A 143,308-nucleotide genomic window follows, 5' to 3' on the forward strand; every position below is an offset into this window, starting at 1 on the left:
CTTCCCTGTCTATCACTAACTCCTGGAGCTTGCTCAAACTCATGTTTATCCAGTTGGTGATGCCATCCAACCATCCTATCCTCTATTATCCCCTTCTCCTCCTGCTTTCAATCTTTCCCAGCTTTAAGGTCTTTTCCAATAAGTCAGTTCTTTGCATCAACTGGCCAAAGTATTGGAGATTCACTTTCAGTATCAGTCCTTCCAATGAATATTCAGGACTAGTTTCCTTTAGGATTAGCTGGTTGGATCTCTTTGCAGTCCAAGGGACTCTCAAGAGTCTTCTCCAACCACAACAGTTTAAAAACATCAATTCTTTGGCACTCAGCTTTCTTTATAGTCCAACTCTCACATCCATACATAACTACTGGGAAAACCATAGCTTTGACTAAATAAACCTTTGTCAGTAAAGTAATGTCTCTGCTTTTTAATATGCTGTCTAGGTTGGCCATAGCTTTTCTTCCAAGAAGCAAGTGTCTTTGAATTTCATGTCTGCAGTCACCATCTACAGTGATTCTGGAGCCCAAGAAAAGAAAGTATCTCACTGTTTCCATTGTTTCCCCATCTCTTTGCCATGAAGTATTGGGACCGGTGCCATGATCTTCATTTTTTGAATGTTGAGTTTTAAGCCAAATTTTTCACTCTCCCTTTTCACTTTCATCAAGAGGCTCTTTAGTTCTTCTATTTCTCTCTTAAGGATGGTGTCACCTGCATATCTGAGGTTATTGATATTTCTCACAGTAATTTTGATTCCAGTTTGTGCTTCATCCAACCCAGCATTTTGCATGATATAATCTGCTATAAGTTAAATAAGCAGGGTGACAATACACAGCCTTGATGTACTCCTTTTCCAATTTGGAATCACTCTGTTGTTCCATGTCAGATTCTAACTGTTTCTTCTTGACCTGCATACAGATTTCTCAGGAGGCAGGTCAGGTGGTCTGGTAATCCAATATCTTTCAGAATTTTCCACAGTTTGTTGTGATCCACACAGTCAAAGGCATAGTGAACAAAGCAGAAGTAGTTGTTTTACTGGAATTCCCTTGCTTTTTCGATGATCCAACAGATGCTGGCAATTTAATATCTGGTTCCTCTTCCTTTTCTAAATCCAACTTGAACATCTGAAAGTTCATGGTTCATGTACTGTTAAAGCCTGGCTTGAAGAATTTTGAGAAGTAGTTTGCTTGTGTGTGAGATGAGTGCAATTGTGCAGTAGTTTGGACATCCTTTGGCATTGCCTTTCTTTGGGATTGGAACGAATACTGACCTTTTCCAGTCTTGTGGCCACTGCTGAGTTTTCCAAATTTGTTGGCATATTGAGTGCAGCACTTTAACAGCATCATCTTTTAGGATTTGAAATAGCTCAACTGGAATCCCATCACCTCCACTAACTTTGTTTGTAGTGATGCTTCCTGAGGCCCATTTGACTTCACATTTCAGAATGTCTGGCTCTAGGTGAGTGAACATACCATCGTCATTATCTGGGTCATTCAGATGTTTTTTGTATAGTTCTTCTGTGTATTCTTGCCTCCTCTTCTTAATATCTTCAGCTTCTGTTATGTACATACCATTTCTGTCCTTTATTGTGCCCATTTTTGCAAGAAATATTCCCTTGGTGTATCTAATTTTCTTAAAGAGATTTCTAGTCTTTCTGATTCTATTATTTTCCTCTATTTCTTTGTAATGATTGCTGAGGAAGGCTTTCTTATGTTTCCTTATTATTCTTTGGAACTCTTCATTCAGAAGGGTATATCTTTCCTTTTCTCCTTTGCCTTTAGCTTCTTTATTTTTATTAGTTGGAGGCTAATCACTTTACAATATTGTAGTGGTTTTTGTCATACATTGACATGAATCAGCCATGGATTTACCCATGATTGATTCTTAGCTGATTTTTGTATGCAGTATGAAGTTTAGATTCAAGTTCACATTTTGTCTTTGGATGTATAATCAATCCAGCAACATTTATTGCAAAGACTCTTTTACTTCACTGAATGGCTTTGTATCATTTTCAAAAATATGATGGGAAAATTTGTAAGGGTCTTCTTCTGATTTTCTGTTCTGTTACATTTACCTATGTATCTGTTCTTCTGTCAAGGCCACACTGTCTTAATTACTGGCATGCAGATATTTTGTAAACCTTAAAAAATGTAAACATTCTGACACGTTTCCATCAGGCAATATAATTTTTTACCTTAACTAAAGACAATTTGATAGAACTTCTTATCTGTCACTGGGGCAAAATTGGCCAGGAAAAAAAAGAAAAATGGAATCATTTAAAATTTATATAATAATAATCAGCAGAGTTCTTCCTTCACTTAGAAAAGGATTGAGAATCCTGATAACTCTAGGAATCATTTCCCCATTGCTTCCTGATTCTCTGTTGTCTCATTTTTCCACAATACTTTATCATCTCTATTTTTACAGATCATTTTACAGATCATTAGAGATCATTCTGTCGTTTATGAGATCACACCCAAGTTCTGCATTCTGGACTCTTTTGTTGACTATGAGGGCGACTCCATTTCTTTTAAGGGAATTTTGCCAACAGTAGGAGATATGTGGTCATCTGAATTAAATTCCCCCATTTCTGTTCATTTTATTTCACTGATTCTTAGAATGTCAATGTTCACTCTTGCCATCTCCTGTTTCACACTTCCAATTTACCTCAATTCATGGACTGCAAAGGCAAAACTAGAAAGCATATTGAAAAGCAGAGATATTATTTTGCCTATAAAGGTCCATATAGTCAAAGCTATAGTTTTTCTAATAGTCGTGTACAGATGTGAGAGCTGGACAATAAAGTAGGTTGAGCGTTGAAAAGTTGATGCTTTTGAACTGTGTGCTGGAGATTACTGAGAGTCCCTTGGACACCAAAGAGATCAAACCAGTCAATCCTAAAGGAAATCAACTCTGAATATTCATTGGAAGGACTGATGTGAGGCAGAAACTCCAATACTGTGGCCACCTGATTCGAGGAGCCAGCTTATTGGAAAAGACCCTGAGGCTGGAAAAGGTTGAAAGCTGGAGAAGGAGATGACCGAGGATGAGATGGTCAGATGGCATCACCAACTTAATGGACATGAGTTTGAGCAAACTCCAAGAGATGGTGAAGGACAAAGAAGCCTGGTGTGCTGTAGCCCATGGGGTCACAAAGTTGGACATGACTGAGTAATTAAACAGCAACATTTTTACAGATAAGGGTGGTGTCATCTACATGTCTAAAGTATTGACATTTCTCTGAGTAATCTTGACTCCAGCTTGTGCTTCCTCCAGTCCAGCGTTTCTCATGATGTACTCTGAATATAAGTTAAATAAGCAGGATGACAATATACAGCCTTGACATACTCCTTTTCTTATTTGGAACCAGTCTGTTGTTCCATGTCCAGTTCTAACTGTTGCTTCCTGACCTGCATACAGATTTCTCAGGAGGCAGGTCAGGTGGTCTGGTATTCCCATCTCTTGAAGAATTTTCCACAGTTTATTGTGATCCACACAGTCAAAGGCTATGGCATAGTCAATAAAGCAGAAATAGATGTTTTTCTGGAACTCTCTTGCTTTTTCGATGATCCAGTGGATGTTGGCAGTTTGATCTCTGGTTCCTCTGCATTTTCTAAATCCAACTTGAACATCTGGAAGTTCACAGTTCATGTACTGTTGAAGCCTGGCTTGGAGAATTTTGAGAATTATTTGCTGGCATGTGAAATAAGTGAAACTGTACTGTAGTTTGAGCATTCTTTGGCACTGACATTTTCCAGTCCTATGGCCACTGCTGAGTTTTCCAGCTTTGCTGGCATATTGAGTGCAGCACTTTCACAGCATCATCTTTTAGGATTTGAGACAGCTCAACTGGAATTCCATCACCCCCACTAGCTTTGTTCATAGTGATGTATCCTAAGGCCCACTTGACTTGGCATCCCAGGATGTCTGGCTTTAGGTGAGTGACCACACCATCGTGATTATCTGGGTCATGAAGATATTTTTTGTATAGTTCTTCTGTGTATTCTTGCCACCTCCTCTTAATATTTTCTCCTTCTCTTAGGTTCATACAATTTCTGTCCTTTATTCTGCCCATCTTTGCATAAAATCCTGTCTCTAATTTTCTTGAAGAGATCTCTAGTCTTTCCCACTCTGTTGTTTTTCTCTATTTCCTTGAATTGATCACTGAGAAAGGATTTGTTATCTCTCCTTGCTATTCCTTGGAACTCTACATTCAAACAGGTATATCTTTCCTTTTCTCCTTTGCCTTTCACTTCACTTCTTTTCACAGCTGTTTGTAAGGCCTCCTCAGACAGCCATTTTGCCTTTTTGCTTTACTTTTTTTTGGGGATAGTCTTGATCACTGCCTCCTGTACAATGTCATGAACCTCCATCATGGTTCTCAGGCACTCTATCAGATAATCCTTTGAATCTATTTCTCACTTCCACTGTATAATCATAAGAGATTTGATTTAGGTCATAACTGAATGGCCTAGTGGTTTTCCCTACTTTCTTCAATTTGTCTGAATTTGGCAATAAGGAGTTCATGATCTGAGCCACAGTCAGCCCCCTGTCTTGTTTTTGCTGACTGTATAGAACTTCTCCATCTTTGGCTGCCTATAATATAATCAATCTGATTTTGGTATTGTCCATCTGGTGATGTCCGTGGGTAGAGTCTTCTCCTGTGTCATTGTAAGAGGGTGTTTGCTATGACCAGTGCCTTCTCTTGGCAAAAAAGCCTTTGCCCTGCCTCATTCTGCACTCCAAGGCCAACTTGCCCGTTACTCCAGGTATCTCTTGACTTCCTATTTTTGCATTCCAGTCCCCTATAATGAAAAGGACATCATTTTTGGGTGTTAATTCTGAAAGGTCTTGTAGGTCTTCATAGAACCATTCAACTTCAGCTCCTTCAGCATTACTAGTTGGGGCATAGATTTGGATTACTGTGATATTGAATGGTTTGCCTTGGAAATGAACAGAGATCATTCTGTCGTTTCTGAGTTTGCATCCAAGTAATGCATTTCAGACTCTTCTGTTGACTATGATGGCTACTCCATTTCTTCTAAGGGATTCCTGCCCACAGTAGTAGATATAATGGTCATCTGAGTTAAATTCACCCATTCTAGTCCATTTTAGTTCACTGATTCCTAGAATGCTGATGTTCACTCTTGCCATCTCCTGTTTGACCACTGCCAATTTGCCTTGATTCATGGACCTAACGTTCCAGGTTCCTATACAATAGTGCTCTTTACAGCATTTGACGTTACTTCCATCACCTGTCACATCCACAACTGGGTCTTGTTTTTGCTTTGGCTCCATCTCTTCATTCTTTTGGAGTTATTTCTCCACTGGTCTCCAGTAGCATGTTGGGCCCCTACTGACCTGGGGAGTTCATCTTTCAGTGTCCTATCTTTTTCCATTTTCATATTGTTCGTGGGGTTCTCAAGGCGAGAATACTGACATGGTTTGCCATTACCTTCTGCAGTGGACCACGTTTTGTCAGAACTCTCCACTGTGACTGGTCCATCTTGGGTACCCCTACATGGCATGGCTCATAGCTTCATTGAGGTAGACAGGCTGTGGTCGATGTGATCAGATTGGCTAGTTTCCTGTGATTGTGGTTTTCAGTATGCCTGCCCTCTTATGTAGAAGGATAAGTGGTTTATGGAAGCTTCCTGATGGGAGAGACTGACTGAGGGGGAATCTAGGTCTTGTTCTGATGGGCAGGGCCATGTTCAGTAAAGCTTTAATCCAATTTTCTGTGGATGGGCAAAGATGTGTTTCTTCCCTGTTATTTGACCAGGCCAAACTAAGGTGGAGGTAATGAGGATAATGGCGACCTCCTTCAGAAGGTCCCAGGCACACACTGCTACAGTCAGTGCCCCCAACCCTGCAGCAGTCCACCACCGACCCACACCTGTGTTGGAGATTCCTGGACACTCAGGCAAGTCTGGGTCAGTCTGTTGTTGGCTCACTGCTCCTTTCTCTTGGGTCCTGGTATGCACCAGGTTCTGTTTGTGCCTTCCAAGAGTCTTCTCCCCCAGTCCTGTGTAAACTCTGGCAGCTCTGTGGTGGGGTTAAGGGCGACCTCCTCCATGAGAGCTTATGCCGTATCTATGTCTATGGCACCCAGAGCCCCTACCCCTGCAGCAGTCCGCTGCTGGCCCATACCTCCTCAGGAGGCACTCAAACACCATTCTGTCTCAGTCTCTTTGGGGTCTCTGAGATCTGGTGCACACAAGGCACATTTGAGCACCCTGAGAGTCACTGGCAGGTATGGGGTTTGCTTTTACACACACACACACACACACACACACACACACACACCACACACACGTGGCTTCCCTGATAGCTCAGTTGGTAAAGAATCTGCCTGCAGTGCAGGAGACTGCAGTTCAATTCCTGGGTTGGGAAAATTCACTGGAGAAGGGAATTGGTACCCAATCCAGTATTTTTGGACTTTCCTTGTGGCTCAGCTGGTAAAGAATCTGCCTGCAATGCGGGAGACCTGGATTCAATCTCTGGGCTGGGAAGAGCCCCTGGAGAAGGGAAAGGCTACTCAGTCCAGTATTCTGGCCTGGAGAATTCCATAGACTGTGTAGTCCATGGGGTCTCAAAGAGTTGGACATGACTGAGTGACTTTCACTTTCATATATATGTTTAGTAAATATATATTTGTGTGCCTGTGTGTGTATACACACACACACACACATAAGCATATATATTTCTCTAAATCCACTGTCTACAATTCCAAAATCCAAGAAGCTCTGAAAACCAAGGATATTTATGTTTATAAAAATTTGGTGACAATAGCACCCTTGAACTGCTATGAGCTATCTACAGACTTTTTCCTACTAGAAACTAAAATTAATGAATTTAACTGTGAGGTGGTGGCAAACCAGGAGTATTAGAGTGTTACAAGTATACAGTAAAAATCTCACACTTTCTTTCTAAAATAAGTTGTTCCCAAAGATTTTTACTAAGGAAATGTAAACCTGTATTATTAAATTCAGGTGGAACAGGTGCTGCAATGTAAAACAGAGTAATGAAGGATGAAGGTTGTTGTCGTTGTTGTTGTTCAGTCACTAAGTCATGTCTGACTTTTTGCAACCCCATTGACTGTAGCACACCAAGCTCCTCTATCCTCCACAATCTCCGGGAGTTTCCTCAAATTGATGTCCATTGAATCAGTGATGTTATCTAACCATCTCAACGTCTGCCATCCCCTTTTCCTTTTTCTTTTAATCTTTCCCAGCATCAGGGTTTTTTCCAATGAGTCGGCTCTTCCCATCAGGTGGCCAAAGTATTACAGTATCAGCTTCAGCATCAGCCCCTGTTACTGAGTCCAAGCTTGCTCTGCTTGCCTCACGTTAGGCCAGAAATTTTGAGACAAGGTTTTGGGACAAGGAAGCCAGGTGACCAAGAAAATGAAAGGCTAGTGTGTCTCAAAATAACCATCTATTTGGGGCTTGGATGCCAGGCTCTTTTATATCAGTGATGGGGGAGATGAGGAAACAAAGTAAAAAGACTATTCAGTCTTTGCAAATGTCGTCTAGAATGGCAAGCCTCAGGCAGGGGGATTTATTAGTTTCACTTCCTTACAGTACTTCACAGGTAGGCAGGCCCATTTTATCTCCCTGAGGCAGGCCATTATGTAAGTGTACAATGACAAAAGCAGCAAGATGAGGGTTAAAGTCACAGAAGCAGTTACACTATGAATTCAAAATTAACCCTTCCTGGATACACTTCTGATGAATATTTAGAATTGATTTCATTTAGGAATGACTGGTTTGATCTCCTGGGGATCCAAGGGACTCTCAAGAGTCTTCTCCAACACAACAATTCAAAAGCATCAATTCTTCAGGACTCAGCCATTTTTAAGAAGCAACTCTCACATCTTTAAATGAGTACTGGAAAAATCAGTTTTGACTATACAGACCTTAGTCAGCAGTGATGACTCTACTTTATAATACGTTGTCTAGCTTTCTTTCCACAGTGGAAGTGTCTCTTAATTTCACGGCTGCAGTCACTGTTTTCAGTGATTTCAGAGCCGAAGAAAATCTGTCACTGCTTCTACTTTTTCCCCTTCTATTTGCCATGAAGTGGTGGGGAAGTGAAGTGAAAGTGAAAGTCGCTCAGTTATGTCTGACTCTTTGCAACCTGATGGACTATACAGTCCACGGTATTCTCCAGGCCAGATTACTGGAGTGGGTAGCCTTTCCCTTCTCCAGGGGATCTTCCAAACCCAGGGATCAAACCCAGGTCTCCCACACTGAGGGTGGATTTTTTTCCAGCTGAGCCACTAGGGAAGCTTCTTCAGAAGATCTTCCCAGCCCAGGAATCAAACTGAGGTCGCCTGCATTGCAGGCAGATTCTTTACCAACTGAGCTATCAGAGAAGCCCATGAAGTGCTGAGACTGAATGCAATGATCTGCATTCCTCCTCATTAAGGAGGATGTCCCACACTCTTTCTCTTCAGGTTGGAAGAAGCATAAATGGTGTTCAGTTGTGAATGTGTCTGGTGGTGAAAGGAAAATCAGATGCTGTAAAGAACAATTTTGAATAGGAACTTGGAATATTAGGTCCATGAATCAAGGTAAACTGGACGTGTTCAAGCAGGAGATGGCAAGTGTGAACACCAACATCTTAGGAAAATGGATGGGAAAGGACGAATTTAATTCAGATGACCATTGTATCTACTCTTTTGGGCAAAAATTCCTTAGAAGAAATATAATAGTCCTCACAGTCCACAGAAGAGTCCAAAATGTAGTACTTGTGTGCAATCTTGAAAACAACAGAATGACCTCGGTTTGTTTCCAAGGCAAACCATTCAACATCACATTAACCTAAGTCTATGGTTAACTAATGATACAAAAAGAGCAGAATTTGACTGGTTCTGTGAAGACCCATAAGGCCTTCTAGAACATAAAAAAAAGATGTTCTTTTCATCATATGGGATTGGAATGCAAAAGTAGGAAGTCAAGAGATACCTGGATTAACAGGCAGGTTTGGCCTTGGAGTACAAAATGAAGCAGTGCAAAGGCTAACAGAGTTTAGCCAAGAGGACATACTGGTCATAACACTCTCTTCCAACAATGCAAGAGATGACCACATATGGACAACACCAAATGGTCAATACTGAAATCAGATTGATTATCGTCTTTGCAGTCAAAGATGGTGAAGCTCTATACACTCAGCAAAAATAAGACCTGGAGCTGACTGGCTCAGATCATGACCTGCTTGTTGAAAATTCAGGCTTAAGTTGAAAAAGGAGGGAAAACCACTAGGCCATTCAGGTATTACTCAAGTCAAATCTCTTATGACTATACAGTGAAGGTGACAAAAATATTCAAGGGTTTAGGTCTCATAGAATGCCTAAAGAACTGTGGACAGAGGTTCGACCGTTATACAGGAAGCAGTTACCAAAATCATCCCAATGCAAGAAGGCAAAATGGTTGCCTGAGGAGGCTTTACAAATAGCTTAGGAAAGAGGAGAAGAGAAAAGCAAGGGAAAAAAGGAAAGATACACCCAACAATGCAAAGTTCCAGAGAACAGCAAGGAAAGAAAAGAAGGCCTTCTTAAACAAATAATGCACAGAAGAAGAGGACAACAATGTAATGGGAAAGACTAGAGCTTTCTTCAAGAAAATTGGAGATATCAAGGGAATATTTCATACAAGGATGGGCAGAAACAATATGGACCTAACAGAAGCAGAAGCGGTGGCAAGAACACACATAAAAAGTATAAAAAATGGTCTTAATGACCTAGATAATCATGATAATGTGGTCAGTTACCTTAAGCCAGACATCCTAGTGAGTGATGTTTAGTGGTCCTTAGGAAGCGTTACTATAAACAAAGCTTGTGAAGGGAATTCCATTCCAGCTGTACTATTAAAAATCCTAAAAGGTGGTACTGTTAAATTGCTGCACTCAATATATATATTAACAAAGTTGGAAAACTCAGCAGTGGCCACAGGACTGGAAAATATTAATTTTCATTCCAGTCCCAAAGAAGGTAAATGCCAAAGATTGCTCAAACTACCGTACAATTGCGCTCATTCCCCATGATAGTAAGGATACTTAAAATCCTTCAAGCTACTGGAGAACAAGACAGCGGAGGATTAGGTGGGCGTGGAATACATCTCTCTCCACAGATACATCAGGAACACACCTTCAGACACAGAAGTGCATGCAGAACTCCAGCTGAGAGCAGACAGGAGGACCTGACTAGCAGAAAAGAACATATAGGCCCACGCAAAACTCGGTAGGATGAAGAAACTAGGGGGGAAAACAGGAGTGTTAGTAGGACTGGACCTACCTCTGGTGGGTGGGGGAACTGAAGCAGCGGTCAGACCCCACATCAGGTCTGAGTCAGAGGAGAAACATTTAAGGCTGAGAGTGAAACAACTGATCTGTGGCAGCCTAATTGGAATGAGAGTCAGACAGTTCTTGCCACAGCCACACATACCCCAGACAGGGATGCAGGTCCCCTAGAAGGTGCAGCAGCTGGGAGCTGGAGTTTAGGGACACAGTTTTAGGACTGTGGAGCAATCCCAGGGTGAGGGCTGCTGTTGACTGCAGAGACAGATCGAGGGGGTGTGAGGGAGGAGACTGTGGTGGGAAATGCCTGTGGAGGAAAGCCAGGCAGCCCTGAAAGCAAGGCGATACAGCTGAGCCATGCATAGGGGGTGGAGCCATCATCATCGCCTCTCTCTCCCCACGTGCCAGCATCTGCAGCTGAACAAGAGGGAGGCTGGCACATCAAATGCCTGATGCACTGAACTACAGAGCAGGACCCCACCTAGGGCGCCCCTTTAAGTGCCTGTTGGGCCCATCTACAGAGCAGGACCCCACCCAGGGCGCCCCTTTAAGTGTCTGACGTGCCAGTCTACAGAGTAGGACCCCAGTCCGTGGGGGGTGGGGGTGGGGGTGGGGGGGCTCTATGTGCCTGACGCACCAAACAACCTAGAAGGACCCCAGGCAAGGGAGCCCTCTAAGTGCCTGGATGGGCAGAGCTAAGGAGAAAGACTGGCCAAAGAGGCCTTCTGGTAGCCAACTACAAGAGGCTTGAGAAGAGACTGATAGGGCCATAACTCCTGAGGTGGAGGCAGTCCGGGTCCCTACACACTTGGCGCTGCCAGGGTCCCCACAAGCCAAGCAGCTGTGCCATATTCACGCTCAACCGTCTCTGGGACAGAGTTCCCACAGGAAAAAAAGGTCTTGCTTCTATGAACACAAGGTCATTTTGCTCATTTCCAACTCTTTGCAACACTGTCAACAGTGACCTGCCAAACTTCTCTGTCAGGGGGGTTCTCCAAGAAGGAATACTGGAGTGTGTTGGCTAATATTGGTTGTCACACCCTTCTAGAGCACTATATTTCCTGCTGAACTAGCTGCCAACTCCCCTGAATACCTCGTGCTCCCAGAACCCCTGCAACCCAAGAAGCAGCACCACCTCCACACCTGGCCCTCACTGGGGCAGACCCAAGTCCTCCAGGGCAGCCTCAGGAGCAAACCCCACTGGACGACCCATATGCAGAGGTGGGAATAAAACCACAACTGAAACCTAGGGGCAGTGAGGCTAAGGAAGAAGATCCACCATCTTCCTACCAGCTGTACAAACTGCAGATTAAATCCACATGACTAGGCAGATTCTGTGTCTATGGAATACATAAAAGGACACTGAGAGTTCCCACAGAAGAAAACACACTAGTTCTGACAGTGCATTTCCCTCAACTCAGCTATAAAGGTCTTCCCTCATAGCTCAGTTGGTAAAGACTCTGCCTGCAATGCAGGAGACCCTGGTTCAATTCCTGGGTTGGAAAGATCCCCTGGAGGAGGGATAGGCTACCCAATCCAGTATTCTTGGGCTTCCCTTGTGGCTCAGCTGGTAAAGAATCCACCTGCAATATGGGAGACCTGAGTTCAATCCCTGGGTTTGGAAGATCCCCTGGAGAAGTAAAAGGCTACACATTCCAGTATTCTGGCCTGGAGAATTTCATGGACTGTATACTCCATGGGATCACAAAGAGTTGGACACGACTGAGCAAACTTCACCTTCACTTCCTGTTAGCTGTGTTCATTGGAAGCAATAACACACAGGAGTAGGACCAGATTAGAATCTGAGTTGCTCCACAGCAGGTCCAGAGACCAACACAGTGTTGGAGGACTTCTTAGGGGTGAAGTGGATTATGACTCCCAGCAAGGGAAAAGACTGACATCAGTGACTCATGAAAATATTTATTATTGTTATGTTTTGACTTGTTTTGTAGATTATTTTGGATGTTTTTATATTTTTTTCCTTTTTATCCCCTTCTGTTGAAGTTGTTGATTTTACTGGCACTATGAAATCTAATTAAGTTTTTGAGCTTTTTTTTTTATTCTCAGTCACATTTTTTATTGCTCTTATAAATCTTAGCCTCTACGTTGGGCTTTTGCAGTTCCTTAGAATTTTCCTTTTTTTTTTTCTTTCCTCTTCCTTTTTTTTACCCTTTATTTTCACTTTTTTTAAATTTTAATTTTTTAAACCTATTATTAATTTTCCTACTGTTCATTTCATACTGTCCTACCTTTTCCTACTGTTGTTTTCCACTTGCAGTTAACCTTTAATGTATACAAAACTTCTTTATCTACCTCTATTTAACTTTGCCTATCCTTTCTTTCTTTTATTTCTTTCTTTCCTCTAAGCATATTTCTCAGTTTTGTTTTTATTGCTTGATTCCCCACTTGGCACCTTGTTTTAGCTTTGTTTTCCAGTTGGTGCTTTAGTTAGTTTTGTTCTTAACTGATAGATATAAATTTTGGTTTCTTTGTTTGCCAGGTCAATCTATTGTACTTAATTTTTGATGGAGCATTTTGATTTTGCTTATGGGTGTATAGGTATATGTCTATATTCAGTCATACTTTTTATTGTTGTTATAAATCTCTGCCTCTACATTGGGTTTTGCAGTTCTGTGGAGTACTCCTTTTTTATTTTTTTCTTCTACTTTTTTTCTTTTCTCTCTTTTTAAATTTTTAAACCAATTGTGTGTTTCTACATTTATTCCTTTGTTTCCCTTTGCTACTGTTCTTTTCCCCTTGCAGTTAATCTTTAATGTATATAAATCTTCTTTATCTACCTCTATTTAACTTTGTATATCTATTCTTTCTTTCTTTTCTTTCATTCTTTCCTCTTAACATATTTGTTAGTTTGGGTTTCACGTCTTTATTCTCCACTTGGTACCTTGCTTTAGTTTTGTTTTCCAGTTTCTGCTTTAGTTTTGATCTTAACTAGTAGATATAATTTTTTTATTTCCTTTGTTTGTACATTATTTTGTTGGACTATTTTGATTTTGATTATGGGTGTATATACATATGTGTAGATTACATTATTTTAGTTATTATTTGCCTGATTTTGTAACTACCATTTGCCTGGTGCTCATATTTGGTTTCTCATTTTGGGGTATTTGTTTTAATTTCACTTAATGCCATAACAAACCACTTGTGGAATCTTTGTTCCTGACCAGAGATCAGGGCCTGAGCCTTTGGAGTGGGAACAATGACTCCAAGACCCTAGGCTACCAAAGAACTAACCCTAGGGAGTATCAAATAGTGAGAATTCACATAAAGAAAACCACTTGAATACAAGACCTGGCATCACCCAACCACCAGTGCAGGACAACTCATCTAAACAACAAAGAAAACAAAAATACAAACCAAATCATCAGCAGACAGGATTAACACCTGTCCATCAGATGGAAAAACAAACAAACAAAAAAAACCTCACCACAAATCTCACCCTATAGGAAGGTTACACAACCACTGGACCAACCTTAGGAGGGCAGAAAGGGAAAAGAAGAAATAATTCAGACTTTAAGTCTGGGAAAAGAAGATCTCAAACACAATAAGTTAAAAAAAAATTATGAAAAGACAGAGAAATACTACACAAAAGAAGGAACAAACTATAATCACAGAATTCCAAATAAATGAAGAGGAAATAGGCAAACTACCTGAAAAAGAATTCAGAATAATGAGCAGTAAAGATGATCAAAAACCTTGAAAATAGAATGCAGAAGATGTAAGAATCAATTAACAAAGACCTAGAAGAATTAAAGAATAAACATACAGAGACAAAGAACACAATTAATGAAATTAAAAATACTCTAGGAGGAATCAATAGCAGAATATCTGGAGCAGAAGAACGAATCAGTGATCTGGAAGATAAAATGGTGGAAATGACTTATGAAGAGCAGAATAAAGTAAAAATAATGAAAAAAGCTGAGGACAGTCTCAGAGACCTCTGGAACCATATCAAATGCACCAACATTCAAATTATAGGGCTCCCAGAAGAAGAAGAGAAAAAGAAAGGGTATGAGGAAATTTTGGAAGAGATTATAATTTAAAATTTCCCCAACATGGAAAAAGAAATAGTCAACCAAGTCCAAGAAGCATGAATAGTCTCATACAGGATAAACCCAAGGAGAAACATGCCAAGACATATACTAATCAAATTGACAAGGCTAAACACAAAGAAAGAATATTAAAAGCAGCAAGGGAGAAGCAGGAAGTAACATAAAAGTGTAACCCCATACGGTTAACAGCTGATCTTTCAGCAGAAACTTTGCAGGCCAGAAGGGAACAGTAGGATATATTTAAAGTACTGAAAGGGAAAAACCTACAACCAAGACTACTATAACCAGCGAGGATCTCATTCAGAACTGATGGAGAAATAAAAAGGTTTAAGACAAGCAAAAGTTAAGAGAATTCAGTACCACCAAACCAGCTTTACAACAAATGTTAAAGGGACTTATATAGTCAAGAAATATAAGAGAAGAAAAAATATCTACAAAATCAACCCCAAACAATTAAGAAAATGGCAATAGGAACATATATAAATAATTACTTTAAATGTACGTTGATTAAATGCTCCAACCAAAAGACACAGACTGGCTGAACAGATAAAAAAACAAGACCAATATATATATGCTGTCTACAAGAAACTCAATTCAGACCCAAAGATGCATAAACACTGAAAGTGAGAGGTTGGAAAATATATTCAAGGCAAATGGGAAGCAAAAGAAAGCTGGAGTAGCAATCCTCATATCAGACAAAATAGACCTTAAAATAAAGAATATTGCAAGAGATAAGGAAGGACACTACATAAGGATCAAGGGATCAATCCAAAAGGAAGACGTAACAATTTTAAATATCTATGCACCCAACATAGGAACACTTCAATACATAAGACAAACATGAACAGATGTAAAAGGAGAAATCGACATTAACATAATAATAGGAGGAGACTTTAACACCCCACTCACACCAATGGACAGATCGTCAAAACAGAAAAATAATAAGGAAACACAAGTCTTAAATGATACATTAGATGAAATGGATCTCACTGATATCTTTAGGACATTCCATCCAAATACAGAAGAATATACCTTCTGAAGTGCACATGGAACATTTTCCAGGATAGACCACATCTTGGGTCACAAATCAAACCTCACTAAATTTAAGGAAATTGAAATAGTATCAAGCATCTTCTCTGACCACAATGTTATGAGACTAGATATCAATTACAAGAAAAAAAAATGTAAGAAACACAAACACATGGAGATCAAACAATACATTTCTAAATAACCAACAGGTTACAGAAGAAATCAAAAGGGAAATCAGAAAATTTCTAGAAACAAATGACAATGAAAACACAACAACTCAAAACCTTTGGGATACCTCAAAAGCAGTTCTAAGGGGGAAGTTTATAGCAATACAATCCTATCTCAAGAAACAAGAAAAACATTGAATAGACAACCTAACTTTACAACTAAAACAACTAAAAATAGCAGAACAAAACCCCCCAAAATTAGTAGAAGGAAAGAAATCATAAAGATCCAAGGAGAAATAAATGAAAAAGAAATGAAAGAAATAATAGTAAAGATTAATAAAACTAAAAGCTGGTTCTTTGAGATGATAAACAAAATTGACAAAAATTTAGCCAGACTCATCAAGAAAAAAAAAAAAAAAGAAAAGGAGAAGAATCAAATCAACAAAATTAGAAATGAAAAAGGAAAGGTTACAACAGACAATGCAGACATACAAAAGATTATGAGACAATTGTGAACAACTATATGGCAATAAAATGGATAACCTAGAAGAAATGGACAGATTCTTAGAAAAGTTCAATCTTCCAAGACTGAACCAGGAAGAAATAGAAATTATGAAAAACCCAATTATAAGCACTGAAATTGAAGCTGTGATCAAAAATCTCCCAAAAACCAAAAGCCCAGGACCAGATGGCTTCACAGGAGAATTCTATCAAACATTTAGAGAAGACCAAATGCCTATCCTTCTAAAATTCTTTCAAAAAATTCACAGGAGGGGACACTACCAAACTCATTCTACGAGGCCACCATCACCCTGATAACAAAACCAGACAAAGACTACACAAAAAAAGAAAACTATAGGTCAATATCACTGATGAACATAAATGAAAAAATCCTCAACAAAATTTTAGCAAACAGAATTCAGCAACACATCAAAAAGCTCATACACCATGATCAAGTCGGGTTTATTCCAGGGATGCAAGTATTCTTCAATATACACAAATCAATCAATATGATACTTCATGTTAGTAAACTGAAAGATAAAAACCATATGATCATCTCAATAGATGCTGAAAAAGCCTTTGACAAAATTCAGCACCCATTTATGATGAAAACTCTTCAAAAAATGGGCATAGAAGGAAACTATCTCAACATAGTAAAGGCCATATATGACAAACCTACAGAAAACATTATGTTCAATGGTAAAAACCTGAAAGCGTTCCCCCTAAAATCAAGAACAAGGATGTCCACTTTCAGCACTATTATTCAACATAGTTCTGGAAGTCCTAGCTATAGCAATGAAAGAAGAAAAAGAAATAAAAGGAATCCAGATCAGAAAAGAAGAAGCAAAGCTCTCACATGTCACAGATGACATGATACTGTACATAGAAAACCATAAAGATAGTATCAAGCAGCGAGCATTGGCTGAGCAGAGCTGGAACAGCGAGCAGTGGCTGCATGGCACTGGAGTGGTGAGTGGCAGAGAGGAGATACCCTACGTCTAAGGTCAAGAGTGGCAGTGGAGGGGAGATACCCCACGTCCAAGGTCAGGAGCAGTGGTGGAGGGGAGATACCCCACGTCCAAGGTCAGGAGCGGCAGTGTGGGGGAGATACCCCACGTCCAAGGTCAGGAGTGGCGGTGGAGAGGAGATACCCCACGTCCAAGGCCAGGAGTGGCGGTGGAGAAGAGATACCCCACGTCCAAGGTCAGGAGCGGCAATGGAGAGGAGATAGCCCATGTCCAAGGCCAGGAGCAGAGGCTGTGAGAAGATACCCCACATCTAAGGTAAGAGAAAACCCAGTTAAGAGAGTCGGCACTGAGAGAGGGCATCAGAGGGCAGACAGACTGAAACCACAATCACAGAAAATTAACCAATCGACCACAGCCTGTCTAACTCAATGAAACTATGAGCCATGCCGTGTAGTGCCACCCAAGATGGCCAGGACATGGTGGAGAGTTCTGACAAAACGTGGTCCACTGCAGAAGGGAATGGCAAACCATGTCAGTATTCTTGCCTTGAGAACCACATGAACGGTATGAAAAGGGGAAAAGATAGGACTCTGAAAGAGGAACTTCCCAGGTCGGTAGGGGCCCAATATGTGACTGGAGATCAGTGGAGGAAAAAACTCCAGAAAGAATGAAGAGACAGAGCCAAAGCAAAAGCAAGATCCAGTTGTGGATGTGACTGGTGATGGAAGTAAAGTCAAATGCTGTAAAGAGCAATATTGTATAAGAACCTGGAATGTTAGGTCCATGAATCAAGGCAAATTGGAAGTGGTAAAACAGGAGATGGCAAGAGGGAATGTCAGCATTCTAGGAATCAGCAAACTAAAATGGACTGGAATGGGTGAATTTAACTCAGACGGCCATTATATCTATTACTGTGGGCAGGAATCCTTTAGAAGAAATGGAGTAGCCATCAAGAGTCCGAAATGCATTACTTGGATGCAATCTCAAAAATGACACAATGATCTCTGTTCATTTCCAAGGCAAACCATTCAATATCACAGTAATCTAAGTCTATCCCCCGACCAGTAATGCTGAAGGAGCTGAAGTTGAACGGTTCTATGAAGACCTACAAGACCTTTTAGAACTAACACCCAAAAAGATGTCCTTTTCATTAAAGGGGGCTGGAATGCAAAAGGAGGAAGTCAAGAAACACCTGGAATGACAGGCAAATTTGGCCTTGGAGTACGGAATGTAGCGGGGCAAAGGCTAGAAGAGTTTTGCCAATAAAACACACTGGTCATAGCAAACACCCTCTTCCAACAACACAAGAGAAGATTCTACCCATGGACATCACCAGATGGCCAACACCAAAATCAGATTGAATATATTATTTGCAGCCAAAGATGGAGAAGCTCTATACAGTCAGCAAAAACAAGACTGAGAGCTGACTGTGGCTCAGATCATGCCAAATTCAGACTTAAATTGAAGAAAGTAGGGAAAACCACTAGATTATTCAGGTATGACCTAAATCAAATCCCTTATGATTACATGGTAAAAGTGAGAAATAGATTTAAGGGACTAGATCTAATAGACAGAATGCCTGAGGAACTATGGACAGAGGTTCATGACATTGTACAGCAGACAGGGAGCATCATCCCCAAGAAAAAGAAATGCAAAAAAGCAAAATGGCTGTCTGAGGATGCCTTACAAACAGCTGTGAAAAGAAGAGATGCAAAAAGCAAAGGAGAAAAGGAAAGATATACCCATTTGAATGCAGAGTTCCAAAGAATAGCAAGGAGAGATGAGAAAGCCTTCCTCAGTGATCAATGCAAAGATATAGAGGAAAACAATAGAATGGGAATTTCTCCAAGAAAATTAGAGATACCAAGGGAACATTTCATGCAAAGATGGGCTCAATAAAGAACAGAAATGGTATGGACCTAACAGAAGCAGAAGATATTAAGAAGAGGTGGCAAGAATACACAGAAGAACTGTACCAAAAAGATCTTCACGACCTAGATAATCACGATGGTGTGATCACTCACCTACAGCCAGACATCCTGGAATGTGAAGTCAAGTGGGCCTTGGGAAGCATCACTATGAACAAAGCTAGTGGAGGTGATGGAATTCCAGTTGAGCTATTTCAAATCCTAAAAGATGATGCTGTGAAAGTACCACACTCAATATGCCAGCAAATCTGGAAAACTCAGCAGTGGCCACAGAACTAGAAAAGATCAGTTTTCATTCCAAAGAAAGGCAATGCCAAAGAATGCTGAAACTACCACACAATTGCACTCATCTCACAAGCTAGCAAAGTAATCTCAAAATTCTCCAAGCCAGGCTTCATCGTTATGTGAACTGTGAACTTCCAGATGCTGGTTTTAGAAAAGGCAGAGGCACCAGAGATCAAATTACCAACATCTGTTGGATCGTCAAAAAGGCAAGAGAGTTCCAGAAAAACATCTATTTCTGCTTTATTGACTATGCCATAGCCTTTGACTGTGTGAATCACAATAAACTGTGGACAATTCTGAAAGACATGGGAATACCAGACCACCTGACCTGCCTCCTGAGAAATCTGTATGCAGGTCAAGAAGCAACAGTTAGAATTGGATGTAGAGCAACAGACTGGTTCCAAATAGGAAAACGAATACATCAAGTCTGTATATTGTCACCCTGTTTATTTAACTTATATGCAGAGTACATCATGAGAAACGATGGGCTGGATGAAGCACAAGCTGCAATCAAGATTGCTGGGAGACATACCAATGACCTCAGATATACAGATGACACCATTCTTATGGCAGAAAGTCAACAAGAACTAGAGAGCCTCTTGATGAAAGTGAAAGAGGAGAGTGAAAAAGTTGGCTTAAAGCTCAACATTCAGAAAACTAAGATCATGGCATCTGGTCCCATCACTTCATGGCAAATGGATGGGGGAACAGTGGAATCAGTGGCTGACTTTATTTTGGGGGGCTCCAAAATCATTTCAGATGGTGACTGCAGCCATGAAACTAAAAGAAGCTTATTCCTTAGAAGGAAAGTTATGACCAACCTAGACAGCATATAAAAAAGCTGGACATTACTTTTCCAACAAAGGTCTGTCTAGTCAAGGCTATGGTTTTTCCAGTAGTCATATATGGATGTGAGAGTTGGACTGTAAAGAAAGCTGAGCACCAAAGAATTGATGGTTTTGAATTGTGGTGTTGGAGAAGAGTCTTGAGAGTCCCTTGGACTGCAAGGAGATCCAACCAGTCCATCCTAAAGGATGTTCATTGGAAGGACTGATGTTGAAGTTGAAACTCAATACTTTGGCCACCTGATGTAAATAACTGACTCATTTGAAAAGACCCTGATGCTGGGAAAGATTGAAGGCAGGAGGAGATGGGGATGACAAAGGATGAGATGGTTGGATGGCATCACCAATTCAATGAACATGAGTAAACTCTGGGAGTTGGTGATGGACAAGGAGGCCTGGCATGCTGCTGGAGTTGCAAAGAGTGTGACGCGACTGAGGGACTGAACTGAACTGAACTGAAAGATAGTATCAGAAAATTACTAGAGCTAATCAGTGAATTTAGCAAAGTTGCAGGATACAAAATCAATACACAGATTTCTATATACTAAAATTGATAAATCAGAAAGAGAAATTAAGGAATCAATTCCATTCACTGCTGCAACAAAGAGAATTAAATATTTAGGAATAAACTTACCTAAGGAGACAAAAAAACTGTACACAGAAAATTATAAGAAAATGATGAAAGAAATTAAAGATGACATTGACAGATAGAGAGATATTCCATGTCCCTGAGTAGAAAGAATCAATATTGTGAAAATGACTCTACTACCAAAAGCAGTACAGATTCAATGTGATCCCTATCAAATTACCAATGGCATTTTCCACAGAACTAGAACAAAAGATTTCACAATTCATATGGAAACACAAAAGACCCCGAATAGCCAAAGCAGTCTTACGAAAGTAGAATGGAGTTGGAGGAATAAACCTTCCTGACTTCAGATTATACTACAAAGCTGCAGTCATCAAGACAGTATGGTACTTGCACAAAAGCAGAAATATAGACCAATGGAACAAGATAGAAAGTCCAGAAATAAACCCATGCACCTATACATACCTTATTTTTGACAAATGAGGCAAGAATATACAATGGAGCAAAGACAGACTGTTCAATAAATGGTGATGGGAAAACTGGACAGCTACATGTAAAAAATGAAACTAGAACTCTTCCTAACACCATATACAAAGATAGACTCAAAAATGGATTAAAGACCTAAGTGTAACCCAGAAACTATAAAACTCTTAGAGGAAAACAGGCAGAACACTTGAAATATAAATCAAAACAAGATCCTCTATGACCCACCTCCTAGAGTAACAGAAATAAGAACAAAAGTAAACAAGTGGGACCTGATTAAAGTTAAAATATTTTGCACAGCACATGAAACTATAAGCACGATGAAAAGAAAACCTTCAGAATGGGAGAAAATAATAGCAACTGAAACAGCTGACAAAGGATTAATTTCCAAAATATACAAGTAGTTCATACAACTCAACACCAGAAAAGCAAACAACTCAATCAAAAATTGGGAAGAAGATCTAAACATACATTTCTCCAAAGAAGGCATACAGATAGCTTCTAACACATGATGGCTAACTAACACATGAAAAGATGCTCAACTTCACTCATTATTAGAGAAATGCAAAACAAAACTACAATGAGGTATCACCTCATACCAGTAAGAATGGCCATCATCAAAAAGAATACAAACAATAAATGCTGGGGAGGGTATGGAGAAAAGGGAACCCTCTTGCACTGTTTTGGTGAGAATGTAAATTGATACAGTCACTATGGAAGATGGTATGGAGATTCCTTAGAAAACCAGTAATAAAACTGCCATACGACCCAGTAATCCCACTCCTGGGCATATACCCCGAGGAAACCAAAATGAAGAAAAACACATGTATCCCACTGTTCATTGAAAAACTATTTACAATAGCTAGAAAATGGAAGCAACCTAGATGTCCATTGACAGATGAATAAATAAAGAAGTCGTGGTATATATACATGATGCAGTATTACCCAGCCATAAAAACGAATGCATTTGAGTCAGTTCTGATGAGGTAGATGGACCTAGAACCTATTATGCAGATTGAAGTGAGTCAGAAAGAGAAGGATAAATATTGTATTCTAACGCAATCTATATGGAATCTAGAAAAATGGTACTGAAGAACTTATTTACAGGGCAGCAGTGGAGAAAGAGACATAGGGAATAGATTTATGGACATGGGAGAGGGGAGAAGAGGGTGAGATGTATGGAAAGAGTAACATGGAAACTTACATTAACATATGTTAAATAGATAGTCAATGAGAATTTGCTGTATGGCTCAGGAAACTCAAACAGGGGATCTGTATCAACCCAGTGGGGTGAAATGGGGAGGGAGACGGAAGGGAGGTTCAAGGGGGAGGGGATATATGTATGTATACCTATGGCTGATTCATGTTGAGGTTTGACAGAAAACAGTAAAATTCTATAAAGCAATTATCCTTCAATTAAAAAAAGATTATAAAAAACATAAAAAAATGCTAGTGGAGGTTATGGAATTCCAGCTGAGTTATTTAATATCTTAAAAGATGATGCTGTTAAAAGGCTGCACTCAGTATATAAGCAAATTTCAAAAATTCAACAGTGGCCACAGGACTGGAAAGTGTCCCTTATCTTTCCAATCCTAAAGAATGGCAGTGCCCAAGAAAGTTCAAACTATCATATGATGGTACTCATTTCACAAGTTAGCAAGGTTATGCTCAAAAATCCTTCAAGCTAGTCTTCAGCACAATGTGAACTGAGAAATTTCAAATATACAAGCTGGGTTTCAAAGAGGCAGAGGAACAAGAGATCAAGTTGCCAACATTGGTGGATCATAGAGAGAGCAAGGGAATTCCAGAAAAACATCTACTTCTGTATCATTGACTACTCTAAAGCCTTTGACTGTGTGAATCACAACAAACTGGAAAATTCTTAAAGAGATGGTAATATCAGACCACCTTGTGTGTCTCCTGAGAAACATGCATGTAATCAAGAAGCAACAGTTAGAACCGGACATGCAACAATGGACTGGTTCAAAATTGGGACAAGAGTATGTCAAGGCTGTATATTGTCACCCTACTTATATAACTTATATGTCATGCTTAATGAATCACAAGCTGTAATCAGGATTGCTGGGAGAAATATCAACAACCTCAGATATGCAGATAGTAGAGGAATTAATAAGCCTCTTGGTAAGGGTCAGAGAGGAAAGTGGAAAAGCTTGCTTAAAACTCAACATTAAAAAGACTTAAAAAGACTAAGATCATGGCACCCAGTCCCATCACTTCATGGCAAATAGGAGTGGAAAAAGTGAACGCAGTGACAGATTTTATTTTCTTGGGCTCCAAAATCATTGTAGACGATGACTGTAGCCATGAAATTAGAAGATGCTTGCTCCATGGAAGAAAACCTATGACAAACCTATATAGCATATTAAATGGCAGAGATATCACTTTGCTGACAAAGGACTGTACAGTCAAAGCTATGGCTTTTCCAGTAGTCATATGCGGATGTGAGATTTGGACCATAAAGAGGACTGTGTGCTGAAAAATTGATGCTTTAGAATTGTGGTGCTGGAGAAGACTCTTGAGAATCCCTTGGACTACAAGGAGAAAAAAAAACAAAACAGGCAATCCTAAAGGAAATAAACTCTGAATATTCTTTGGAAGGACTGATGCTGAAGCTCTAATACTTTGCCACCTGAGTCAACTCATTGGAAAAGGACTGAAACTGGGGAAGATTGATGGCAAGAGGAAAAGGGAGTGACAGAGGATAAGATGGTTATAGAGCATCACTGACTCAATGTACATGAATTTATAGAAACTCCAGGAGATAGTGAAGGACAGGGGAGCCTGGCATGCTGCAGTCCATGGGGTTGCAAAGAGTCAGACATGACTTAGCAGCTGAACAACAACAACAAGGGAGAAAATTCAAACATTGCTGTTAGAATGGCATGTATAATTGTCATCTAAATTAGTTGATTTCTGCAATATGTCCTGCTTATGAAAGCACACAAAACATAATCTTTTTTTCCATTTCTATTAAGTAATTATCGGAAAGAAGCTATAAATTATCTTCCTTAAAAACAAATAAGCCAAGTCTTCACCCTACATTTCCTTATTTTATGGCACCCCTCCCATTTTTTTCTGTTCCTGGTAGTGATTTATAATCTAACTTCCTTTTTTCCCTCTTTTTCTTAGAAACAGTTCTTCATCCCCATCACTCAGTTGACATCTTATTTTTAGGTTGCAATGACTTCCACTTTACAGAATAGATTGATTATCAATCTCCTGATCACTTGATCTTTCAGAAAGATTTGAAGCTGTGCATCATTCCCCTTGTTGAAACCCTTTATTTCATTGGTTTCTGGGATTCCGTCTCTCATGGCTTCCATCTTGCCACACTGGCACGTCTTTCTCAGTCCCTTGGGGCATGCCCTTCCTTGTTTTTGACTCGAACTGTTGGGCTGCCCTAGAGTTTAGCCTAGGACCCTCTATTTCTCTTTATTATAATCCCTTTCTAGGTGACCTCTACCTAATTTCATGCTTTAATATCATATCACCTGTATCCTGGTGATGCCCATATCTACACTGCTGCAACTTCTCTCTTTTGATGTGAATATCTAAGTTACCTACAAATGATATTTCCTTTTAGAATTAACACCTACAGTAAAGAACTTCATTTCCCTCCCAAAGTTGATCCCCAGGGTTCCTATTTTAATAAATGGCACAACCATTCACTCAGTTGATCTGCCTGTCCTTGATTCTTTCTATTTTGAGAACACCCTCTTTGAACTCATCAGTAAATCAGTAGCTTAGATGCTACTAAAAGCTCATACAAACTATAAATGGCAGTATATCCATGAATACAGAACTGTGCCCTCTGGGAGACTTCAACTGGCTTCCAGACACATCCCACTTTCATGGATCCTACCTGTGCTGTCCACCACAGTTGTGCTTCTTGGGCACCCAAAATAGAAACTTCTCCAGCAGCTTATGGAATCCTGTCCATAATAAGCATCCAACTATGCAGCTGGCTACTGAAACAGATTCCTTAATGTTAAGGATCTTTAGAGTTGAGGCAGAGCAATGACTTCCACTCTTCTTCACTGTGTAGTGATCTGCAAGTACAGGGTGACATACCAGCAAGCCCAAGTAATCTTATGGTGCTCTCCTAGACGCTCACGTGAAGCAGTTTGCGGCTGGAGATGCTCGACTCCACTGGGGCTCTGCTCCAGACTTCCCTTACTTCCCTGACAGAGAGCAAACCTATGGCACTTGCACCACAGCAGTGTGCTTTGGCTTATGCATATGCCTTGACACATGTTTGGGATTTGGAAAGAAAATAATCAGGAAACTTCAAAGAGCTGTTTCATTTGGACTGCACACACAGTGTTAACTGTAAGTTAACACAAAACTGTTTTGTCTATTTGGTTAATGTACTTGCTGATACTGAAAAACACAAATTCATCAAATATATAGAAACACGAATTCTGTTGCAAAGAAACAGCTAGGCTCTGTATTCATCATTGATTAATACCCTCACCTCTCTTTTTGTCTCCTCAATACCAAGCTTCTGTGGAAGTTTTATTTATCAACATAATTGTGGTAGAGTTAGAAAGAAAGCCAAATGATTCTTTTAATCATATCTGTTAAATTGAGAAATCTGGAGATATAAATGGTTCCATGTTTTAAGAAAAATATCAATTATGTTTCTAGGTGAAAGTCAAAATATGCTCATGTGTTCTCTTAATAAATTCAGTTGTTCAGTTGCTCAGTCATGTCTGACTCTGCGACCCCATGGACTACGTGCAGCATGCCAGCCTTTCCCATCCTTCACTGTCTCCCAGAGTTTGCTCAAACTCATGTCCATTGAGTTGATGATGCCATTCAACCATCTCACCATCTGTCATCCCTTTCTCCTCCTGCCCTCAATCTTTCCCAGGATCAGGGTCTTTTCTAATGAGTTGACTCTTCACATGAGGTTTCGTGTATATTGAAAGACTAGAAATTAAATGTGAATTGGAGGTAAAGAGGAGAAAGTTGACAGTGTATTATCTATACATGAGTGTTTTTCCTTATTATACCCTGCTGTGGATAGCACTAGGGCAATATCTCTCATAATTAAAACATCTTTCAATTCAGCAATTCCAGTTGTCAATACTAATGCTACCATTATCCTTTCCACATGTACAAAATTCTTCCCTGCAGCATTTCTGTGAGTTATTCCAAAGGAAGAAATGGTACAGTCCTGGCCTGAATAAGACAAAGTGCTAACTAAATACACAGACAGGAATTTTCCTGGAACAGTCTTTCATATATACATTATCGACACCAATCTCAAGGTTTTTCAAAGACTCTATAAACAACTGAAATTGCTTTTTTAAATGATCTCTCTAGATGGTCCAAGGCAGAATACCCCAACTGGCCTCTGAACAGAACTGGTCAGCGAATCAGCAGCTTATCCAAGGAGAGAAAAATATACAGATTGTCAGTATATTTTTCTTCTTTGTTTTGCCTCTTTTTTTCCTCTTCTATAACCCCTGGTGGGCTTTTTTTTTTCTTTCATTTTTAGATGAAATCAATATATTGATTGGTTTCCCTTAATACAAGTAAAATAGCATGTTAATGTTACTATATGTCTGATCTAATTAGCTGACACTATCACATAGAAGGATTGGAAAGAAATTTTCTTTCAAAAAAGAACTGTTTAAGTAAATTATTAACTATCCATGTAATGTAATGGTGTGCATGCATGCTCAGTCACTCAGTTGTGTGCAACTCTTTGCGACCCCATGGACCATAGTCCTCCAGGCTTCTCTGTCCATGGGGATTCTGCTGGCAGGAATACGGGAGCTGGTTGCTATTTCCTACTCCAGGGGATCTTTCTGGCCCAGGGCTTGACCCCGAGTCTCCTCCTTTAGCAGGCAGTTTCTTTACCGCTCAGCCACCTGGGAAGACCCAATGTAATGGCATGTAGCTATAAATAAGTACAGGATAGTTCTATAAGCATTAATATGGGAAGTTTTTTGAGATATAAGCAATGTGCAGAATAGTACATGTAGTACACTATCTTGGAGAAGGCAATGGCAACCCACTTCAATACTCTTGCCTAGAAAATCCCCTGGACCGAGGAGCCTCGTAGGCTACAGTAGTCCATGGGGTCGCGAAGAGTTGGACATGACTGAGTGACTTCACTTTCATGCATTGGGGAAAGAAATGGCAACCCACTCCAGTAATCTTGCCTGGAGAATCCCAGGGAAGGGGAGGCCTGATGGGCTGCTGTCTATGGGGTCGCACAGAGTCTGACATGACTGATACGAATTAGCTGCAGCAGCAGCAGCAGTACACTATCATTTGAAGAGGTTAAAAGAACAAATAATTATATACTTTTAATACATACCACATCTTTGGAACAACAAACAAAAAGTTAGTAATGCCAGTTGCTTTCTGGAAAGGGATGCTGGGGTACTGAGAACAGTAAAGAGAGATTTAATTTTTTCTGTATACTCTTGGAAATGGCAACCTATTCAACTATTCTTGCCTGGAAAATTCCGCAGACAGAGGAGCCTGGCAGGCTACAATCCACGGGGTTGCAAGAGTTGGACATGACTGAGTGACTTTCACTTTCACTTTGTAACTTGTTCAGTGGGCTCTGCACCCGATTATAACATATGGAGGACTTTCCACACTATCAATAAACAATTCTGTGACACAAGTTGAAATGTCTACAATTCAACTCCATTCTGATACTACCTACCCAGAGATAGCATTGGATCCCACAGGTAAAGGTGCTCAGTCCCACAAGATTCTGTTGTGTTCATGTCCCAGTCCACCACCCCAGTTCAGATGCCAATCACAAGCCCAGGTTGTCACCTGTGCTTTTGACCAATGGGCTGCAGATTGGAGGTTCCCATGACCCCTTTCTTGGGTTGGTTAAATTTGCTAGCGCTGCTCACAGAACTCGAAGAAACAATTTACTTACTAGATTATTGGTTTATTGTAAAAATATATAATTATGGAACAAATAGATGGAAGAGATGCCTAGGAAAGACATGGGTAAGTGCACAAAACTTCCATGCCCTCTCCAGACCTGCTACTTTTTCCAAATTTCCTTAAGTTCACCAACTCTGAAGCTGGCTGAACTTGTCCTTTTGAGTTTTTATGGAGACTTTATTACATAAGCATGATTGATTACCATATTAGCCGTAGATATAGATAGCCATACCTATTAACTCCATCTCCTTTCCCCCAAAATCAGAGGTGAGACTGAAAGTTCCAACCCTCCAATCACATGGTTGGATCTCCTGGCAACCAGCCCATCCTTAAGTTACCTGAGGGCTTTCCAAAAGTGACCTCATTAACATAGCACAAGACATGAATATTGCCGTTACCACTTCATAGGAATTTCCCAGAGTTTTAGGAGCTCTGTGCCAGAAATTGGGATAAAGACCAAAAATACACACATAAACACATATGTGTGTATGTGTATGTGTGTGTATGCTCAGATGTGTTTGACTCTTTGCAACCCCATGGACTGTAGCCTACCAAGCTCCTCTGTCCACAGAGTTTTCCAGGTAAGAATATTTGAGAGGGTTGCCATTTCCTCCTCCAGGAGATCTTCCCAACCCAGGGATCAAACGCACATCTCTTCCATCTCTTGTGTCTCCTGCTTTGGCAGGTGGCCTCTTTATCACTGTGCCGCCTGGGAAGACCCCCCCACACATACACATATACATATGCATGCATATATTTTTTCTACTAAAAATCACAATAAAACACTTGTGAATTCAGTATTTTGTGAATCTGTCAGCTGTTAGCCATGGAATAGAATATTAAGTTTGTGTTTATGTTTTGCTTGACATTGATCTTTATATATATATATATATATATATATATATATATATATATAAAACACTCACTTTTAAAGTTGTGGCCTGCACTGGACCTTTGTTAAAGTCTAAAAGCAGCTTCCTCTGCAGCAGCATGTGGGCTCAGTAGTTGTAGTGCATGGGCTTACTTGCCACCAGGGAAGGCTGCTTCCCACAAATATTTATTTCTATGAAAAATTGGAAAGTTACTGGAAAAAGAATGAAAAAAAAAATGTCACATGGTCCAAGCAACTACCATTACCCCCAGTCATGATATACTGAAGTGAAAGTGTTAGTCCCTCCATAGCATCAGAACTCTTTGTGACCCCATGGACTATAGCCTGCCAGGCTCCTCTGTCCATGGAATTCTTCAGGCAAGAATACTGGTTGCTGTTCCTTATTCAGTCACTCAGTTGTGTCCGACTCTTTGTGATCCCATGGATTGCAACACGCAGGCTTCCCTGCCCTTCAGTATCTCCTGGAGTTTGCTCAACTCATGTCATTGTGTTGGTAATGCCATCCTCTATTGACCCCTTCTCCTCCTGCCCTCAATCTTTCCCAGCATCAGAGTCTTTTCCAATGAATTGGCTCTTTGCATCAGGTGGCCAGAGTATTGGAGCTATAGCTTCAACATGAGTCCTTCCAATGAATATTCAGGGTTGATTTCCTTTAGGATTGACTGGTATGATCTTGCTCTGCAGGGGACTCGCAAGAGTCTTCTCCAGCACCACAATTCCAAAGCACTCCGCCTTCTTTATCATCCAACTTTCACAGCTGTACATGGCTACTGGAAAAACCATAGCTTTAACTATACGGACTATGGTCAGCAAAGTGTTGTCTCTGCTTTTTCTTATGCTGTCTAGGTTTCTCATAGCTTTTCTTCCAAGGAGCAAGCAGATGTCTTTTAATTTCATGGCTGCAGTCACCATCCACAATGATTTTGGAGCCCATGACAACAAAGTCTGCCATTGTTTCCATTTTTTACCCCATCTATTTGCCTCGAGGTGATGGGACAGGATGCTGATCTCAGTTTTAACAATAATGGAGTGGGTAGCCATTCCATTCTCTAGGGCATCTTCCCCACCCAGGGGTCCAAGCGAGTTCTCTCCCATTGCAGGGAGACTCTTTACCATCTGACCCTGACCCTAAACCTAACCCAATTTCTTCTCTCAACTCTCAGGTATTCATGGTTCTCAGAGAGCCATGTGCTGATTTATGCTATTTGTCAGTCGCTTGCTTTTTCTTAAATGTAATCGCTACTCTCTGAGATGCAATGTTCAGATTTCTTTCGAAAAGAATGAAGTGAAGTGAAAGTCGCTCAGGTGTTCGACAAGTTGTGACCCCATGGACTATACACGGACTATACAGTCCATGGAATTCTCCAGGCCAGAATACTGGAGTGGGTAGTCCTTCCCTTCTCCAGGGGATCTTCCCAACCCAGGAATTGAACCCAGGTCTCCCGCATTGCAGGAGGATTCTTTATCAACTGAGCTATCAGGGAAGTCCATCGAAAAGAATAAACAACTGCAAACACTTTATTAAGCACGCGTGTGTAATTTCCTGAAATATTTCTTTGTGGGAAAGAGAGCCCCACACAGTCCAATTCAAAGCTCCCGCTAGTGCCAAGCCCGGTGTTTCCGAACTTCCCGCTGACCGAGACTCCAGGTCCACAGATCGCCCCTCGCAGCCGATCCCCGAACCTGGCCTCGGCGGAGGGGGGAGGCAGATGTGGACCTGCAGGCGTCAGAGGCCGAGGACAGGGAGCGCGAGCCTCTGAAAGGCGGGGACTTGGTGGAAGCGGTCCAGTTCTCGCGAGGTTTCGTCCTGACGGGAACCGGTGACAGCTCCGCGGAGAGAGTGGGTTTCGCTCACCGGAGGGAGCCAAAGGCTCCGGGGTGGTAGTTGCTACCTGGGGTCCGAGCCGGGGGAGAAGCTGTCACCCGTATAAAGCCAGTTCTCCCGAGAGGCACCCCTGGGGAAGTCCAAGGCACCGCTGGCCTCTTCCTTCGGCTGTGGAGGCAGCGCAGGCAAACCTTGCCAGCTAAAGAGAACCGCTCTAAGCAGAGTGAGAGCGGGGCCGGGGCGGAGCCGGCAAACCTCGCGATAAGAGGACTGTCCGGAGCAGTTGGGGGCGGGGGGTGGGGTGGGGGGGGGGTAGCTTCAGCACCGAGGACAGCGGCCAGGGCGGGGGGCGGTGCCTGGGCGGCGAGGACGCTCTTGGACTCGTCTTTTCTGGTTTTGGAGAAAGAAAAATCATTTCAGCCTGTGGATGTTTCCCGTTGAGGCTAGGACACTGGGCCCTCCAGCGCCGCACGATAGTCTTGCATACTGCCGAGGGCCGCGGATCCGCCCTGCGGGTGCCCCACCGCGCAATGAGAGCGGGGGCTGCACAGCCAACGACTGTCTGGTTTTAATTAAAAGATTTCCTGAAAAACGGCACTGTGCGCAGCCTTTTCTGACCTCATAGATCCCTTTTAGATTGTTCAGCCCTCGTTACCCTTTTGACAGCCGTGTTCTCCGTGCATGTTATCCTTAATCTTTCCCAAAATGTGTGTTTGTGCTAGATACGCCAAGAACATAAATACAGGTGTCCGGGCTCCCGGGGAGCTGGAGCTTAAAGGGGATCTAGTGAAACAAACCAGCGGCGTCTCTCCAGGTGGTCGTCCGGCGGCTGCACCCCAGCATCACCAAGGAGCTGTTGGAACAGAAGCTGCACCTGCTGCCCGCACACCTTTACCACTGAGCTCAGCTGAGAAGACTTTACCAACATTAAGAGGCCAACCTGGAGTTCCCTGGCGGTACTGTGGTTAGGACTCTGAGCTTTCACTGCTGGGCCTGGGTTCAACCCCTGGTTGAAGATGAAGCTCTATACAGTCAAGCTGTATAAAGAAGCTATACAGTCAAGCTCTTTACAGTCAGGCTCTAACCCACAAGCTGCACTGCAGGACCTTTGATTTTCTACCTCTGAGGAACTGGCCTTCTAACCCTGGCTTTGTGCAGTAGAAAGACCGACCTAAAGTGCCTCTCCGAAATCTTTAAAAAGATCTGTTAATATTTTGTTTGGTTTTCTTGCTAAAGAACATCCAGATTGTTGAAAGTAACTGAGAGGTTATTCTTTGGCATAAAGGTTTTATCTGAAGTAGTTTGTTGTATCCAGGAAAAGAAAAATAAAAAAAAGACGTCTTGAATTTCTTACTATTTTCATTGTGGTCTCTTCTTTTAGTCTTTACACTCACCCCCACTCAAGAGCATACATTAACTTTAGAAATCCTGATGATATCCTTTTTTTAGAGATCGTTTTGATGGATATATCTTAATTGACACTAAAGTTTGGGTCATTGGCTTTTTAAACCCTTTTTATAATTTCTAAGTCCGTTAACTTTTGCTGGATGTTTGTGCATTTTAATTAAGAATCCTTAGATGCTAATCTAAAATCATTTCATAAATTTTGATTACTTTATTGTGATTATGGGCTTATGTTGAAAATTAAAATTACATATAAGCCAAGGAATTCTAGAAATTTTGTGTAGTAGTGACAACCTATTTATGTACTTTCACTGGACAGTGAAGTTTTTCTCATAAATGAGTGTTCTGGATAAGTAAACTTTACTCTTTTTATGTTCACAAACTAAATTATTTTATCCTAGTACTAGGTAATAGGCATTATGGATGCAGCATTAAATATGAATCACACATTGTCCCTGTCAACCTGAAGCCTTGTTCTCCTTTTGGTTCTTGACTTTATTCTGAATGTGACAGTGAAAGCGTTAGTCACTCAGTCACGTCTGACTCTTTGCAACCCCATAGACTGTAGCCTGCCAGGCTCCTCTGTCCAAGGAATTCTCCAGGCAAAAATACTGGAGTGGATAGCCATTTCCTTCTCCAGGGGATCTTCCCAACCCAGGGACCAAACCTGGGTCTCTTGCATTGCAGGCAGATTCTTTACCGTCTGAGCCACCAGGAAAGAGTTAAATATGAAATAAATACACAAAAGTGATGATGTCCCTAACCAAGTCCCTTATGATCTAAGTCCTTGACACTGTTTGTAAGGCCCTGACACTTTTTACCTAATTACCTCTTTCGCTAAGTAACGCCCTAACACTGTGCTAACCAACGTCTTGACACTATCTCTAATTAAGATGCGGATACTCTCTTTCCCCAAGCTCCAAGGATGTCCTTATCTAAGGCCCTGACATTGTCTCTGATTGCCTGAGCTGTCCATCACTCATACTCAGATTCTGTCTATAACTAAAAGCCCTGATGCTGTGCCTAAATCCCTGATGATATCCATAACCAACAGTCTTAAAAAGCTTTAACTAAGGCCCTGATGCTGACCGTGATGTCTTGGTCTGTCCCTTACTAATGCTCTGACACTTTCCACAACTAAAGACCTGGCACTGTTTCTAACCAATGGCCTGACTTGCTGCCTAACTGATGCGAAGAACTCAGCCTCTCTGTACCAGTGCTAAATTGAATCCTAGAGACATACTTTTAGGAAGTAGAAAAGGTTAGTTTTATCACTTTGCCAACCAGTTGGGGACACAGCAGACTGATATCCCCAAAAATTTGTGTCCCAATGACAAAGGATTTGGTAAGGTATTTGTAGAGATAGTTCAAGGACAGTTTTTTATAAGGATTAGAGTGTGTTCAGGACTGCACTCCTTTAATCTGGCCTCAATGCTCTCTTAATCAGCTTCTCTGGAATGAAGAATCATCTTCCATTTGTTGGAGTTTTAGTTCTATAAGGAGCTCAAAACTGTTGTTATGTGTATCTCTTAAGGCAGAACCAGGACCCTGCCTCAAGTTTGCACTATTGTTCTTGACTGTTCCTCCCTTGTCTCTGCATCCCCTTCCTTCCCTGATTAGCAACTGTTCAAATCTGTGCTTTGGAGCTCAGGGAAGGTCCCTGCAAAGAAGTACTGGGGTACACAGAAAGACTTCTGCACCCAAGAAACCCTAGTGTCCCCCTCAGTTTCACCCCCCTCTTCTCTTTGATACTTCTCAATCTTGTGGAGATCAGATGTTTTATAAGAAAAGGAATAATCATTTCAGATTGATACATTTATCATAAGTTTGGCAGAGGAACTTGGTTTTAGGGAGATCATTTTTAATCCCCACTTTGATTTTATCTTTCCCCACATCTTTCAGGGGGTGGGGTGATGACCACTCTGGCTACTTCCTGCTTAAATGGGGCATAGGCCTGCCTAAATTTGGGGGAGTGGATATCAGAGTAGTAATATTTGAGTTTTAAGTCCTGAATCAGAATCTTGTATGATTAAGATCTCAATCTCTTGGTCTGCTATTTTAGTGCAACAAACCTAGTTAAAAGTAGGAGGAGTGACTGGTGTAGAATGGACACATAACACATGTGTGGCTGAGTCCCTTCACTGTTCACCTGAAACCATCACAACATTGTTAAGTGGCTGCTCCCCAATACAAACTAAAATGTTAAAAAGTGGGAGTAATAACCTAAACTTTAATAGTAAAGATACATCTCATTTCCTTGGGCATTCAGGAGGCTAAGTCTGAAACCCAGTCTGGAAAAATCACTTTGCAGAGACTTTGTAGCCTGTCGTCTAATTCTACCTCAGTAGGTTCTAACTTCTGATGTCCTATTAACATATTCATAACAGGAGCTACCAACTATTACACATATGTCTTGTCTTTCTATTAATATCTGATCTAATGTCATTGTTTAAAACTTAACAGTTAGGAGAGGAGTTCTTGAAAACTAAAGTTGCAGCTACTAGCAGACATTGTTTTGAGAATGGCTAGTGGCATCCCAAGTCTGACATGGCTCATACATATAAGTTCAACACTACAGGAATGCATCTAAAATCACACCTACAGTGGTCACTTAGTTTTACCTTGGATGCCTGAACCATAGGTACTCCTTTTTGACTTTGAAAAGCAACCCCCTCCTCAATGCCAAAATAGATGTATGATGCATGTCTAAAAGGCCATGAAACAGGCCACTTTGGTCAGTAACATTTCAGTTAAACCATGTATCAGAGTGACTTCCTCATACCTCAATACGTGAAGATATTTTTTTTTTCCCTTTTGATTGCAAGTCTTCAAAAGAGAACACTGATGATCAAAATATCTATCCCTCAGTGCAAGAGTGATTCAGCTCTTTGCCCCGCATGTGTATCATGTCCCTTAGTGCTAGGACTCTTCTCTGTTTGCCGAGGTAGTCCGTCTGGGGGGAACACTGATCAGGCATTGTGAACATGCTCAGAGGCATGTCAGTAAGAAAATGCTTTATAGGCCATATATTTTATCATTTATACCCAGTTGTCACACAAGTATTATACACGTGCTTTTAGCAGTAGACCTAAAGTAAGTAGTGATACATCATGCGTCATGACACTGATAACTTCACTAGATAATTTCCCTTTCCTTCTAAATAGGGAAAAAGCAAAGCTAACATAAATATGAACTTTAGTACAGAAGTGTCATTCATCCAATTGGTTGAAGTCCTAATTAGCTTGAAGGAAAGGAGTTCCCTATATCTGGAAAATATATCTAAACCAGTAATGAAAGAAAACCATAACCATAACCATGTTCACCAGTTCACTCAATCCTTCTGTTAACTTTTTATTAAGCCATCAGATTTTCAAGTAAGATTTTTAAGTTCTTATCCAGTTCAGTGCTATGATATGATGTTTGTTAAAAAGTCCTCCACATCAACCTTCTTGAAGGTGGAGCACTTTTGCAAAATTGTTAAAGTACAATAACTGTCTATAAATCATGAAAAGACTTAAAAGGTCATAGTTAAACATTCATTCACAATGTAATTGACCAAGGAAACTTAGTTACTATTTTGAAATTCAACATTTAAAAATAACTAGAATTATGACTGATAACATTTTATCAGGACATACTATATTTTTATGAATTCCATGTAATTTAACATACCAATCAAACATTTCTAAAATGTCTCAGGGCCTTTTAAAGCATCTCAAAGTTAGCTGGAGATCAAAAGAACTATTACAATCTGTCAAATAGTACTTACTTAGCCAAAAAGAAGAGTTAATTCCAGCACAAATACAGATCACTTAAAGGCAAAGGAACTCACAAGCACCTTCTAAATGAAATTTCCTGGAACAAAAAAATCACCCAAATGGGAACCAAGATTACGCTGAATATACAGAGTTAAAAGGACTTCAGAGTGCATGCCAGGGAGTTACTACATGTGGGCCAAGGAGTGGCAACATCCCAACTGCTACTTTTCTGGTTTCCCAAATTAATTCCTTGGAGTAGGGCATTTGAGTAGGTCTAAACAGGACAAGTGACATTGTACAGGAGGCAAGGATCAAGACCATCCCCATGGAAAAGAAATGCAAAAAGGCAAAATGGTTGCCTGAAGAGGCCTTACAAATAGCTGTGAATAGAAGACAGGCGAAAGGAAAAGGAGAAAAGGAAAGATATACCCATTTGAATGCAGAGTTCCAAAGAATAGCAAGGAGAGATAAGAAAGCCTTCCGCAGTGATCAGTGCAAAGAAATAGAGGAAAACAATAGAATGGGAAAGACTAGAGATCTCTTCAAGAAAATTAGGGATACCAAGGGAATATTTCAAGCAAAGATGTGCACAATAAAGGACAGAAATGGTATGGACCTAACAGAAGCAGAAGATGTTAAGAAGAGGTGGCAAGAATACACAGAAGAACTGTACAAAAAAGATCTTCACGACCCAGATTATCACGATGTTGTGATCACTCACCTAAAGCCAGACATCTTGGAATGCGAAGTCAAGTGAGCCTTAGAAAGCATCACTATGAACAAAGTTAGTGGAGGTGATGGAATTCTAGTTGAGCTATTTCAAATCCTGAAAGATGATGCTGTGAAAGTGCTGTACTCAATATGCCAGCAAATTTGGAAAACTCAGCAGTGACCACAGAACTAATTTTGAAGAAATCTCTACCTGAGGAGCTGACACTGTCTGTAACTAATTCCCTGACTCTTTCCCTAACTAACATCTTAATTTTGTCTCTAAATAACACCTGTGCATTCTCCAGATAAGACTACTGGTGTGGGTTGCCATTTCCTTCTCCAGCGGATCTTCCCAACCCAGGGATGGAACCCACATCTCTTTTGTCTCTTGCTTTGGCAGGTGGGTTCTTTACCACTAGCGACACCCTGGTGGCAGGTAGACCAATCCCATACTGGTCCTAACTAAGGAACTCTCAAGAGTCTTCTCCAACTGTAGGAGACAGGAAGAAGAAAAGAAAAGCAGGCCCTGGCAAGGGCCACAAAATAAATTTATAATTATTGACAAACTGGATGCTATAAGGCATGAGACTCTTGGAACAAGTTCAGAGGGAACAGTTCATGGTTTTGAAAATAAGATATGATCCTGGGGTCGGAAAACCGATCCCAGACTATTTCTCAATGCACATCTCAGAGTCACATGTTTTATGTATATGTATCTGGTGGAAAATCTATAAATAAGAGTATTAGTTACTGATTTGTTATTGATTAGTGTTTCTTAGTTACTCAATGTTTAATGATCATTTTGTTCTTTGGCCCTGAAGGCCACATGAGTTATAGCTTATCCTCGCATATTCTTTCCTTCACGGCTGAAAGTATAATAAAGCTGGCTTGGATTCAGTATCTGCACCTTCTCCTTGGAGCGGTGTTGGTCCCCTGATCCTCGCTTTTCTCTGAATTATTGTGTCTTGTTTCTCATTCTCCTGCATATCACGCTTCCGGAAACCCTGCTTCTTGAGCCGGTCTCCACATCCAGCACCACAGTTGGAGTGTCCCTAATAGCCCTTGATGTCCCTACATTTGCCTTAGCCTGTCTGTTACTAAGGCCCTGAATATGTGCCTATGTTTCTGACCATGTACTAAGGCCCTGATCCTCGTTCTAAGGCCTTGATGCTATCTCTACAGAAAGCCCTGACAATGTCTATAACAACAGTCTGACTTTCCTTCACTAAAATCCTGATGTTATCTATAATCAGTTCAGTTCCATCACTCAGTCATGTCCGACTCTTTGCAACCCCACGGACTGCAGCACACAGGCTTCCTGCCCATCACCAACTCCCAGAGCTTGCTCAAACTCATGTCCATCAGTCAGTGATGCCATCCAACCATCTCGTCCTCTGTTGTCCTCTTCTCCTCCTGCCTTCGGTCTTTCCCAACATCAGGGTCTTTTCCAATGAGTTAGTTCTTGGCATTAGGTGGCCAAAGTATTGGAGTCTCAGCTTCAGAATCAGTCCTTCCAATGAATATTTAGGACTGGTTTGATCTCCTTGCAGTCGAAGGGACTCTCAAAAGTCTTCTCCAATACCACAGTTCAAAAGCATCAGTTCTTTGGCACTCAGCTCTCTTTATGGTCCAACTCTCACATCCATACATGACTACTGGAAAAACTATAGCTTTGACTAGATGGGCCTTTGTCAGTAAAGTAATGTCTCTGCTTTTTAATATGCTGTCTAGGTTGATTACAGCCTTTCTTCCAAGGAACAAGTGTCTTTTAATTTCATGGCTGCAGTCACCATTTGCAGTGATTTTGGAGCCCCCGAAAATCTGTAATAGGCTGAGTTGTCTTTCAATAACCTCCTGATCCTGTCCATGACTAAAGCCCTGTATATTTACTTAAGTAGGTCTTTGATGCTGTCCCTAAATAATGTCCTGACACTGAGCATAACTATGGACCTGACGCTAGCCGTATTAAGGTCCTGAAGATGCTGTTAAGTTACTGCCTGAACTTGTTAACTAACAACCCCAAGTTATTTCTAACAGAAGCCTTGATGCTTTCCTTAACTAGGCCCCGGGGCTTCCCTGGTGGCCCAGACAGTAAAGAATCTGCCTGCAATACCAGAGAACTGAGTTTGATCCCTGGGTCAGGAAGATCCCTTGGAGAAGAGAAAAGCAACCCACTCCACTATTCTTGCCTGGAGATAACCATGGACAGAGGAGCCTGGTGGGCTATTGTCCTTGGAGTTGCAAAGAGTCAGACATGACTGAGCAACTAACATTTTCACTGTAACTAAGCCCCAGATACTATCTTTAGCTAAGGGCCTGAACTATAACTTATGAAGGCTCTAACCCTATCTCTGAGACCTTGGCCCTGTCCCTGACTTATGCCATGATGCTATCCCTTATAGCCTAAGCTGTCACAAAATAAACACCCTGATCCTGTCCATAACCAAGGCCCTGAATATGTCCTTACAGAAGTCTCTGAGGCATTCTTAACTTATAGCCTGAACCGACCCTTGCTAAGGCCCTCAGTTACCTCTGAGATCTGTCCCTAAGTAAGGCCCTGATGCTGGCTCTAACTAACAACCCAATACTGACCCTTACTAAGTCCTCGCCCGTGGGCTGTCCCAGGCTGCTGGGCAGTTCCCTCTTTTTCCGCATCTATAGCCAGCTGCCATTGGCCAATCTAAGGTTCTGCAGTGCAGGGGGCCCATGTAGATGAGCCTGAGCAGGCTCACCTCCAGGACGATAGTCCCAGCTCCTTCATCCTCCAAGGGACAGCTGTTCAAGGTGGGACTCTCTCAGCCAGGGTCTGATCATGGGTTCTATGTTCCTATTTGTTGTAAAACCCTTGGAGTTACCTCAATAACATTTTTAAATGGATCTCCCTCTTGATATATTTATGAGATAAATTATTGAATTAAAATTCAGGAATAACATTATTAGAATGAGCAGGAAGACACAGGATGTCCCCCAGTGATCAATTTGGAGGATTTTAAAACTTTAACATGAAAACACTCTCATCATCTTGAGCATCAGCAAGGTGCAGGAATCTGCTACATTCTTGTTAGGGAAATAAAATAGAAGTAGTCTTGTTCAGGCTTCACAGGCAAAGGAGTACAGCAGGCCTCTGACCTTGCTTCTGACCTATTGGACACCGCCCTGACTACTGCTGTGGGTGTCAGCCACGCCTGCTGTGGAAGAGAAACACAGTAGGAAGCAGATCTTGGAACTTGTTAAGTCTGTGTGGGGGAGGTCTAGCCAACTACTCCCTGGACTTAGCAACATTCCAAGATTTGCAGAACAAAGCAAATAGCATTGTAAAAAATTAACATAGTACCAGAGCTGCAGCTTTGCTCACAGACTGATAATGATATCCACGATTGATTTGTGGCCTGGGGATTATTAGGGGAGGCCCAGAAGACAGCAGTCCAAAGTCTCAAAGCAGAAGCTCTGCCTGAGACTGCTTCCCATTTGGAACTCCGGATTGCTGTCACACAGAACTTTCCAACACTGTTTAAGATTGGATGCCAGCAAATCCAATTTGGTGATGTATGTACCATTGCTCTCCTCTGCTGTTTCTATTTCTTTTTTCCTTTTAATGTTAGTATATTGAAAATAGACTAGATAGTTCACTAATAAATATTTGCATTGTTTATTTGAATATAATGAGTGATTAATTTTTGTTAACAAATCCTTTGAACCTGAGACAAAAGTGAAAATATTTGGCAAAACAATTCTTGATTTATCCCTCCATTTTTTCCAGAACCTTTCCTTCAGGAGAAATGGCTGAGCTCTGCAGGAACTGTGAATGGTGACTATCAGGTAATTCTAAAACTGAAAAGCAAGAGGGAAAGAGATGGGAGATGAGAATTGATGGGGAGAAGCAGGGGTGTCCATGTTCAACCTCAGCCTGGGAGTCTGAGTTAATCTCCAGTGAAGGTAAGGACTACGAGGAGCTGGCCCCCAACTTTGTCACCTGGGGACAGCCAAACTGTCGTGGCCATTTTCAGGGAAATAAAGAAGGTAGGAGAGCACTCCTGGGAGCCAGATTGGAAAAAGTAACTGCTATGAAGTAAGATGCATTTTTCAAGAAAGTTAAGGATGATCTCTTTGTTCTCAAAACAGATGCAAAGACTCTGTGTTCTTCTGGAGGCATGCCGAAGCCTCCAGTCTTTGAAGGCAGTGATGGGAAGGAGCCTGGGCTCGAAACAATCTAGCACTCACTCCTTGAGGGTGCTGAGGATGACCAGTCTCTCCTCATGAGCACTGTGGGGCCTGAAGTCCCCTATCACCTGGGATGGGAGGCACCCCACAGGCAGCCCCACTTGACCAGCAGAGGACTGGTGGGCTACAGACCTTTATCAAGGACATGATTTGTAAACATCTTGTGCCATTTTGGATGGTGGATTATCTTTTACCTTACTTCTTTTGTGAACAGCAGTTTTCATTTTAAAGAAGCCCAATTCATCTATTTTGTCTTTTGTTGGTTGTGCTTTTGGTAGCAAATCTAAGAAATCATGGCCAAATCCAAGATCATGAAGTTTTACTTCCATGTTTTTTTCCTATGAGTTTTAAAATTTTGGTTCCTATGTTTAGGCTCTTGAGCAATTTTGAGTTGACTTTGTATAGAGGGAGAGGCAAGGGTCCAATTTTATTCTTTTGCATGTGGGATCTCATTGTCCCAGGACTTGTATTAATTGTTTGGGAGAAAATATCTGTAAATGATGTCACCAAACATGGTCCAATTTCCAAAATATACAAGCAGCTCATACAACTACCTGACCCCCAATAAAAGGAGGGCAGAAAGTCTAAATAGACATTTCTCCAAAGAAGACATACAAATGGTCAATAGACATATGAGAAGATACTCCACATTGCTAATTATTAGAGCAAAGCAAATCAAAACTACAATGAGGTATCACCTCATACTCAGGATGGCCATCAGTAAAATGTCTACAAATAACAAAATCTGGAGAGGGTGGGGAGAAAAGGAAACCCTCCTACACTTTGGTGGGAATTGGTGCCGCCACTATGGAAAACAGTTTGGAGTTTCCTCAAAAAAAACTAAAAAGAGAGTTGCCATATGAACCAGCAATCCCACTCCTGGGCATATATCCAGACAAAACTATAAATTGAAAAGATACGTTCACCACTGTGTTCATAGCAGCACTATTCACAATAGCAGAGGCATGAAAGCAAACTACTTTTCCAACAACTGATGAGTGGAGAAAGAAGATGTGGTTATAAGACAGCCATCAAACTTTATAATAGAGGTCAAGACTCACCCAGACCAAATTCAAAGTTGGTGATACTCATTTTCCTTGTAGGAGTCCATATGGTATTAACAGGTACTATGGGAAGAGTATATTATTAGCCACCATGTCTTGGGTCCTGCAGTGACCTGGATTGCAGTAGAAACAGTGAGATTTACCATTACAATATCATATTACTTCAACAAATACATTAAAAAATAAATTAAGTAAAGTTGCAAAAATGGAATCAATATACACAAATCAATTTTGTTTCTATATACTAATAAATCATCAGAAAGAAAAATTAAGACAACAATACCATTTATAATTCCATCAAAAAAAAAAAAAAAAAACTACCTAGGATAAATTTAACCAAAGACCTGAAAGGCCTATAACCAGAAAACTATAGAGCAGTGCTAAAGAAAGAAACTGAAGACACAATGGAAAAATATTCCATGCTCATGCATCAGAACAAATTATTATTAAAATGTTTAGTCTACCCAAAGCCATTAACAAAAGGTGCCAGGAAAACTAGATACCATGTTCCAAAGAACGACACTGGTCACCATCTACACTGCATATAAAACTAACTAAAAATGCACAGTATTCCATAAACTCTTTTTCTCCTGAGTCCCCTGAAGATGGACCCCACACCCTCAGCAGTCAGCTGCACACAGGAAGCTTCTCCCCACTTGTTCATTTTTTCCTCTTGTGGCATCTCTTCACTGGTGGGTCCTGAGAAATTCCAGCTCCTGTCAGTGTGGACACTACCCTTTTGTCCAGAAACCTAAGCCCTGATGGGTCATGAGGAGACAAAGCTGCTGTCTGCTTGTCAGAGCAAAGTCTATGGGCAAGATGCACCTGTGCCCCTAGGGGCAGAGATGTGGGTTCTGTGCACCCAGTGAGATATCAGAGAAGTGCAGGGAGCACCACACTTAACCAGAGGCCTCATCCCAAATGTCAGAGAAGTGCAGGGAGGCCTGCATCTAACCAAAGGCCTCATCCCAGATGTCAGAGAAGTGCAGGAGGCCTGCATCTTAACCTGAGGTCTCACCCCAAATGTCAGAGAAGTGCAGGGAGGCCTGCATCTTAACCAGAGGCCTCATCCCGAATGCAGTTCTGCTGCACATACTGAGTTTGAAGCCAGACTAAAATGGAGCCAAGTATCTCACCATATCTTCAGAAATAATTAATTAGAAACCAAATGGAATGAAATGAATGTAGATAACAAACTTTATGGCTGAAACCAAAATTCACTCAAAATTGCCCATAGACAAATTTCAATTATCAAACTATAAGAATTCTAGACAAAACTTTACGTGACTTTGGCTCCAGTGATGGGTTTTAAAATGTAACATCAGGCTTCCCTGGTGGTCCAGTGGTTGAGAGTCTGTCTGCCAATGCAGGGGACACTGGTCCAATCCCTGGTCCCAGAGGATCCCACCTGCAAAGGGGCAGCTAAACCTGTGTGCCACAGCTACTGAGCCCATGAGCCTAGAAGCATGCACTCCACAGCGAGAGGCTACTGCATGGAGAAGCCTGCACATCGTAACCAGAGAGTACCCCCCCACACACACACACATCACAACTAGACAAAGCCAGAACACAACAATAAAGACACAGTGAAGCCAAAAATATAAATAATAAAAAATAACAACTTTTAATAAAAAATCTATCAACGAAAGAAAAAATAATGTGGATTTTATAAAATTAAAAATTTCTACTCTATGGAAGACATTAGTCAGAAAACCAACAGACAAATCACATACTGGAAGAAGCTATTTCCAAAACACATATCTAATAAAGGATCTGTACTCAAATTATACCAAATGACCCTATTAGAATTTGGTAAATGTTGAAACACACACCTGACTAAAGAAGATAAACAGATAATATATAAGCATATAAGAATATACTCAAGATGCTGGTGGAATGCATGTACAACCAACTTCGAAGACAGTTTGACAATTTTCTCCAAAGCTAAACAGTCTCACCTTAAGATCTAAGAAGCATACCTCTTGTATTTAGATAACTGCTTTGAAAAACTGTTCAATAAAGGCTATCATCAAGTAATGCATGGCAGTTCTATTCATAATGGCTAAAAACTTAAACATATCAGGATGTTCTCCAATAGATGAATTTATAAGCAAATTACGGCACAAACTTGTCAAGGGAAGTATAATACAGCACCCCCAAATATGCCCACTTGACAAAAGGACTATTTTGGGCTGATTAATTGAAGAAACCGCAGAACCAGGAGAATCTTTGAAAACCAAGTAGAAAATGCCTTTTTATGAAGTAAATTTGTTTTTATTAATGATATCTCCATTTGAAAAGATGTGTCCCTCTCTAAGTCAGGAATTGGATGATGACTAAATATCAGGAAAAGTTTGTCAATGGAACGGACCTGGATGTAAATCTGTGTAACTGCCATCCTCTTGTTTACAGTGCTTTGCCTAATAACCTCTCTTAATTGGCTTCCTCCATTCCCTAACATCCTTCTTTCTTTCTTAGCTGAAGATAGCACTTAAAAATGGTTAAGTCTTGGGCCATTTCAGAGAGTGACTGAGTTTTCCCAGGTGTCTTTCAAGTATACAGGAGGTATGCATGGCATATATTAAACTTCTGATTGTTTTTTTCTCCAGTTCAGCTTCTTTTCATTACAAGGGGGAATCTCCATGAAGAACATAGAAGAGTAGAGGGAAAATTATTTTTCCTTTTATATAATGAAATGCAATAGTATTCAGAGATATAAAGGAGTGAACCATCAACCCATACTTAAAAAAAAAAAAAAAAAAAAAGGATGACTCTAACCCTTATATTGCTAAGTGAAAGAATCTAGTTTGAAGTGCTACACACTGTATGGCCTTATTTATAAGACATTCTAAAAAGGGCAAAGCAGACATAATAAACAGTTTATGGAAGATGTCACTGAAATATTCCATATGACACCTTAGTGATGACTACCTGCCACTATGCATTTGATCAAACACATTAGATTTTTTTAATATACAATCCAACAAATAAATTTTTATCTGTTCAAATTTAGTTATTTAGGGTATGGGAGTGTCAAAGACTGGAATGCAAAATTTCACAAAGAATCTAACTGATCGAGAAATGTATGAAAAAACTCAAGACTTCCCTGGTTGTCCAGTGGCTAAGATTCCACGTTGCTAATGCAGGGGATGTGGGTTCAATTCCTAGTTGGAAAACTAAAAGCTCACATGCCATACAGCATGGCCAAGAGATTAAGAGGAAAAAAAAGAGAAAACTCATACTTGGTGGTGGGACAAAATGGGCTGAACTGAGTTAACTGTGGAAATGAATGGAACCTGCAGGTCAAAAGCAAAATGTACCATATATACATAAAGAATGGACTCTGAGTTCTTTCCCATGGAAGGTAGTAGCTAATAGTTCTGAAACTACTGTGTCAGTCATCAAATGGAACAACCACTGAATTCGATAAATGACAAGTAGTGGAAGCCAGTTTTCTTACCGCTGGTGTGGGAAGTTGCATAAAGACAAAGGGAGAAGGTTACGATATCCATGTCATAACAGATCAGGTTGGAGACATCAGTATAAACGGTCTGTAGCCTCATATATATACACATGGGAAGTACATGTGGAAGTACTTGTAATTATATGTGTGTGCATAGGCTGGGATGCATACACACATTTCCATGCATTATCTGCTGAGAGTATTAAGCTCCCACATGCAAGTTTTTAATACTATTCTCTAATAAAAAGGAACAAGAGCTCTTTGAATAAAGGACTGATACTAGGACTGAGAAAGTAAATATGTGAATCAGGATAATGCTAAAATGTAAGAAAGAATTACCCCCAAAAAACCCACAAAAGATAAATTATGTAAAATGAAAACAGGACCAAATGGAAAAAAGCTCTCAATAGCCAAAGTAAGAATGAATTAAACAGTCTAAATAACATAGTACTGGATTATAGCCAAAAGTTTAAAATAAATTTCATGTGTCCAAACTGGTTAAAATAAATTACATAATTTTTATGAATGGTGTTAAATAGAAGTCTCTATGCAGAAAAATTCTAAACAATTGATATAGACACTCAGCTGTCCACCAAGTATTTGAAGCTAACTCCCCTCTCCTCAAATATGGGTCCTGCATTATGACTTCTTCCTAAATAAGACACACAGGATGAACATGGGAAAAATTAACAAAGAAAAACAACAAATGTGGGCAACAATGTAGAGAAATTGGAACTCAAACTTTACTTGCAGAGATGTACAATGATGCAAACCATGTATGCAAAATTTTGGCATTTTCTTAAAAATATAAAATTGTAATTATCATATGTTTCAACAACTCCTCCACTCATAGGTATATACTCAAAGAATTTAAAACAGGTGTTCAAATATAAACTTGTACTTCAATATTCATAGTAGCACTGTTCTTAATAGCCTGAGGTAAAAACAATTAAAATGTCCACGAATGGATGAATAGATAAGCTAAATAGGGTAGATCCATAAGATGCATTATTCTGCCATATAAAAGAATAAAGTAAAATAGAGACACAGCTGTGGAGAATAGTAGGGAAGATCCTCAAAAACCTAAACACAGAGTTAATGTAGAATCCCTCAGTTCTGTTCCAGGGTATACAACCAAAATATTTAAAAGCAAAGACTGGGACAGATTTATACCCCATATTCATACGAGCATTATTCACAGTAACCAAAAGGTGGAATCAACACAAGTGTCCTACAGCAGATGAATGGATAAACATAATGTATTATATATTCACAATGGGATACAGTTCAGCCTTTATTAGTTCAGTTCAGCTGCTCAGTTGTGTCCAACTCTTTGCGACCCCATGGACTGCATCACGCCAGGCTTCCCTGTTCATCACCAACTTCTGGAGCTTGTTCAAACTCATGTCCATCCAGTCAATGATGCCATCCAACCATCTCATCCTCTGTTTTCCCCTTCTCCTGCCTTCCCCTTCTCCTGCCTTCAGTCTTTCCCAGCATCAGGGTCTTTCCCAAGGAGTCAGTTCTTCACATAAGGTGGCCAAAGTATTGGAGCTTTGGCTTCAGCATCAGTCCTTCTAATGAATATTCAGTACTGATTTCCTTTAGGATGGACTGGTTGGATCTCCTTGCAGTCCAAGGGACTCTCAAGAGTCTTCAACACCACAGTTCAAAAGCATCAATTCTTCAGTGCTCAGCTTTCTTTATGGTCCAACTCTCACATCCATACATGACTACTGGAAAAACCATAGCTTGACTAGACAGACCTTTGTTGACAAAGTAATATCTCTGCTTTTTAATATGCTGTCTAGTTTGGTCATAGCTCTTCCAAGGATCAAGTGTCTTTTCATTTCATGGCTGCAGTTACTATTTGCAGTATTTTTGGAGCCCAAGAAGATAAAGTCTGTCACTGTTTCCATTGTTTCCCCATGTATTTTCCATGAAATGGTGCTGTGATCTTAGTTTTTTGATGTTGAGTTTTAATTCAACTTTTATAACTAAGGTAATTCTCACATTATGATGTGTATCAACATTGAAGTCAATAGACTAAGTGAACAAGCCAGACACAGAAAGACAAACGATATGATTGCACTAGTGTGAGATATCCAGATAAGCCAGATTCAATTATAAAGTAGAATATGGTTGCCAGGGGTTGAGGTGGTTAAGTGTTCAATGGTTAGTTTCAGTTGGGGAAAATGAAACGTCTCCAAAGCCAATGGTGAGGATATTTTGAGAGTGATGTGAATGAAGTTAATGTTATAGAAGTTATAAAAACCTGAAATGTTTTTAATCATAATGAAAAGATAATGATATATGTTGCAACATGGAAAAACACTGAAAACACCCTGAAACACTGAAAAATATGGTGAAAGAAACCATATAGAAAATGCCACCCAGATCATACTCATCTTGTACACTTTAAATCCATGAAGGTTTATAAAATGAGTCAAAGCCCAAGTGGTGGTTCCAGAAAAGAAAACTGCATTAGTATGGAGAAAGACATTTGCACAAATTCGGGCAGCTGGTGAAAGTGGAAGCAGTCTGGTGAATAGGACTGTAATGTGGAAACATATTATCCCTCATTTGGGGATTATTTGCTGGTTCCCTGAGAGTGTGGCCCTGTTTTGGGTGAAACACACTGTTATTTGGTGTGAATGTATAAAACTTTGTATTGCTATTTAAAGTTGAAATATTTGAAATTTACTAGAAAGTAAATCACTTTTCAATACAACCATGTAAAATGCTAGAAAACCAGAGATGACATCAGCTATTGCTATAGAGACCAAGACTTGCCCAGACCAAATTCAACTAAGCTGGTGATGCTAATGGCCCTTGTAGGAGTCCACACGGTATTAAAAGGCACTGCGGGAAGAGTATATTAGTAGCCACTATGTTTTGGGTGCTGTGAATGACCCTGATGTAACTTAAACAGTGAGATTTCTGAATTCTAGTTTTCCACATAAAACTACCAAAAAAATTGTCAGAACTAAAAAATGAATTCAAGGACTTCCCTGGTGATCTAGTGGTTAAGACTCTGCACTTCCACTGCAGGGGGTGTAGCTTCAATCCCTACTTGGGGAACTAAGATCCCACATGCTGAGTGGCATGGACAAAAAAAAAAGAAAGAAAGAAACAAATGAACAAAAAAAAAACATGAATTCAGTAAAACTGAAAGATCATTTGTGATTCTTTATATGAATAATGAACCATCAGAAAGAGGAATTAAGGAAATAATCTCATTTACAATTGCATCCCCCCAAAACTAAGAATTTAACCAAGGACTTGAAAGACCTGCAAACAGAAAACTGTTAAGACGTTGATCAAAGAAACTGAACAGACACAAATGAAAAGATACCCCATGCTCACGGGGGAAGATATTGTTAAAATGTCCATTCTAACCAAAGCAATGTACACATTCATGCAATCACTACTGACATTTCAGTGACATTTTTCACAGAAACAAAAATAATCTTAACATTTGTGAGGAGACACAAAGGACCTAGAAGAGCCAAAGTGACCTTGAGAAAGGAGAATAGACTGCTGGCATCTCACTCCCTGACTTCAGTCTACATTATGCAGCTAAAGGCACCAAAGGAAGTGTGGAATTGATACGGAAATAGGCATAGAGACACGAGGAACAGAAAGCTCAGAAATAAATCTACAGCCATGTGGTCAGTTAATTCACAAAAAAGTAGCCAAGAACATACACTGGGGAAAGGACAGTTCCCTTAAAAACGACGCTGGGAAAAACAGACATGGCACACCAAGGAACAACACTGGACAGCTCTGTCTAATACCACAGACAAAAGCTGACTAAACTCCCACCTTTCCACATCAAGCCCTTCCAGTCCTGGGCTCTCTGAAGACAGACACTGTCAGCAGTTGGCCACACACAGGAGCCTTCTCCCCACTTTTCCTCACCTTCTCCTTCAACAGCACCACCTCCACGCAGGTCCTGAGGAGACTGGGCTCCCACCAGCATTAACTGAAGCCCACGATGTCCCAAAGCTGAAGCCCCAGCAGGTCTGAGGAGACCAGACTCCCATCAGCGTAAACTGGACCCTACAAATTCCCCAGCTGAAGCCTCAGTGGATCCTGAGGGGCTGCCTCGGGGGGCTATGTGCTCCTGCAGATTCACCCTGGGGATGCAGAAGTATCGGGGAGGTGGGCGCTGTGTTCCCTGCCACCCAGTAAGAACACTAAGATGAAGCCTCCCTCACAGCTTAGTGGAGACCCCACCCCCTGAGGCAGTTCTGCTAGGTTCATTAAACTGTGGAAATTCAAACTGAAGTAAAGTATCCCCAAAATTCTCCAACAATGTTAATGAACAATTAACATGAAACAGTATGGAATGAAATATAATCACCAAATTAACTCAAATTTATTAATAGACATTTAAAATGTGAAACTATAAAAATTATATATATAAACGTAGAAAATCTACATGATCGTGGATTTGGTCTACTGATCATGAGCTTTGAGTTTTCACACACAAAAAGTCCACAAAAGAAAAAAATATTGTTGACCTTATATAATTAAAGATGTCTATTCTGAAAGACCTTATTCAGAAAATCAAAAGACAAGCCACAAACTGGGAGAAAATTATTTGTAAAACTTTTATCTGGTAAAGGATTTGGACTCAAAAATAGACAAAGAATGCTTAAACAGTCCCATGAAAAAATGGGTAAGGATCTGAATAGACATCCAGCCAGAAAATATATGTAGATAGTAAAAATCATACAAAAACATGTTCAACATTATACACCATTAGGGAACTGCAAATTAAAATCATAAGATATCACACCACACCTATTAGGACTGCTAAAAATGATAGAATGATCTTGGTTCATTTCCAAGAAAAACCATTCAACATTACAGTAATCCAAGTCTATGCCCCAACCAGTAATGCTGAAGAAGCTGAAGTTGAATGGTTCTATGAAGACCTTCAAGACCTTCTAGAACTAATACCAATAAAAGATGTCTTTTTCATCATAGGGGACTAGAATGTAAAAGTAGGCAATCAAGAGATACCTGGAATAACAGGCAAGTTTGGCCTTGAAGTACAAAATGAAGTAGGGCAAAGGCTAACAGAGTTTTGCCAAGAGAACGCGCTGGTCAGAGCAAACACCCTCTTCCAACAACACAGGAGAAGACTCTACACATGGACATCACCAGATGGTCAACACTGAAATCAGATTGATTATATTCTTTGCAGCTGAAGATGGAGAAGCTCTATACAGTCAGCAAAAACAAGACCTAAAGCTGATTATGGCTCAATCATGAACTCCTTATTGCAAAATTCAGGCTTAAATTGAAGAAAGTAGGGTTTTCCACTAGACCATTCAGGCATGACCTAAATCAAATCCCTATGCTTATACAGTGGAGATGATGAATGGATTCAAAGGATTAAATCTGGTAGACAGAGTGCCTGAAGAACTATGAACAGAAGTTCATGACATTGTACAGGAGGCAGTGACCAAAACTATCCCAAAGAAAAAGAAATGCAAGAAGGCAAAGTGGCTCTCTGAGGAGGGTTTACAAGTAGCTGAGGAAAGGAGAGAAGCAAAGAGCAAGGGAGAAAGGGAAAATTATACCCAACTGAATGCAGAGTTTCAGAGAATAACAAGGAGAGCTTAAGTGAACAATGCAAAGAAACAGAGGAAAACAATAGAATAGGAAAGACTAGAGATCTCTTTATTAAAATCGCAGATACCAGGGGAACATTTTATGCAAAGATAGGCATAAGAAAAGGCAGAAAAGGCAAGGACCTAACAAAAGAAGAGATTAAGAAGAGGTGGCAAGAATACACAGAAGAACTATACAAGAAAAGCCTTAATGACCTGGATAACTGTGATGGTGTGTTCACTCAAGTAGAAACAGACATCCTGGAGTGTGAAGTCAAGTGGGCCTTAGGAAGCATTACTACAAACAAAGCTAGTGGAGGTGATGGAATTCCAGCTGAGTTATTTCAAATCTTAAAAGATGATGCTGTTAAAGTGCTGCACTCAATATGCCAGCAAATTTGGAAAACTCAGCAGTTTTCCATGACTTTTTCCATGGAAAAGGCAGATGAAAATTTTGAAGAGGCAGATGAATCAGAGATCAAATTGAAAAGGTAGAGGAACCCGAGAACAAATTGCCAACATCTGTTGGATTACAGAAAAAGCAAGGGAATTCCAGAAAAGCATCTACTTTTGCTTCATTGATTACTCTAAAGCCTTTGACAAAATGTGTGCAAAGTCCTTCCAGACTGGAGGAAAGGGTTTGGAACTGCACCATTGACAGCATGCTTGCTGAGTTGGTGCCTACAGGCCAAGCAGGATAGTCCTGGCCTGGGTGTTCTCTAGGTTTCAGTTTCCCTGAGTTATCCTTCCTGTCCTGTCTCCCACTGCCTTTTTTCTTGCTTCCTCACCTCTGCCTGGGAAGACTTCCAACAGCAGGTAGAGGTAACATATCCTCTTCCTAATCAAGTGGCAGCTGGCAGTCCTGCAGAAGGTCCAGCAGAGCTCCATTCAGATGACCACCTGAAGTGCTGTGGCCACCCCTCACTCCCTCTTGCCAGCCCAGCCCTGTGGCTTCTGAAAGGACAGAGACGATGGCATCAAGTCCTTGCTGCCTAGAGGGGGTATTTGTAAAGAACTCAACCTGGGCACACATGGGAAGGACTGGCCGGCTGAGTCAGGCTACCCAGGTCAGCCAGTAGGTGTCCATCAGGGCGCTCAGAAATGGGCCTTGTTGTTCTGGCCAGGTCTGAGGAACAGGTGTGGGTCCTGAGGGCCAGGATGGACATGTGGCTGCTGCTCCGGCTTGTTTCCTAATCATTTTATCTAGCCCACGAGTGAGAGAGAATTTCATGGAGATCTTCTCTACATGAGAGGAATATAGGGGGTTGGAGAGAGGAGAGGTGGTGGCCACGTGGAGACAGGGCCCAGTGCCCTGAGTGGTGTGGAAGCCTCTGGACGACTTGCTGGAAGGAGGCCACAGAGATCACAGACCTGTCCAGGAGCTGCTGTCTGTTAGTCCAGGTCTTGCTCTGCGGTGCTCAGGGTCAGGTCTGACCTACAGGTGGGCTGGGGGTGCTATGCAATGAGGGCTCTCTGTGCACGGTCCCTTTGTGCCGAGTCCTGAGGGGTGCCTGGCCAGATGGGCCCCATGCTCTAGGAGGGGCCTGCCCGTGTGAGTCTCGTGGTTACTGGGTGCCTGCCCCACAAGAACACCACGCTCCTGGGAGAGGCATGTCCCTTTAGTGCAGCTGGCGCAGAGCAGCTTAACGACTCCCTCGGGGGCATTGCTGGGATGAGATAGGAAGCAGGACACTCTGTGGGGCCTCTGAACCCTCCTGGGCCCATCCAGAGTGAGGAGGTCCACAGGCAGGCGCTGGCCACGGTGCTGTGTGGGGACGCCCCCCGGGTACCTCTTGCTTCTTCCACCTGAGACCACAGAATCCTCCCCAAGACAGAGCAGACAGCCTACGCTGGGCAGGTGGGAGCTCCTAGTGGCCTGCGGGGACATGAGAAGGAAGGACCCAGCAAGAGGTGGGTGGGCGCCTAGGCAGAGCCATGGGGCTTGGGCCATGAGGGCACCTTTCTGGGTCTGAGCTGGGAGTGGACAAGCAGGTGGTGAGTGTGAGCCCAGAAAGCTGCTCTGTGACGTGAGTCTGAACCTGCTTCAGAGTGACAAGCCTTCCAGATGATCCCCAAAACAGGATTGTAAGACAAATCCTATTAAAAGAATGTAAGTGAATCCCCCTAAGAGGAGGCTCTGTGAGCTGGTCCTAGGAAGGTGTGAAAAGGACAGATGGGGACCTTGTTATGAATGGGTAGTCATGCTGGGTGGATGGGGGTTACAGACACCACTCCACGGCCCCAAATCTGACCTTCTGGTTGGGTTACTTGGATTCTCAGAGCCTCAGCTTCCCAGCCAGCTTATGGAGTGATGGTAGCATGGACTGACCAGTAATTTGTTCAGAACAGGGTAGAAAAAGGTCTCCTAGAAATTCCACAGAACACTGTCAGGATGGGACTCACAGGCCGTTTCCCACAGACCTGTCTTCCATATCAGGATAGCAAGTCTAAGCCAACTTGCAGCAGCAGATCCCAGAGACGGGCTCGGTTTGGCAGGTCCTACTGTTTCCTGAATCTCGGAAGGAGCAGGCTCTAGGGGGCAGTGCCAGTTTCATCCCACGACCTCGGTCAGATGACAGAGTTAAGACTGGAAGTGATAAGGTGCATGAGGTTATATTCCCTTGACATAGTGATGAGGAAGCACTTTACCTCTGTGATTTGCTTTCTCAAAACCCATAACCCCAGTCTAATCACAAGAAAAACACCAAACAAACCCCAGTGCCGCACAGTCTACAAAATACCTTGGCCAGTCCTCCTCCACACTCACAAGGTCATAGAAATCAGGAGCGTCCAAGCCCAGAAGAAACCAAACAGACATGATGATTACATCTTGCTTTGGATCCTAGAACAGGAAGAGTTTTAATGAAGGAAACTTGAATAAAATATTTCCAGCTAATAATAAGGTTTCAATGTTTATTATGACAGTTTTGTAGAAAACTAGAAAGAAGAAAACTTAAATAAGTCAAATAAGAGAAAGCTGTTGTACAAAACTGAAAATCTAGAGAAAATTGGTGATTTCTTTGTAAAAATACATTACCCAAAATAAATTACCTAAATTCAAGAAAATGAAAAAGACGAATTAAACATTTAGGGATCCCTTCCCCCTCCTGTTGTCCTGTCAGTGTTCTGGGGTTTCCCTCCCCCAAGAGAGGGAATAAAAGGGAAAGAGCCATTCAGAGCTCCCTAAGATCTCCCTAGTATCTCCCTCTCCCTAGCCATGTCCACCCCGCCATACCCTCACCCCTGCCATGAGGACACCCCAGGAAGGGTCAGGGAATATTGATTCAGATGTGTCAACTAGGATGTTTCTTATGACCAGGGACTGGACTCATTTACTGAAGTAAAATAAATTAATATTTGCTGGTTTAAGAATGGGTTTGGACCTGGTAGATCCAGTGGCACATACTCTCTCAGTGTGACTTGCTCCTCTCCAAACCTTCGTCCTGCCTTCAGGGGGCTCCCTTCACAGGCACAGTCTCTTTCACTGTGTCTGGGGCTACAAGCAACTCCAGGCTGACAACACTTACCCATCCATTTTCCCAAAAAAGATTTCTCTTTTCCTTGGTTTCCATGAAAAATCATGACTTTAAATTCCTTTGGCCTGGCTTGAGTCAGACTCATCCTTGAACCCATCACAGGAGCTAGAGGTTGGAAAATAGGATTGGCTATACATGGATATTAAATCCATCTTCAAGCTGAATGTAACATAGAGCCAGACCTCTGGAACTGTTTGGAATGGAAGCAGGTGAGGTGTAGTTCCCAAAGGAAAGCTGAGGTGCTAGACTTGGGTATAGAGAACAGATACTGGTTTGGAAAAAGCAGCAGTTTCCATGTCAATGACAGCTCACTGCACCATGCAAAATCTGACATAGGAGGATGAAAGGGGTTCACTTAGGGTCAGGGGTTGAAGCCACCCAGCCAGTGCTGTTACTGGCCTCCCACAACAGCAAGAAGTTCTTCCATTTTCTGAAAAAACAAAGTAGGTATCAGTGGTAAACTCAAGTCTCCTACCTTAGGCATTGAGTCCTTACATCTCAGACACTGGCCCAGAATAGCCCATATGCCCTCAGAAGACACACAGACCTCATTCCTATCCCTGAGAGGTGGGAGCCCTTGAGTCATGCCAGCACCCTGGCTATATGAATTACCCATCTCTGAAGAACAATATCAACAACCGTAGATACTCAAATGATGCCACTCTAATAGCATAAAGGGAAGAGGAACTAAGCCTCTTGACGAGGGTGAAAGAGGAAAGTGAAAAAACTGGCTTAAAACTCAACATTCAGAAAATTAAGGTCATGGCAAGCAGTCTCATCACTTGATAAATAGATGGGGAAAGAGCAGAAACAGTAATAGATTATATTTTCTTGGGCTCCAAAATCCCTGCAAATTGTTACTGAAGTCATAAAATTAAAAGACACTTGCTCCTTGGAAGGAAAGCTATGGCAAAGCTAAACAGGGTATTAAAAAGCAGAGACATCACTTTGCCAACAGAAGTCCCTACAGTCAGAGCTATGGTTTTTTCCAGTTGTCATATACAGATGTGAGAGTTGTACCATAAAGAAAGCTGAGTGCTGAAGAACTGATGCTTTTGAACTGTGGTGTTGGAGAAGACTCTTGCAGTCTTAGACTGCAAGGAGATGAAAGCAGTCAATCCTAAAGGAAATCAGTCCTGAATATTCATTGGAAGGACCGATGCTGAAGCTGAAACTCCAATACTTTTGGTCACTTGACGCAATGAGTCAACTGACTCATTGGAAAAGCACTCATTTCCCGTGCTGCTGGGAAAGATTGAAGACAAAAGGAGAAGTGAGCGGCAGAAGAGGATATGATTAGATAGCATAACTGACTTAGCGGACATGATTGTGAACAATCTCCAGGAGACAGTGGAGGACAGAAGAGCCTGGTGTGTTGCAGTCTATGGGGTCACAAAGAGTCAGTCATGACTTAGAGACTGAACAATAATAAATGTGGTCCAGCAACTCCACTCCTATATATATATATATGTATGTGTGTGTATATATATATATATTCAAAGAATGGAAAACAGGCATTCAAACAAAACTTGTACACTAATATTCATAGCAGCACTGGTCACAATAGCCCAATATAGAAAGGATTTAACTGTGTGTCAACAGGTAAACAGATAAGCTAAATAAGATAGAGCCATAAGTTGCATTATTCTGTCATATAAAGGAATAAAGTAAAATGGTGCAGCCACTGAGGAAAATGGTACAGTGGCTCTTCAGAAACTTAAACACAGAATTCACATATGATGCTTGATTCTGATCCAGGATATACACCCAAATATTAGAAAACAAAGACTGGAACAGTTATTTGAAACCCATATCCATAGAAGCATTATTCACAGTAGCTGAAAGATGGGAACAGAAGTGTTCTTTGACAGATGAATGGATAAGCACAAGACAGTATATACACAATGGAATATGATTCAGCTTTTAAAAATAAGATAATTCTCACACATGCTGCAATGTAGATGAATCTTAAAAAGTCATTATGCTAAGCGAAACAAGTCAGACACACAAGGACAAACATTCTATGATTCAGCTAGTATGAGATATCCAGATAAGTCAAATTCAATGTAGAATAAGGTTGCCAGGGGTTGAGTGTTTTTAGTGTTTAAAGGTTAGGGTGTCATGTGGGGAAAATGAAAAGGTTCTGGAGATGTATGGTGAGGATATTTTTACAACAATGTGAATGTAGTTAATGAACAGTTATAGAACTGTGTGCTTTAAATGGTTTAAATGATAAATGTTATGTTTTCAATCACAATGAAAAAAATGAATGAAATAATAATAAATGTTACAATGTGGATAAACACTGAAAACTTCCTAAGCGGAAAAAAAGAAAACCTGCAGAAAAAACCAACCCAAATCATGCTCATCTTGCACACTTTAAATCCAACAAGGTTTTTTAAAATGAGGGAACATCCCAGTAATGAATAGTTCCAGTAGAAGAAAACTGGATTGGAATGGAAAATGATATTTCCACAAAGTTGGGCAACTGGTGAAAGTTGAAGTGGTCCTGTGGATAGGACTATAATGTGGAAACCATAATTATCCCTCACTTTGGGGTTATGTACTGGTTCTCTGGGAGAGTGGCCTTCCTGATTTCACAGGGTAAAATACACTGCAGTATTTTGCAAATGTGGAAAACTCGGTACTGCTATTTAAATTTTTTTTACACACTTGAAATTCACTAGAAAATAAACTAATTATTAAAACCACGACATCATACCACACCAGAAAAATGAAGACAATCTTTTTTATTACAAAGGCCAAACCCCACCCAGATACAGTTCACCCAATGTGGTGATGGCCATTATAGGAGTTGACATGTTACTAAGAGGCACTGTGGGGTACAGTAGATAGGAACCTGTCTGCCCATGCAGAGGACATGGGTTCAACCTCTGGTCCAGGAAGATTCCACATGCCATAGAACAACTAAGACTGCAAACCACAACTACTTGGCCCGCGTTCTAGAGCCCGACAGCTGCAGCTACTGAAGCCCGTGTGCCTAGAGTCTGTGCTCCACAATAAGAGAAGCCATTGCAATGAAAGGCTGTGTACCACAATGACGAGTAGCCACCAAAGAGTAGTTTGAGACTCCAAAACTACCAAAAATAAACAAATATATATATTTTTAAAGAGACTGTGGGAAGATTATATTAGTAGCCACTATGTCTTGGGTGCTGTGGGTGACCTGGATGTAGTCAAAATAGTGAAAGTTCTAAATTCTAATTTTCCAAATCAAACCACACACAAAAAATGTTAAAACTAAAAGAAAAATAAATTCAGTAAAACTGCAGAATTTAAAAAATCAAGACACAAAAGTAATTTGTGATTCTATATACTAATAATGAAATATATCTATTTAAAATCCCATTTACAATTGAATCCAAAAAAAAAAAAAAAACTAGGAGTAAATTTAACCAAAAATATGAAAGACTTACATACTGAAAGCTGTAAGACACTGATGAAAGAAACTGAACAAATAGAAAGATATCCTGTGCTCCTAGGTGAAAGAATATTATTAAAATATGCATTCTACTCAAATTAACATACACATTCAATGTGATCCCTACCAAAATTCCAATGACACTTTTCATAGAAACAGAACAACGTTAAGATGTGCATGGAATCACGAAGGACCCAGAACGCCGAAGCAAACCTGAGAAGGGAGAACAGGCCGGAAGCGTCTACATTAGGAATACACGGTCACACAAGGGGAGTGTGGGACTGACAGAGAAACAGATGCACAGGCCAGAGGGGCAGTGTAGAGAGCCCAGAAAAGTCCCATGGGCTCAGTTAATTCACAAGGAAGGAGACGAGCGCATACACCAGGGAAAGGACAGTCCCCTTAATAAGCGGCGCAGAGGAAACTGGACACCACACACCAAAACACAGCTCTGTGCTCTGTCCCCACCACACACAAAAAACTGGCTCAACACCTAGTTCTCCACATCAAGTCCTTCTTCTCCTGGGTCCTCAGAAGTCAGCCACACACAGGCATCATCTCCCCGCTTTTTCTCACTTTTCTTCCCCTTCTTCTTCCGTAGCACTGCCTCCAGCAGATCCTGAAAAGACTGGGCTCCTGTCAGAGTGAACAGGACCCTACAACATCCCAAAGCTGAAGCCGCAGTGGGTCCCGTCAGCATGGACTTGACCCAGGGTTGTCCTGAAACCCAGGCTGTCAGCGTGTACTCAGCCCTGCGTGTTCCAGAAGCCAAAGCATGTCAGTTCCTGAGGAGATGATGCTCCCATCAGCCCTGAACTCAGTCCTTATACAGAATGCACATTCCAGGGCTGGGTCAGGGAGGCGGGCTCGTGTTCCCTGCCAGACAATTGGAAAGTGCAGACCAAGTCACCCTCTCGGTTGAGTGAAGGCCCAGGCACCTAAGAGCAGCTCTGCTAGATCCTTTAAATGGTGGAAATTCAAACTGAAATAGTGTCAAGTGTCCTGACTTCCCCAAAATAATTAAGGAACAAATAAATTGGAAACTGTATGAAATAAAATGGTTGTAGACACAAACTTCAAAACTTAACACCAAATTCAAATATATTAACAGACATTTAAAATATAACTCTACAGAATTACAGAACTCTATCTGTAATTACAGAATTACAGAGATAAACTTAGAAGAAAATCTACATGACCTTGGGCTTGGTTTGTAGGTCATGAGCTTGAGTTTTAACACATGACACAATAAGCCAATCCACAAAAGAAAAAAAAATTAAAAAAGCAATATTGTGGATTTTATACACTTAGAGATTTGTACTCTGAAAGACTTTATTCAGAAAGTCGAAAGACAAGCCACAAACTGGGAGACATCTTGCAAACCACATATGTGTTAAAGGATTTGTACATTAAAGATCTCTAGAACAACCCCGGAAAAAATGGGTAAAAATCTTAACAGATATGTGACCAAAAAAGACATACATATAGTAAAAATCATACAAAGATATGCTCAACATCATACACTGTTAAGGAATTGCAAATTAAAATCATGAGATATCACAGCACATATTTAAGACTGCTAAAGTCCAAAAATATGACAATCCCAATTGTTGAAGGTGAGGAACAACAAGCTCTCCCTCATTGCTTGTGGAATGCACTTTGTAAGGCACTTGGGCAGTTTTTCCAAAACTAAACAAGACTCACTTTGGGACCTCTCAAGTACAAATTGGCACTTGCCATTGGCACTTGCTATCTACCTCTACAAGAATTAAATAATGTGCTGTTGCAACTGCTGACCTTCAACAACCCCTGAAAGGAGTTCAGGTGGAGAGCAGAAATGAGGCACTCCATGTTTGGGGAAAAACTGCCAGACCAGGTCTTCAGATAGTTAGATTATTTTCAGGAGCTGATTTTATGAGCCCAATTCTTGTATATCTTCCCATATCTAGAAAAGCACTAAAATCCTTCATGGTAATGACTGTTCCTCATGACTAGCAAAGCTTCACAAGAATAGTAGAAAGCGCCTGGAAAAAATGTGCCTGATTGCATGTATCCCCTCTTCACCAAGGTCACATATATGCAGACCTTTCCCCTCTGCCTCTTTGGAGTAGTTCCTCAGAACTATCTGAGGTACTTTCTCCTGGACTTAAGTCCTTATTTTGCCCCAAATAAAACTTAACTCACAACTCTCACATAGTACTTTTTTTTTTTTTTTTAAGTCAACAGATCCAACAATTGTGCTTTCAGTATTTAGGCAACTGCTCTGAAAATCTATGTCCAAATGCAAACAAAGATGCAATTACATACAGTAGCACTATTCATAATTGCTAAAAACTTGACAAAATTAGGATATCCTTCAATAGATGAATGCATAAGCAAAGTGGGGTACATCGATTTCAAGGTGATTAGAATATACCACCCCAAAATTTGTCTGATAATAAGGATTGTTTTACTCTGATTAAAAAAACAGAAATTTAGAAATATGAGAATGCTCTTCTGTGAAGGATATTTACAATAGGAATATCTTTCATAACAGCATGTCCCCCCTTCAGTTCAGTCTGATTCTGCTACCCCATGAACTGTAGCATGCCAGGCTTCCATGTCCATCACCAACTTCTGGAGCTTCCTCAAACTCATGTACATCCAGTTGGTGATGCCATCCAACTGTCTCATCCTCTGCCATCCCCTTCTCCTGCTTTCAGTCTTTCCCAGCATCAGGGTCTTTTCCAATGAGTCAGTTCTTTGCATCAGGTAGCCAAAGTATTGGAGCTTCAGCTTCAGCATCAGTCCCTCCAATGAATATTCAGGACTAATTTCCTTTAGGATTGACTGATTTGATCTCCTTTCAGTCCAAGGGACTCTCAAGAATCTTCTCCAACACCACAGTTCAAAAGCATTAATTCTTTGGCGCTCAGCTTTCTTTATTGTCCATACATGGCTACTGGAAAAACCATAGCCTTGATTAGATGGACGTTTGTTGGCAAAGTAATGTCTCTGCTTTTTAATGTGCTGTCCAGGTTGGTCATAGCTTTTCTTTCAAGGAACAAGCATCTTGGGTCAGTGGTAAAGAATCCACTTGCCAAGGCAGGAGACACAGGAGACATGGGCTCAATCCCTGGGTTGGGAAGGTCCCCTGGAGAAGGAAATGGCAAACCACTCCAGTATTCTTGTCTGGGAAATCCCATAGACAGAGTAGCCTGGTAGGCTACAGTCCTTGGGTTCATGAAGGGTCAGACACGCCTGAACATGCACACATGTCCTTCTTTGCACCAGAAATAGAAGAATAACTAAATCTCAAGTAACTCATCACTGTAGAAGCCCTGACTTAAATCTGCAAACAATCATACCCTTGTTTACCCTGCTTTGCATAATATACTACCACAACTGGCATCCCCCCTTTCCCAAGGTCTTCTTTCGTTTTTATCTGAAGATTTATATTTAAGGTGATGACTTTGGCTATTTCTGGGAGTAACTCAGTTTTTCTGGGTAGTTTACTTGTATAGAGAAGGTATACATGCTATTAACTTCTTTTTTTCTCTTAGTAATCTTTTAATACAAGGGGGTTCTCAACCGAGAATCTAGAAGGACAGAGTAAAAATTGTTTTTCCTCCTATACACATAAAATGAAACACTACTCAGTAATATAAAGCAGTGAACTATCAACCAATGGAAACACCTGGATAAATCTTCAGCGTATACTGTTAAGTAAAAGAATCCAGTATGAAGAGGCTTCACACAGTATGACCCCATTTATAACATTCTGGGAAAGGCAAAGCTACATAGATGGCAAGCCAGTCCTGGAGTGGGGGGTTTGAAGTGATACTATAAAATGGATAACTGTCACTATGCATTTGTCTAAGACCATAGATTTGTATAGCCCAAGGGGTCAGTCATAATTTATTCAAATTTAGTTATTTAGGTTGTGTGAGTGTCCCAGGATGGAACACACAATATGGCAGAATGTAACTATATTTGAAATGTATGGAAAAACTCAACTGTAGGGGTTGGAGTAAAAGGTGTTAACCTAAGTTAACTCTGAAAATGAACAGAATCTGTAGACAAAAGGCAAAATGGACTGTGCATAAACAGTGGGCTTTATTTTATGGAGTTCTTTTCCAGGGTGTAGTAGCTAAGGATGCTGAAACCTCCGCACATGTAACCTGGAAAGGAGCAATGCACAGATAAATGGCAGATGGTAGGAGCCAGGCTCCTCACTGTGGGAGTGGGAAGTTACAGATAAACAAGGGGAAAGTCTCTGCCTTCATAATCATAGATCTGGGCTTCCTGGGAGGATGACATGGGGAGTTGACTGCCCAGGAAAAAATGTACAGATCTTCACCCTGGAAAGGCCTGGCTGACATAGGAACGTCACACACCATCTTTCTACCCATACCTGCTGCAAGCACTCAGCCCTCCATGATCTGTTAGTTGCAGCTTTTTAGATATTCTAATCCCCAGGCTGATAAAAGAGTATAAGGGTCTTGCTTACCCTTACACTGTCCCAGAATCCAGGCCCTGAAGGTTGGAGCCAGGATGGGGGTACCTGGGCCTCTAACCTGCAGCTGGCTGGAAGAAAGGAGACCAGTCCTGAGGGCTGGGATTCCCTGGAGTCCGTGAGCCCTGGTGTCCTGATGAAATTCATCCCCAGTGGGGACATGGGCAAGGTCTGCAGTCATTCTGTTTTCTTCCGATGAAGCCCAGCAGCACTGCTCTCAGAAGTCTCATGGCGGTGTTTCAAACAACACAGTGGTTTTACAAATGAACAAGAGAAGGAAGCCTTCAAGTGAGTGTAAACTCACTTGACAAACCTCCATTTGTCTAGCTCCTTGGAAACCTGAGGATAAATCTTATTAATGTTTCAAAGTCCTTATACAAGTTCTTTACCCATCTTTCGGTAAATTGAGCTTCTTATTTAGGACAAAAACTTCAGGACATTAGACTTGACAATGATTCCCTGGTATAACACCAAAGGCACAGGAAACAACAATTATTAATAAAAAAAGAACAAATTTTGTTGCTGTTCAGTAGCTCAGTCATGTCCAAGTCTTTGCGACCCCATGGACTGCCAGGCTTCCCTCTCCATCACCATCTCCTGGAGCTTGATCAAACTCATGTCCATCAAGTTGGTTTTGCCACCCAATCATCTCAATCTCTGTCATACCCAGTAGGATGACTACTCTCAAAAAAAACAGAAAATAACAAATGTTGATAAAGATATGAACAAATTGGACCCCTTGTTGGTGGGGATAGAAAATGGTACAGCCACTGTAGAAAGCACTATGGCAGTTCCTCAAGAACTTAAAAATAGGACTCTCCTAGCGGTCTAGTGGTTAAGAATCCACCTGCCAATGCAGGGAACACTGATTCTAGCCCTGGTCAGGGAAGATCCCACATGCCACAGTGCAACTAATTCCACATGCTGCAACTGATGAAGCTCCCATACCTAGAACCCATGCTCTACGAGAGAAGCCAATGCAATGAGAAGCCTGCGCACTGTAACTAGAGAGTAGAGAAAATGTACTGTAGCCTGGTCAGTGTAATGGTCCAGATGCAATTACCATATGGCTGTGTCTTCCTAGGGCTTCCCTCGTGGTTGAGATGGTAAAGAATCTGCTTGCAATGTGGGAGACTGGGTTCAGTCCCTGGGTTGGGAAGAGCCCCTGGAGAAGGGAATGGTTACCCACTCCAGCATTCTTGCTTGAAGAATTCCATGGACAGAGATGCCTGGCAGGGTATAGTCCATAGGGTTGCAAAGAGTCAGACACAACTGAGTAACACTTTCACATATACTGAAGTAGCCCTTACTAAATATGATGGGAGAAGGCAGAAAATACTCACCAAACTGCAAGAGAAGCGGTGACTGGACTTGTGATTGGGCTTAAGTCATGCATAGGTTGTCCTGGGACATGATTGCTTCCTGGTATAGATCATAGCTCAGGCTTGAAGTGCCCTGGGCATAAGACTGTTGTGGGGTTTTTGTATGGTATGTGTCAGTCAAGGAGCAAGCAGGGTCAGACATATACTCAGGTCAATCAGCATCTCCTTCTCCTATCTCTTCCCTAGACTCTGAGATGTCTGGAACTAATTCTCTCAAATCTATCATCCACCATCCCTCACACTCCAAAATCTTTCACCTTCACACTTATCTGAATAAAAGGCATCACCATTCATCCACTGGCCCAGGCTATGATGAAATCTTGAAATCAGTGTTGATTTTTCTCTATCCTTCATATTTCATATTCAGTGCACTAGAAAAGTCTATTTTTCTACCTCCCCAAACAGCAAGGAGATCAAACCAGTCAATCCTCAAAGAAATTAACCTTGAATATTCATTGGAAGGACTGATGCTGAAGCTGAAGCTGCAATACTTTCACCACCTGATACAAACAGCCAACTCATTGGAAAAGACTCTGATACTGGGAAAGACTGAGGGTAAGAGGAGAAGGGGACAACAGAGAATGAGATGGTTAGATAGCACCACTGACTCAATGAACATGAGCAAACTCCGGGAGATAGTGAAGGACAGGGAAGCCTGGTGTGCTGCAGTCCATGGGGTCGCAAGGAGTCAGACAGACTGAGCAACTAAACAACAACAATGAAATTTCTTTATCTGTAGCACTGATGTGATCTTACAAAGTGATCCATAATAGTTTTCTCATATTGTATGTGTACTGCAGCAAGAAGGCTAATCCTCAGAGCATGAAACCTGATTAACAGTCTCAAATCCTAAGTTCTATAACCTGCTGCATGTTCTGATATTTTAAAATCTGGTTACCACATATGCAGACTGATATAATTTTTAAAGAATAAGAATGTGTAAGTGTGAATATATTCATGTATGTGCATGTATTGTATTTTATATACTATATATATATATATGTACACACACATGTATACAGACATATAGCAGAATGGTAGAGAGAGAGACACAGAAAAACAGAGAGAGGGACTGTACCTCTACCTTATTCACAATTGGCTTAATTTTATGTATGTGGGAAAATGCTTTAGAAAATAAAAACTGGAAGAAAATGCAATATGTTAACTATGATTGTCTTTGGGAAATAGAGTGTGGGTGATTTTTGCTTTGTGCATTTTATAGTTATGTAATAATTATATATTTACATTACCTTTGTAATCTCTATCGTGTTTTAAGTAATAAAAAGCTTTATGTCCAAAACTTCAGTCCTTTTTAATAAAGTTTTATAAAAAAATATGATTATTTCAGGGGCTTCCCCAGTGGCTCAGTGGTAAAGAATCCATCTGCAGTGCAGGGGCCAAGGAGACATGGATTCAATGCCTGGGTTGGAAAGATTACCTGGCAAAGGGCTTCCTGCCTGGAGACTCCTGTGGACAGAGGAGGTGGGCTACAGTCCATAGGGTTGCAAAGAGTTGACCGTGACTGAAGTGAATTAGTTGCTTCATGCACACATGATTATTTCATCTTTTGTTGTTATTGTTGTTCAGTTGGTAAGTCATGTACGACACCTTGCGACCCCATGGCTGCAGCACACCAGGTTCACCTGTGCTTCACTATGTCCCTGAGTTTGATAAAATTCATGGTCATTGAGTCAGTGATGCTCTCTAGTCATCTCATCCTCTGATGTCCCCTTCTGCTTTTGCCTTCAGTCTTTCCCAGGGTCTTTTCCAGTGAATCAGCACTTCGAACCAGGTGGCCAAAGTATTGGAGCTTCAGCTTCAGCATTGGTCCTTCCAATGAATATTAAGAATTTTTGAAAGTTGAGTATTAAGTTAAGTATTAAGCCAGCTTTTTCACTCTCCTCTCTGAAACCTCATCAAGAGACACTTTAGTTCCTCTTCACTCTCTGGTATTAGAGTGGTGTTATCTGTAGATCTGAGGTTATTGATATTTCTCCCAGCAATCCTGATTTCCATCTTGTGGTCTATCCAGTCCAGCATTTTGCATGATGTACTATGAATATAAGTTAAATAAGCAGGGTGAGAATGTACAGCCTTGACATCTTCCTTTCCCAAAGTCAGTTATTCCATGTCCACTTCTGTTGCATCTAGACCTGCACACAGGTTTCTCAGGATAGGTTCCACGTTCAAGCTCAGGAGGGGCAGCTATGAGGAGATACTCCTCATCCAAGGTAAGAAGCAGTGGCTGCACTTTGCTGGAGAGCCATGAAGAGATACTCTATGTGCAAGGTAAGAGAAACCCAAGTAAGATGGTACGTGTTGCGAGAGGGCATCAGAGGACTGGCACACTGAAACCATAATCACAAAAAACTAGTCAATCTAATCACACAGAGAACAGTCTTGTCTAACTCAATGAAACTAAGCCATGCCATGCGGGGCCACCCAAGACAGATGGATCATGGTGGAGCAGTCTGACGGAATGTGGTCCACTGGAGAAGGGAATGGCAAACCACTTTAGTATTCTTGCCTTGAGAACCCCATGAACAGTATGAAAAGGCAAAATGATAGGATACTGAAAGAGGAACTCCCCAGGTCGATAGGTGTCCATTATGCTACTGGAGATCAGTGGAGAAATAACTCCAGAAAGAATGAAGGGATGGAGCCAAAGCAAAAAGAACACCCAGTTGTGGATGTGACTGGTGATAGAAGCAAGGTCCAATGCTGTTTAAGGTGCAATACTGCCTAGGAACCTGGAATGTTATGTCCATGAATCAAGGCAAATTGGAAGTGGTCAAACAGGAGATGGCAAGAGTGAATGTCAAAATTCTAGGAATCAGAGAACTAAAATGGACTGGAATGGGTGAATTTAACTCAGATGACCATTATATCTACTACTGCGGGCAGGAATCCTTAGAAGAAATGGAATAGTCATCATGGTCAACAAAAGAGTCCGGTATGCAGTACTTGGATTCAGTCTCAAAAATGACACAATGATCTCTGTTTGTTTCCAAGGCAAACCATTCAATATCACAGTAATACAAACCTATGCCTGAACCAGTAACACTGAAGAAGCTGAAGTTGAACAGTTCTGTGAAGACCTACAAGACCTTTTAGAACTAACACCCAGAAAAGATGTCCTTTTCATTATAGCGGACTGGAATGCAAAAGGAGGAAGTCAAGAAACACCTGGAGTAACAGACAAATTTGGCTCTGGAGTACGGAATGAAGCAGGGCAAAGGCTAATAGAGTCTTGCCAAGAGAACGCACTAGTCATAGCAAACACCCTCTTCCAACAACACAAGAGAAGACTCTACACATGGACATCACCAGATGGTCAACACCGAAATCAGACTGATTATATTCTTTGTAGCCAAAGATGGAGAAGCTCTATACAGTCATCAAAAACAAGACCAGGAGCTGACTGTGGCTCAGATAATGAACTCCTTATTGCCACATTCAGACTGAAATTGAACAAAGTAGGGAAAACCACTAGACCATTAAGGTATGACCTAAATCAAATCCCTTATGACTATACAGTGGAAGTGAGAAATAGATTAAAGGGACTAGATCTGACAGACAGAGCCTGATGAACTATGGACGGAGGTTCGTGACATTGTACAAGAGACAGGGATCAAGACCATCCCCAAGAGAAAGAAATGCAAAAAGGCAAAATGGTTGTCTGAGGAGGCCTTAAAATAGCTGTGAAAAGAAAAGAAGTGAAAAGCAAAGGAGAAAAGGAAAGATATTCCCATTTGAATGCAGAGTTCCAAAGAATAGCAAGGAGAGATAAGAAAGCCTTCCTCAGTGATCAATGCAAAGAAATAGAGGAAAACAATAGAATGGGAAAGACTAGAGATTTCTTCAAAAAAATTAGAGATACCAAGGGAACATTTCATGCAAAGATGGGTTCGATGAAGGACAGAAATGATATGGACCTAACAGAAGCAGAAGATATTAAGAAGAGATGGCAAGAATATACAGAAGAACAGTACTAAAAAGATCTTCACGACCCAGATTATTACGATGGTGTGATCACTCACCTAGAGCCAGACATCCTGGAATGTGGGCCTTAGGAAGCATCACTACAAACAAAGCTAGTGGAGCTGATGGAATTCCAGTTGAGCTATTTCAGATTTTAAAAGATAATGCTGTGAAAATGTAGCATTCATTATGTCAGCAAATTTGGAAAACTCAGCAGTGGCCACAGGAGTGGAAAAGGTCAGTTTTCATTCCAGTCCCAAAGAAAGGCAATCCCAAAGAATGCTCAAACTACCAGACAATTGCACTCATCTCGCACGCTAGTAAGGTAATGCTCAAAATTCCAAGCCAGGCTTCAGCAATACATGAACCATGAACTTCCAGATGTTCAAACTGGTTTTAGAAAAGGCAGAGGAACCAGAGGTCAAGTTGCCAACATCCGCTGAATCATCAAAAAGCAAGAGAGTTCCAGAAAAACATCTATTTCTGCTTTATTGACTATGCCAAAGCCTTTGACTGTGTGGATCACAATAAACTGTGGAAAATTCAGAAAGAGATGGGAGTACCAGACCACCTGACTTGCCTCTTGAGAAACCTATATGCAGGTCAGGAAGCAACAGTTAGAACTGGACATGGAACAAGACTGGTTCCAAATAGGAAAGGAGTACGTCAAGGCTGTATATTGTCACCCTGCTTATTTAACTTATATGCAGAGTACATCATGAGAAATGTTGGGCTGGAAGAAGCACAAGCTGGAATCAAGACTGCTGGGAGAAATATCAATAATCTCAGATATGCAGATGACAGCACCCTTATGGCAGAAAGTGAAGAGGAACTAAAAAGCCTCTTGATGAAAGTGAAAGAGGAGAGTGAAAAAGTTGGCTTAAAGCTCAACATTCAGAAAACTAAGATCATGGCATCTGGTTCCATCACTTCATGGGAAAGAGATGGGGAAACAGTGGAAACAGTGGCTGACTTTATTTTTTTGGGCTCCAAAATCATTGCAGATGGTGATTGCAGCCATGAAATTAAGAGACGCTTACTCCTTGGAAGGAAAGTTATGACCAACCTAGATAACATATTAAAAAGCAGAGACATCACTTTGTCAACAAAGGTCCATCTAGTCAAGGCTATGGTTTTTCCAGTGGTCATGTATGGATGTGAGTTGGACTATAAAAAAAGCTGAGTGCTGAAGAACTGATGCTTTTGAACTGTGGTGTTGGCGAAGACTCATGAGAGTCCCTTGGACTGCAAGGAGATCCAACCAGTCCATCCGAGAGGAGATCAGTCCTGGGTGTTCATTGGAAGGACTGATGTGGAAGCTGAAACTCCACTATTTTGGCCACCTCATGGGAAGGGTTGTTGACTCATTGGAAACGGCCCTGATGCTGGGAGGGATTGGGGGCAGGAGGAGAAGGGGGACGACAGAGGATGAGATCACTGGATGGCATCACCGACTCGATGGACATGAGTTTGAGTAAACTCTGGGAGTTGGTGATGACAGGGAGGCCTGCCATGCTGGGATTCATGGGGTCGCAAAGAGTCGGACACGACTGAGCGACTGAACTGAACTGAAAGTGGTCTGGTACGTTCATCTCTTTAAGAATTTTCCACAATTTGTTGTTATCTATACAGTCAAAGGCTGCTGTCTATCTACACAGTCCAAAGCTATCTATACAGTCAAAATCTGCTGCTGGCTGCTGCTAAGTCGCTTCAGTTGTGTCCCACTCTGTGGGACTGGTTATACGGGTCATTAAGGCCTTTGTTGTATAGCTCTTCAGCGTATTCTTGCCACCTCTTAATTTCTTTTCCTTCTGTTAGGTACTTACCATTTATGTCCTTTATCACCCCATCCTTGCATGAAATGTTCCTTTTCTATTTCCAGTTTCCTTGAATAGATCGCTAGTCTTTCCATTCTTTTGTTTTCCTCTATTTCTTTGCATTGTTTACTTAAGAAGCCCTTCTTATCTCCCCTTCCTATTTTCTGGAACTCTGCATTCAGTTAGACATATCTTTTTCACCATTGCCTTTCGCTTCTCTTCTTGCCTCAATTATTTGTAAACCTTTCTCAACGAACCACTTTGACTTCTTACATTTTCCTTTGGGATGGTTCTGATCACTGGTTCCTGCACATATTATAAATGTCCACCAATAGTTCTTCAGGCACTCTGTCTACCAGATCTAATCCTTTGAATCTATTCATTGCCTCCACTATATAATCATAAAGAATTTGATTTAGGTCATACCTGAATGGCCTAGTACTTTTCCTTATTTTCTTCAATTTAAGCCTGAATTTTGCAGTAAGGAGCTGGTGATTTGAGCCACAGTCAGTTCCAGGTCTTATTTTTAGCCCTTTAGCCCACAAATAAAACTCATACCATATTTCCTATCATTATGAAATGAAACTTGGACTCAGTAAATATCACCCAATAAAATATATCTTGAATGATTCCCTTTTAATGCATCATATGAAATTACACTACTGAAAAGCAGACATTAAACACATGTCCTAAAATAATTCTTAAAACATCCTTTAGGAAGAATTTAGTTCAGTAAGTCAACATTATACAACTACATGTAATACATATGTTTCAAAATAACCACATAACATGAAATTTTAACAGAAAAGAATTCAGAGAAGTCTCCAGTTAAATATCACATAGCATTCTTTATTGCTGGTTGCCAATGTATCCAGGAAGCAGGATAATTGATAGCATCTTTGCTTTGCATAGAATGGAGGCATGTGGGTTTAAATATTTTTTAATAGAGCATTATTGAAAGCAGAGTCAAAATTAAATCAGGACAGTGAGTTTTTTTGTACTAGTTTATTCTTGGGAACGATTTTGAGAAACATCAATTTATCCTATTTTGTAAAATTCTTTTTCTCTACTGTATCTTAGCCCATGATTCAGCATTTTAAAAACTACAGTATTTCCCCACATTTTCCATGAAACTGTAGGTACACAAACAGCTCTGATCTGAGGTTATGGAGAAGGCTGTGGAAGAGCAAGGACACATCTGAGAGTACAAAACCCGATGACATAAATAATGGCAGATTATCAAAACTGTAGAATGGTGGACAATCTACAGCTGGGAAACCTGATACCTGAGTTGTAACTCTAGATTTCTTATGGTCCTTTGTGTGAGAACAGGCAAGTGCAGGGCTTCGGAAATCAGTTTCTTTAACTTAGAAATAAGAATATGGGTCAGGTTTATTAAATTATTAAAATCTCTTTCAGATGCATAGTTATAGCACTCTACTGTACCAAACTTTGGACACGTAACTAACAGCTACTGCTTTGGCAACAGTGAAAAAAACGTCAGTTTCAATACTATTTAAAACAGTAAATGATCTACTCACATTTTCAAAATGTGATACAATGCAGACCATTGGAATATTGTTATCCCTGAACAATTCTTACTTTCTTTTTCTTTATAATTTTATTAATTTATTTTTTGGCTGTGCTGGGTCATCCTTGCCTCACAGACATTTCTCTGTCGATAGCTGCAGTGTGTGGGGCTACTCTCTCTAGCTGTGATGCCTGGGCTTCTCATTGCAGTGGCTTCTCTTGTTGCGGAGCACAGGTTTCAGGGGCACAGATGTCCATAATTGCAGTATATGGGCTCAGTAGTTGCGGCTCCAGGTCCCTAGCACACAGGCTCAAGAGTTGTTGGGCACAGGTTTTGCTGTTCCACGGTATGTGGGATCTTCCTGGAATGGGGATCAAACCTATGTCTGCTCCTCTGGCAGGCAGATTCTTTACCACTGAGCCACCAGTGAAGCCCCAGTTCTTATTTTCTTACATTAAGAAAAATTTAACCTCTTCCTGATCTAAAACACCATATCATTTTCTTTTTATTTATGTAACACTAATTTTCTTGGTTATTATGAACTTTAATTCTGAATAAAATGGTGGCGCTAGTGGTAAAGAACCTGCCTGCCAATGAAGGAGACATAGGAGACTTGGATTCGACCCCCTGGGTCAGGAAGATCCCCTGGAGAAGGAAATGGCAACCCACTCCAGTATTCTTGCCTGGAGAATCCCATGGACAGACGAGCCTGGTGGGCTACAGTCATAGGGTTGCAAAGAGTCAGACACAACTGAAGTGACTTAGCACAGTTTTCTTGGTTATTATTAAACTTCAGTTCTGAATAAAATTTTCAGGTCAATGTATGACAAAAATGACTACAATATTATAAAGTAATTAGCCTCCAACTAATAAAAATAAATGGAAATAAAATAAAATTTCTAGGGAAATAGTTCTCAGTAATGTTTTAAAATATTCATTAAATTGCTATTTACTTTGAAGTGTCAGCATTTTCCAAGTACTCAATACAGTTTACAAAAGTAGAAGTTTAATCTGAAAATCTGTAGGATTTTAGTGTTTTTAATTCGAATTAATATTCCCTCATATTCCCAGGTGGTACAGTGGTAAAGAATCCACCTGCCAAGGCAGGAGATGCAGGAGACAGCCAGTTCAGTCTCTGGGTTGGGAAGATCTCCTGGAGGAGAAGGAAATGGGAAACCACTCCAATATTCTTGCCTGGAAAATACCATGGACAGAGGAGTCTGGCGGGCTCCTGGGGTTGCATCGAGTTGGACACGATTGAGCACACACATATTTTAAGAAAAACTTAATAAATGTTAATGATATTGATATCTGATCATTTAAAAAGAAATACAGGGAAATCAAACGCCTTAAATAGACAAACGTCTTCAGGAGAATATTACCAGGCTTGATTCTTCTCTTTGGGCCTCAAAAAGTAAATTCACTCAGCTCCCAGAACTCAGCTTTATTTCTGCTACAGGAGAAGAGGTTATTTCTTTCTGTTAGACCATTCAGTCAGTACAGCTTGCTGTAAACAGGAAATAGTATTTTATTTAGCATAGTAAGATGAAAATTCTATTTGAGGGAAATGACTTGTTGGGTCTTTGCAAACACCTCAATATCCCTTTTCATTTATCTCACAAGAATGCTATGGAATTACTATTTAGATTTCTTTTTAGAAGGTCCCAAATGCAGGTCACCTCTGTATTTTGAGTGCTACAACTAGACTGTCCAGGGAAGCAGAGATTTATTCTTGTACATTAGTAATGTGCAATGTTAATTTACATTATCAACCCCATCCATGTTAATCTTGTCACAAACATGAGGTGGGGAAACACATCTCAGCATAAGAAGAAAATGAAAACAATGAACACTTACTTATTAAGCCTTTCCTTATGCTTTGTTAATTAACTTTGATGTGATAACAGTTAATTCACTAAGCATGATAAATTAGATGAAAATGGTCAGGATGCTTAAGAAAATATTTGATGTGAAATCTATCACACACATAGTAAAGATCTCACAGCCATAAAAGTAGGTGTACTTTTTTCTAGTTTTCTTTATCTCCATGGAATTGGCAAGTATCTTTTAAGCTCTAAATAGCTAATTCAATACAATAAATACTTAATCTATTCTGGTTTTTTTTTTTTTTTTTTTAATCTGTAGCACTGATGTGATTTTACAGAGATATCCATGACAGTTTTCTTACTTTGCACATCCACTGCAGCAAGCAGGCTAATCCTCAGAGTGTGAAACCTCCTAACTGTCTCAAAGTCTAAGTTTCATAACCCACTGGGTGTTCTGACATTCAATTAATAGACATGGGCATTTGAACTAACTCCTTAAATATTACGAATTTCTTTTTTCATTTTTGATTGTTTGATTTCTCTCTCAGTACTTTTATCTGCAAAATGAAGGTACCAACACAAACTCTGAATAGCTGTTGTAAAGATAAAAAATAATACTTATAAAGCTCTAGTAGAGAGTATACAACAGATGCTTAATAAACAGTAACTTTACTCTCATCTACTAATGCATTGCCTCACTGGTTAAAGTAGCATTTCAACTCAGAGCATACACTTGGTCTGTGATAAACTAGATGACAAGTATGAGTCTGATTAATGAGGATATGCAGAGATCAAATAAATATATACTCTTTGGACATTTTCTACAAATTATCTTTTCATAATTTCTTCTAAATATAAGTTGTATGACTCTGGATTAGCTAAGAGGACAGAAATTGTCTATCATTGTTATGGCTTTAGTCTAGAAAAGAATAGTAATAGTGACCCTTGACTCTTGTGAAATTTCCATAACTAATGGATACCACTACAATGAAATGGACATCTTTTGATATCAATGAAATGATAAAGTGAGACAAAATTTAGGAAGATATATTTTAGAGGTCTGCTCATTATAAAGTGCCTATGATTGTCATTTTAGCAGGAACAGATAAAGTACATTCACATTAAAAACATAAGGCAACATTCTTAAATAAAATGCCTCGATGATTTGAATGATTCTACTGAACTACTGTCTCAGCTGACCAAAATTCTACGTTGTACAGTGTAAAAGGAACTACTTTGAGCTAAAGGTTAGTTTTAGAAGAAATAGTATATGTATACTTCGCAGTAATCATTCATTTTAAAACCTGAATCTACATGTGCAGTTAACCATTCAGAAATTTAATTATTTCTATGATTAAGGTACTAGATGATTTTCTTTTGATATTGGGGAATAAATACACTTAAATAACATGCACAGGTTAGTGCAAGTCATCATGGATCATCAGACTGTAAGAATTATCAGGACATGATAAAGGGTTATATATTTCAATGGTTAAAAGCAATCTGGTTATTAGCTCTTCATTTTTGGCAATTTACCAGATGGCACAGTAGTAATCTGCCTGCCAATCAATGCAGGAGACACAAGAGATGTGGGTTTGATTCCTGGGTCAGGAAGATCTCCTGGAGAAGGAAATGACAACCCACTCCAGTACTCTTGCCTGGAAAATCCCATGGACAGAGGAACCTGGCAGGATACAGCCCATGGGGTTACAAAAGGTCAGTCAGATGTGACTGAGCACACAGGTACACATACATCTAGAGATAAAAATGCCTTCACTGTTTTCACTGATTAAACTCCAAAGTATCTTTTTCATTGTCAGCAGAAATAATCAACATTAATCAAAACAGACTCTTCTAACTATAAACAGTTGCATGAATAGTTTTAAAGTTAGTTTGGCTAAAATTGTTGAACTAATAAATAATTAAATAAGGCAAGAATCAGTTCACTTCAGTTCAGTCACTCAGTCAGAGTCTCTGACTCTTTGCCACCCCATGGACTGTAGCACCCCAGGCCTGTTTGCCCATCACCAACTCCCAGAGTTTACTCAAACTCATGTCCACTGAGTCGGTGATGCCATCCAACCATCTCATCCTCTGTCATCCCCTTCTCCTCCCACCTTCAATCTTTCCCAGCATCAGGGTCTTTCAAATGAGTCAGTTCTTTGCATCAGGTGGCCAAAGTATTGGAGTTTCAGCTTCAGCATCAGTCCTTCCAATGAATATTCAGGACTGATTTCCTTTAGGATGGACTGGTTGGATCTCCTTGCTGTCCAAAGGACTCTCAAGAGTCTTCTCCAACACCACAGTTCAAAACCAATTCTTCAGCGCTCAGCTTTCTTTCTTTTTTTTTTTTTTTCCAGCTTTCTTTATAGTCTGACTCTCACATCCATACATGACTACTGGAAAAACCATAACTTACATTAGACAGACCTTTGTTGTCAAAGTAATGTCTCTACTTTTTAATATGCTCTCTAGGTTGGTCATGGCTCTTCTTCCAAGGAGCAAGCATTTTTTAATTTCATGGCTGCAGTCACCATCTGCAGTGTTTTTGTAGCCCCGCCAAAAAAAGTCTGTCACTGTTTCCATTGTTTCCCCATCTATTTGCCATGAAGTGATGGGGCCAGATGCCATGATCTTAGTTTTCAGAATTATCAAAACACTTTTGAGAACACAATTCTGCTTGGAGGGTTCCATGGAGGAAGTGCTTCATTTTCAAGAAAGGGATGGCATTTCTTTTGTTTTCGTTCAATTCTTTCCTTCCTTTCTTTTTTTTCCTAAAGAGAAAACAAAACAAACAAACAAAAAATAAAAATGTATATACAAATATGACCATTATTTTCAAATCACATTGCTTACTGAAGAACAAAATAATCATTATAGGGTATTTAAATGTCATTTGTTAGCTTTGTTAAGTTGCATCTGATTCTTTTCAACCCCATGAACTGCAGCATGCCAGGCTTCCCTGTCCTTCTGTATCTTCTGGAGTTTGCTCAAACTCATGTCCATTGAGTTGGTGATGCTATCTAACCATCTCATCTTCTGCTGCTCTCTTCTTTCCTTGCCCTCAATCTTTCCCAGCATCAGGGTCTTTTCCAATGAGTCAGTTATTTGAATCAGGTAGTCAAAGTACTGGAACTTCAGCATCAATCCCTCTAATGAATATTCAGGAAAGATTTCCTTTAGGATTTGATCTTCTTGCTGTTCAAGGGACTCTGAAGAGTCTTCTCCAGCACCACAATTTGAAAGCATCAGTGTTCAGTCTTTTTTATGGTCCAACTCTCACATCCATACATGACTACTGGAAAAATCATAGCTTTGACTATTCGGACCTTGGTTGGCAAAGTGATGTCTCTGTTTTTTAATATGCTATCTGGGTTTGCCATGGATTTTCTTCCAAGGAGCAAGCATCTTTCATTTCATAACTGCAGTCACTATCCAGTGACTTTGAAGCCCACGAAAACAAAATCTGTTATTGGTTCCACTTTCTCCTCATCTATTAGCCATGAAGTGATGGGACCAGATGCCATGATTTAAGTATTCTGAATGTTGAGTTTTAAGCAAGGCTTTTCACTCTTCTCTTTCACCCTCATCAAGAGACTCTTTAGTTCCTCTTTGCTTTCTGCCATTAGAGTGGTATCATCTGCATATCTAAGGTTGTTGATGTTTCTCCCAGTAATCTTGATTCCAGCTTGAGTCATCCAGCCTGGCATTTTCAGGATGTCCTCTGCATAGAAGTTCAATAAGTGGGTGACAATATATAGCCTTGATGTACTCCATTCCCAATTTTGAGTGCATTCTTTCATGTCTGGTTCTAACTGTTGCTTCTTGATCTGCATACAGATTTCTCAGGAGATGGGTAAGGTGGTCTGGTATTTCCATCCCTTGAAGAATTTTCCACAGTTTGTAGTGATCCACACAGTCAAAGGATTTAGCAGAGTCAATGAAACAGAAGTAGATGTTTTTCTCAGTTCAGTTCAGTTTAGTTGCTCATTCATATCTGATTCTTTGCAACCCCATGCCAGGCTTCCCTGTCCATCACCAACTCCTGGAGCTTGCTCAAATTTATGTCCATTCAGTCAGTGATACCATCCAACCATCTCATCCTCTGTCATCCCCTTCTCCTCCTGCCTTCCATCTTTCTCAGAGTGAAGATCATTTCCAATGAGTCAGTCCTTCACATCAGGTGGCCAGAGTACTGGAGCATTAGCTTCAGCATCAGTCCTTCCAATGAGTATTCAGGACTGATCTCCTTTAGGATTGACTGGTTTGATTTCCTTGCAGCCCAAGGGACTCTCAAGAGTTTTCTCCAACACAGTTCAGAAGCATTAATTCTTTGGCACTCACAGCTTTCTTTATAGTCCAACTCTCACATCCATACATGACTACTGGAAAAATCATAGCTTTGACTAGACAGACCTTTATCGGCAAAGTAATGTCTCTGCTTTTTAATATGCTGTTTAGATTGGTCATAGCTTTTCTTCCAAGGAATAAGCATCTTTTAATTTCATGGCTACAGTCACCATCTGCCTTGATTTTGGAGACAAGAAAATAAAGCTTCTCATTGTTTCCATTGTTTCCCCATGTATTTGCCATGAAGTGATGGAACCAGATGCCATGATCTTAGATTTTTGAATGTTGAGTTTTAAATCAACTTTTTCACTCTCTTCTTTTACTTTCATGAACATGCTCTTTAGTTCTCCTTCGCTTTCTGCCATAAGGGTGGTATCATCTGTGTATCATGTATTTCTGGAAATCCCTTAATTGGTTAGAAAGCAATAGCAGCTAGGGAATGTTGCTGAACTATAAGTATACTATCAACAGGCATTAGCACACCACTTAATTTTTTTAAATATTAACAGTGATAATATTTTAAGAGAATTATGAAAATAGGAAGAAAAAGACCTTTAATTCCATAAATCAAAGAGAATAATTGTTAGAAGTTAGTGATGACTTTTGGAGAACAGGGTCTCAGAAATAAATTACTAGATTCAAAGGCTGAGTATGTGATGGCAGCAGAAGATACTTCAGTGTTTACAGATATTTGAATATTGAGGCTCATATTTCTTTGCTTATTATTGAGCTTGAGCACCTTTTCATTTGTTTAGTCTTCTTGTGAATTTTTTGTCAAATTATTTGCTCACCTAACTGCATGTGTATCAGTGTTTACAATTTTTAGCAATTTGCATATTTTCATGTAACACACATTATCCTTGTAGCATTTTATCTACATATTTTTAGTCCTTAATTTTTTTTTAATTAACATTTCAACCATAGACAACTAAACTGTTTAAAGAGCAATACAGTCAAAACCTGCACACTCACTACCAACCTTTTGAAATAAAACATGATCAATACTTGTGCAGCCCTCGCATCCATTCTCTCACTGCACCTGTTTTTTCTCTACCCTCCAGACCTAACCATTACTCTGAATGTAGTGCTTATAGTTGCAGCACATCTCTTAATACCTTTATCACACATGTATTCATCCCCAAATAACAATTTTTAGGCATATTTTTAAAATTTATGCTAAAAGGTGTCATGTTGGACTCTCAAGAGTCTTCTCAAGCAACACAATTTGAAAGCATCAATTTTAAATCAATGCTAAATGGTACCATGCTACATATTCTTTGGCAACCATCTTCTTTATAATCATATCTCTAAGATATATCTATATAGAGCTATAGTTCTAATTCAGTGATGCACAGAATCCTAGTATATCAACAATCTACAATATACCTATTTTGGTGTTGAAGACATGATGTTCTAATGTTTTCTTCCCACACAAAGACAATGCTGCTGTAAATGTCTGATGCTTTGTGCTTATAAGTCAAGAATCTCCATATACATTTCTAGGAGTGAAACTGACAGTTTGTAGGGTATGAATATGTTTGACTTTGCTGCATGACAACAATTTATTTTCCAAAGTTGTAACAAATTATCATCCAACAACTTATCAGTCAGTTCAGTTGATTAGTAGTGTCTGACTCTTTGCAATCCCATGAACTGCAGTATGCCAGGCCTCCCTGTCCATCACCAACTCCCGGAGTTTACCCAAACTCAGGTCCATTGAGTCGGTGATGCCATCCAAACATCTCATCCGCTGCCACCCCCTTTTTCCACCTACCTTCAATGTTTCCCAATATCAGGGTTTTTTCAAAAGAGTTAGCTCTTTGCATCAGGTGGCCAAATATTGGAGTTTCAGCTTCAACATCAGTCCTTCCAATGAATACCCAGGACTGATCTCCTTTAGGATGGACTGGTTGGATCTCCTTGCTGTCCAAGGGACTCTCAAGAGTCTTCTCCAACACCACAGTTCAAAAGCATCAGTTCTTTGGTGCTCAGCTTTCTTTATAGTCCAACTCTCACATCCATACATGACTACTGGAAAAACCATAGCCTTGACTAGACGGACTTTGTTGACAAAGTAATGTCTCTGCTTTTTAATATGCTATCTAGGTTGGTCAAAACTTTCCTTCCAAGGAGTAAGCGTCTTTTAATTTCATAGCTGCAATCACCATCTGCAGTGATTTTGGAGTCCAAAAAAATAAAGTCAGCCACTGTTTCCACTGTTTCCCCATCTCTTTCCCATGAAGTGATGGAACCAGATGCCATGATCTTAGTTTTCTGAATGTTGAGCTTTAAGCCAACTTTTTCACTCTCCACTTTCATCAAGAGGCTCTTTAGTTCCTCTTCACTTTCTGCCATAAGGGTGGTATCATCTGCATATCTGAGATTATTGATATTTATCCTGGCAACCTTGATTCCAGCTTGTGTCTTCTCCAGCCTCGCATTTTTCATGATGTACTCTGCATAGAAGTTAAATAAGCAGGGTGACAATAAGCCTTGATGTACTCATTTTCCTATTTGGAACCAGTCTGTTGTTCCATGTCCAGTTCTAACTGTTGCTTCCTGACCTGCATATAGGTTTCTCAAGAGGCAGGTCAGGTGGTCTGGTATTCCCATCTCTTTCTGAATTTTCCACAGTTTACTGTGATCCACACAGTCAAAGGCTTTGGCATAGTCAATAAAGCAGAAATAGATGTTTTTCTGGAACTCTCTTGCTTTGTCAATGATCCAGCGGATGTTGGCAACTTGACCTCTGGTTCCTCTGCCTTTTCTAAAACCAGTTTGAACATCTGGAAGTCCACAGTTCACACGTTGCTGAAGCCTGGCTTGGAGAATTTTGAGCATTACTTTACTAGCATGTGAGATGAGTGCAATCGTGCAGTAGTTTGAGCGTTCTTTGGGACTGGAATGAAAACGACCTTTTCCAGCCCTGTGGCCACTGCTGAGTTTTCCAAATTTGCTGACATAATGAATGCTACATTTTCACAGCATTATCTTTTAAAATCTGAAATAGCTCAACTGGAATTCCATCAACTCCACTAGCTTTGTTCATAGTGATACTTCCTAAGGCCTGCTTGACTTCACATTCCAGGATATCTGGCTGTAGGTGAGTGATCACACCATTGTGATTATCTGGTTGTGAAGATCTTTTTTGTGCAGTTCTCCTGTGTATTCTTGCCACCTCTTCTTAATATCTTCTGCTTCTGTTAGGTCCATACCATTTCTGTCCTTTATCGAGCCCATCTTTGCATGAAATGTTCCCTTGGTATCTCTAATTTTCTTGGAGAAATTCCCATTCTATTGTTTTCCTCTATATCTTTGCACTGATCACTGAGGAAGGCTTTCTTATCTCTCCTTGCTATTCTTTGGAACTCTGCATTCAAATGGGTATATCTTTCCTTTTCTCCTTTGCTTTTTGCATCTCTTCTTTTCACAGCTGTTTGTAAGGCATCCTCAGACAACCATTTTGCTTTTTTGCATTTCTTTCTCTTGGGGATGGTCTTGATCCCTGTCTCTTGTACAATGTCATGAACCTCCATCTGTAGTTCATCAGGCTCTGTCTATTAGATCTAGTCCCTTTAATCTATTTCTCACTTCCACTGTATAGTCATAAGAGATTTGATTTAGGTCATACCTTAATGGTCTAGTGGTTTTCCCTACTTTGTTCAATTTCAGTCTGAATGTGGCAATAAGGAGTTCATTATCTGAGCCACAGTCAGCTCCTGGTCTTGTTTTTGATGACTGTATAGAGCTTCTCCATCTTTGGCTACAAAGAATATAATCAGTCTGATTTCGGTGTTGACCATCTGGTGATGTCCATGTGTAGAGTCTTCTCTTGTGTTGTTGGAAGAGGGTGTTTGCTATGACTAGTGCATTCTCTTGGCAAGACTCTATTAGCCTTTGCCCTGCTTCATTCTGTACTCCAAGGCCATATTTGCCTGTTACTCCAGGTATTTCTTGACTTCCTCCTTTTGCATTCCAGTCCCCTATAATGAAAAGGACATCTTTTCTGGGTGTTAGTTCTAAAAGGTCTTGTAGGTCTTCATAGAACTGTTCAACTTCAGCTTCTTCAGTGTTACTGGTTGGGGCATAGGTTTGTATTACTGTGATATTGAATGGTTTGCCTTGGAAACAAACAAGAGATCATTGTGTCATTTTTGAGATTCATCCAAGTACTGCATTTCGGACTCTTTTGTTGACTATGATGGCTACTCCATTTCTTCTAAGGGATTCTTGCCCACAGTAGTAGATATAATGGTCATCTGAGTTAAATTCACCCATTCCAGTCCATTTTAGTTCTCTGATTCCTAGAATGTCGACATTCACTCTTGTCATCTCCTGTTTGACCACTTCCAATTTGCCTTGATTCATGGACCTGATATTCCAGGTTCCTATGCAATATTGCTCTTTACAGCACTGTACCTTGCTTCTATCACCAGGCACATCCACAACTGGGTACTGTTTTTGCTTTGGCTCCATCCCTTCATTCTTTCTGGAGATATTTCTCCACTAATCTCCAGTAGTATATTGGACACCTACTGACCTGGGGAGTTCATCTTTCAGTGCCCTATCTTTTTGCCTTTTTATACTGTTCATGGGGTTCTCAAGGCAAGAATACTGAAGTGGTTTGCCATTCCCTTCTCCAGTGGACCACATTCTGTCAGATCTCTCCACCATGACCTGTCTGTCTTGGGTGGCTCCACAGGGCATGGCTTAGTTTCATTGAGTTAGACAAGCTGTGGTCCATGTGATCAGATTGGCTAGCTGTCTGTGATTGTAGTTTCAGTCTGTCTGCCCTCTGATGCCCTCTCTCAGCACCTACTATCTTAGTTGGGTTTCTCTTACCTTGCACATAGGATATCTCTTCATGGCTGCTCCAGCAAAGTGCAGTGGCCACTCCTTACCTTCGACATTGGGCAGATCCTCTTGGCCGCCGCCCCTGACCTATACTTACCTATGCTTACTTTTTAGTTTATATTGTTATATATCCTATTGTTTGGAATTTTATTGTTGTTGTTTAGACAGTAAGTTGTGTCCAACTCCTTGCAAACCTCATGGACTGTAGACTGCCCTGCTACATGTCCATGGGATTTCTCAGGCAAGAATAAAGGAGTGGGTTGATATATCCTTCTCCAGGGGATCTTCCTGACCCAGAGATTGAACCCACATCCTCTGAATTGCAGGCAGATTCTTTACTGCTAAGACACTGAGGAAGCCAGCTTAATGCTTAAATTTTTTGAAGTATGTATTATAGTAAAGAATTGTTCAAAGTGACTTTATGTCCAAATGTCATGAATAATCCCAAATGTTACTGCCTCACATCTATTAATTTGTGTTATTTTATTATATAGTACATCCTTACAGGTAATGGGTTCTGAGGAGTCCATGGTCTATTATTCTCCTTGCTGCTGCTATTGTTTAGTCGCTCAGTCATGTCTGACTCTTTGCAACCCCATGGACTGCAGCACGCCAGCCTTCCCTGACTTCACCACCTCCCAGAGTTTGCTCAGCTTTATGTCCATCGAGTCAGTGATGCCATCCAACCATCTCATCCTCTGTCATCCCTTTCCCCTCCCACCTTCAATTTTTCCCAGCATCAGGGTCTTTTCCAATGAGTCAGCTCTTCACATCATATGGCCAAAATACTGGAGCTTCAGCTTCAGCATTAGTCCTTCTAAAGAATATTCAGGGTTGATTTCCTTTAGGATTGACTGGTTAGATCTCCTTGCAGACTAAGGGACTCTCTAGAGTCTCCTCCAAAACCATAGTTCGAAAGCATCAATTCTTCAGTCCAGTCTACTTTATGGTCCAACTCTCACATTTGTACATGACCACTGGAAAAGCCATAGCTTTGACTATACGGACCTTTGTTGGCAAAATGATGTCTCTGCTTATTAATATGCTCTCTAGGTTTTTTTCAAGGAGAAACCATCTTCAATTTCTTGGCTACAGTGTGCTCTTTCATTCTGTTAAGCACCAAGACTTTACCATGGTCAAGTAGTATACAAGAAGCCATGCATGAAGTGATTATAAAATCCAAACACATAAATTACTGTCCCTGTCCCTTAGGGAACTTTCAAAATAGATGGTTAATAACAAGTATGTAAACAACAGATAATTCCAAACTGTGTAAAATTTTATGAAACATATAAATAAGCTGTTGTGATTGATTAAAAAAAAAATAAAAGGAAGTTCTTACTTTCAAAGCAAAGTGGATTCAGGCATTCACTTTCAGTGAGAGGTGATGGGTAAGAGGAGACACTGGTGACGTGCACGGAGGAGAGGTGTGTGTGTGAGACTCTCACACAAGAAGATGGGTGAATAGAGTGCCAGTGTGAACACAGCCTGGCAGGGATGGGAGAGGGTCCCTGATGAGAATGACGTGGTGAATGTGTAAGATTTACTGTCTACTGTGCAAGTCATCGTAACATTTAGAACACAAGTTAAAAAATAAAAAAAGCTGTCAACAGGAGATTTGGAGAAGGAAGACAGAGAGTTGAGAGGTAAACAGCACCCAGGGCAACAGTGGAGGAGACAGCGATAAGCGGAAGGAGAAGTCAAGTATGCAGCATGCCCAGGGTCTAGGGTATGGGGCAGGAAAGAATACATCCTATAGGCTGAATGGTCTGGCAAAATCATAACTCTCAAAATGGAGTTCTGGGAGAGGGTTATTAGGCTTGGAGTTTATTAAGGGTGGAAAGAATATTAAGAACTATGGAGTATAAACAAACTTTCCAGAAGTTTACTATAAAAAACGGCAGCGAAATATGGAATTGTAACTGGAGAGAAAAGAATTAAGAGAGTTTATTTTTATTTAAGATTAAATAAACTGAGACTTGATGGGAATAATCCAGGAAGGTAGAAGAATGTGGATTCATAGGTGAGTGAAATGGTAAGTTCATATTTCATTGTGTGATTGGTATAATCCTGTTTCATATTATTCTGAAAATTTATCTTCCATAGTCTCACATTTTTATTATATCAGGTGAATTTTAGAACCATTTGGTTTCCCTGCTATACTCCTTTTCAAAAAATGACTGTGTATCTGAGAATTAATATAAAATCCAAACAATGATATAGGAATATCTGAAATGTTAATAGCATTTGGTATTTTCATCCTGCAGCCTTGACTGCCTGTTTCTTTAAGTCTGTGCTAAAACTATAAAGTGGTTTCCTTGTATTCCCAAGAGCATGGTATCAGGGAACCCTTTGACAATCTCTGCTGAATGGCTTGGGAAGAGTGGCACTTTGGTAAGTTATTAGTTGTCTATACTTCTTTTATCAGTACATAAAAGGAATTGATAATGTCACAAGAAGAATATGTTAGTACAAGGGTCCATTAGAACACAACTATTCATATACAACAAAAGAAGTGAAGAAAGGTGAGACTTATTTTTCTCTTAACATTTTGCTCTTTTTCATGAGAATGTTTGCATCCTTGCTACTACCAGTAAAGAAGTTCCTTTCAGAATACTAATTGACAAAATAAAAGCTGTAATTGGACCACTGCCAATCAACTTAATACTTTAGAGAGTGGGAGGCCCACTAAGTTAGGTGAGGGAAAAGCAGTGACCATGCTGTGTTCTCAGAAACTGAATAAATTAACCTCTTTATCCATTCCATTTAACATGGGGAGAGAGGAACTTGAAGCAACTTTGAGTTTACCAGCAGATGCTAAAAACTCAGGGCAGGAAAAGGGCAATTAAGTATCAACCTTAACATCAATTAAGATAAACTGATGTTATCTTGAGAAATAATTAAAAGAGGCTTGTTAAAAAGTTCTTTCATTGTTTGTTGGAGTATGAATCTTTTGTTTATTATTATTATTTTTTTTTATTAAACATAACTATGAATTAATATGGGCTTCCCTGGCTGCTCAGCTGGTAAAGAATCTGCAATGTGGGAGACCTGGGTTTGATCCCTGGGTTGGGAAGATCCCCTGCAGGAGGGCGTAGCAACCCACTCCAGTATTCTTGCCTGGAGAATCTCCATGGACAGAGGAACCTGGCTGGCTGCAGCCCATGGGATCACAGAGTCGGACACGACTGAGTGACTAAGGACACACTAAGCACATGAATTAATATGGGAACCAGCATGAAGCATCTTACTTGATCTTTGACTACAATGTTCACTGAAAACAGTGACCCATCAAATGTTCACTCCCCAAGCTAGGTTGTACATCAAAATTTTGATATGTTACTTTATATGAAAATTGAAGTAATTAGCTCTTCTGTATAGGAGTAATTTCCCATTCTCTCTGCAAGCAAATTTCAATAAGAAATTGGTAAGATGGGAAATAGATCTATAACATGTTGTACATAGATTATTTTTTAGGTAGCACTATATTATAGGGATATACTGTACATCAAAACAAGTTATTTTGTCTTATGTCTGTCTTTGATGAGTTTTTGTTCTCCACAGGATTGATTAGAATGAGAAAGTGACTAAACATTATAATAAAATATAATGTACCTAACTTAGTATTTTACATTAGTCATGTATGACTTAGTCATTTGGGAAATTCTATCTAATTTTTGAGACAATGTGAAAATAAAACTGAAAATTGAGACATTTACATTTAATCAGTACTCTAAAGGGCTTCCCAAGTGGTGCTAGTGGTAAAGAACCTGCCTGATAATACAGTATAAGTAAAAGACACGAATTTGATCCCTGGGTCAGGAAGATCCCCTGGAGGAGGACATGGCAACCGACTCTAGTATTCTTGCTTGAAGAATCCAACGGACAGAGCAGCCTGCTAGGCTACAAGTCCAAAGACTCCAGCATGACTGAATAAATTGAGCACATATGCACTACTTTAAGAGATACTAGCAGAATTAGCATGCATTGCCTTAATATAAGAAAATTTTTAATTTTTCTTAGAACAAAGCATCATTTAAAAGCTCAGTCTAAGAAAGTCATCATAGAACGTTACTATTCTCATTCAAACCACTGAAGCAATTTTGATTGCCTTATTTTATTACTGTTTCTCTGCATAGATTTAGCATTATAGCAGTATTAAACACATACACGAGAATAAATTCTGTTGGTATTTTTACTAGGATTTACATTAAATTTGCAAATTACTTCAGGGGAAAACTGATATCTTTATAATATTATAATATTGCTTCTATCTGAGGGCAGTTTTGCTCTAATTTCTCAAGTTTTCATTTGTGTACTTCAGGAGTATTCTAAAGTTTTCTTCATACTGGTCTTGTGCATTTTCCTAAGTTTATTCCTAGGTATCTCATCCTTTATCCTACCTTTAAATAGCCTGCTTCGGGTCCTGTGTGCTTCTCTAGTTACTGATTCTAAACTTTATGTGAAGAAACCTAGAATACTCAGAAACACTTTGAATGAAGTTATGAAGGGAGATTAACACAAACTTATAAAAATATATAAAGTCCTGATAAGCAGAAGAGTATAGCACTGGAATATTTCTAGTGAGACTGACCAATGAAACAGAAAGTCGAAAAATAGACCCAAAAATATGGGAATGATCTAATGTATCTAAAATGAGTATCTCAAATCAGTGGGTAAAGAGATGTGCTGTTTCATGAAAGATGCATTTGGAAAAAATAAAGATGGAATCATATTTTCCATCATACACCAGGACAAGTTCTAAGTAGAGCAAATGTTAAAATGTCAAGATATTGAAAACATAAAGTTATTAGAAGAAAAATGGGAGCTTTGATTTCAGATTTTAGAAGGTCCTTTCAACTATTCCTAAAATTGAGAAGCCATAGAAAAATACTAATAGATTTGATACCTGAACATAAAATTAAATTCTTCATTAAATAATATGAGCAAAGTTGACAATACAATGCGAAAAAAGATTTTTGTAACTCATATCAGAAATGATAGGCTAATTTCCCTAGTACATATAAAAGCTTCTAGAAATCAAGAAGAAAAAGACCAATGAAAAAATGTTTAGTTTATGATCAGTGTAAAATGGACTCTTTATAGGAAAAATAAATACAATTAATCCTTATACAAATGAAAAATGTTCAATCTCAATCTTAACTAGAGAAATACAAATATGCAAAAAATGCAAAAAATTTGCAAAAATGCAAAAAAAAAAAGTCTGAATGACATACTTTTAACTTTAACTTGTTGAATTAACTTTTAATTCATGGTGATAGACATGAATTCAAAAATTCATGACTCATATCAATGTATGGCAAAAGCCACTACAATATTGTAAAGTAATTAGCCTCCAACTAATATAAATAAGTGGAAAAAAAAAAAGGAAAAAAAAATTCATGTTGAACTACATGAATTTTTTAACCAGAAACCCTACTGGACCCTAAGCCCTATGGAGAAATTTTGCACTTTTTGACTAATGTAAAGTATTCAATTGGGCCTCCCAGGGTGGCACTAGTGGTAAAGAACCTGCCTGCCAATGCAGGAGATGAAAGAGACATGGGTTCAATCCCTGAGTCAGGAAGATCCCGTGGAGGAGGGCATGGCAACCCACTCCAGCATCCTTGCCTGGAGAATCCCATGGACAGAGGAGCCTGGTGGGCTACAGTTGATGGGGTCACAAAGAGTCAGACATGCCTAAAGCAACTTAGCATGCAAAATACTTATTCATATGAAATGTATTTACTTATTCAAAAATCAATTAATAAAATACATATTTATGTTGATATTTTAAGATAGAAAATGATATTTTGCTTGCCCTCAATGAAAAGCAAGTATAAGCATAAGAATATTGAAAGAAACAAAAAAATATAAAGTCATTTATTATCATTTCTCCCAGTCTTCACACTTGCTTTCTTTCATTAAAAAACCACTTAAGTAAGACCATGTCCTTGAGATGGTCATCAGAAAGATCAAAAGGAAATAAAAAATGAAATAACTTTCTCATTAAATACTATTTTACTGTGTGTTAGGACCAAGTTCTACATAAACTAACCTGGTATCTTCAGTAATACACTTGTTAGATTTTTATGATTTTAGATATGAGAATTATTGCAAAGAATAAGTGGGCCACAATATTATGACTAAAGTTTTAAGCCTGAGTGCTTTAGGGAATAGTAGAATCATTAATTATTCCCAGGTGGCTCAGATGGTAATCTGTTTGCAATGCGGGAGACCAGGGTTTTATCCCTGGACCAGAAAGATCCCATGGAGAAGGGAATGGCAACCCACTCCAGGATTCTTGCCTGGAAAACCCCATGGACAGAACAGCCTGGTGGGCTACAGTCCACTGGGTCACAAAGAGTCAGACATCACTGAGCACACACACAATCATTAATAGATATGAGTAGATTGAAGAAATTATGATATATATAGAAGGAGAGGATGAATTCAACAAGGCAACTTCCAGGCAGAAACAGTCAGTAGGCATGAGACAAACAGAACTGGAATTAGGGACAGAAAAGTCACAAAAAGTACATTTAAGATACACAACTGCATTAACAAATAACACCTACCAGCCATTTTTCATATTCCTCAAGAGCTTGTTTATCTTTTTCTTTTTTCTCAGCTCTTTTCAGTTCTTCTTTTCTTTTCTCATGTATTTTTACTTTTTCCCTTTCCTTGAAAAAAACTTCCTTTTTTTCATTCCTATGTAAGATAGTATAACACATTGGCAAGTTAAAGGGGAATATATAATAAAGATTCCCAATGTGTCTCTGCGATAAGATTGAGCACGTTAATAACATTCAAGTAAATGAATTTTAGAAAATCCTAAAGTGTTACTAATTTCAGATCTATCAAAACATTTGCTATTTTAGATTACCATTTTTCAACAGCAGTTAAGTTATCTTTTCTTTTCTCAGCAACAATTTCCTCCTCTTTCTGTTTCTTTGCTCTTTCATATTCTTTCTCTTTTTTATTTTTCTCCTTAAGGTATTCCATCTTTTTTGCTTTCCATTTTTCAAAAGCCTGAAAAAGTTAAGAACTACCTTCTTATTGAATGTGAATATAATAAAATAGTAAAAGTACAGTTAATCACTAATTTTCAAATACTTAAAATTAAGAAAGATATTAAAGCTATTGCATACTTGCAGTGCTTCTCCTTTTCTCATAGCATTTTCTTCTTCAGTTTTCTTCTTGTTTTTTTCCTCAAGCCTTTTTTTTGCAGCTATCTTCTTTGCTTCCTTTTCTTTCATGGCTTTCCAGGCCTCAAATGATGCTAAGGCTTCTTCTCTCTTAGCAGCTCTTTTCTATTTTGGAAAAATAATAGTCATATGTGTGTGTATTAATATAAATTGACAAATAGATATAGATATATATGTAAGTATGTGTCTTTATTTTCCTTAATGTTCATCAAGTTCGGTTTCAAAGCAATCTATTTTAAATGATTTAGAAAAATTAATTTATAAAAAATGGTATCTGAATTATTCACTGTATTTTAAAATATCCTTTTCTAAGCACTTCTCAGATATTGATCTACTACCACGCATGGGAAGGAAGTTTTGGGAAGTGCACTGAACAAATGTTTTCAGAGTATACCGAAACAGGTTAACTGGCACTGCAAAGTGCTCATAATGAAACATTGCATTAAAAGAAAAACATCAGCAAAGTTACAGGCCAGACAGATAATTTAAAATTTTTTTTAAATTACTAATTTTACCTCTTTATTTAACCTATTTCAGTTTAAAATTACAGTCAAAGTAAGGTAAACTGGCCAAGTCACACAGAAAGCCACAGGTCTTTGCTTTAACCCTGAGTTTTGACTGATATCAGAGCATACAATTCTTACTTGCATAAACATGTCCCAAATGTTGAAAACATGGGCCAGACTGGAAAATGTTATTACTTTACTTACTTCAGTCTAATCCCATAATATTCTGCTTGCCTTATAATATTGCTCAGCATTAAATGCTATAAAGTCTTATTACAGAGATAACATAATTTAGAAGGAGAAGTATGGCCACCCTCACTGAGCTGTGAAGACCAAATGAGCTGTCTGGCACTGACTGTGGCAGATCAAGCTCAAACATGTCCCCGTGTCCAGGCACCCCCTGCAGGGCTGCTCCACTCAGCACTATTTCTATTCATGGTAGTATTAAAAAACACAAAGAAGGGTTGGTTTTGTTGTGTTGTGTTTTCTTCAGTGGTTTTACTTCAGAAGATGAGAAACAAATGAGCATGTTGTAGGCTATGCGTCAGGAGATAGAGGCAGAAAGTGAAGTACAAGTGAGATTGAAATGAGAGCCCAGCTCCATTCAATGGGAAGGTCAGGGGCAATCACTCAGGTAGAGGTTGGTCTTAAAGACATAAAAAATTTCAAGACAGAAAAGAGGACAACTGAAGGTTAATGTCTGAAGACCCTTTACATTCTTGGCTAAGTTGTAATAGTGAATTCAGTTTTTAGGAATGAAACAGGTACATGGTCACAAGAAAAAAAATGTTCATAATCAATAGTGCCAAAGCTACTGCACACATAAGAAAATCTGTGTATCTATGCTTTCATGTAAACCAGTTATATTTATATCAATTAAAAATGTATAAAGTACTAGAGAAATAAAATCAGAAATCATTTTTATATACAATTTATTTCACCATTTAAAAAACAGTTGATTTAAAAATATTAAGTATTTAGAACTATTTTACTGACTTAAAAATCCAGAATATTTTTCATTTCCATATTTCAGAATACCTGTTCATTTTGAATCCTTAAGTTTTCACTTTCAATTCTTTTAATTCTGTGCATTTCATGTAAATAAATATTTTTCTTTTCTAACCACTCCTGTGAGAAGAAAAAGGCGATTTGTTATGCAAACTTTCGCAAATGAATTAGAATTCTTATTTCTGAAATATATAATTAAAACTTAAAAAAAACCAAAACATAAACCTTACAAACTTTACATGTGCAAATATCATTCCTTTTTCTGATAATATTTTAATATATAACAATGAGCAAGAATTAAGAAAATCATATGTATGTTATCTTTCTCAGTATTAGGAACAGATTTCAAAGACTAAATATGATGACTGCATATATTAACATTTTCTCTGAAATTCACATGGACAATTTTCTAAAATATGATGTATTTTATATAACAGATAAGACCAAAAAAGACATCTGTTTTGAATTTTGAAAAATTAGAAAAGAGTTTAACTCAAATACAAAAAGTATCGGGAAAGAAAAAAATATTAAAACACTTTTGTTCATAACAATATAAACTTTAAGTTGAAAAAGTATAAAAACATAGATATACCTTAACTATATTTTGCTTTTGTTATATTTTTATCAATTGCAATGGCAAATTATCTTTCTTTACAATTATGATTAGTTAAGCAAAGTTTAAAGTAGCCCTGGTGGCTCAGATGGTCAAGAATCTGCCTGCAATAAGAGAGACCTGGGTTCAATTCCTGGGTTGGGAAGATCCCCTGGAGAAGGGAATGGCAACTCATCCCAGTATTCTTGCCTGCAGGATTCCATGGACAGAAAAGCTTGGCAGGCTATTGTCCACGGGATCGCAGAGTCGAACACAACTGAACACACACACACACAAGCAAACTTGGAGAAGATATGGATTGCTCAGGCATTATAAAGGAAATGGATTAATAAATCATTTCTGACAGTTCATTTTATTCCCTGATAAAAAAATCTTATGTGATTAATTCTAATTAAAAAAACAAATATTTTCCTTTTTACCTGATAAACAGTTGCCCTTACGTTATCTGCTCTGTCAGGTTCTGTGTTCTGTTTCTGTGAGGGCTTTTGGTCCAAGACTCTCAAAGTCCCTAAATAGTGAGAAGCTGGAGCTGTCGACGGAGTCCTCCTTAGAGAACTAGGCTTCTTTAAGAACTCAGAGGTCATTAATCTGAAAAGATCCAAATGAATCAAGATAAACTATTACAATTACACTGGTACAAGAAAGATCCATTAGATTTTGAAACTACTATATCTAAAATCTACATTATAATTTAATAAATTATAATTACTTTGAAAATGATGTGGTATTTTATTTATTAGTACACAAAGACCCCTTCAACATAATTTAAATTTTTTTACTTTAATTTACATATAGCTTCAAAATAATTTTTCTTTTTAGGTTATTTATAGTTAAAACATTTTTAAAAACATGGACTCAAGTTACATGGGAAAAAACAATACTAATAAGTAGGTTTTAACAGTTTCTTGTATTACTTTGCCTTATTGCTGCTGCTGCTGCTGCTGTTGTTTAGTCGCCAAGTCATGTTCAGCTCTGCGACCCCATGGACTGTGGCCCACCAGGCTCCTCTGTTCACGGGATTTCCCAGGCAAGAATACTGGAGTGGTTGCCATTTCCTTCTCCAGGGGATCTTCCTGACCCAGGGATCAAATCCCTTCTCCTCCATTGGCAGGCAGATTCTTTACTGCTGATCCACCAGAGAAGCCCCATTTTGCTACATAAACCATCTTAAATATAAAGTTAGACTAATAACCTCTAACTTAGGGTTGATGGGAAAATCTGGCTCATGATCTCTTCTGGTATACAAAGTTATTACACCACAGCTATTTCATTTATTTTCATAATGCCAACAGTGGCCTCCCTACTACAATAGCAGATGAGAGTAATTACAACAGAGGCCATATGGCCTATAAGACCTGCCATAGGTACTAACTGGCAAACTCACAGAAAAAGTTTGCCGATCCCTCTTCTATTTGAGTAATAATTTTTTTTTTCTATTTGAGTAATGAGAATGTAAAAGATGCAGAAGGTTTTGATTAGCACTTATGAGTTAGGCATCAGTGTGAATGATGATCAGTTCTTATCATTTTAATAAACCAACTTAGTGCATAGAACCTCAAAGTTTAAAGTATAATTTTACATGCGTTGGACAAAGACACTTAACAGAGAAGGTGAATGCTAGACTTCAGCTTTATTACTACTTTATATCTACTATCTCAGGAAAAATAGGAGAAAGAAACCATCTCATGAGCAACGTGGAACATAGATGATCCTTAATCAATTCCTTTTATAAAAGAATATATGCAACTAAGGGGATTGACCATGAAGTAACTAATTCATTCTTCTCATAAGAAAATTAAGAATACCAAATGAAATTTACTTTCAGAAGTTAAACTAAAACTTGCTTTGTTGAAATATAAACCTATAACTGAAGGAAAATGATAACTTTATTACCTGCCAGATGCACTAGATGCTCTATTATTTGTTGGTTTTTTATTCTTCATAGTTCTATCTTGAATTGCTTTCTATTAAATAGAAAAAGCAAAAGATTACTCACTGTATATATCACAGTTATAGTAAGAGGCCAACTGCTAGAAAGTCAATGTTTTTTGAGCATCTACTATGTGTTCAGCATTGCAGTCACCAGGAACAAATAAGGATATCACATTTAAGGGAAATTGATTGATACTAAACACATAATGTGACTCACGAAAGTGATAAACTAGGGTGCAATGGCAGTGACAGAGTAGAGTTGAGGAGCTACTTTAATGCAGGTGATCAGGGAAGGGCCCCTGAGGATGTGACATCAGAGCTCAGACAGATGATGGATAGAAAAGGGCCATGTGACACTCTGGGGAGGACTTGATAGTTGTGAGAAACAGACCAGTGAAAGGTGCTGAGACATAGTGAACGGCAGGGGGAGCTAAGGAGCGTAAGGTCCAGAAAGAACCATGAGAGATGTCCAGGCAGTGGGGAGGAGTCTGCATTGCATTCCATAATGAGAGCCCAAGGAAGAGACCTTAGAGGGGAATGACTTATTCAGACTTAAAATCACTTGGTAATGAGTAAGAATAAAGCCAAAGATTCGATCAAAAGAAATATGTTATAATCTTCCTTGTTTTATATAAATCGCCTGTTCTAATTTAAATCACCTGTTCTATATAAATTGCCTGTTAAACATTTCCAAAACCTTGTCTTTAAATCCCAGAATACCCTTCTTCCTTTTAAGGAATGACTTTTCTACTTTACACAAGCAGACGGGTGCCAGCACTAACGTGATAGCACAGCTGTAAACACATCCCTAACTTGGCATTAGTGTTTTCCTAAGGAAAATGGTTAAGGAAAAATACCTGGAATATGTCTTAATGAACCTTCTCCTTAAAATGTAGTGAAAATCTAATACCCTGTATTATAAAAGTCCTGTTCGACCACAAGTTTTCAGATAACTGTTATTTTCCCCAATAGTAAATATACATAGCTACCAGTTAACTGCAGGAGAAACTGGATAAAGAAAATTCAGGAGAAATAGAGACTAAAAATGCTTCACCATAAATTTTAACAGTATAATACTCTAGTGTAATATAGTATGTTGCTGTTTGTTGTTCAACTCTTTGCGACCCCATGGACTGTAGGCTCCTCTGTTCATGGGATTTCGCAGGCAAGAATACTGAAGTGGGTTGCCATTTCCTTCTCCAGGGGATCTTCCCAACCCAGGGACAAACCCGTGTCCCCTGCCTTGGCAGGCAGATACTTTACCTCTCAGTCACCAAGGATGCCTGCAATATTGCATAGGGACATATCACAAATCTGGTTCTCAAGGTAATGGTAATAATATTCCTGATAATGACCCTGTCCTTCCATTTAAATAGGCATGGATGCTGATAAATATTTCTTAAAAGATTTTTATTTTTAAATTTTTTAAAGTATTTAAAAAGATATCCAAAGGAATACATTTCACTAATCCCAAACCCTCAGAAATTATTCCAGACAGCTATATTTTTATAACATGAAGACCTATAGAAATCAACCCACTTCTGGGTATGTATTTCTAAAACATTTAAAAGAATATTATGATCATATACCTCTGAAAATTTTAATGAAATGCTGGGTTTTACTGTACTCACTTCAACACTTCTCTGAAGTGAAAATTCTACTGAATACGGACCATGCGACAGTATAATACCACCATTAAAAGACGAGTCTCAGACAGATAATTTAGAAGTACCTACCATGGAAGATAAAATATTTAAGAGTTTTATTTTGAGTTTTAAGGTGCAGTATAGAAGGTACAATTTTATATAAATACCTTTGAAGACTCAGTACACAAGATACTCTGAAGTTGTAGTAGTGGTGGCTCTTCAGCTGTTAAGCCATCATGCATAATCAGTTCAGCTTTCTTCTTTTCTTCTTCAACGTCACCAACAGTCACTTGACTTTCCTTGGGTTTCTCAAGTGCAGTAGTTACAAAGTCTATCAAAAATGGGGTCTTTTCATTTTCGGTTGATTTCAAGGAATTATGGGTTTCAGTGCATTCTTCATTCTGATATACTTTGTGACAAAGTAACAGAATTAAATCTCCCTTCTGAATTAAGGAGGTGGATAACTGATTCATTTGCTTTCTGCTAAATGAAAACTGTCTCTGATCTTTCTTGCAAAATAGAAATGGAGAAAACAACCATACTCAACTTGAATAAACATTTTTCCAAAGTGATCTATAACAGAGAAAACAGCTACTAAATCTATTAAAGCATTTGGTACACCTCAGGAAAATATCATATAAGTAAATAGAATGGAATAACCATCCTGAAACATTGAAATGTCACAAATGTTTGTATAAATCAAGTAAGTGAGATAGCAATATCTATTCTATTTAAAAGCTTGTGTTTCTTAGCTGGAACCAAAGGCATAGATCTCTAAGCTACCACAGTTACTAGCAATGCAGTTGTGAAACTGTACAGACACAGAGAAAACCAAGAATCAATGCAATTCTAGAAGAGTCTACCACACAGAGAATAAGGTCATCTGCCAGAGTTTTACTCCCACTAAGATTCAGTGTTGCCTCTGATAACAAAAGGGCAGGAATGGAAGGCCTAATACTCACCATCTCAGTGCTCAAGGGACAGGCTCTGGCATAGAGGATTCAGTTTTGCTTTTACAGAATTGCTTCTACTATTTTGATTCTATCACACTTTAGAATGTACAACAGAAAATCAGTGCTTTCTGTGCTGATCACCAACTTTCAGTTCTACTAGTACCTGGCCAAACCTGTATCTTTACTGTCAAAGTCTTAATGCTGAGGCTTTCGTTACAGCCATTTTTGGGGAGCTCATTTTGAGGTAAGCTAGATATAATATCACTTTATAATTTGAATTATATGTTCATATTTGGACAGTACTCATGATTTAAAGTATCAATAATGGATTCTGCTAATTAGTGTACTCAGTGAAAAGAACAAGGACTTTGGAGCCAAAGATTCAAATTATGGCTCCATCACTGACCTTGGGTATGTTTCCCAATATCTTTGCACTTCAGTTTTTCTCATCTGTAAAATGATAAAAATTATACTACACAGTAAGCACTTAATAAATGCGAGTTATGCATACCAACCTTAGAAACAGTTATGCCTTTGTATCTCATAGGACTAAGGAAAGAAAGAATGTTAACTTATTTATACCTCACACTTACTGTGTGTTAACTACAGTCCTGTTATATATGCTTTACATGTATTAATTAATTTAATTCTTAGAACCACTCTACTCTTATGTGCATTTTAAAGATCAATATATAGGGCCAGAAAGGTTAGTTACCTTCTCATGTACCTTGTACCTGGATTTAAGTCCACCTTAGTCTCAATTTAAAAGTTCACCTAACCATTATGCTGAGTATTGGAGCAACAAATCCATAATAATAGCTCACCCTGAGTGAATACTCTACTTTGTCAAGAATTGACTTAGTGGCTAAAATGCATACCATCTCTTAATTTTCACAATAGGCTAATGAGGTCGATTATTATAACTTGGGGGATTGAGGCAATTTCTCTTAAACTGAGAGATTAAGTTCTGCATCTATAATCACAAGGTTAGTAAATTGCATCACTGAGATTAAAACTCAGGCAAACATCAACATATATTATTCCTGTAACTATGTGAAGTATTACTCCTTTGGCATACTTCTATGGCATTCTAAGCAATACAGAAGTTCACAAATAAAATGCGGTAGGATACTTTGATATAATCACCTGTAATGGAGGCTTTTTCCTCAGATCCTAGTGAAAAGGAATCTTTAAGATTTTCTTTATCAGATGATGATGGTACACTTGTTAACCATGGATCCTATTTAAAGAAACTATGAAAGTTTAGCTCTCAAGATTTGTGGAGGGCAATAGCAGTATTAAGACTACTTCATAACTCTGAAATATGCATCATTAGTTTTCTACTGAAACACCATAAGGGTTAAGTCAAAGGAGGTTATATACTTTCAAGTTAAGAGCTCTTTCAGTTCTTTAACTGAAACTTCTAAATCCATCTTTAGCAATTTTCAAAACTGCTGCTGCTCTAAAATCAAATCTCAGAAATACTTAAGTATTTGACATCTCTTTCTCTAAGTACATACTTTCTAAGAAAGCATAAAGATCGTAGGTCAAAAACCCTTAGTTTGAAATGAATATTAATAGTTGTTCAAACAAAAGCAATTCATAAAACCAAGTGCATGTGTGTGTGTGTGTTGTTGTTTCAGCCATGTCTGACTCTTTGTGACTCTGTGGACTGTAGCTCACCAGGCTCCTCTGTCCACGGGATTCTCCAGGCAAGAATATTGGAGTGGGTTGCCATTTCCTCCTCCAGGGAATCTTGCCGACCCAGGGATAGAACTCGCATCTCTTTTATTTCCTGCATTGGCAGGTGGGTTCTTTACCACTAGTGCCACCTGGGAAGCCCAAAAACCAAGTAGCTACTTCCAAATGTTTTAGATTAGAAAGTACATAGATTTCATGCACTTTAGTTTTCCTCAAAATTACTATCTCTGAAATAAAATAACTATATATGAAATGAAGTAATTATATTTGTGTTCCTATATTAAACATCTCTTTATAGGATAATACTCTAGTCTAAGGGCGATAATACTATAAGAAGTTTGATTTTTATTGTATAAAAATTTTTATTTTTTTCCCATATATTTAATGTCAAAAGCAATAAAGAGAAACTATCTGGGAAGATGGCAGAAGGGCTAAACACTGGAGTTTACCCTAAGAGATGAAGCTTTACCCAAGGAGATTTGCAAATTAGTAGCTTTTCTCCTGAGAAAATTTCCCCAACTGTGTAGCTCAAGTAGTAGTAGGCTGCGACCCTACCAGACTTGCTTGAGGAGTCAGAGAATAGAGTTTAGGAATAGAAGATCAGCCAATAAATTTGGGCAGAGGGCAAGAACCCCAAAATTGGCATATAAAATCCACCTCAAACCCTTGGCTGAACTATGCATGGCATGAAAAAGACCTCAGAGGGCCCTATAAAATTGTAGTAGCTAGAAAGTAAAAAAACTAAGCAGAAGTTTTAGTCAATGTCCATGGCAAGGGAGACAGAGTTAGAAATTTAAGTCTGGCCATAAAATCAGTAATGATAGAACACATGTTCAGAGAAACATAATAGAACCCAAAATTTCTACAACATATCATCCATAATATTCAGTATTCAATCAAAAAGTTAAGTAACAGAAAATAGTGACTTATACTATGAAAACAAACAACAAAAACAGTCTATAGTAACCAACCCAGAGATGACCCAGATATTGCAATTTGCAAACAAGAACTTTAAAGTAGGTATCATAAATATCTTCAAGCATTTAGGAGGAAAAATATATACATAGTGGTGGAACAGATGGGTATCTTGTTATTAGATACAGAAAATACAAAAAAAAAAAAAAAAATTGGAAATTCCAGAGTTGAATAGTACTGAAATTAAAAAAAAAAAAAAAAATTACTGATAGACTTAACAGCCAATCAGATACGGTAGAAAAAGGCAGTGAACTCAAAGTCTTTGAAGACAGAATTTGAAGAAAACAAAGGGTGGAAAGACTGAAGAAACATGAACATGAACATGAGAGACTGGTGAGACATATCAAAAATTTCAATACACTAGATTACAAACGAGAGAAAAGAAAATGAAACAGAAAAAAAAAAAACCTAACTTCCCATTTTCATGGAAAATATCAGTTTACAGATCCTGACACTTCAATGAAATCCAAGCAGGATAAATATAAAGAAAAGCTATACCTAGGTACCTTGTAGTCAAATTATTGTAATTCAAAGAAAAAAGACAAAGTTTAAAAAAAAAAAATTCAGAAAGCTGTCAGAAAAAAAAAAAAACAAAACCCAAAATGTTATATAATGAGTACAACAAGATAAATTTCTGCTGATTTTCTAACAGAAATCATAGAGGTCAGGAACAATGGAAACCTATAAAGAGCTGGAGGTAGGAGAAGAGAACTGTCAGCCAAGTACATATTCAGCTGTCATCCTTCAAAAATGAAGATAAACTGAATTTTTTTAGATAAGTAAAGATTGAGCAAAGCTGTCACTGTCTATAATACAAGAAACATAAGAATAGGTTCTTAAGATTGAAGGGGAATAACACTAGAAGGAGTATGAATCTAAAGGAAGAAATGAAGATCCTTAGAATGGTATATACCTTAGAATAGAATATAAATCTAAGAAAACTACAAATGTTTATTCTAGTTTATTCTACTCTTTTAGTTCTTTAAAAGTCTAAGACTAAAAGTTTAAAATCATTCATCATAAAATAACCGTTTGGTCAAAAAAGAGATCACAAGAAAAATTAGAAAACATATTTAAAGGAATGATAATGAAAATAAATGGCATCAAAAATGGTGCTGCTAATCAGCGCATTAGAGGAAAATTCATAGTTTTTAAAAGTTTTAATAGAAAAGATGAAAAGCTTAAAATGAAGGGACACATTTTTTAACTTAAAGATAAGTAAATTAAAACCAAAGAAAATCCAAAGAAAATAAAAGAAATAAAGAATAAAAATCAGTGAAACTGGAAACAAACAATAGAGAAAACTAACAGTCAACATTGGTTCTTAGAAAAATTTAACAAAACTGACCAATGCCTGTCAAAATTTAACAAGAAAGACAGAAAACACAAACTATACATTAGAGATGAAAGATGGAATGTCATGATAATTTTATTGCCATTAAAAGCATAAAGGAATATCATAAACAACTTTATAAATTCCGCATCTCAGATAAAGTGGTCAAATTTCTAAATAGACATAAATTACTAAACTGATGAAGTAGCAAATCTGAATACCAAAGTATCTATCCAAAACAAGAAAAAAGTCAAATTTAGTATCAAAGACCTCTCCACAAAGAAAATTCTAGCCCCAGATAATTTTGCTGGTGAATTCTCCCAATTACATAAAAAATGATATCAAATTTTTGGTTTCATACCAAATTTTAGAAAACAAAGAGAAAGGAAACACTCCCCAATTCACATGATGCCCATGCCTGACAATAACATTATAAGGAAAAAATTATAGTCTGCCTCCATAAACACAGATGTAGAAGTCTTAACAAAATATTAAGAAATGAAATCTCACACTAAAATAACCTACTATGACTGACCAGATTTTATCCCAGAAATACTGAGTTAATTTAACAGAAAACTATAGCTATGTATCATCATACAAAGGCATACACGAAGCAAAGGTAGGAAGTGAGGCTAGAGCAAAAAGGAAAGTGTCATCCTTTCCACATCTAGCTGTGACACTTGAAGGAAAGTAAGGCAGTAGAGAGGTGCAGTGTCATGTAAGAATTCACACACAGTTTAAGAGACATAAGCATAGCTGAATGTGGATGATAACAGACCCTTCCAGAGGCAAAGATTATGGATACAGGAGAGAGAAAGGTAGGACAAAAAATTAATGGAAATCCCTGAAAAGGTAGGCTTAAAGAAGATTAACAGCATGGTCAGGAAAATTTTATAATGAGGAATAAGGAAATTTTAAATTATTAAAAACAAAAGTATCTAATATACCCAACAATAAAACAATAGATCTACATTATGGGTTATGTTATCATCGTTAAGGTGAATGCAGTCTCAAGATCACCTAGCAACCCAGAAACACTTCAGTGCTCAGTGCTAAGAGATTTAAAAAAAAAAAAGCATAATACAAAACATTATGAATGTTAAGATGACAAATATGATAAAATAAGTGTAGGAAAAATAGTCCCAAAGGGAATTAGAATAATGAACATTGTTGTTATTAACTGGTGGGATTATGAGTAGATATTTTTCAATTAAACTTTCTGTCATAATGTTACTTTAAAAACTTTAGGAATACTTTTTTCTTTAATCAAGGGACATAACATGCATTACAAAGAGGATTTAGTTAGGCATCACTACCAGTCTGAATAATGTCCCTCAAAATTCATGTCTATCCTGAATCTCAGATGGAATTAATTAAGATGAGGATACACTAGCCTAGGGTGGACCCTAAATCAAATGACTGGTGCCTTTTTTTAGAGGAAAGTGAGGGAAGACACAGAGACCAAGTGCAAAAGGCCATGTGATGACGGAGAAAGGGATCAGAGTGATGCAGCAGACAGCCAAGGACCACCAAAGGGTTCTGACAACCACCAGAGGCTGGAAGAAGCAAGGGAGGATTTCTCTCTAGAGTCTTCAGAGAGAATATGACCCTGTCCACACTTTGATTTTGGACTTCTGACCTCCAGAACTTAAAAAACTTGTGTTGTTTTAAGTCTAGTTTGTGGCAATTTGTTGTAACAGCTACAGTGAACTACCACAATATCCACTTGGTCAGATGATCTTATTCAATATACAATAATTGTTTGGCTTTGATAAGACCATCTCTTCTCCTGATTTTTATAACAAATTAGGACATAGCACACTGAAGTTAGAGAGGTTTGTATCAAATTGCTGCTTTACTGGTAAAGCTAACCTACAGGACAAGAGTGGAACAAGAACCTACTGTAATCACACTTCTGGTCTGAACTGGAGAGATCCATTCATTTAGCTGCGATACAAAGGACTTCCTCTTCTTCCTTTGTACCACCTCTCTGACTCATATCTGAACCACAGAGGAGTCAGAAGAAAGAAGCTTAGCCAGGTACTGTTTAGTTTTCTCTGATCTGCTTAAGCAGACTGTGGAGCAGGAATGTTCTTCTCATACTTATCGCTTCTGAAATGTGAGGTGGAAGTTTCCTAGCCATAGTGAAATTTAACACAGAAGGCCAAGTGTTCTCCCCTAAAGACAATACACAGTAAACTCCTGATGAACTCCTGAAGGATCATATCTACTCCCATTGTGGTATCCCAAAAAAGATAGGATACTGCTGTGAACATTCAATATGCATTTGTTGAGTGATTAAAACCAAATGAATAAAATGACACTGGCCATAAATTATACAATTAAAATATGTGTAAATATATACTTGCAATTAAAGTGTTGCATAGATTCAAAAGGACCGCACTGTTTTTTCACATTTTACTTTCTCTGATATCGGATGCATCTTATAATGACTGGTGTGTTATAGCTTAATTAGCAGTTTTCTTCTTTCTTAGCGGTACACGAAATAATTCTGCATTTTTGCTCTATCTTACAATGCAGTTTTAGACCCAATAGAATATATTTAAAGAATTTAAGTTCCTTGTCATTTGCTGAAGAAAACATGTAAAACACACACAAACACACACATGCATGTACACAAATAGTCTCTCTTTCTCTTATAATCAGATGCAAAAATCTGAACTCAAAACACAATTCAGCAACAGTGCTAACCTCAGGATCAAGATTTTCAGAGAATGCATTCTTCTCAGCTTCTGGTTGTCTGCCATTCAGCCTCGGGAGGAACAAAGGTGTGGAATGTGCCTCAAATTCTTCATGTGGGACAGTTTCTTTATCATCTCCTAGGCTATCTTTCTTCTCCCCATGGCTGTGCTTTTTCAACATGCTCCTTGGTCGAGGTGAAGGCTTAAAATGGTTGTCTGCTTCAAGGCTGCTGTTATTTTCTGCAGAAAAATACAATGCTTTAATACATTTAATACAGTAAAAAAGTATATTTTTTTAAGATGATCATGACTTCTCCTACACCCCAGGTGCCACCAAACTTCCCTTCTGTTTCCAAGCACCTTGCCTCTCTGTCCTGGACAAGAAGCCCACACCCTTCTCTACAAAGAACTCCAGAAAGTAAAAATAGGTCAAAAAAAATTTTTTTAATGGCTGCCATTCTCAAAGTAACTAGTATACTTCACTCTTGTGAGTAGTGAACTATTTTACTTTATCAACTCTCATAGTATTATTTTTTTTTTAAACAAACAAAACTATGTCTTGATTTCAGCCTTTATAAAATGAGGCAGTTCATACATCAAACCTTTATTGAGTGTCTGCCGCCAGGCCCTGTTCACATCATTCACATTAACAGATCTCAGAACCAAGACACTGGCAATGGCCCTGTCCTAGGATTTTAGAGGTTGGGGAGGAAGATGACTGCAAACAAATAAAATTATAAGACAAAGGTAAGTGCTGTAACAAGTATGAAGATGATGTCGGTACAGGGGTTGAAGAGCCAACGTCCCTGGAAAGAGGAATGGAGAACTCGACAAATTCTGAGTCCATAAAACCTCTCCAGCAGTTACTAAAATTCCTCAGTTACTGTTTCTACTACTTCTAAGTTTAAAACAACATTTGAATGCTGGTATACTTCCAGCCCTCAAAATATGATATACAAGTTTTTTACATGAGATTTTCCCTAAATTTCACCATATATATATATATATATATCCATTTCTCCACTGTCCTACCAACATATTCTTCCGACAAAGCTGTAAAATTGAATACCTTTCTCTTTTTTACCTGGAATTGGGGTTATAAATCCTGCTAGAAGATTCTACAGTCAGACCTAATTGGAACCACTATAAATGTTTCACTGCTAATTTTAGGTATGTCCTAAATTCTGGTCAAATGTCCAATTTAAAATCTAAGAGTTATCCTAGATTCCTCCCTCAAAATCCAAAGCATCATGATACCGTATTGACTCTACCTCTAAATATCTCTCATTTATCCCACTTTCTACATCCCCACTGTCAATTCCTTATCCAGTCTTGCCTAGATAGTGCCTCAGCAACGTTTATAAAGCACAAATCAGATCACACCACCCCTCTCCACAAAGTTCTTCAGTGGCTCCCCATCATCCAGTCCTGCAAGCTCATTGCCTCTGAACAATATAAAAGCTTTCATAGTCTTGTCCGTAGTTACCTGTGCTGCCTCGTCACTGGCACACTCCCTTGGTAATCTGTCCTGATATGCTGGGCTCACTGTCCTTCTGCAGTTGGGCCACATCTCTCTTGCCACCAAACTTTTACCCTAGTTCTTCCTTAGCCGAGGGTGTCCACTTCTGGCTTCTCCTGACAAATGCTTGCTTGTCTTTGGAATCTCAGTTTAAGCAGAATATTATATAAAGCTTGATAAAAGGTTTTGAGTCTTTTTTACTGTAATAACACTTAACAGGAGATCCATTCTCTGAACAAAATTTTAAGTGCAGAATACAGTATTATTACCTAAAGGCACAAAGCCATACAGCAGAACTCTAGAACTTGTTCATCTTACTAACTGAAACTTTACACCTTTTGACTAGCAATTCCCATTTCCCTCTCCCTCCAGCCACTCATAACTACCATTCTTACATTGAAATCTTAGCCCCAAAACTGATATATTAGGAAGTAGGACCTTTGGGAGGTGATTATGTCATAACGGCGGACCTTCATGAATGGAATGAGTGCCCTAAGAACAATGTTCTAGAAAGTTCCCTTGCCCTTTCCACTATGTAGATACAATGGGAAGCCTGCGACATGGGAAAGGACCCTATCCACCCATATGAGCCCTGTGACCTCAGACTTTCATATTCCAGAACTCTGAGAAACAGATTTTTATCAGTTATGATTCACCCAGTTTGAAGTTTCTGGTTGTGCTGTGCTGCTAAGCTACTTCAGTCAGGTCTGACTCTTTGAGAACCCATGGACTGTGGCCCACCAGGCTTCACTGTCCTTGGGATTTTCCTGGCAAGAATACTAGAATGGGTTGCCATTTCCTCCTCCAGAAGATTCTCCCAACCCAGGGATTGAACCTGTGTCTCCTGCATTGGCAGGTGGGTTCTTTATCATTAGCACCACCTGGGAAGCCCCAGTAGTATTTGGGAAGTATTTGATTACAGCAGCCCAAATGACTAAGACAGTATTGGAGGACTGGTACTACATCTCTAATGCTGCAGTTGTAGTTACCATCACAGTGCTTGTAACAGTGAGACATATCATACAAACAACAAATATGTGTGGATAAATAAAATGATCTTCCTATGAACAAATGCTGAATAATAAAGTGAATAGTAAAAGCATTTATAGCTTGCTTAGTTTATGCCAGATTGCTCTAAACCCTTCAGATACATAAACTCATTTAATTGCCTCAAACCCCTTGTGGTTGTTCAACTATTGTCCCCTTTCACAGATAAATAAAATGAGGAACAAAGAGCTCATGTACCCATGGTTATAAACTCTAGCTTGTGGAATTAAAGCAGGAGCACCCTGGCTCTAATGCTAATGGAGTCAAGGTGCTCCTGCTTTAAAGTTAAAAACAGCATACCCTGTAAAAATTACTTTCTACAATCACCATTTATGTGACCATTACCTGATGAAATGAAAGTGTTTGATTATTGTACTTTTTACAGCAGACAATATAAGTCTGAATTTGGCAATAAGGAGTTCATGATCTGAGTGAGCCACAGTCAGCTCCCGGTCTTGTTTTTGCTGACTGTATAGGCCTTCTCCATCTTTGACTGCAAAGAATATAATCAATCTGGTTTTGCTATTGACCATCTGGTACTGTCCATGTGTAGAGTCTTCTCTTGTACTGTTGGAAAAGGGTGTTTGCTATGACCAGAGCATTCTCTTGGCAAAACTCTATTAGCCTTTGCCCTGCTTCATTTTGTACTCCAAGGCCAAATATGCCTGTTCATCCAGTTAGCTCTTGACTTCATACTTTTGCATTTCAGTCCCCTATAATGAAGAGGACATCTTTTTTCGGGTGTTAGTTCTAAAAGGTCTTGTAGGTCTTCACAGAACCATTTAACTTCAGCTTCTTCAGCATTACCAGTTGGGGCATAGGCTTGGATTACTGAGATATTGAATGGTTTGCCTTGGAAATGAACAGAGATCATTGTGTCATTTTTGAGATTGCATCCAAGTACTGCATTTTGGACTCTTTTGTTGACTATGATGTCTATTCCATTTCTTCTAATGGATTCTTGCCCACAGTAGTAGATATAATGGTCATTTAAATTAAATTTGCTCATTCCAGTTCATTTCAGTTCACTGATTCCTAAAATGTCAATGTTCACTCTTGCCATCTCCTGTTTGACCACTTCCAATTTGCCTTGATTCATGGACCTAATGTTCCAGGTTCCTGTGCAATATTGCTCTTTACAATATCAGACATTACTTCCATCACCCGTCACATCCACAACTGGGTGTTTTTGCTTTGACTCCGTGTCTTCATTCATTCTGAAGTTATTTCTCCACTGATCTCCAGTTGCATATTGGGCACCTACAGACCTGGGGAGTTCATCTTTCAGTGTCCCATCTTTTTGTCTCTTCATACTGTTCATGGGGTTCTCAAGGCAAGAATACTGAAGTGGTTTGCCATTCCCTTCTCCAGTGGACCACATTTTGCCAGAACTCTCCGCCATGACCTGTCTGTCTTGGGTGGCCCTGCAGGGCATGGCTCATAGTTCCATTGAACTAGACAAGGCTGTGGTCCATGTGATCACGTTGGTTAGTTTTCTGTGATTGTGGTGTTCATTCTATCTGCCCTCTGATGGATGAGGATAAGAGGCTTATGGAAGCTTCCTGATGGGAGAGACTGACTGAGGGGGAAACTGGGTCTTGTCGGGAGTTGGTGATCGACAGGGAAGCCTGGCATGCTGCAGTCCATGGGGTTGCAAAGAGTTGGACACGACTGAGTGACTGAGCTGAACTGAACAGCAGACAAGTGAGAACAAAGGAAACTTTCAGGTTCTAATATTTTTATAAAGCATTAAATGATATTCAGCAATATCTCATGATGTTAAAAATATTGCTGTAAATGTGATAAGTAAAAAAGTCTAAAAATTTAGAGGATAGAGCTAAACTTGTTAACCACATTACTTCTTTAATGAATAAATTATTCACTTATATATTCAAATACTTAAAAAATTCTATATGCCAGGCACTAACCAGAAGACTCAACTTTTTGCTTCAACTTGAGTAACCTTGGAATAATGATTTCAAATATTTTATACCAAAATTCCACTTCCAGAAGCATCAAGTTTTCAGAAAGAAAAAAAAAGTCTATACATTATCAAAATGTCATTTCACTATCAAATATGAATGATTACTTATTTCAGTAATTATTTTTATCCTACATATACTGATTTGCAAATGGTTAATGATTGTTCAAAAATTCAGTATTGCATATTCATAATCCTGGGGCCATCTTGTGGTCAAAGTACAGCATTTCTCTATTCATTTTAATTTGTCACAGGTTTTAAAAAAGGTATTAGATGAATTATTGCTGATTACCATAAAGTTTTAATTATGTATTTATATCTATGTCAGACTAATTTTTAGCTTCTGTAGTATGCTCACAGTTTCTTATCACCTAATGAAAAGCTTTTCAGAATCAGGACAAATAGGATAAACATAATCTATAAAAAATCATTTTCAAACTCAACTAGGACTAAGGAATACTACATACTCTATCTTTCATGAAGATTCACTGTGCATATGTCTTTACTAATGGTTCCAAGAAGTTCTGTCATAAAGAAATCAGTTTAAAATTTCTATAACTGTGTTTTCCCCTTAATACAATGAACAAACTGTGGAAACTACTATCGGAAATGGTGATTTATTGGATTATTCACTATTTGACTGTGTTTCCCTTCTCTCCATTTTTCATTTTACTCAGTACACTGGTAAGGTACATTTTAGCAAGTAAATTCTATTTCATTAGACTTTGTGCTTACACTTTTGTAGAAGTTTATAGTTTGAGACATACTTCAGTGTGTGCTATCATGTCTGACTCTTTGCAACCCCATGGGACTATAGTCTGCCTGCCAGGTTCCTCTGTCCATGGAACTTTCCAGGCAAGAATACTGGAGTGGGTTGCCATTTCCTCCTCCCAGGGGATCTCTCCAACCCAGGGATCAAACCCACCTCTCCTGCATCTCCTGCATTGGCAGCTGGATTCTTTACCACTGTGCCACCTGGGTACATTCTTCAAACAATTCTGTAGGAAGGGAGAGAAAGTTTCCTCTCCTCCTCATGAGGACAGTAAAGTGAAGTGAAGTCACTCAGTCGTGTCCAACTCTTTGTGACTCCATAGGCTGTAGCCCACCAGGCTTCTCCATCCATGGAATTTTCTAGGCAAGAGTACTGGAGTGGGTTACCATTTCCTTCTCCAGGGGACCTTCCCGACCCAGGGATCAAACCCAGGTCTCCCGCATTGTGGGCAGACGCATTACTGTCTGAGCCACAGGAATCCCCATGAGGACAGTAGGTCAGTTCACTTCAGTAGCTCAGTCGTGTCCGACTCTTTGCGACCCCATGAATCACAGCACGCCAGGCCTCCCTGTCCATCACCAACTCCTGGAGTTTACTCAAACTCATGTCCATTGAGTTGGTGATGCCATCCAGCCAGGCTTACCCTATTGCTAAGGTCATACATAATTAACATACAGTGGATTTCTCCTTAGTATCATTGCTGATTCATATCTTCTCCTCATTTGAAAGTGGATAGAATTGTCAGGGGTGGAAAATGGAGTGGGTCCCTAATACATATCTGAAATAAAGCTTTGCCTGAGGTTATCAGTGCTATCTAATATATAAAGAATGAAATACTTACCAGTATTGTATTTAATGATGATATAAAGGAAAGAGGTTTTTGTGAAGGTTAGCATCAACTACTACTATTTTCCATAAAACAGAAAAAGACTGGAAGACCCCAAATCCTTCACCTTCTATGCCCTCGTTCCTGCATGGCAGCCCAGGGGATCTCATGGCAGTTGGTACCTACTTCACTCCATCTCTGCTCTGCTATGTCCAGAGCTCAGTAGAATTGTGGAAAAACTACTATAATGGTCACACCAGGAACTTCCCCACAGAAAACAGTTTTAGTGAATTTTCCTGGGGAACAGAGACACCAAATGGAGATTCTCCTTCTTAAGGAAAGTCTGGAGGCTTAAACGATCAGAGTAACACCACCTCTCTCCCCCATCCCAATTTCAAATATACAAATGTCACACAGATAGTCTAGCAAATGGCTGCATGGAAATGATTCTTTAAGGACTAGCCCCAATGCTGCGTTCTAACCCTAACATCTGGAGTGTGAGCTGGATTAGAAAGGATTCCACTGTAGTTACACTGCTAAAAGCAAAATTGGAGCTCACAGGTCTAAGTGAGGCTGGATGTGGATGCTCAAAGTTCTTCCACCTCCTGCGTTCAGTCTTGCATCTCTGCTGGTGCCTGATAGGAGGCCAAAGAACTTTCAGTCATCCATATCCAGGCTCACTTAGGTCTATTACCTTCAATTTTGTTTTAAGCAGTGTAACTACAATGGAATCTTTTCTAATCAATCTCATGCTCCAGACATTAGGGTTAGAGCAGCACTGGGGCAGTCCTTAAAACAATCATTTCCATGCAGCCATTTGCCAGAATATTTGTTTGACATTTGTATATTTGAAATGGGGTTTGGAGGAGGGGAGGGAGAAGTGTTGTTGCTCTTATTATTTAAGCGTCCAGACTTTCCTGAGAATTACAGCTTTCCTCTATGGTTCTGGGTTTCCTGGGTCGCACTAGTGGTAAAGAACCTGCCTGCCAATATAGGAGACATAAGAGACGTGGGTTCGATCCCTGGGTTTGGAAGATCTCCTGGAGGATGGCATGGCAACTCACCCAGTATTCTTGCCTGGAGAATCCCATGGACAGAGAAGCCTGGTGGGATATGGTCCATAGAGTCACAAAAAGTCAGACACAAATGAAGCAACTTAGTACACACACACGTACCCAACCTCTACACAGCCAGGTCTCCAATTTATGGGCTTCCTTGGTGGTTCACATAAAGAATCTGCCTATAATGCAGGAGACCTGGCTTCAATCCCTGGGTTAGGAAGATCCCTTGGAGAAGGGACTGGCAACCCACTCCAGTGGGTTCTTGCCCTGAGAATTCCAGGGACAGAGGAGCCTGGCAGGCTATAATTCATGGGACTGCAGAGTTCAACACAAGTTAGTGACTAGACCAAACCAAACCAACAAATTACCTGAAGGTGTACTTTTGATTGGAAAAATTCTAGGTTTAGCTTCCATTTTAATTTTCTCTTTTTCAACTTCCTGTTGTTCATTTTGAGATTCAGATAAGGAATTTACAACTATGCCTTCACCATCATCAAGTGCAGTGTCATCATTTTTGATAGAGACTACTGGCTCATGTTTCCTCACATCATGGCTTGATTTCTTGGTTTTCAAAAAAGACAGTTTTGGAGAATTGTTTTCTTCATCATCTGATATGTGAAAATTATTTGTTTTTTTCTTAACTGAATTTTCATCTACTGAGGTGTCAGAAAAATCACCTAAGGAAACTGAAAAATAGAAGAGAAAAATATTTTCAATAGTACATTTTAAAGTTTTGAAGGTTACAACAATCAAAAACAATACCTTAAAGACTAGAAATTAATTTACAACTGTGAATAGATTTGGAACCCTAAGAAAACTGCTAACTTAGGCAGTCTATAAAATAAAAATTTCAATTTCATTTATTTAAAACATACTTACTGAGTAAGAATAGTGTATCAAGTCAAGCACTGTGTTTGCTCTGAGAGAAGTCATTCAAAGGTTCTTCAAAATAACAATCAGTCATAGACATTTAGATTTTGGACTGCAAAACTTATTTATTAATGTTTTTCAAAAACTTCATCATATAAAATCAAGAATATTTGTAAATGGAAGAATTAACTAATAATGTTTTTCCATTAAAATTTTGGAACTGCTATTCCATCCATACCAGAGTATTAGATTTTATTATGAGAAGAATAATAAAGAATTATAACTAACTATACAGTAATGATTTAACTATTGTTCTGGTAACTTTTGCAGAGAACATTCACTGAATATCAAAGAATAAAACACTGAATTTCAAGTTCAGAATTTTGTATGTTTTTCTTGAAATGTGAATTGTTAATATCTTACATAACCAAAGAAACCAAATTAATCATACAGTAGTGATATACTGGGTTTTTAAAACTGATTCCCTTTCACAACCAAAAAACCTTGATTTATAAAAAGCATTATAAAAGTGATTCTGATGTACACAAAGTTCAGTTCTATGGTCCCTAATTACTTCACTGTAGGTCTCATAGGGTTAACCTTAAAGATAAACTCATTATCTCCAATGTAATTTACCACTGACAAGCAAATCTATCAGTTAATTTTTATTTTTGTATACACATTCAGAAACCAGGACAATCATACAACTTCTTGAAAATTAAGAGTGACTTTTTATTCATTAAAAAGTTGGAGACCTAAAACCAGTGAATTCACTGGAATTTAGAATGGTGATTTTTATTTTTTTTTTTTCCAGGTTTGGGCTATACATCACTAAGGAAGCAAAAAGAAGAGATTTCTTTTCCCAAGTTCTCACATACCAATCTCATCACTGTCAAAGTCATCTGAGTATTCAGAACTTCTTTGTCTGGCTGAGCGAGCTGTAATTGCTTTTATTAGCTCATCCTGAAATGAGATAATTAAAATCAATCTCCACCCAAATGTGTACTCTCGTATGTAGAATTAATTATTTAACCAAATAATGCTTGATTAATAACTGCTTTAAAGCTCAGATTTCATTCATCTAACAAATATTTACTGCAAGCCTTCTTTATGCCATGCACCCAAACTCTAAGAGGCAACACAGAACATCACAGACAACCCCTTTTTTCATGGAAGTTAGTTAAATTAAACAAGACAGACAACACCAAGAAAATTAACGGAGGGACTCTATCTGGACCAGGTTCATTATAAACTGATATTTTGGAAGAAACTGGTATTCTTTATGATTTTTTGTTTCAGCATATTGCTATTAACAGATGTAATCAATACCATAAATTGAGAAGCTCAGTTCAAAATTGTAGCAACTGGATACAGAAAGTTTAAATGTTACTATGTTAAACCAGAAAAAAAAAATCTTTATATGAAAATGGCAATTAGAAGTTGCTATTTAACTTTCGAAAGCTAATTTAACTTTTAGTATAGTAGAACCTAGTATTTAGTTTGGTAGTCTTAAAGCCACACAGAAGAGCTGGTAATACTAGAGCCCAAATACAATCATCTGCAAAACCTCAAAAGAAGCATAAGATTTACTCCTGCTCTATACAGGGCTGCTCTAGGATTACTTTCAAGTCCAATATTCCTAATACAGGAATTACCTTGTAAAATCATTCAAAATAAAGTTACTTTACCTGGAAAGTAGTTCTTTTGGTGACTTTTGGACTCTTTGTATATGCCAAAGTTGTGCTAAAAACTTCATCAGACATAGTGTGTTTTAATTCTCTACCTTTATAAAATGGCTAACAAATGACAGGAATAATTCAACTTCTGATGATGGCTGAAACACACAAAAAACAAGTCAGACATTTTTGCATGTTTGAGAATTTGTATTACTACATTTAATGCTTCCCTGACCCCCAGAAAAGCCAAACAAAAATAAGAAAAGCATCATTGAGCTGCATGTTCACTTAAATAGAGTTCTTGAAAATAAATAGCAAATTCTACCAACAAACTGGTTTTCAAAGAGAAAAGAAAATTCAAACTTAAGTTATCCTAAAATAGTTTTACAATTATTTTATTATCCTAAATAAGTTTTACAATTATTGCACTCACTTGAATAATGAGCGCAATGGCTTGTTACCAATTAAAACAGAAACTTTTCCATCTCTCTTCCATTCAAAAGTAAAATACTGCCTCCAAAAGAGCCATACTTATTTAAAAGGCTACTTTTATTTTAAAAATGAAAAGTCTACTTATACTTTTAAGTCAGCATAAAGGATCATCTAAGAGCATCATTTAAATTTTCTTTTTTCTTTCACTCGTCCCTCTCACAAAAGTGTTAATAAAATTAGATAAAACAAAATGAAGCTTTTCAAAATCAGTGTCAAACGGTCCCGTGAAGGTTTCCAGGAGGATACTACCGGGCTGCCCGCTGCCCTCCGCAGCGCACGAGGACCGCTCTGGCCCTACAAGCTGACGCCCTGTGCCTGACCGCTCGGCCCATCGCGGCCGACTCAGCAGCCGCCACTAGCCAGGCCAGTGCACAGCCGAGCGTGGCCCCGGCCCCAGTTCTCCGAGACCCGCAAGTCCCGCCTTCTGTACTCACCTGGCGTTCCTGCGGAGGGTAGCCCGCGCGCGACCCGAGAACCCAGCGGCTGGCCCCTCTACTCGGCCTGCGCCTGGCTGCTTTCAGAGACCTGGCTTCTCAGGGAGCGAGGAGGCGGGACTAAGGACAGAGTTGGGAGGGGCGGTTGCTAGGATACAAGATCTCTGGGAGGAAGTGACTTCTCCCGCCCCAGGCCTCAGGGACCTAACACCGCCCTACGGCCCTACGTGTCACTGAGGCCACCGCCCAGAGGAAGGAAATGACGTCAGCCCTCTGGGTCTGGGGAGAAGGGTGTTTTACCTGTCGCCTGTGCTTCAGTTGTTACCTAGGAGACAGGACCCTTCCGGCTCCCTGAGAGTTGGCGCCTGCGCACTGAGAGTTGGCGCCTGCCAGTGGCGTGACGGGCTTCATCAGCGCAAAGGATATCCCTTGTTTTGCCGCCACAGTTGTCACAGGCATGAAGTTCTGTGAATCGGAGTAGTGTACTGATGGACTAACACGCTGACGGATGGGACAGAAAGGCAAGATCATGACGTTGGCAGGCTCAGGAATCAAACGGCACGTTGGAATCCTGGCGCACGTCTCTCTGTCCATGTGATCTCCTGCAAGTTAAGGTCTTGTATACCTTAGTTTCCGCTTCTGTATTTAAAAAAAAAAAGGAGAAGAAGAAGAAGAAGAAGGCAATAATATTAATAGTAACCTTAATAGCCATAAAGAAAGCTGAGCGCCAAAGAATTGATGCTTTTGAATTGTGGTGTTGGAGAAGACTCTTGAGAGTCCCTTGAACTGCAAGGTGATCCAAACAGTCCATCCTAAAGGAGATCAGTCCTGAATATTCATTGGAAGGACTGATACTGAAGCTGAAACTCCAATATTTTGGCCACCTGATGTGAAGAACCGACTCATTGGAAAAGACTGATGCTGGGAAAGATGGAAGGCAGGAGGAGAAATGGGACCACAGATGATGAGATGGTGGCATGGCATCAACGTCAGGGTAGGTCGACATGAGTTTGAGCAAGCTCCTGGGTGTTGGTGATGGAGAGGAAAGCCTGCCGTGCTGCCGTGCGTGGGGCAGCAAAGAGTCAGACACTGAGTGACTGAACAGAAGTGCACTGGCTAACAGCGTTGCTGTGAGTATTGAACGAAGTTATGCAGATGGAATACTTGGAAGATCGCCTGGGATTGCATTCCATCCGTGGTAGATGACACTCTGTGTAACAGCCACCAAGGGCCTGGACAGAAGGAACTTGTCCACACAGCTGAAAAGCCATTCCAAGTGCTTCTTTAATGTAAATGCTTTGTGTATGTACTCAGTGGATATTCTAGCAAAAATTAAATCAGTCAACAAAATGATCTAAAAAGGCAGAGGACTGTGTGCTGAAAAAGTAACCAAAAAAAACAGCACTTAGCTAGCATAGGTAATCCTTGACAAAATAAACAAAAGAAAAAGACACTTCTTTAAAGACTTTAAAATAACAAGGATTTCTACTATTTTTTTTAATTTAGAAGAAGCTTAATCCTAATTGAATTGTCTGAATTTATTATTCATTGACTAGTACATTAAACTTGTTCTCAATATTTTCCCCCACCTCTGAATATTTTTCACTTCAACAATTATTTATAAAGAAATCACAGTGGATACAAGTTTAATAAATCAATATGTTGAAACACTAAATGTGCATAGCAAGAAATACTAAATTTAGTTTTTTAAAAAACCAATTCATGCTTTCAACAATCTGTGCAATGCAACTTTTTAAATACAGTGTTCAGTTTATGCTCAACTAGTTTGAAAAATTTAGTTTGATCAACATTTGCTTAACTTCGATGTTTTCAAGAAATTCATTTTAACTTTTTACTTTGTATTGGATTATAGCTGATTATCAATGCTGTGACAGTTTCAGGTGAACAGTTAAGGGACTCTTAAGGGCTTCTCATATGCATGTATGTATTCTCCCCCAAACGCCCCTTCCATCCAAGCTGCTACATTACATTGAGCAGTGTTCCATGTGCTGTACAGTAAGTGGGTTGTTGTTGGTTATCCATTTTAAATATAGCAGTGAGTACACATTCATCCCAACTCACTATCCCTTTCCCTCATGCTTTCCCCCCTACAACTATAAGATTCTTCTCTAAGTCTAAGAGTGTCTTCCTGTTTTGTACATTCATTTGTATCATTTCTTTTCAGATTCCACTTATAAGGGGTGTCATATGCTATTTTTCCTTCTCTCTCTGACTTACTTCACTCACTATGGTAATTTCTAGGCCCATGTTGCTGCAAATGGCATTAGTTTATTCTTTTAATGGTTGATTAATATTCAATTGTATATGTATACCATATCTTCTTTATCCATTCTTCTGTCAATGGACATCTAGGTTGCTTCCATGTCTTGCTATTGTAAGCAGTGCTTCAATAAACATTGGGATGTCTGTATCCCTTCAGATCATGTTTTTCTTTGGATATATGCTCAGGAGTGGGATTATGGGACCCTGCCTATGACCATATGGTAACTCTATTTTTAGCTTTTTAAAGAATCTAAATACTGTTCTCCATAGTGGTTATACCAATTTTCATTCCTACTAACAGAGTAGGAGGGTTCCCTTCTCTCCATATCTCCTCCAGCATTTATTGTTTGTGCATTTTTGGATGGTAGCCATTCTGGCTGGTATGAGGTGATATTTCAGTGTAGTTTTGATTCATATTTCTCTAATAAATAGCAGTGTTGAACATTTTCATTTTCATGTGCCTCTTGACCATCTGAATATCGTTTTGGAGAAATAGCTATTTATGTCCTCTGTTATTTTGTTGATTGGGTTGTTTGTTTTGATGCTGCTAAGTATCATGAGCTGTTTGTAAATTTTGGGGACTAATCCCTTGTTGGTCACATCATCTGCAAATATTTTCTCCCAACCAGTGGGTTGTCTTTTCATTTTGTTTATTGTTTCCTTTATTGTGCAAAAGCTTTTGAGTTTAAGTAGGTCCTGTTTGTTTTTGTTTTTATTTCCATCATTCTGGGACATGTATCAAAAAAAAAAATATTGCTGCAATTTATTCAGAGAGTGTTCTGTTTTCCTCGAGGAGTTTTATTTTGTGCAGTCTCACATTCAGATCTCTAATCCTTTTTGAGCTTTTTTTTTTTTTTTTTTCATATATGGTATTAAAGAATTATCTAATTTAAATTTTTTACATGGAGCTGTACAGATTTCCCAGCACCATTTGTTGAAGAGACAGTCTTTCCAATATTGTATAATCTTGCCTTCTTTATTGTAGATTAATTGACCATAGGTGTGTAGGTTTGTTTCTGGGGTTTCTATCTTGTTCTATATCTATTTTTGTGCCAGTATCACACTGTTTAAATGACTATAGCTTTGCAGTATAGTCTGAAATCAGGAAGCCTAATTCCCCCAACTAGTTTTTTTTTTTTTTTTTTCCCCTAAAGTTTGCTTTGGCTAGTCAGGATATTTTGTGTCTCCATATACATTTTGAGATTTTTGTTGTTGTTCTTCTGTGAAAAATAAAATTGGTAATTTGACAGGGGATTGCACTGAATCTGTAGATTGCCTTAAGTAGTGTAGTCATTTTGACAACACTGATTCTTCCAATCCACAAACGTGATATATCTTTTCATCTGTTTGTGTCTTCCTCAATTTCTTTCATCAGCATCTTATATTTTTCAGAGTACAGGTCTTTTGCCTCCTTAAGTAAGATTATTCCTAGGTATTTTATTCTTTTTGATGTGACAGTAAATGGAATTTACTTAAATTTCTCTTCCTGATCATTCATTGTTAGTGTATAGAAATGCATCAAATTTCTGTGTATTAATTTTTTTAACCTGCAGCTTTACCAAATTTATTGATGAGTTCTAGTAGTTTTCTCATAGCATCTTTAGGGTCTTATAGTATCTTGTCATCTGCAAATAGTGACAGTTTAAATTCTTCTTTTCTAATTTGGATTCCCATTTATTTCTTTTCTTCTCTGATTGCTATAGCTAGGACTTCTAAAATTATGCTGAATAAAAGTTGTGAGAGTGGACATCTTTGTCTTGTTCCTGATCTTAGAGCAAATGCTTTCGGCATTTCCATTGAGTATGATGTTAGCTTTACATTTGTTATATATGGCCTTTATTATATTGAGGTATGTTTCTTCTATGCCCACTTTCTGAAGAGTTTTATTCATAAAAGGGTGCTGGATTAGGTTACAAAGTTTTTCTGCTTATATTGAGATGATCATATAGTTTTTATTCTTCAGTTTCTTGATGTGGTGGATCACATTGTTTGATTTGTGGATATTGAAAAATCCTTGAATCCCTGAGATGAGTCCCACTTGATCATGGTGTATGATCTTTTTAATGTATTGAATTTGGATTGCTAGTATTTTGTCGAGAATTTTTGCATCTATGTTCCTCAGTGATATTGGCCAGTAATATTCTTCTTCTCTTTTCTTTTCTTTCTTTTTTTTTTTTTTGTGTGTGTGTGGTATCTTTGTCTGGTTTTAGCATCTGAGTGATGGTGGCTTCATTGAATGAGTTTGAAAGAAATTTTTTGGAACAGTTCCCAAAGGAAAGATCTCCAAATATTTGATAGAATTTACCTGTGAAACCATCAGGTCTGGGACTTTTGCTCGTTGTTAAACACAGTTTCAATTTCAGTGCTTATGATTCATCTGTTAATATTTTCTATTTCTCCCTGGTTCAACCTTTGAAGATTGTACTTTTCTAAGAATTTTTCCATTTCTTCTAGGCTGACCATTTTATTGACATACACTTGCTCATAGTAGTCTCATGATCCTTTGTATTTCCATGGAGTCAGTTGTAACTTCTTTTTCATTTCTAATTTTATTGATTTCAGCCCTTTTTCTTCTATTGATGAGTCTGGCTAAAGGTTTATCAATTTTGTTTATCTTTTCAGAGATCCAGCTTTTTGTTTCATTGATCTTTCCAGTTGTTTTCTTTATCTGTCTTTCATTTATTTCTGCTCTTTATGAATTGTTTCCTTCTACTAACATTACGTCTTGTTTTTCCTTATGTTTTTTTAGTTATTTTTAGTGTAAGTTTAGGTTGTTTGCTTGAGATTTTTCTTGTTTCTTGAGGAATGATTGTATTTTTATAAGCTTCCCTCTTAGAACTGCTTTTGTTGTATCTTATAGGTTTTGGACCATTTTGCTTTCATTTTCATTTGTCTCTAGGTATTTTTTAATTTCCTCTGATTTCTTCAGTGATCCATTGGTTGTTTAGTAGTATATTGTTTAGCTGTCGTGTATTTGTGTTTCTATGGTTTTTTTTTTTTTTTTCTTGTACTTTATTTCTAATCTCATAGTGTTGTGACCAGAAAAGATGCTTGATATTATTTCAATTTTCTTAAATTTACCAAGGCTCACCTTGTTGCCCAGGATGTGGTCGATCCTGGGGAATGTCCCTTGTGCACTTGAGATGAATGTGTATTCTGCTGTGGGATGGAATGCTCTACAAATATCAATTAAGTCCATCTGCTCTAAAGTGTCATTTAAGGCCTGTGTTTCCTTATTAATTTTCTGTCTGGATGATCTCTATCTTGATGAAATTGAGGTGTTAAAGCCTGCATGTATTACTGTATTTCTGTCAATTTCTCCTTTTATGTTTGTTAGTATTTGCCTTACATGTTGAGGTGCTCCTATTTTGGGTGCATATATATTTATAATTGTTATATCTTCTTCTTAGATTGACCCCTTATCATTATGTAGTGTCCTGGAGAAGACTCTTAAGAGTCCCTTGGACTGCAAGGAGATCAAACCAGGCAATCCTAAAGGAAATCAGTCCTGAATATTCATTGGAAGGACTGATGCTGAAGCTGAAACTCCAATATTTTGGCCACCTGATATGAAGAACTGACTCATTGGAAAAGACCCTGATGCTGGGAAAGATTGAAGGCAGGAGGAGAAGGGGATGACAGAGGATGAGATGGTTGGATGACATCACCAACATGATGAACATGAGTTTGAGTAGGCTCTGGGAGTTGGTGGTGGACAGGGAAGCCTGGTGTGCTGAAGGTCATGGGGTCAAAAAGAGTTGGACAAAACTGAGCAACTGAACTGACTTTATCTCTTACAATAGTCTTTGTTTTGAAGTCTATTTTGTCTGATATGAGTATTTCTACTCCAGCTTTCTTTTGATTTCCATTAACATGTAATACCTTCTCCCATATTCTTACTTTCAGTCCGTAAGTATTCCTAGGTCTGAGATGGATCTCTTGTAAACAATGTATATGGGGTCTTGTTTTTGTATCCACCCAGCTAGTCTATGTCTTTTGATTGGTGCACATAATCCATTTATCGATATGTGTGATCCTATTACCATTTTCTTAGTTGTTTTTGTTTTGTTTTGTTTTGTAGGTCTTTTCCTTCTCTTGTGTTTCCTGCCTAGAGAAGTTCCTTTAGCATTGGATGTAAAACCAATTTGGTGGTGCTGAATTCTCTTAACTTTTGCTTATCTGTAAAGCTTTTGATTTCTCCATCAGATCTGAATGATAGTCTTATTAGATAGAGTATTCTTGACTGTAGGTTATTCTTTCTCATCACTTTAAATATATGGTGCCATTCCATTCTTTGGGCTTCCCTGGTGGCTCAGCTGGTAAAGAATCTGCCTGCAATGCAGGAGACCTGGGTTCAATCCCTGGGTTGGGGGTTGGGGACTTGACTGAGCAACTTTTACTTTACTTCCCTTCTGGCTTGTAGAGTTCCTGTTGAGAAATCAGCTGATAACCTTATAGGAGCTCTCTTGTATGTTGTCATTTTTTCCTTGTTGTTTTTAATATTTTATCTTTGCTTTTAGTTTTTGTCAGTTTGTTTATTATGTGTGCTCTTCCTTGAGTTTAGCCTACCTGGGACTTTCTGTGCTTCCTGGACTTGGTTAACTGTTTCTTTTCCTTATGTGATGAAAATTTTCAGCTATTATCTCTTCAAATATTTTCTTGGATCCTTTCTCTCTCTCTTCTCCTGAGACCCGTATAATGAGAATGTTGGTGCATTTAATGGTGTCCTAGAGGTCTCTTAGGCTTTCTTCATTTCTTTTCATTCTTTTTTTCTATTGTTTTGCAGCAGTGATTTCCACCATGTTGTCTACCAGGTCACTTATCCATTCCTCTACCTCAGTTATTTTGCTATTGATTCCTTCTAGTACACTGTTCATCTCTGTTTATTTGTTCTTTAGTTCTTCTAGGTCTTTGGTGAACATTTCTTACATTTTCTCCATTTTTTTCCAAGATCTTGGATCATCTTCACTATCATTATACTGAATTTTTTCTGGAAGTTTGCCTATCTCTACTGCATTTAGTTGCTTTTTTCTAGGGTTTTATTTTGTTCCTTTGTTTAGGCTATAACTCTGCTTTTTCATTTTGATTAACATCTGAGATTGTGGTTTTTGTCCTGGAGACTGTGGAGTTGTACTTCTGGCTTCTCCTGTCCACTCTCTGGTGAATGAGGCTAAGAGGCTTGTGCAAGTTTCCTGTTAGGAGAGACTGTTGATGGGAAAACCTGTGTCTTGCTCATGTGGGCAGGCCGCACACAGTAAAACTAATCCAGTTGTCTACTGTGAGTTGCTTGGCCTGTGGCAACCCAGGCTTGGAGTCTACAGGCTGTATGGTAGGGCTAATGATGACCTTCAAGAAGACTCATACGAAGGGGTACCTCCCCAGACTGCTACCACCAGTGCCCCCATCCCTGTAGCAGGCCACTGCTGGCCCACACCTCCATAGGGGACCTCCAACACTAGCAGGTAGGTCTGATTCAGTCCCCTGTGGGGTCACTGCTCCTTTCCCCTGGGTCTTGGTGCATGCAACATTTTGTTTGTGCCCTCCAAGAATGGAATCTCTGTTTCCCCTTGTCCTGTGGGAATTCTATAATCAGATCCCACTAACCTTCAAAGTCAGATTTCCTGGGAATTCCTAGTCTCTTTGCTGGACCTCCAGGCTGGGAAGCTGACATGGGTCTCAGAACCTTCACACCAGTGGGAGAACTCTTTGGCATTATTGTTCTCCAGCTTGTGGGTTACCCACTCAACAAGTATGGGATTTGATTTTAGTATGATTACACCCCTCCTACTATCTCTCTGTGGCTTTTCCTTTGTCTTTGGATGTGGGGTATCCTTTTTTGGTGGGTTCCAGCATCCTCCTGTTGATGATTATTCAACAACTAGTTGTGATTTTGGTGCTCTTGCAGGAGGAGATGCACACCTGTCCTTCTAGTCCACCATCTTGAACCAATCTTCTGATGTTTTCAAAAAAGTTTAAGTGAATGTCTGCATCAGAGAGTTTTATTTACCACTTACTGTTAACTTCCTGACCCATATAAGTTATTAATCAACAAATATGATTTCATCATGGTACCTATATCCACAATGAGAGGACAATGTCCACATTTTCCTTATAAATGAAGTACTAATTTGCTTATGTTGAAATATTTATATTCATTCAAAAACACTAATTTTTTCATCTATTTGGTTAATATAGTTTGTGCTTAGATTTGGTTTAAAAAATAAAATTCAAAAAAATTAATATAAAGAGCCTCTAAGGAAAGAGTGTACCTTTTTTACAAACCCACTAGATTTATGTTTTCAACTTAATTCAAAATAATTAATATAGGATATCAAATCTATGTCATACATAGCTACAATAAACAAGACAGTTAACTTGAACTAGCTAAGTTCTTCATAAGCCCTAATGCACAGTGGCTTTCACTATTATCTTAGGCAGCAGAATATTATGTACTTTATTAATATTTTCAGGTAACTTTAGTATAATAATATGTTAATAATAGCATTATATAAACCTGAATTGTAGCTTATTTAACATTTTCTCTATATTTTATTTTTCTAATATGCATTTGATCACAGCAAACTTTTTTAGAGTTCAGTACTCTTTCCATTTCTGAACTTTGCCTTCGTTCATTCAAAAAGTAAGTATACCCATAACATTCTGTGTCAAATTTGATGAGTTCCAAGGTAAAGCAGACTAAATCCCTGTCTGGGGATCATATACACTAGAGAGAGCTAGAAGACTGGGTAAACAAATAATGACTATGCATTGTGAGAATTTCTCTGTCAGATTACATAGTGAGAAACTCTCAAGAGAGAAAAATTCATCCCGGAGGCCCTAAAAATTATTCACAGAGACAGTGAGTTTGAGTTGATTAATGAGTTGAGGAGATAAGGAAAGATCAGTAGTATATTTTAAGCAGAGGAAATGGTCTATGAATATGGCAGCTTACAGTGTGCTGTTTGCTGAGCAAGGAGGGGAGTAAGAAGGCCCATTTCTGGATCAAGAAGCAACTGAGAAGTGATTCTTCTATGAAAGATCCCTGTCTTCACCTGAGTAGGCAAATTATTATGTCCTATGACTGGTAGCATGAGTTAGAGACAAAGGATCTTGTACTCAAAGATCCTTGTACTCATTGCTGGTTGAAAACAGAAAGCACCCATCTAACATTTTGAGAGGTATACTACAAAAGCAATTCCCTATGGGTGTCAATTGATAAAGATTATACTTACATTAAACACTGAATGCCCATGTTGGCAGAGAATAGGAAAAAGCACCCAGATTCTAGTGCATTTGCCAATCAATACTTGTGGGGTGAGACCAGCAAGAGGCTTATAGAAGGAAAATACTAGAATCTTAGGAAAGACAACCATGACCAACTATATTGGTTAAAGTGTTTATCAGTTTCTTATGAGTCAGGGATAGCTGGCCATTATTAGTCAAATATTCCAGTATATATTCTTTTGAGCTGTTATGTAGAGATAAATGAGTTATTATGCAGCAAGAGAAATATGATTCCTCATGGTTCCAGCTCAGAACTTGTCGTTCTGAACATATTAATTTTGTTATTAAGATAATGTCCTTAATTAAATACTCCCTACAGATATTGTTCTAGACAAAGATAAATTATCTGAGTGGATACCATTTTTACTACCTGTATGTTACTAACTGGCCTGTACTTTACTCATATCACTTCATTTATTCCTTATAAATCTTAGTGAAATTGGTACTTTTTACATCTACATTTTACAGGTGAAAATGGAAGGCATAAAAACCATTTTTCCCCAAGATGTTATAGCTAATAATTAATAGGAGAAGGATTTGGACTTAGGCGGGATAACCCAGAGCCAGTGCTCTTAACAATGCTCTTGTTGGTGGGGAGGAATGTACCTGCAAAATCAATGTCCTAATCACCAGAGCATGTCAAAAAGGACTCTGCAGAATTTAAAAATTTTAATGTGCAGAGATTATCCTGGATTATCTGGGTGGGCTCAACATAATTACAAGGGTCCCCATAAAGAGAATCAGGCAAAGTAAGAGTCAGAGAGATGTAATGACAATGGAAGTGGAGATTGAAGTGATTTGGGGCCAGCCATCAGAAAATGTGGGCAGCCTCTTAGAAGCTGAAAAAGACTAGGAAACAGATTCTCCACTAAATTCTTCAAAGGATTTAGCCCTTTCTCTCATTTTAGATTTCTGCCCTCATAACTATAAAAGAATAAATGTGTGTTGTAAGTCACTGTTTGTAGTAATTTGCTATGACAGCAACAGGAAATTAATACAAGACTTGTGCCAAATTTTCATGATATTTTCAGTCAACTTCCTGCTACTCAGAATGGGAAAAACTGGGTAATATTTATCTATTTCTATGTTAATATGTCTTATTTCTTTTTCTGCTCCACATTACAAGGAGGCAGGGTCAATCATGGTCTATCCAGGAGCTAAAAGCTAGTATTAGTCTGGTACATGGCTCCCTAGGATACTGACTAGGGAGCTAATAAGATGCCGTAAACTAATTGAAATTAATATTTTGGTGTGTAGGAAAAATGGGAAAAACTAGGAAATAATTGAAAGATGAATTGAAGATTAAAGAAACTGGAAAGAAACTACAAGAAATATATTGCTATTGAACTTAGGTTTGGCTGCTTGCCCCTTGAAAGCCAATGCTGGCAAGTTGGAAAGGAAAGCTTGCTTTGTGCAGTAAGTCAGCAATCTGGGGAGAAGGTGGATGCATATCCAAAAGCCAACTCCCAGCTGTCAATCAGGGGGCAAGAGCTTTTAAAGGGGCGTTCAGTCGTGCGTAGGTGGAGGGAGGGCACTACATGTAGACAGCAGTCAGCTCTGACAGTCCTCCTGGAATTGGTCATGCAGTGGTCTGATCAGCATCTTCTTGATTATTTTAAGTACAGTTAATCTTCAGCCCCAGGGTTAGTTTGTTCCTATTTCCTTGAGTCTTCTTAAAATGGTGCAAAATGGAGAATCTTATGTCAAGCTTACTTTCTGGGCATCAAACAGAGGACATAGGGTGGGGCAAGGGCTGTCAGAGGGTTTTGCTCGGTTACCGTATCACCCAAGAAGCTCAGGAGAGTTGTGACATGGCCATGGAATAAGATGATTGCAGTGAAGCTATAAAGGAATGGATAGGTTTAAAAGTATTTTAAATAATATGACTAGAAATTTACTGAAAAATGTGTGCTAAAGGAGACAATATGATGCTGGGTTTGGGCTTGCTGTGTTTGAGGAGCCTGAAATATATGGCAGTGGGAGTGAGGCTGGGAAAATAAGGAGTGGAAATGGAAGGGAGTAAGGAACTTCAACCTGGGTGTGAGCAGGGGCTGTGGGAAGCCCAGGAAGGGAAGTGACTGCCAGAGACATTGAGGGAAAACCAGAGATGGTCCACAAATAAGGGAGTGCCCAATGCTGTCTGAATCATCACATAGAGGCAGGAATTGAGAGTTTGATTTTGTCTCTTAGGAGGCCCCTGGGATTTGCACAGTACCTAGGTGAGGACAGTTACAGTAGAGAAGTCAGAGATGCGTTAGAGATGCTGGTACCTGAAGAAATCTGTTGTGCACATCCACTCCCAACCCTGCATCCAGCAGCATCAAGCTGGTGGCTTGAAATCAGTCCTGGTGGAATTCTCAAGCACTACAGTACTACAAATTAGGATATTTATTATCCCCTCCCCCAGATTAAACACTCACCTGCATTCAACTGGGTGAGAAAGAAGGCGAAGCATAATTGCATTACATCTAGAAGTGAATGGGAGGTGAGAAAAAGTGGGATGGAGAGACACAGGTGTTGTTTCCAGTAGTTAGTGGGGCAAGGATTCTTTCTGTATGGTATGGTATGTGTGGTATGTATGTATGTATGGCATATATAGTATGTGTGGTATGGTAACATCTAGAGACACAGGTAGGTTTGAAAAATATTTTTGTCTGTGTAATGTCCCAGACAAGACTGATTTGCTACACAGACTTCATTATATAATTAAAGTTTTCAGAAATCTCCACTACTAATAAAACTTCATATATAAAAACTCATATTATTCCTCAGGAGTTGCCCTAATGTTCTCTCTTTCCTATGGTAGTGGCACATGTGGCATAATGTATTTCTGTTATTTCTTCCATGTGTGGCTCCCCCTCTTGTTTGTCCTTTTGAAATTACTTGGTGCCTCCCTGCTTTGTCATTTTAGCACAAATCTGATTTGAGGATAGAGAAGAAACATCACAGATTTATAGGTTTTTACATAAGAACTTTATGAGTTTCTTGGAAAGGCATCACTGAGTAGGAAGTCTCCTTATAAAAGATCATCCCTTTCAGAATTTTCAAGGGAAGAAAGGCCAGAGCCTGTTGATGAGTGATAAAAACAAAACAAAAATTTCAACACCAGGCACAAAAGCTAATTTGGTTTAGCATTGTACTGCAATTATTTCTTCTTTTCCTCTTTGGAAAGTTTTTTCTTTGTTTTCCAGAAGGGGAAAGAAATCCTATGACATTCATTAGTAACCAAATTCCAGAAGATGGCAGCAAAGAATTTAAACAGAATATAGAAGGAACATAATCACTAATATTTTGGGGATATTGTAGTTTGTTTTGAGTGTTAAAAATTACACTGGGCTTCCCAAATGGCACTAGTGGTAAAGAACCTGCCTGCCAAAGCAGAAGACATAAGAGACACAGGTTCAGTCCCTGGGTTGGGAGATCCCCTGGCGAAGGGAATGGCAACCCACTCCAATACTTTTGCCTGGAGAATCCCATGGAGAGAGGAGCCTGGTGGGCGATGGTCCATGGGATCACACATATTCAGACAGAGCTAAAGCGATTTAGCATGCATGCAAACTATTTTTAAAATAATTTCATAAAGATTTTTAATGATCAACTTTTTCTGTATACTAAGAAGTAAAAAGAAACGTGATTAATGTGATAAGAAATCATTTTTAAATAAATATTTTTAAAGACTTCATGTAAGATGTTCATCAGCCAGTCCATTCCCTACTCCTCCAAACTCAGCCATAATCACTGTTAAGTTAGTATTCTTTTCTATACTGTTTTTTCTATGCACATACAAATGTTCATATTGCATGTGTTCTACAACCTAGTCTCTTTATTTGACTATCCTTTCACGTTAATAAAAAGCTGAATTGTGCATTATTCTGATTATAGAAGTGGATTATACAGTGGAAGTGACAGATTCAAGAGACTAGATCTGATAGACAGTGTGCCTGAAGAACTACGGACAGAAGTTCATGACCTTGTACAGGAGGCAGTGATCAAGACCCACCCAAGAAAAACAAATGCAAACAGTCAAAATGTTTATCTGAGGAGGCCTTACAAATAGCTGAGAGAAGAAGAGAAGTGAAACGAAAAGGAGAAAAGGAAAGATATAGCCATTTGAATGCAGATTTCCAAAGAAGAGCCAGGAGAGATAAGAAAGCCTTCCTCAGTGACCAATGCAAAGAAATAGAGGAAAACAATAGAATGGGAAAGACCAGAGATATCTTCAATTAGAGATACCACGGGAATACTTCATGCAGAGATGGGCACAATAAAGGACAGAAATGGTACGGACCTACAGAAGCAGAAGATATTAAGAAGAGGTGGCAAAAATGCACAGAAGAACTGTACAAAAAAGATCTTCATGACCCAGATAGCCACGATGGTGTGATCACTCACCTAGAGCCAGACATCCGGGAATGTGAAGTCAAGTGGGCCTTAGAGAGCATCACTATTAAGAAAGCTAGTGGAGATGATGGAATTCCAGTTGAGCTATATCAAATCCTAGAAGATGTTGTGAAAGTGCTACACTCAATATGCCAGCAAATTTGGAAAACTCAGCAGTGGCCATAGGACTGGAAAAGGTCAGTTTACATTCAAATCCCAAAGAAAAGCAATGTGAAAGAATGTTCAAACTACCCCATAATTGCACTCATCTCATATGCTAGCAAAATAATGCTCAGAATTCTCCAAATCTTCAACAGTACATGAATTATGAACTTCCAGATGTTCAAGCTGGATTTAGGAATGGCAGAGGAACCAGAGATCAAATTGCCAACATCTATTGGATCATAGAAAAAGGAACAAAGTTCCAGAAAAAAACATCTATTTCTGCTTTATTGAATATGCCAAAGCCTTTGACTGTGTAGATCACAGCAAACTGCAGAAATTCTTCAAGAGATGGGAATACCAGACACCCTTACCTGTCTCCTGAGAAATCTGTATGCAGGTCAAGAAGCAACAGTTAAAACCAGACATGGAACATGGGCTTGTTCCAAATAGGGAAAGGAGTACGTCAAGATTACATATTGACACGCTGCTTGTTTGTCTCATGCAGAGTATATCATGCGGAATGCCAGATTGGATGAAGCACAAACTGGAATCAAGATTGCCAGGAAGAAATACCAATAACCAAAGATATGCAGAAGACACCACCTTTATGGCAGAAAGCGAAGAAGAACTAAAGGGCCTCTTGATGAAAGTGAAAGAGGAGAGCAAAAATTTGGCTTAAAACTCGACATTCAGAAATCTAAGATCATGGCATCCATCCCATCACTTTATGGCGAATAGATGGGGAAACAATGGAAACAGTGAGAGACTTTATTTTTGGGGGCTCCAAAATCACTGTAGATGGTGACTGTAGCCATGAAATTCAAAGATGCTTGCTCTTTGCAAGAAAAGCTATGTACAACCTAGATAGCATATTAAAAATCGGAGACATTACTTTGCCGATAAATGTCCATCTAGTCAAAGCTATGGTTTTCCAGAAGTCATGTATGAAGGTAAGAGTTACAGTATAAAGAAAGCTGAGCACCAAAAAATGGATGCTTTTGAACTGTGATGTTGGGGAAGACTTTTGAGAGTCCCTTGGACTGCAAGGGGAACAAACCAGGCAATCCTAAAGGAAATCAGTCCTGAATACTCATTGGAAGGACTGATGCTGAAGCTGGAACTCTAATATTTTAGCCACATGATGCGAGGAACTGACTCATTGGAAAAGACCCTGATGCTGGGAAAGATTGAAGGCAGGAGGAGAAGGGCACAATAGAGGATGAGATGGTTAGACAGCATCACCGACTGGATGGATGTGTTTGAGCAAGCTTTGGGAATTGGTGATGGACAAGGAAGCCTGGCATGCTGTAGTCCACTGGGCCACAAAGAGTGGGACGTGAATGAGTGACTGAACTGAACTGAACTGAAACACTGACTAACCTATACGTACAATAATTGTCTTGGTACTTATTCCCAAAATCTCTTTCAAGAGATTTACAACATACAGTCCAATGCAATACATTATAAGATTTTTTTGTTCCCAATTATTTTTATTAGTTGGAGGCTAATTACTTTACAATATTGTAGTGGTTTTTGCTATACATTGACATAAATCAGCCATGGATTTACCTCCCCTCCCACCTCCCTCCCCATCCCATCCCTCTGGGTCATCCCAGTGCACCAGTCCCAAGCACTTGTCTCATGCATCCAACCTGAACTGGTGATCTGTTTCACCCTAGATAATATACATGTTTCAATGCTGTTCTCTCAGATCATCCCACCCTCACCTTCTCCCATAGAGTCCAAAAATCTGTTCTATACATCTGTGTCTCTTTTTCTGTCTTGCATATAGGGTTATCGTTACCATCTTTCTAAATTCCATATATATGCATTAGTATACTGTATTGGTTTTTATCTTTCTGGTTTACTTCACTCTGTATAAGGGGCTCCAGTTTCATCCATCTAATTAGAACTGATTCAAATGTATTCTTTTTAATGGCTGAGTAATATTCCATTGTGTATATGTACCACAGCTTCCTTATCCATCCATCTGCTGATGGGCATCTAGGTTGCTTCCATGCCCTGGCTATTATAAACAGTGCTGTGATGAACATTGGGGTGCACATGTCTCTTTCAGATCTGGTTTCCTCAGTGTGTATGCCCAGAAGTGGGATTGCTGGGTCATATGGCAGTTCTACTTCCAGTTTTTTAAGGAATCTCCACACTGTTCTCCATAGTGGCTGTACTAGTTTCCATTCCCACCAACAGTGTGAGAGGGTTCCCTTTTCCCCACACCCTCTCCAGCATTTATTGCTTGTAGACTTTTGGATAGCAGCCATTCTGACTGGCGTGTAATTGTACCTCATTGAGGTTTTGATTTGCATTGCTCTGATAATGAGTGACGTTGAGCATCTCTTCATGCGTTTGTTAGCCATCTGTATGTCTTCTTTGGAGAAATGTCTGTTTAGATCTTTGACCCATTTCTTGATTGGGTCATTTATTTTTCTGGAATTGAGCTGCAGGAGTTGCTTGTATATTTTTGAGATTAATTCTTTGTCTGTTTCTTCATTTGCTATTATTTTCTCCCATTCTGAAGGCTGTCTTTTCACCTTGCTTATAGTTTCCTTTGTTGTGCAAAAGCTTTTAAATTTCATTAGGTCCCATTTGTTTATTTTTGCTTTTATTTCCAATATTCTGGGAGGTGGGTCATAGAGGATCTTGCTGTGATTTATGTCAGAGAGTGTTTTGCCTATGTTCTCCTCTAGGCATTTTATAGTTTCTGGTCTTACATTTAGATCTTTAATCCATTTTGAGTTTATTTTTGTGTATGGTGTTAGAAAGTGTTCTAGTTTCATTCTTTTACAAGTGGTTGACCAGTTTTCCCAGCACCACTTGTTAAAGAGGTTGTCTTTTTTCCATTGTATATTCTTGCCTCCTTTGTCAAAGATAAGGTGTCCACAGGTATGTGGTTTTATCTCTGAACTTTCTATTCTGTTCCATTGATCTACATTTCTGTCTTTGTGCCAGTACCATACTGTCTTGATGACTGTGGCTTTGTAGTAGAGCCTGAAGTCAGGCAGGTTGATTCCTCCAGTTCCATTCTTCTTTCTCAAGATTGCTATGGCTATTCGAGGTTTTTTGTATTTCCATACAAATTGTGAAATTATTTGTTCTAGTTCTTTGAAGAATACCGTTGGTAGCTTGATACAAATTGCATTGAATCTATAGATTGCTTTGGGTAGTATACTCATTTTCACAATACTGATTCTTCCAATCCATGAACACGGTATATTTCTCCATCTATTTTATAAGATTGTTTTAAACTGTAATGGTTATTATATTTTGTGTTGGGGTATAGCCAATTAAAATGTGATAATTTCAGTGACTCAGCCATGCATGAATAAGTATCCTTTCTCCCCCAAACTTTCCTCCCATCCAGGCTGCCACATAGCATTGAGCAGAGCTCCATGTGCTATACAGTAGGTATTTGTTGGTTATTCATTTCAAATATAACAGTGTATGCTTGTCCATCCCAGACTCCCTAACTATTCTTTTCCCTCGGCAATCATAAGATTGTTTTCTAAGTCTGTAGTCTCTTTCTGTTTTTTAAGGAAGTTCATTTATATCATTTCTTTTTAGAGTCCACATAGAAGAATGTCATATGATATTTCTCCTTCTCTGTCTGACTTACTTCACTCAGTATGACGTTCCCTGGGTCCATCCATGTTGCTGCAAATGGCATTAGTTCATTCTTTTTTAATGGCTGAGTAATATTCCACTGTGTATATATGTGCAACATCTTCTTTATCCATTCCTGTGTTGATGGACATTTAGGTTGCTTCCATGTCTCGGTTATTGTAAATAGTGCTGCAATAAAAATTGTGGTGCAAATACATCATAAGGTTTTTAATCAAAATTTATTCATTAGACACCCTTATTGCACCCTTTTAATATGTCATTTTATTTTGTTAAAGTTTTCTTCTTATTTTATTCTGTGTAACTCTATTTATTGTCTCCTTTAAATAAAATTGCATGTATGGCCACAGAACTAAAAAAAAAAAAAACATATCAAATAAAAGCACAAATATAAAATATTTTCTTCAGCTTTTTAAAGGAAATATTAAGGGTTAAATGAAGAAGGAATTATTAAAATATAACTGGAAAATATTTTACCATGGGTAAAAACAAAGTTTTTTCAAATTTTCTTAATTCTGTAACTATTATTCCTAGCATTAGGAAGATTCTATTTAATATAGTTCTCTTAAGGAAACCCATTTTGTCACAAGAACTAATAATAGCATAACTCAAAGCTCTTTAATGTTTAAAACAGACAATGACGAATGCTAAAGCATGGCTAAATATTTTATGTAACTTCAAACATACTACATTTGGCCAATTATGGATTTAATTTTAGGCATTTTATATACATGTACTATAGCCAAACTTAGAGTAAACCTTGATGAAACCTCTGTATTGTGCCAGCTTCTTAACCTTAAGATGAACTTTATTCATTCTCTGAGTAAATATATAAGATGATGCTTTTATTCCTTGGCCTGGATCCAGATGTCAACTTTTTGTTTTATAACAGCATGTTCTTGCAACCCATAGCCACTGATTTCTTTTCCTATTATGGAGAAAGAATAACGAATGTGCCTGTTAAAAATCTGACAGTCTTCTTTTTATGAAACTTATATCTTTTTTCTACTTCATTTAAATCCCCCAAAATATTTCCTTTAAAAAGGCAATACTGTACCTATTAGACAAGACAGATTTCCTCTGTTAGCTGCCAATGAATCTGTTTTGCTTCTGTTTTTATTATTTTGTTTTTATTTTTATTAATAATAATTAATAATAACAATAATTTAGTAATAATTTTTTTATTATTGTTTTTAAATTTTGGAGTGTTTTGTCTGGGGTTGGTTGTGGGATGAAAATTAGTGTTGTCTGTAAATTTATATATAATACAGACTATTTTGAGAGGACTTTTATTGCAAAATCCAAATCTTTGGAAAACTTAAGATCACAGTTTTGAAAATGCATATTCACTATTTTAGATGAAGTGAGACGATAATGTAATGAGAGGTGATTTTGCACCTGGCTTACAAAAATCAGCTTGAGTTTATATTTAAGTGAGTTTTAGACTATTTCTTTGGACAAAGCAATTCAGGAACTTTATATCTCAGTCAGAAGTTTACTTTATAGTTGACACTGTGCCACACTTGTGACAAGGCAGTTGGACTCCAAGAATACCATAGAAATAAGAACATGAATCCTTATATAAATCTACTTGACAATCTTATGGGAAAACACCTGCTTGAATACTTCCAATATACGTGGACTAAATATATCAGCACGTAGTGCATGTGTCCCTTGTCAGACAGTTTTAATTATCACAATTTTATTCTTCAAACTTAATTCAAATAGATTTCCTCACTTTGTGTACCTTGATCCTAGCTCTATTCTGAAGAGTTTTGGAAAATAGTTCTAATATTCATCTTACTGAATAAAACATAACTCTCAACTTTTAGACTGTGAAAAATTTGTAAGTCGACAGGAGCATTAACTGGTGAGTGAGAGATGAGAGGTGTGGAGGTTCACCTAAGTGTTCCAGTTGGATTTCTTCTTCATCAGAAAACACTTACTGCAACATTCTTGGAGTGAAAAGAAACAGCCTCCATGCAATTTATCAATGTTATTTTTTTCAAATTTCATAATTGTTATATTAGAATATAAATATTAAGTGATAAAGTGTTTTCTAACCATATTTACCTGCATATCAAAAGATGCTATCTGTTTTTAAAAAGATAATCCATACTCAGACAAAATTTCTTTGACTTACACTTACGATTGCTGGGTATTTAACTCTAGAAAAAAAGTATTGCTATTGCCAACTAAAAGCCTGTATTGATAAACTGCATACATTTTCAAATTATAATGCAATATTTGTATGGAGAGTAATACACATGCAGTTAGTTCACTTGTAAGATTAGTCTATAATAGTTACCAAAACTGTCCTGAGAAATGTGACTTAATGAAGATTCAAACAGAGGAAAAAAGATTAGTCTCTTAAGTATAACATTTCTTTCACCACTAATGAGAGATAACACAAGCATTCCATGACTATAGCGGGAGTCCCATATTTCTTGGTGTGCTCTAGGAGTCCCAGTACATTTTAGACAGGAAAAATTGGCTGTGAAGGAGCTCACTGCTGTGTTCAACATGTAAACTTGGAGAAGCTGTAGCCCAACGAGGTGTTGACTGGAAAAAAAAAACACAATCTAAAAGTTGAGAGTTTGTTTTACTCTGCAGATATTCAAGCCTGGGAGGCAGACTCCAAGTCCCAGAGATAACATTTCAAATAACCCTCAGAAAACTGCTCTGAGGAGGCAACGGGCACAGCCAGCGTATATAGGAGTTTTGCAATAAAGAGCAGGTATCTGAAATTCAAAAGATTATTGTTAATAAAAGAAAACCAGATATCTCAAGTTAAGGAATTTATAGCTTTTGTCAGTGTAGGAAGATGTGAGAGTTGAGGCTTGCTGAAATCATTCCTTGGATATATACCTCAGATGTCTGGGGTGTCTCCTCTGCTTTCTCATGCTGAGTTTCCTCAGGGTGTACCTTTGGGGATCCTGCAGTCTGGCTGCAGCTAGATGACTGGTATTCTTCCTTACCTTCCTGAGTCCCCTCGGGGCTCACAATTGGGGGAGGGAGTAGGGAAGGTTGCACTTATTGATAACTGTGACATCCTTTAGTTACTGATATGGAAAGCAATATTTTATTTCTCAATCCCTCCTCTTTGACCAAAATTTGATCAATATTTGGGAGACATCCCAAGACTAATTTTTGTCCCATGGTGCCGGGAGGCTCATCCAAGTTCTGACCCATATTCTCGTTGCTGTGCCACTCCAGGTGCTAATTTCTGGATTAGCACTGCTGATAATTAAAGATTCTCTGTATCCTTTGTATTACTAGTAATACCTATTCACATATTTTATTATTATCCAAGAAATATTTCCCTTGTTATTTCTCCCCATACCTAGAATCATACTATTATGATTATTCTCTAAACATAATAAATGTGATCTATTTCCTCAAGATACTTAACATCAATTTTGCCAGAAGGCTCTGTTATTCATTGGATACTATAATGGACAATAATCTTATAAAATAGACAGGATATAAGTAATACAACTAGGAACATTGACAAAGTCATAGTGCAGCAGAGAGACACAAAGCATAAATAATTTGCAAACAAAAATAAAAACAATGATAAGTATAACTAATTGTAATCAAGTTGCAATAAATTATTGATTCCACAGGAGAGCTGGAGAAACCAAATTCAGTATCAAGTATAGAGAAAAAGATCAATGTTTCATCTTTGTTTACAAAGGTATACTTTATCAGCTTGTACATCTTAACATAAGAGGAAAGGTTTTCTCTGGAAAGAAAAGATTAAAGCTAGTATATTTATCAAAAAATCATAAAGTTATAAATAATATTCATCAGTTCATTCAGTCCCATGTTTTATTCCTGTTGATCTGAATGAAGTCATCAGGTTTTCCATTAGAATTTTGTTATTTATTCCCAAGTACAGTGGTATTATCTAAAGACTTTCAGAAACTTAGATATTTGTTTTACAAAGTTCTTTTTGTATGTTTTCTTGAAGATCTTTATTTTGTAAATGCATCAATGATTGCATTGATGCAATCAATGATTGTAAAATAATGTTTGTCTTCAAAGGACAAAACAAATAATATGACTAAAATTTTAAGTATAATGCAATTGGCAAGAAACTTGGATATTTCCATAACATATAACATTTTAAGATAATAACTCAAAATTTCAGGGTATATCAGAGGTTAGGAATTTCATGTAAATTTTGGAATATCTCTATTAATGAATTTTATCCATACACTATAATCTAATATTCATGTCCAATCACTTGAAAATTTTTCTCAAGTAATTTAACATACCAGAGAAACATAATTAGTTTAATATCCTTCTCTGAGATATCTCAGGATTCCTTTGAAGCACCCCAGAGTCAGCTGGAGGCTAAAAGAACTTGATTTTTATATTGGCGAATTTTGTTTAAAATATCAAAATGGTTTTTAAAGGTAGGTCACTGTGAAACAATACTTTTTCATTTAACCAAAATCACAAAAACATATAAAAAATACAGACATTTAAGAGCACGGAAACTCACACAATCTGTTATCAAAAAGAAGCACTCTAAAAAACTCTTCATTTTCTTAACAGAGAGAGAAATCAAATTCCAGTCTGTACTAGCTTACTTTTAACAATAATGTTTACTTACTTAATTACTGTAAATCTAAATTAGCTTAATATTAACCATATTTAAAACTTGTTTTCTCCTCAAGTTTCCTTTCCACAACCTTTTGTCATTTTCTGTATCCATAGTAAGTTTAATTCCTTATTTTTCCCTCCAAAAACAACCAGCTCTAAGACATACTTTCTTTTTTCTCAATAAAATGCAATTTATTCCTCAAATCTTTGCTGAAAATATGCAATCTAATTTCCTACTATATACATAAATAGTTCTTTACTATTTCTACTGGCTTTAGTAACATGTTCAAATTAGAATTCTCAACTCTTAAAAACCTTAATTTCTGGTGAAAACAAAGACATAAGCAACTATGAACTGCCTTTTAATTAGCATTCTGTAGGTCGATGAACATAAATATCTGTGATAATTTCTAAAAAACATTCGTTTTCTTGTAGAGAACATCTCAGGGTGGCACCAAACATATTTATTAATAGTCCTAAATACTTTAGTTTCTCTGTTTAATAATTGATGTTTCAGTAAAGTCTCAGTATCTTGTTTTAATGGGGATGATCCAGCTATTCAATAAATTTCTATCACTCAAATGATCACAACTCTAGAACTTTAAGTTATCAAATATCTGGAGATATATGTATCAGTAGGAACCTCTAAAAGATAATCAGTTTTAAAGTATTTACCCAAAAGCTCTTATCTCATTTACATTTAATTTAAAGTTTCATCATGTCAAGTTATTTCCTTGCTGACAAATTTGTATCAGATACAATAATGTCATATTTGACTTCTATTAAACCTAGGTATGATAGAAGTATGGCACGTAATGCTGATGACTCTAAAGATATGTCTTTATTAATAAGATCAAACTTAAATGTTAATATCAGAAAGCAACTTAATATTGAATATTTTCCAGTTCACATAAAACTGAAAGTCTTTTTGGACAATGTCTTATATTTAATTTGTAAGAGCTTACTTTCAAATTGAGCTCTTGGAGGGACCTTCAAGATAGCAGAGGAGTAAGATGTGGAGATCAACTTCTTACTCACAAATCTATCAAAACTATATCTTCACACAAGGAACAACTCTTACAGAACATCTATTGAATGCTGGCAGAAAATGTCAGTGTTCCAAAGATTTCCAAAAAGGCATTCTGCTTTCCACATAATGGGGTAGGGTAAAGGAAATAAGACCAAAAAAAATAGAGAGGGAGAGAGAGAGAGAGAGAGAGAGAGAGAGGGAGAGGGAGAAATTGGGATGGGACCTTCATCTCAGGAGGGAGCTGTGAAAGAGGGAAAGTTTCCACACATTAGGAAACCCCTCACTGTGGAGACAGGGGGGACCTTTGGAGCCTCAGAGGGGAGCACAATAATAGGTGTGTGAAGAGCGAAATGGAGAGAAATCTACACACAGATCTGTTCCAACTTGTACCCTTAAGTTCAAGATGCTTGTCTGCATGCCTGCCACAGAGGATGAGGACTGGTTGCTGAGGCTGAGGCTTTGGTGGTTACCCAGGGAGAGGATGGGAGTTGGCTGTTGTGAGGACAGCCTGAGGAAGCTAGCACAACACAGCTAAGGGAGTCCAGGACAAAGCCTGGGCTTGCCAGAGAGGCAATAGATCATTGTATGTGGGCAATAGATCATACCCACTCTCAGGTATGCAAGGAAAGGCTGGGACAGACAAGGAACATCTAACTCTGTGCATTCACACAAATCAGGGCACACCTGTCTGAGCTCCAGAGGCAACATGAGTAGGGGCTGCTGTATCCAACTCAGACATGGGTGGGACAGCTGCTCCCACTCCCATCAGACTTTGAGTGGGAGTAGGTCACTGCTCACACCTTCCTAGAAACTTGTGCAGCCTGGCACTGCCGAGAGTCCTGCAATCCTTGGTCAGTTTCCCTGGGAGAACACATGTCCTGCTTCAGTTTGTAGTAAATCTGTGCTAACCTCTGCCACTTCAGGCACTCCCCATACAGCCCATTTGCAGCTGCCCTATTCCTCCCTCTGTCTGGCATGAGTGAGCAAGTGAGCCCTAATCAGCTTCTGCCTTTGCCCCCTCTTGTCTGAGCAAGTAACAGACATTGGAGGGTCACATACAAACAGAGGTGGGGCTAAAACCAAAGCTGAGTTCCAGAGGCTACACAACCAAAGAAGAGGAAGAGTCTTCTCTTGTGCAGCTGGTGGAAAGTGGAATGAATTGCCACTGTTGACTTGGTAACCTTGCATCTGTGGAATGTATGAATAGACAAGTGTTTCCACATTTGAAGCTGTGGACTTTGGGAGAAACTATGGATTTTTGAAGCATGTACAAGCTGAAGGCCAAATCAGAGTCTGCTGAGCTAAACCTACAGTGTCCATTGGAAGTTCAGGGACCTTCCTACACATATTGAAGGACTTCCTGGGTAGGGAGATTTGCTGGAGATACCCTGACCATGGGAGTCAGGATACTGACAGTTGAGGCCACAGAAAAATAATATTTTCACTACTACTTGCTCATTTATTTTTCTTTTCTTTTTCATTCTGTTCTATTTCTATTGTTGTTCTTTTTTTATAGTCTTTTAATTTTATTTACTTTTAAATGCTTTTAATTCCCAATATATTTTTATTTTTTTCTATTTCTAATGTACTTTTTCATTATTTTGTATTTTTCCATGTTTTTGCTTTTTCCTTTGTTTTGCCTGTTTTTATTTTATTTTAAAGTGTATTCTGTATTTTCCTATTTTATACTTTACTTCTTTATTACTTTGTAGTTTTTCCCTTTGTTTTCATCTCTGTTATTTTTGTTCATTATTTTTCCTTTTAATCATATCAGTATCTTTGCTTCATGCTTTCTTTGCCTCTTTTAGTTTGCTTTCTGCATTTGAATTTCTCTTGATTTTGTGGTTTTCTAGTTTAGTTTTTGGTGTTTGTTTTCATTTATGGGATTCTTCATTGATTTGATTGCTCTGTTTTTTGGTTTTCTCTCTCTTTTTTTTTCTTTTTTCTTTTTTTTTTTTTTGCTTCTTTCCTGAGTCTGATGGAGTCAGTTTCTTTGTGTTTTTTCCTGTTTAATTTTGCTTTTACCATTTGTTTTGGGTTTTGCTTGTTTTCTTTTTTTCCTGTTCTCTTCTGTGCCTTGTGGCTGGCAGAATATTGGTGCTCCAACCAGAAGTTGGTCTTGAATCTCCAATGTGAGAGATCTAAGTCCAGGAGGTTGGACCTCTGGAGAACCCCAACTACATGGAATATTAATTGATAAGAGCTCTCCCCAAAGGCCTTGATCTCAGCACTAAGACCTGGCTTCACTCAATGGCCAGCAAGCCCCAGTGCTGGAGACCTCAAGCCAAAAACCGAGCAAAACAGAACCACAATCCTACCCGTTAGCATATAGGCTACCTAAAGATGTATTAAGCTCACAGGAGCCCCAAAGCACATGACAAGGTACAGCACTACCCATCAGAGGAGGAAACCTAGCTCCATGCACAAGAACACAGGCGCCAGCACCTCGAACCAGGAAACCTACGCAATGCACCAGCCCAGCCCCACGCTCTGTGAGGAGACACCGCAAGTGAGACAGGAGTGATGAGCCTGCAGCCTGCAGAAAGGGGACACCCACCACAGTAAGTCACACAAGATGAGAAGACGGAGAGAGTCAGCATGTGAGTGAGAAAGGTAAAAGCCCCTAAAACCAAACAAATAAAGAGGAAATAGACAGTCGATTTGAAAAAGAATTCAAAGTAGTGATAGTAAGCATGATACAAAATCTTGGAAATAGGAAGGAGGCACAGATAAATAAAATGAAGGCACAGATCAAGAAGCTACAAAGACATAGAAGAACTAAAGAACAAACAATCAGTGAATAACAGTACAATAACTAAAATGAAAATACACTAGAAGGAATCAATAGCAGAATAACTGAGGCAGAGAAACAGATGAATGAGCTGGAAAGAATGGTGGAAATAACTGAAGGAGAGCAGAATAAAGAATAAAAAGATGTGAAGACAGTTTGACAGACCTCTGAGTTGAAGTGAAAGTCACTCAGTCATGTCTGACTCTTTGCAACCCCATGGACCATACAGTCCATGGAATTCTCCAGGCCAGAATACTGGAGTGCATAGCTGTTCCCTTCTTCAGGGGATATTCCCAGGTATCGATACCCAGGTATCGAACCCAGGTCATCTGCATTGCAGTGAAATGTTGTTGCTGAACCACAAAAAGATGTGGGAATTCCTGGCCTCTGGAAGGGAAGAATTCAATCCGGGGTGACACGAGCCTTGATCACTCAGAGCTTTTGTGCAATAGACTTTTATTAAAGTATAAAAGGGATAGAGAAATCTTCTGACATAGACATCAGAAGGGGGCAGAAAGAGTACCCCCTTGCTAGTGTTAGCAATGCAGTTATATACTCTCCAATTAGTTATTACAATGAATCAAAAGAATGTCTGGAGGTTGTAAAGAATTCACTAGACCTACTCCCATAATTTACATTTTAAGATAACAGGATTAGCCAGAAGGTTTTTTCCAGAGACTGTCCTCAAGCAGGATACATTATTGTTATATAATCCTAAGGAAGGTAGAGGGGAAAAAAGTTTGTCCTTTCTTCCTCCTTGAGAATTCCAGACCCCTCTCTCCTTGGGGACCTGGAGACTTCCTATCAACCTGCCTAGGAAAGGACTCTCTCAGCAGGCAGATTCTTTACCAGCTGAGCCACCAAACCAGCTTTACAAAAAAATGCTAAAGGAACGTCTCTAGGCAGGAAACACAAGGGAAACAAAAGACCTACAAAAACAAACCCAAAACAATAAATGCCAATTGTTGTTTTTCAGTCACTCAGTCATGTCTGACTCTTTGCAACTCCATAGACTGCAGTACGACTGGCTTCCCTGTCCATCACCATCTCCCAGAGATTGCTCAAACTCATCCCATCCAACCATCTTGTCCTCTGTCATCCCCTTCTCCTCCTGCCTTCAATCTTTCCCAGTATCATGACCTTTTCTAATGAGTTCTCTCTTTGCATCAGGTTGCCAAAGTATTGGAGCATCAGCATTAGTCCTTCCAATGAATATTCAGGGTTGATTTCTCCTTTAGGATTGACTGGTTTGATCTCTCTGTAGTGCAAGGGACTCTTAAGAGTCTTCTTCACACCACAGCTCAAAAGCATCTATTCTTTGGTGCTTAGCATTCTTTATGGCCCAACTCTCATATCAAAACATGACTACTGGAAAAACTGTAACTTTGACTATATGGACCTTTGTCAGCAAAGTAATATCTCTGCTTTTGATTATGCTGTCTAAGTTTTTCATAGTTTTTCTTCCAAGGAGCAAGTGTCTTTTAATTTCGTGGCTGTAGTCACCATCTGCAGTGATTTTGGAGCCCAAGAAAATAAAATCTGTCACTGTTTCCCCATCTATTTGTCATGAAGTGATGGGACTGGATGCCATGAATATCGTTCATTGAATGTTGAGTTTTAAGCCAGCTTTTTCACTCTCCTCTTTCACATTCATCAAGAGGCTCTTTAGTTTCTCCTCACTTTCTTCCATAAGGGTGGTATCATATATGTATCTGAGGTTATTGACATTTCTCCTGGAAATCTTGATCCCAGCTTGTGCTTCATCCACAATACTGAAAATAGGATCATACATATCTGTGATTACTTTAAATGTAAATGAATTAAATGCTCCAACCAAAAGAAACATACTGGCTGAATGGATACAAAAACAAGACCTATATATTTGCTGTCTACAAGAGACCCACCTCAGACCTAGGGACACATTCAGACTGAAAGTGAGGGGATGCAAGGAGATATTCCATGCAAATGGAAATCAAAAGAAAGCTGGAGTAACAATACTCATATCAGATAAAATAGAATTTAATTTTTAAAATAATGTTAGTTATTTATTTTATTCTTAGCTGTGCTGAGTCTTCATTGCTCCATGGGCTTTACTATAGTTGCAGTGGTGAGTGGTGGCTAGTCGTCATTGCAGTCTGCAGCCTTCTCACTGCAGTGACTTTTCTTGTTGTGGAGCATGGATTTTAGAGTGTACAGGCTTCAGTAGTTGCAGCTTCTTTTCTGTAAAGTACAGGCTCAATAGTTGTGGAGCACGGACTTATTTTCTCTGCAGCACGTGGGATATCTCAGACAAGGGATTGAACCCTCATCTCCTGCAAGGAGATTCAACCAGTCCATCCTAAAGGAGATCAGTCCTGGGTGTTCATTGGTAGGACTGATGTTGAAGCTGAAACTCCAATACTTTGGCCACCTGATGTGAAGAGCTGACTCATGTGAAAAGACTCTGATGCTGGGGAAGATTGAGGGTAGGAGGCGAAAGGGACAACAGAGGATGAGATGGTTGGATGGCATCACCGACTCAATGGACATGAGTTTGAGTAAACTCCGGAATTTGGTGATGGACAGGGAGGCCTGCTGTGCTTTGGTCCATGGGGCCGCAAAGAGTCGGACAGGACTGAGAGACTGAACTGAACTGAACTCCTGCTTTGCGAGGCAGATTCTTTACCACTGGGCTACCAGGGAAGCTGTAAAACAGACTTCAAAATAAAGACTGCTATAAGAGACAAGGAAAGACACAACATAACGATCAGGCGGACAATCCAAAAAATTATTATAACAAATACACACACACACACACACACACACACACACACACACATATTCACCCAGCAAAGGAGCAACTATAAAAGGGGAAATTGACAGTAACACAATACTAGTAGGGGATTTTATACCCAACTTACACCAATGGGCAGATCATCTACACAGAAAATTAATAAGGAAACTCAAGTCTTAAATGATACATTATACCAGATAGACCTAATTGATATCTATATAGCTTTTCTATTCAAAAGCAGCAGAATACACTTTTTCCCCCCAAATGCACATGGAACATTCTCCAGGATAGATCACATCTTGAGTCCCAAATCAAATCTTGTTAAATTTAGAAAAATTAAAATTGTATTGTGTTCACTGGAAGGACTGATGTTGAAGCTGAAACTCCAGTGCTTTGGCCTCCTGATGCAAAGAGCTGACTTATTTGAAAAGACCCTGATGCTGGGAAAGACTGAGGGCAGGAGGAGAAGGGGATGACAGAGGATGAGATAGTTGGATGGCATCACCAACTCAATGAACATGAGTTTGGGTAAACTCCAGGAGTTGGTGATGGACAGGAAGGACTGGCGTGCTGTGGTTCATGGGGTCACAAAGAGTCAGACAGGACTGAGTGACTGAACTGAACTGAACTTGAAAAGATAAGGGAAAGAAAACCCTGAGAAACCATTAACCACCTTCATCATGGGAAAAAAAAAAAGAAGACCCAAATCAATAAAATTATAAATGAAAAAGGAGAGGTTACAGCAGACAACATAGAAATACAAAGGATCATAATAGACTACTATGAAGAACTATACTCATATGAATATATGAGACAACATG

At 39.0% G+C, this 143,308-nt stretch overlaps 1 protein-coding gene across 3 annotated transcripts; it reads right to left on the reverse strand.

The window, feature by feature from the left end:
• Window positions 1-70,335: 70,335 nt before the first annotated feature.
• MAP9 (microtubule associated protein 9) lies at window positions 70,336-113,670 on the reverse strand. 3 transcript variants are annotated; one of them, XM_061142554.1, is made up of 14 exons: window positions 113,535-113,670; window positions 112,621-112,766; window positions 111,811-111,895; window positions 110,431-110,748; window positions 102,867-103,096; window positions 97,292-97,385; window positions 95,360-95,601; window positions 93,508-93,578; window positions 92,034-92,202; window positions 91,032-91,121; window positions 89,431-89,592; window positions 89,166-89,311; window positions 88,858-88,990; window positions 70,336-72,756 (listed from the first exon to the last, which is right to left on the reverse strand). In XM_061142554.1, exons 2-14 carry the CDS (start codon window positions 112,693-112,695, stop codon window positions 72,718-72,720), a joined length of 1,854 nt encoding a protein of 617 aa, XP_060998537.1. In that variant the 5' UTR covers window positions 112,696-112,766; window positions 113,535-113,670; the 3' UTR covers window positions 70,336-72,717. The 3 variants fall into 3 exon arrangements, with proteins under 3 accessions (XP_060998537.1, XP_060998536.1, XP_060998535.1); XM_061142553.1 differs by lacking the exon at window positions 70,336-72,756 and adding an exon at window positions 74,107-75,849 and having other exon boundaries at window positions 95,360-95,523; XM_061142552.1 differs by lacking the exon at window positions 70,336-72,756 and adding an exon at window positions 74,107-75,849.
• Between the last annotated feature and the right edge of the window lie 29,638 nt (window positions 113,671-143,308).

The sequence above is a fragment of the Dama dama genome, chromosome 5 (assembly GCF_033118175.1).
Source record: "Dama dama isolate Ldn47 chromosome 5, ASM3311817v1, whole genome shotgun sequence".
Lineage (NCBI taxonomy): Eukaryota > Metazoa > Chordata > Mammalia > Artiodactyla > Cervidae > Dama > Dama dama.

Coding starts and splice junctions, on each gene's coding strand:
- MAP9 (XM_061142552.1), bottom strand. CDS start 112,695: ATGTCTGATGAAGTTTTTAGCACAACTTTGGCATATACAAAGAGTCCA. Junction 93,579..95,359: donor TGTGTACTGAGTCTTCAAAG/GTATTTATATAA, acceptor TCTATTTAATAG/AAAGCAATTCAAGATAGAAC. Junction 91,122..92,033: donor TAAGGGCAACTGTTTATCAG/GTAAAAAGGAAA, acceptor TTCTTCTCACAG/GAGTGGTTAGAAAAGAAAAA.